Below are 108,643 nucleotides of genomic sequence, written 5' to 3'. Positions count from 1 at the left end.
CCCACGTTAGCTAATATGTTTTCCTTTTGATTTTCAAATAGTAGGCTCGTGTTCGCAAACGTGGCAATTGCTCTTAAAACACATTGATTTACAAATAAAACCACTCAGGATTATCAGGGTGTTGGAAATATGCGTGAACGCAAATCTACGTTGGAAGTAAGAAACCATGCAGCCAAGGGCGGCGGAACCGGGGGGGGCACAGGGGGCACGTGCCCCCCCCACTTTTCCTCAGGGTTAAAAATGTGCCCTTTTTCTACATAAAAATTGAGGTGTCTCAAGTTAGCAAGAGGCCAGGGAACCAGAATGAACACTCGGGAAGGGCCGTTTCCGGCCATCTGAGGGGTTTGTAAAACCAAAATTTTTCTTGTACGCTCCGCGCCAACCGATGGTGGCGCTCCGCTCAGATAGTCGTGCATACAACTTTGCAAATCCTGGCTACGCCCCTGACTTTTAATGAATTTATGTGGGTCAAACTCAAAGCTATTTCGAATGGAAACAATTTGTTAAGATATTAACAAGAAATAAACTCTAATTCGGAAGATTCCTACATTAGCAACTAGCATGATTTCACCTCATTTGTCTCAGTAGAAAACTTGTTCCTTAATAGTTTCCCAATTTGCACATTGGATATTGCAGTGCTAGTATGCATATTTTCCTTGAGGGGGGGGGGGGGGGCGTTGATGGAGTGATGTGTATACGCAAATAAGATAATACAATAAGAGTTATAAAGGGTACTAAATATCAGGCTACATCAGTCCAATCGAATTTCTGCAAAGTGTCCTTTGATGTCGGTGCCCCCCCCCCCCAGATTAAAAGTGCTTCCGCCGCCCTTGCATGCAGCTAACATATATTTCACGATGTTAATACTTGTACATAATAATATACAACCTATTTTCAATATACTCAATTTGAATGAGGCTGGAAAAGATCATTACACCTGTAATGCCGTTGGTCTTATGTGACGGTGATAGGTCTGAATCCACATTAATTAACGCATGCCAGTAGACATACAGTAAACACGTACAAATATGTAGCCCTGCGAACTAGGCTCCATAACTATCGAACCTATGGACATTAGTATTGCTTCAGATTCTTTCCTTTTTCGGATGGAGGACAATGCGATAAATTGCCGGACTGTTTCGCCTTTTGCTGGACGTCTGGTTATAGGGTGACATAAAACATACGTGTAGAAATACTAATGAAAGCGTATGTGTGTGCGCATGCGTGTGTGCGTGCGTGAAGGATCGATGCATGTGCGCTAGGTTCGTCTCTGCATGACTTTGTATTAAGCTTATTCAAATTGTCCAATTCCATACATTTCGGAGTGTAAAATATTTTCAAACAATTTATGATAGTGATCAATATGTTTGCTTGTTTGTTCTTTCTTTCTTCCCCCAGGCGAGTTTATTTTTGAATGTGCTGCAGCCGCCTTCGCAAATGTATGTCTCTGTTTGTCCAACATCTAAGAAGGGCGTAAAGGAGGCGGTTTCAAAACTTGAAGAGTATATGATTGTGTCCAACATCCCAAATAAGGGATGTCTAAATGCTTTCTGAAACTCATTGCAACTGAGGTTATGGTGTTTCGATTAATTTAGAGCTCAACTATAGCTAACTTCAATCTACGCTCAGTGACTGTTGCCGGTGTGCATGTACCTGTCCAAATACACCATGTGAGAAACCTGGGGGTTATGTTCGACTCTGGTTTTCATTTCATTTTTTCTATTAAGTCGATACATAAGAACAATAGAACAAAGTTGTATAGTATAAACAGGACACTAGAAAAACAATAGTAGTTTATCGAGCTAGCGACCAAAAATAACAAAAAACAAAGAAAGAAGGTAACAATTAAGAGTAGAGATAAATAAACATGAGATAATCAATATTCAGTCACCGTAGTTTTTTAGGTGGGCTTTAAGTTTAAAAGTAAATCGCTTAAACGTTACATAAGATCGATTTAACAGTTTTTATATCTTTTGGAAGCACTTTCCAGGTTTTATAGCAGTAGTTGTTTAAGAGTTATTTACCGTGTTTCGAGTGATGTCTGCTAACAGAAAAATGGGTATTATTCCACGTACTGTTACGAATATACGCGGAATTACAGGGATTAACAATATCACTAAAGACACGGGGGAGAATATTGTTGACATACTTATAAATAAAAGAATATACATCTTGAGAACATGAATGTCGCTGACCTTAAGAATACCAAGGTCTTTGTGCAAAGTACTGGTAGCACTACGTCGATGTTTAAAAGTAATGGTTTTTAACATTCTATTTTGGAGGATTTGTAAAGGCTTAAGTATGGTAGCTTTAGCCATGCCATAAATTTCAGCACCGTAAGAAATCTTAGAACAAACCAGTGAATAGTAAAGCTGAATAGCTACAGAGGGAGTGAGCGAATCCCTGAGGCGATAGAAAATGCCATTAAACTTAACAAGACTATTACAAAGGTCATCAATATGTTGCTTGAATGACAATTTATCATCAATCATAAGGCCAAGATATTTGACGCAATCTGTTTTACAAATATTAGTATTATTCAATACAAAATGCTCTGGACACGAATGAGAAACATTATCTTTGGCATGAAAAATAGTAAAGTTAGTTTTCCCAAGATGCAAGGTAAGTCTGTTGGCATCAAACCATTTTTTGAGACTGCTTAACGTTGATTGTGCTTTAAGCACGATATTGGTACAGTTTTTGTCGTGGACAAAAACGTTTGTGTCATCAGCAAATGGTATGACAATGAGTGCTTAGGTCCTGAATATCAGATGATCTGCAAACCAGCACTCACTAACATCAGTCGAGCACGCAAAATGCATATGATTGAGGCAGCCAAGCTAGCTGTGCACACTCTATAGTCACCCCCAGGTTGGACTATTGCAACAGCGCGTCTTGATTGGTATAAAAAAATCAGTAATCAGCAAAATTCAAAATGTTCAACGCACCTCCGCTCGCATAATTGTCAAACGCAAGGAGTATGACTGTCATAAAATAACTCATTGCTCTTCATTGGCTTCCTGTACCACAGAGTATCAAATTCAAAGTACTTGTTATAATGTACAAAGCTTACACCATTAGCAGTCGCAGACCTTTATCTCGGACTTACTGGGGCTGCTACAACCTTCACGCAGACAGCTTAGATTCTCTACCTCTTCATCAAATTTCATTGTACCCCGAACTCACAGTGTGACGTTTGCTGATCGTTCTTTTTCTGCTTTCCTTCCGAAAGAGTAGAACAAGATTAGAACAAGAGTCGTCCAAACCGTATGAAAAACGCTCAGACTATCGATGTTTTCAAGGTGACTGCAAAAAAATAACCTGATTGAACAAGCGTATACCAGTTCATATCATATATAGAACTATGTCTCATAGCGCATTTGAACCACATTTGTTGATATTGGCGCTATATAAATATTTCTGATTGATTGATTAATGCTTATGATGTCGCGTGCCATGTTCACCGTCGATCTTGTGGTTGTCGATACGCTCAACAACAAAGAAATGAAAGAAACAGATAAACTGAAATCGCACATGCTGGAAGTAAAGAGCGCTATTGAAGATGGTATCCATAGAAACAATCCCAGCATTGAGAAGAGAAACAGCGACGATAAACGACGACACGAATTTGAAATGATGTGATGTTTGCTGGCTGCCCAAACATGAGAGCAACATGGGCGACGATCCGTATTTCCGAGTGGGGGGGATATGACTTTGTTGACTATCTAAGCGTAGCGCCACCATGAGTTGGCGCGAAGCGTACAAGAAAATTTTGGGATTTACAAACCCTCTAGATGGCCGGAAACGGCACTTACCGAGGGTTCCAAGCGGCATATACCCAACTTTAAAATAATGATATCATATCCGAAATATCTCATAATCAGGATCCAAAATACTTTTTTTTAATTTCGGGTGTTATTTTGGGAAAATTGCCCAAATCAATCTTGTTTCAGGCGCTATGTTAGAATGTTCGAGATCTCTTTTATATTATTCGATGAAGAAAATGGCTTTATGCAGGCTATTATAGGCCTATATACATGCAATACACAATTACACATAGTTACATTCCTAGGTACCGATTGCTAGGGCATCCAGGTGAAACGTGTATTAAGCATTACCCTGGTAACATGAGATTCTCAGCTGTTCGAAGGAATATGTACGTGTGTAGGCCTACTATAGGGCCTATATGAATCATCGAGGTACCTGTAAATGAATCTGGAGAAACTATCACACAGTAAATACGCGCGTACCATGCATAGAGGGTCATGTGATGTGTTCCAGGGCGGTACGCGTAATTTTTTTTCCTAGGGGGGTTAGGGGTAATTATCATATATATGGGTGTATCCAAACCCTCGCGCATGCGTGTTACTCATAGACACGCGTTACTCATCGATCGCTGTAATACACGTGTGGGGGCCCGGGTGTACGTGGGCAGTATGTACGCTGTACAAAGCAATAGATCTCCGCTGTACAGCCAAGGACTACCAAGTGAGAATTGAGGAAAATAAGTGATGGGATGCGGGTTAAAGAAATACAAATTAAAAAGCGATCAAATCGTCACCCTCAATATCATCACATAATTATTTTTCACTTGTAAAATTAAAAAATGTTGCAAAGCAGATAAAGTACCGAATGACTGATAGTTCATAAAGCAGGCTTTAGTTTGTATGTAGGCCTACTATATTAGTATCATGTACAGAATTTTAAAGTTTACCGTAACATTAATGTTTACCGCGAAGCTAGAAATACATGTAATGTAGGCTAGCAGATTAAAACCAGGAGTTGTAATGGTTCCATAACAACTCCCTGCATTAACCAAACCATTAAATTAATGTCCGTCGCACACATTGATGACGACAGATGATATCCGTACATTGTGTCTAAAATCTGGGTGAGATGATTCCTTTTTTATATGCAATTGTATCGAGTAACTTTACCTCTAATCTAGGGCAAGATTCCAGCTGAAGATTGGCGCAAGGATTGTCAGTCGAACAGATCTCCAATGTTGCACGAACGCATATACGTATACATGTGTGCAAAACGTGAATCGCGTCGCACACACTGTATGTGCTACTACTAGCTATAAACTTTTTACGAGTAACACGCATGCGCGAGGGTCTGGATACGCCTACATATGATAATTGCCCCTAACCCTCCTAGGAAAAAAAATACGCGGGCGGTACTAATATTTTACTCTCCCCATTACGCATGATGATTTCACCCAACTAGTACGTAAATGTGTATGCGTGCTTAGAGCAGCAGACGACACCCGTTACCTAGCAATAACCGTGCCTGTAGCCTAACGTGATAGCTATATTCCGGCTGAGCAGCATTAGGCTCTGTTCCTTGGAGAATTCCGTGGTTGCACTGAACTAAACTTTTCCCCACAGCACCAAACGCTCACCCTTGAAATACAATTCAGACATCGACATTTCCCGCTGCAAGCCCAATGTATCTGTACCATAGAAATAAAGAGAGGATCTGTACTTGTTCTGTGCCAGCATGTCTAACGTTAGCATATTAGCACTATTTCGAAGGCCTGAAGTACCAGTACCTTCTTACGCCGTTACTTCCCATGTTCGATCCGTCTTGGTGCAAATCTTTCACGAAGTCACTAACACTATTTTCGAACTGCTACAGAGAAATATCAGTTTGGTACCATCCTGGAACACATCACATGACCCTCCATGCATGGTACGCGCGCCCAATTGACATGAATCCTACAGATTCATTTACCTCGATGATATGAATACTATATGAGGGTGCATATATGTACTACATCAATACCGTGGGACGGTGGGCGCAATAATACATTTTGTTGTTATAGGGCCAATGAAGCCTACAGTCAACTATTCTTGCTTTATAAAGACGCTTTATTTGAAAAGATCGCACTGCGTTTATGGTAGGCGAAAAATGAAGCTAAAAAGAGCCGTACATTCACGATGATGCATAAATGTAGGCATGAAAATATTCTTATCCCTGGCATTTGGTGGGGGGGATATGGTGTATTACATCCCCTCCACCCATTTTCATGGGGGGGATATATCCCCCCCATCCCCCCCAGGATCGCCGCCCATGGAGAGCAACATATCTTGGCTTTAACAGTTGAGAAATTTGGCACAGCTCTACAGTACAGCACATACATACAGTGATGTAAAACTAGACCGGTGCGGTCGCCGTGGAACAAGTCCCGTGGGTAGCCAGTATACCGAAAAATCTAACCAACCAATCGCTGATGAAGCGGTTAGTATTGATATCAAACGTGAATTTAGTAAGCCAAACGTCCATCTGCCTTCTAGGGCCAGAGAGTGCCATATCCGGGCAACTAGAGGTGCCAAATATATAACACACATTGCTTCCCTAAGCCCAAACCATGGTTAGGCCAGGGTGAGCAACTTTGGAATGGGGCTTCTCATATTACCACACCAGCCCACTTCACCCCGAATCCATGATTATGTTCTATGTATTAAATATTACTGTAATATGAGATAGCTTACTAAAGTGGCTTTTTATCTTTCGGCGTTTTTAGTATTAAAGATGGTAATTCAATTTACCAGCTTTTTGTTACTTTGTAGGCTATTCAGTATTTTATTGTTAAGTCACATTCATGCCTTTGTGACCCACATGTTCCACATGTGACAGTGTCCCATCACAAACTAATAAAGTAACTTTCAATTTCAAGATATCCACGTAAACTCCAAAAGAAAATATCAAAGAAGATATGACTCGTTAACGACAAATAAGGTCTAAAACAGTACTCCTCATTTGTCAATAATGAGTCATATCTGATTTTTCCTAATATAAATATATATATATATATATATATATATATATATATATATATATATATATATATATATATATATATATCCTATGCTGTTTTTGTATAGAAATTTGACAACCACATGGACCTCCTTGTGTATATGCGTAATATGTTAACTCGACGTGGGTGGAGGTCCCTTTTAATGCGCCCTTCCCACTCCTGGAATTCTATGGTGTATGTGGTCCACCTAGATTGATTTGAGTGGAGCTCTGAAAACAAAAGCAAGAAAATGTTTGCCATGTGCCTTTAAGATACCTGAAATGACACTTTCCAGGCATTAAAAGTTGCACAAAACACTCCACTTACTTGAGTCATTAGAGGCGGGAATTTTGTGTGTGTGTCAAAGTTGGTTCTTAAAACAGGAGTATAGTACTTACCACTCTGGTCGCCATAGTATGTCTCTGTTGTGCAAAGTAACACCTACACTTTCGAAATAGCGGGTTAAAATCAAATTCAGTTTCAAAGTCAAAGGCACAATGTATGCATGAAGACGAACAAATGATCTGGCTTCTTGCCGTACAACGCAAAGCGCCCTCACTTTTTCAAGGATTCACAGCTTAAACAAACGGAGATACACACTGTGTCAGCATTCTTCCTAGTTCAATTTCTATGGTAAATACGCAATGCGGTATATACTACGCAGTACTGTGCAACAACTGTGGCAACAGGCAAAGATACCATCCTGGTACGTTCAACAACGTATCGTCTAAGGCATAACTTAAAGAAAATACGTTTTCAAACACCATCTGATGTGGTGGAACCAACATTTTGCGTCAAAGTTTACTACCTACTTCGTGGTAACGTGAGGGGATTTATTACTATATTTTACCTTCTACTGAATCGAATCGCTTCTTAAACTTTCGTGGAACAGGTACACAGATTACATTTATATGAAGTCTGTTAATGTTATTGCCAAACTTATATTTAATAATTACAAGCTTATGAGGTTGATTGGTTTAACAGTTACTTACATCACAATGATGGAAAGAAAGCAACACAGCATGAAAAAGTTATTTAAAAGAAAACTGATGAATTTTCAATGATCAAGAGGAACTTCAGTTTTCTGAAAGAGGACATCTAGTTAGTAGTTGTTAGGCTTAGGCCTCATCTGGAGTTTGCTGTGCTGGCGTGGAACCCATATTTTGATAGGGATAAGGAGGTACTCGAGAAGGTCCAGAGGAGGGCTGCTAGGATGATTAGTTCCTTAAAGGGTGTTCCTTATGATGGGTAGTTAAGCTGCTGAATCTCACCACACTGGAGCTTAGGAGGTTACCTGGTGACTTGATTCAGGTTTTCAAGATTGTGTACATGGTTTGACATCCTTCACTGACATTTTCATGTTTGTTAATAGTAGTTGTACCAGAGGTCATTGTCTTAAACTCCAGAAGTTACAAAGTAGGATTAATATTCGGCATAACTTTTGTCTCTAAAAGTTCAAGAATGCTTTAGACAAGCACTTTAAGCATTGTAATCGGCTCTGATTGTGTGTGTCTTCAGTTTTTCATCTCTCCTATAGGGTCCTTGATGGGGACTTGATGTCCCTCCTGATCCCTATTTTCTACTGAACTAAACTAAATAATCAGTGATATGTATGAATATGTTTATTTGTTTTTGCCTGGCGAAGAATCATATTATATGAAAGAACAGTAGAATGAAAGAAATGATTCATATTTTTCTCTTTGTTCCAAAAACAGTTACAGATTTGTATTACTGTATACTAGGATTGTCGTGAGCCAGTTGCAACATGGCATTGCCAAAAGTTGGAGAGAAAGCGCTCGTTGCTGCCAAAGAAAACAAAGAGCTTGCTATTGTGAGGAAAAAGAAACCTTCGAAGAAAGTCTTAGATGAAGAAACTTATGTCGAGGTATGATTTGCCAGTTAATGTGTAAATTACCAAGATTTATGTGACCTTCAGAGAATAATTTGTATTCAGTGCTATCCAACAATGAGCACATTATTTTTCAAGTGCTAAGATGTGTACCAAGTTTTGCACAAGGAAATTTGAATGTATTATATGAGACAACATTAAGAGCTTTCAGAACTGCTAAAGAAAATTTGAAGAATAAATTATTCCCTGACCTGGAGAGTAAACTGACCCATTCAGGCAGGTTAATTTTGATACACATAACAAACTATACTTTGCAAAAAAGTGTATCCACATATTTATTGCATTTTGAGATATATCTTTTGTCCGTCATATTTTAAGAAGTATTTATTTTAAATTTATAATTGACTTACAGAAGCAAATTTTTATCCTATAATCATAACCTATATGGGTTATGTTACTTAATTTTAGAATAATAGTTAATTCACAGTCCACTAGAACTGACTATTATTTTACAGTACGTAGTGTATGGTAGTACAAGTTTTCAAGTTTTCAATGGCTGGTTCTCAAGTACAAGTTTTCAATGGTTGGCTGATTTATGTCTGAGGTGAAAGATGTCAATTGGCAGTAGTTACTAAGGCCAGCAACCAAGTGAAGGAAATCACACACATCATGCCTAATGTTAAAAGTTCTGGAGGGAAACAAAGTAGTGTAATGCCACAAAATAGTAGCATGCTAAAAGTCCTACAAGTACTTTTTGTCAAAATTTTGATCTTTCAAGTGGTATTTAAAAATTTGAAAAAGTTGATTGTAAAATGAGAACATAACATGTCTCTGTGAGAGCAAATGCTTTGTTGTCAGTAGTAAAATGCTTGTTGGAGTTTGTAGACGAGGGATTAGTCTTAACTTACTTTGCAGAAACAAATTTTGGTTTTAAGTATGGAACAACTTTAAAAGCTTGCACCTAGTCTCTTGTAAAAATTCTAACATGAAAAATCTTTTCTCATCTCTTGGAAGGATTTAGAGAAAATAATCCAGCGAGATTTCTTTCCCGACTTACCGAAACTGAAAGTACAGAAGGAATACCTCGAGGCCAAGCAACGAAATGATTTGGTCAAAATGCGAGAGCTGGCCTTCAAGTTTGCAGCTGCTGGGACTCCTCAATCAAGCATGGCCACTCCTGGACAGCGTAAGTTTGATAAATTACATGTTATATTTAATTTAATTTAGTGTTAGATTTCCAAAGACTGAGCTGTATGTCTGTTTTTTGTCTGCCAAACTCAAAGGTCCTGACTCTTTCCCTGCTGATGGTGATGAAATATGATTTGTACTGTATTTGAATTTTCTTTTCCTACAAACTTTTGAATGTTGAAGTTTTTAATTCAAGTTGTCAACATAAACCAATGTGACTTGATTAAATGTGAGTCTACTTTCATAAAACAGAAAACACTACATTTGGGAACTGATGTGATTATGCTAATTGTTCTTCATAGGCTCTGAAGCGGCGACGCCATCAACATTTGAAACTCCAGATCCTCATTCATCAAAAGCAACTCCTCTCAGTAAATCATCCCAGAGTTTGGAGGACAGATTGGTGGGAGAGGTTACATCAAACCCAGAACCAGATGAAAGTAGAGGAAAAGGTGAACAAAGTTAGAAAAAGATGATCATTAAACTGGAAGTCAAAATAACGGATCTTATCATGAACTTTGGTATCGTGTCATGTTCATGATTAGCTGAGTGACAGTTAGTCACTGAGAAACTGTTACAGAGCAATATTTTATTGATAATATTCAGATATTCTAAGTGACATTATACTTGTCTGTTTGTATTGACTGTTGTATCGCTTGAAAGAGAATAATGTATCTTGTTAATCATAGCAATATACCCATAATGGAATTTAGAAGCCAAAAATGTTGTATATAGCTGATATTTATGATTACAAGCAAAAGTTGTATAAACAATGTCATGTAACTTTCATTCATTAATACCAATTATTAAAGGGATGGTTGGCGGCAGAACTGATTGGCTAGCTCAAAATTAGTACAAGAAAAACTGTTCTTTTATTCATACATTTGTGTGTCGCTATTACACATAAGAAGACTGTTCTTTCTGGATATTGAAACATTTTGGAATAATAATTCTATACTGTAAAATCCTTTTCCAGTGAATTAAATGGTTGGTGCCCGCAAGGGAGTGCTACATATAAGAGCTGGAAATCTCTGATCTCTTCTGGTTCTCACTTTAATTCTTGGACAAATTTAACTCACTTGGTCTACTTAAGTCAGATAGCTATGTGGAATTGAGCAAAGTGTATGGCAAGGAAGCACAAAGCCAACTGGCTTCCAGGTTTCTTTAAAGTGGAATATGTTTCTTGCATTTTGAAGCAAATTCACTCAGTGTTCGAAGTTTCTTTTCTTCAAACCAAACCTGAAGCCTAATGCCAGTTCAAGTACTACTTTGACTGCAACAGTCAGTAAATTTTACTCACCAAAACTGTGGCTTTCAATACAAATCCAATATGATATAATGCATATATAAAAATACAATTGTCCTCTGTCTCTGAACTGTTATCCATATTTTCAGAGTATTTTTGATGATGTCAATCAATCGCCAACATCAAGTGAAGTGCTGAACTACCTTCAACTGAACTGCTTGCGTATTAATTTTTAAATATAGAAAATAAATTTAATTTCTAATTGAATCAAGGGAAAACCTAAATTTACAATGCAAAATACAACAGTTAATATTCCATGCACTATGCCTTATATATCTGTGAACACTTTGCAATTTGAAGGTTATTGTGTATTGGAGAGGACTTCCTTTCCTTTGCAATGAAATCCTGCTTTTTTGTGAATATTCCTTATTTCCAGGAAAAGGAGACGCAAATCTTTCGTTAGACAAGTATCTCTCCAAACACACAAGTGAAGACAACGCATCGTTTGTCGAGATCATGGAGGTTGCGCAAGAGAAAGTCCGTCAGAAACACGCCTGGCTGTACGAGGCGGTCAAAAAGCAAGCCGAAGAGCAGGATGAGAAGTTAAAACTGAAGGGTCCAGAGACACTGGCGATCGAAGGACCCAGCGATTCTAACGTCAAGACTTGGACTTACACACCGAAAAATATGCTCATGTATGTCCCAGAAGGTGAGTCCATTTTTGAAGATCTATTTTGTCTATGTACAATTTCTTTTAAGGGTCTTTCAGGTGATTTGTTGTTGTTGTTTTGTTGCTTTTGAAATTTATAAAAAGTTTTCATCAGAAATTGGTTAATAAAGTTAAAAAACAAACTTTGCTTTGGAGAAAATTTTTGATAAGCTGTATTTTTGGCTTCTACTGAAAGGTGAGAGAAACCTGTCAAGGAGATGAAACATCAGGACACTGGTGACTTTGTCATGTGACGTTTGAACTTGCTCAAGTCTTAATTCGTCAGTGTGGAGAAAAACTTAATATGAAAGCTAAGGAAACCAATTATCTTAAACAAAATTATACTTAAAGAAGGTTGTTCCTAATTTGCTTCTGTACCATGCATGCTACAGTTCAAGATTAAACCCTTTTTCACCATCTTCACATTATCGAGTACAGGAAACTGTCTGCACAAAGTAGACTGAATATTTTGAATAGATTTTTTTGAAATCTTTAATTGCAAAGAAAATATTAACTTCATGATAATCCAGTATCATAACATTGTTTTTTTCTTTCAAGGAATGGAATACAGTCCATCAGAGAAAATGGAGGATGTGAAGAAAGCCCGAGAAATAAAGCATATGAACACCAGGTTCGAAGGCAGCCCATTCGCTGTGGATTCCCATAAAACTAACATGGCCCAGGCCGTGGCTCAACAGGCCTCCAAGCAGCAAGGGAAAATTGGTGCCGACGGCAAGGAGGTGGTTACTGGTCAAGGCGCTACTGTTAATGGCTTTGGGTTTGTGGCAACTCCATCCCCAGCACCTGGTAAAGTGGCTTTTCTTTATTTGCAAGTGATAAAAGGCCACCTGTATATAAATAACAAAATCACTCCACAAGAAAGTGTGTAGACCTAGTGTTATGGCTTTGTTGTTTGCTTCTCCTATTACAATATCCAGCCTAGGATCTGCAAAAATTTACTGATGTGGTGTTGCTAGGGTAATTTGTTTGGATATGGCAGTATGAAGGAATATTCTGGTTGGTAGAAGTTGACTAATTTAGAAAATATGCTTCAAAAATTCTGCACTGTGTTAAGTGAAATATTTAGCATTTTTGATGACAAAGATATTTGTTTTAACGTTTGTTATAGTTTCATGAATGTATCTGGCAAAAGTAGAGTGAGTGGAATCGTCGTGTCAAATAATATGAAGATGTGTTTGCTTTCGGTTGAAGTGTACAAGCCATATATTACACAGCAAAAAGTAATAATCATACAGAAATGTCATTTTTTTTAATGAAGGATTGAATGTGGATTACACCGACAAGTAAGGCAAATGTTTGAATTGTATCACATTTTCACGGCACAAATAATGTTATAAGTGGAAAGGAAAGCTCAGGCATTAATTTAGTGTTTAGATTTTTTAATTTTGCACTTTTTGGTTACTGTGTAAAAAAAAAAACTAACTTCTATACACCTTTCATACTTTGTTTTGTTTGTTTTAGCATTTTGCTATGCAATACTATAAAAATTATTCCCTGAAAACTTTGGAAGAACATGTGCCGTGATGACATCGCAGAATTCTGTGGTCATGAAGTAATCAACTATCAAAAATAAGTCATACTCAATACAGGAGCTAAGAAACAAAAAGTGAATAGAGGTTTTTAAAATAGTGTAACCTATTTTCGTCTTCACTATCATTGTGGGGGTTACCACTAAATTTGTGCTTGGGTTGTATGGCAAGACATGACAAAAACTGGAATATACTTTGCAGAAAATAACGAGCACATTTTGAAGTTTTCGGCCACACCCAATTACCATCATGTCAAGCACTGAAGGAAAAATCAGCCTCGCCTTCTGGCCTTCAGATCACGTCTATAAATACTCACAATCTATCCCTTTATTACAAGGAAACTCAAATTAAGCATTTTTGCTAAACCTGAAGATAGGAAAAATGTAGGAACAACTGTATTCTTTATTAATAATTTTGCAAATTTTGAGAGGTTTCTTTGGGTCTATCCTATATGCTCCACGGAGATTAAAAAATTCATGATACTGTTAGCACGTAAAGATAAATCAGCCTCGCCTTCTCAGATCCTGTTTATAAATGTTCACAATCTATAACGATTCTTTTTCCCGCGCAGGTGTTAATGAATCTCCGTTGATGACCTGGGGTGAAATAGAGAGCACACCTTTTAGACTTGATGGTAGCAGTACGCCATCGGCTTCCCCTGGACCGCATTTTAGGGTAAGACCAAGCATAGAACTAGGGATTTTGCTTCACTTTTTTCTTTGGGAAGGTAGGGGGAGGGGGGGAAGGGGTGTTCTCCACCTCCAGCTCCTTTTCTACCTCACACAAAGAAAATTGAAACTAATTATTAGCACAACCCTCTCTTTAGACCTTATTATGACCTACTTTATAGTCTATTTATGCCTCAGAATCCACCATTTGACGATGTATTATTATTTCATAATTTCTGCGGGAGTGTGCTCATAAAGCTTCTACATGGGTGGTCCACTCCAGTGACCCTTCCGGTCACACCCCTGCCTTGAGAATCCAGGGTCCGCCCCTGAACACTACCTTATCTGTCACACACAGTGAATCCCTGTGATACAATCAAGCTGTCATGAGCTTGACAACACCATTGACCTTTGACCCTGATTGTGATACTGCCGGCAGTATTTTTGCAGTTGCATCCAAAGATTTTTCCATTCCGTCATCTAAATCAAAATGAAAGTTAAAAGTAAACCTTTTTCAGATTTCATAGAAGGAAATTTTAAGACATTTGCTGGTACTTGAATCAGGAATTGTGTGGGCTTTCATGTTATTAATACCGATGTAATAAAATGTTTCTGTGTAATATGTCTGTCAGAGTTGAACGCAAATGTGAGTTCATTTTTCCATCCTTCTTCCTATTTTTTTGAATTCATTCGTTCCATTGATTAATGTGCTATTCATAAGAACAAAACAGACGTGAAGATAGCACACAGTTGAGTGAGAAAAATGTAAAACTACTGTTAGAAGAACAACTGAAAAAGGAAATGATAAATCTCAGAGACAGAGAATAAAACTACAGTAGTTATGAGAAATACAATAGCTCATTCACGTTTCACTCCTTCCACCCTAAGAAAAAGAAAAATACAGAAAACTATTAAGATTAATAGTTTACTTTTGTAAATCTTTTCTTAATGAAATATATATGTTACTGACACTAATTATCACTGGTATTTCAATCTTAACATTTTTTGTTTTTATGGATTTACTGACTGCGACGCATACTAGATGAAATATTTATCATATTTTTGTATATATATATATTTTGCATATTTTTAAGCTGCGGATTCCATTTTATTATGTCTTCATTTTATGATTGATATCAATAAAATTTTACTTTACTTATACACAGAGCAAAGAAACCCTGAGTGTATAGAGCTTAGGACTCTATCAATTTCCACTTTTTGTTTTCCCTCCCTTTTACCGTAGATGCCGAAAGTTCCCAGGAGGGATGTTCTTGTTTTGTCTTTAGTGGAGAAAGCCAGCAAGCAACATCGTGCCAAGAAAGAGGCAGCATTGAAGAGAGTGGCTCAGAGTCTTTCAAGGTTTCTAGTTTTTGTTCATTACATGACATTATTCACATGTTTTCAGCAGATATTTTCAGTGAGAAGGAAAGTGTTGGCGATGAGATCTCTTCTCATAAGAGAGCGTGGTGGCCAATTGGCTAAGGCGTCAGACTCTTGATCCAAGGAACGCTGATTCCTGCCTAGTTCATTACCTTGTGTCCTTGGGCAAGATGCTTTATCTCACTTGCCTCTCTCCATGCACCCAGGGGTTTAAATGGGTACCTGTAAGGTAACTTATTATTGGGCGCAGTATGTAACTGCAGCCGCCTGGAGGTATTGTCTCTGGGACAGGTTATCATTGACCATGGGTCAACACGTCGTAACATCTACATACAGCTTTGAAACCTATCACTGGTATAAAGGGCTATATAAATCTGATATTATTATGATTATTATTATCATGACTATTTTGATAAGATCTCAGAAAGTTTGATCATCACACAAAAATTTGTGCAGATTTTTTCCAGATGAAAGTTTCTATGTTTATTTATTAATTAATAGGAACATGAATCTTTCTTTTAAACCGAATATTAGAAGATGTTGAATGAAGATTCTGTGTCCAATTGTCTTGTTTTAATTTATCAATTGCAGTCTTATTGTGATCAAAACCTTTGTAAAATGATGGTTAACAAAATTACTTTGTAAAATGCCTGCCATTTGAAATACAGAACTGATAATGTTACCTATGCAACCCTGATACCTGCTTAAATTTAAATTATGTTGGTGTCCTATCCAGCCTGTTTTTTCTGCATTTTGTATTATTGGCTATTTACATAGCCTGGGCAGAATTTTGTTTTATCGATTGCCCTAAAATTTGTCAGAATTACAGTCCAGTATCATTTCATAATAATAAATAATAATAAAATCCAAATATTAAAGTACTGTTATCATGAAATAAAACTTCCTCAAGAGCACTGTTCAAAAGAACCAATACCTGGAAAATAAAATTACAAACTTAAGAAAACCTAAAAGTAATAACAACAGCAGTAAAAGTTAAAAAAAATGATATAAGACAGGGATAAAAACACAATAAAGAACATGAAAATATAAATATACATAAAAAAAATTCATAATTGTAATAATAGTGACCTCTGTTGAGCCTCGATTAGTATGACTGTTCAATAAATAATATTTATCGTTTTACATATTCTGACCCATTCTCTTCCATCCCTTCTCATATTGGCAGCCCGTCTCCAAAGAGGTTTGGATCTGCCAGGTCCATGGAGAGGTTACATTCGTTAAGTCCAGCGGCCCAGAGACTCGTCAATAAGAGCGTTTCCAGAACCAGCACGGATAAATCCTTACAAGCCAGTTACACGCCGTCGCCTAGATCATTGCCGGGAGATAAGACACCGATCTTGAGAACTACGCCCGGTCGAACACCGGGTAAAACACCGACAAAGACACCGACACGAACACCGAAAACTACACCAAAGAGGACTGAAAGTGTCAGTCTGACAGACAATTTATTAGACTTGCCAAAGAGGAATGCCAGGTCAAAAGCAGCGGATTTCTTCTGACCTGTCGTGATTCGATACGGTGGATCTAATCATCAAACCGATTAAAAGCAGGCACTTGTATTGCTATGTGACGTGCTATCACTGAAGAACGATATGAACACACACTAAAATCACACCGTTGGTTTGTCCGGGCGGGCAACCGTTTTCTCTTGAGGATGATTTTTAGTACTTTCGTCAGATAGAGAAAGTTTGATGCAACATCCACATTTATCTACACCTTATAGTAGGAGGAAGGGAGATGGGTGGGACAAAAAACTGATGACATTCAAGGTAATGTAACCACCTGCTTTTAGTCATATATGAATTGTCATATATTGATGTGTCTCGACAGATTGTGTAGAGATGAAACATGGGTACTAGACAATTATTCCTATGCATGTGGAAGTACAGCCCGTGAAGATCGGCGAACGATTTCTCTCGTCTTTAATAATCGGTTTATGGGTTCGACAAGGTTGACGTGTAAACCGCCAGCGGCGACTACAAATCTTTTTCTGGACTAACAGTGCCTTGTTGAAGACTTCAGAAAGGACGGCCATGTTATCTACAGTAAGGACGTTCAGTGGGCCTTCTGTAATATGTCAGTTTTGCGAATTGTTAGACGACCAAGATCAACGATTCAAGACGACCTTAAAGAATGTTCTCACTTTTGTCTGTGGAATAACTTGCAGAATTTCCCCGGAATGGAATGGTTTTAAGTACCGAGAGGCAAATGTTTGGAGATGTGTGATTGCATCTGTGGACCTATTGTATTAGACCTGATGACACTGTATCTGCAGTGAAATTTTTCAGGGGAATGCAATAAGCGTAATCATTCTTGAGGTTCAATAAATATGGATTGTGAAAAAATTTACCATTGGATAGTTTTTTTTCGCGTGTGGAAGTCTGTCTGGATGGCAAATTGGGGCAAAAGTTTTAACTATATGCACATTATGTAGAGATCTTTATTATATTGTATGTCAATTTCAAATTAATGCTTTACATTCTTCCCCCAAATTGCCTCACCCCCTCAATCTCTCTCATGATCAGGGATGAGACTGAGCCGGGGAAAAAAAATCTGAAATTTATTGATCGCCGTCCTGGGGGAGGGGTTTAATTTAGAATTTTTTTGTCAGGTAAGGAGGGCTTAAATGCAAAATGGTGGACTCTAGATGGAATCTCTCACATCACGTAACTCGCCAAAAAATTGTGGAATTTCTGCTTGTATAATTTATCCATTAGCTTTCTTGAACCAAAAAAAGGCTTTTTTGCTTGCTTTGTGCTACTTGATTCCACCACTGGTCAAATTCGGTGTTCCTTCCCTTCACAGTCCAGCATGTTCGGCAAAAAAAAAAAAAAAAAAAAAAAAAAAAAAAAAAAAAAATTAAATAAAAAAAATAGTAAAAAATAATAAAAAACGCGAATTACGAGAAAAAACGCGAAAATGAAAAAAAAAAAAATCTGAAATCCGCGTTTCCGCGGAAGAGTCTCATGCCTGCATGATGGGCATGCAGTATGAGATGTAGGTTTTGGGGAATATATGATACAGGCCCTTCTCCAGTGTCAACCAAACCATTTCAGTAACTAGAAAACAGAAACTTTTAATGGTTCTGTTGCCTAAACATATTCATAGTGTGGTAAGCCATGCATGTTAATATTCATTAACTTGTGCACATCAAAATGAAGATTATCTATTGATTAATGCAGCAACATATAGAGAAAGGTATCAGTAATCTGGTATCATGTTGAGAAAGTCTGTTTAGTGACATTGTATAGTAAAACTGTGCACTTAAATGGATCCAAAATAATTCGGCCCAAACAAACTGACTAAAAAATATATTTACCCCAAAAATTTCATCCCCTTAAAATGTGGACCCAAACGGTTCAAAAATATTGAGCCCCACAAATTCAGGCCCTACAGAATGTGTCCCAAAATGAATTTGAGTTGGAAATAAAATTTGGGCCCACCCAGCCCAAAAATGTGCCCGGAAGATCTTACCTTAGAGCCTGAGGTGGATTTAAACTGTGGCAGCTCAATTATGTAATAATAAAATTTTCCTAGTTATAGCGTGCTATAGTTGGAGCTAATAAAGCAAAGAGTCGGTTAAATGGCTTACACAAATCTACTAGAAATAAGAACATCGAAAAATTACAAAATATTTCCATTTAACCATTTATTTTAAATTATTTCTCTTGATATTATTTAAAGTAGAAACAGAAAGATTTGTACCATTACCATGGTAACATGAAACATCCTCAACAGAGAAACACACCATGAAAGTAAATCGTTGGAAATATATATCACCCAATGTTCTGCGACACTTCATCTTTGTTTTTACACCAATTCCATGTTATCTACAAATAAATCGCTGATTCAAAATTTTTAAAATAAATAAAATAGAGTCATATTAGAAAAAAAAAAAAAAAAAAAATTAAACAGCACAATTTATGAATTCATTTTCCTGTGATTCAATGACTAAGAAAGTAAACTGTCTATTCCAAGCATCACAAAAGCATCACAAAAGAATCACAAAAGAATCACAAAAGTAGGGAAGGCTGTGTTGTGGAAGGAAGAATAGATCTTAGCAAAGTTTTCCATAAATCCACATAATATTACACAAAACATTCAAAACATCTTTAAGTACGTTGAAGGATATCCATCACGTACCTCGGGAGAAGCTATTTTCTGTGATTTTGATCAAATCTCAGATGCTCTTTTTGTACTAAAATCCCATTAAAATGGTGCTAATGCATATTCAGTGTTTTAATTAGCATGCTTCAATACAAATAATATTGAGAACAACTTTTCTTTTGGACCAATTCTGACTACAGTAACTTTTCTTTTTCGGACTTACTTCGATTTCAATTTGGAATTGTAACACACGTGATGCAACAGCTTACGTAACTCTCAGATGAAACTGACAAAAATAACAGAATTATGGTAAGGATCAGATCCCAGGAAATTGATTTAAAAAAAAGCAACTCAAAATAGAAAATTAAATTAGAAAACCAAAATTTTTGATCTGATGATTACAAAAAGGATAATTCAATATCTATGACATAAAAGAGAGAACAGGTTAAGATATTTATGCTTTACACTTTAATAAGATAATATCTAACTATGTACAAGGTTTGAAAAGAAGTAAAAACAACAACAACCTATTTTAAGACTTTACCGTTACCATAGTGACCATATTCGTAGGGGCTATTAAAAACAAGGAAGTCACAGAAACAAGCCGCATCTTCCTCAAGCGGATAATTTGAAAGTAAACAATTTACTTTTGTCCCTATTTCTTTTTAAAAAATCAAATCCACCAATCCACCTTTGCCTATTAAAGCACCTTACATTAAATTACTATCAGGTTATGATCATTAAAAACATTGATATGTGATGGTAGGGTCCATATTTAATTTACCCAATTGACAATAGATTTTAACATCAAACAGGATAATAATTGCAAACTGTTGGGTAGTAGCCAATCAAATTCAACGTTACAATCATGCCACAGCTACTTTCTAGGAAATTCTTTCCTTCTCTCTCTCAAATCAGGGCAAGCAGGCTAGGATTTTGAAGAGGTCCGGCAACCAGGATCCCTTTTTGAGCCCTGTGAATTATTTTTAAAGCCACTTTTTGAATTGATTTCAATCAATATCATGATCTAAATCAATGTCATTTCATCAGATTTGACTGGTTAACATTTTACTTTTAACAATGGCAATCAAACTATTTATTTTGCAAACATTTCCTAATGAGCCTTTCTATACTTGTGCTTGCTTCTTCTAATTACGAAAAAAAAGTGTCCTGATGACGAGATGCAGAGAACAGAATAGAATAGAAATATTCCTAGCTCCTTTCATTTTAAGAGGGTGTCGTAGAAAAAGTTTGATCAATTCTATCCTATTTTGAGTTACTATGAAATCTGCAGGTTTAAGTAAATTTCAAACCATGAACCTCAAAAGGCTAGTACCTAAAAGCACTGAATCAACAAGCACTGAACATCGTTGGAACTCTTCCAGATCAACTTTTTCAACCTGTTATGAACCCAATAAATTTTTCATCAAGTTCTTGCATTTATCTATTCTGAGTAAGAGATTATTAACGTAACGGATCTAGACGATTCGCACCCCAAAACGGCGTTCGAACATTGCAACACGTCCCACAATTTCGTCACCTAACGAACATTCATGCTTTGTAGAGCCGACGTATTCGAGCAGGTACAACCCAGGATCCGTGTAACTTAAACCAAGATGATAGAATGAGGAAGTAAGCCCGTTGAATATTTCAGGAAATGTCTTTTACGTAGAGGAATGTGATAACATGACAATAATAACAAAGTCGTAGCTGACATATGGAATCACTGAAGGCATATTGAAGGAACAGCTGGTTGTGACTGGTTTGTGATATATATATATGTATGCACTACAGTATACCACCATAATTATTAATGTACATATGTTAAAAGACTCTCTTGATGTTAAGTCTGGAAACATTGTAAAAATGGCCATGCCATATGTTAGATATTACCTATATCTTCTTCATAAATTACCGATCTTTCTGCAAACATTACCGATCTTTTTTCAAACATCTTTTTTTTCTTCCCTTCAAAAATAACCAGAACAAATAAGGTGCAGTATTTCATTTATTGGTTGAGCGTAATTGACGTCACAAACTTCAGTTGGCAACGATCTAAATCAGGTACACAAAAACCATTCAACCTATCCAGTTCTATGAGGAATTTTGCTCAGAAGTACATTTAAGTGTATTGCAGTTTATTGACTTAAACTATTGCTATTTTTTTTCCTTTTGTTTACGACCTTTGTAAGCCGAATTTCCGATTGTGGACAATAAATTCAAATTCAAATTTGACATATTTTTCAGTTTTCCTTTGTTGTGTTTTAGGCCTTCAATGCCATCAGTTAAAGAATGGAGCTTCAGCTTCCAGCTTTGTTTTGATGTATTCTATTGTTTATAGGACAATACTCATCTTCCATAATGAGCGTGGCTATTGTTTAATGTTAACAATAGGTAAACAAAGTAGCGTACAATAACCATTTAAAAATGTATAAACACACAATGAATTATGATTGCATCATTATGAATAGATCATGAATATGCAGTAGGTCTATCTAGCAGCGTAACTTTCAATATTTCAACTTTGAATCGACTTGGAGCATTAATGAAAATCCTTTTGGACATAATTCATGAACATTACCGCATCATTGTGCATTAATATTGATTAACAATGACAAACATTATGATCATAATTATGAACATTAATGCATTAATGTGCATTAATATTGATTAACAATGACAAACATGATCATAATTATGAACATAAACAAATCACTGTGCATTAATACTGATTAAACAATGGCAACCATTATGGAAATAATTTGTGAACATTATAAGGTAAGCCCAAAGGTTGAAGTTTTGGCTTTTGAATCGTAAAATATTACCATTACAAACAATTTTTTATGATCCTCCAATTTTTGATATATATTTTGATATATATATCTATATATATATCTCTGTATAAATATAGAGACATATATATCTCGGACCTCCAGTATCAATTACACACGTCCAATATAGAATGCACATAGTATTGACTAATAAAATGACCATCTTCAAGCTCCTGCTTTTACCCTCAATCCAAAAAGCTTGAAAACAAAAATATTACTTGCTATTTAGTATAAAACATGTTTAACAAAATCTTCAAATAATGAAATGATTTTTGCGCCACACTTAAGTCATTACAAAAGTAAAATTATTTTCCTCCGAGCTAAATTTACTATGATTATTCTCATTGTCTTTAACATACTTAAACCAAAAAAAAATAGTCTGTTTACAGAAAACTTAGACATAATGAGAAAATCGAGTACTGTAAAATCAAGGGTGGGACCTAGTGTCCCATGTGACATAAATACATTGACATGTGACCATCCACCAAAATTCTACAATTGCACAGACTTTCCTCGCACATAATATACAGTTGTATCGTAGGAAATTATGACTCTGTATTTTTCCTTTAAAAGTAATCTCAACTCAAAGATCAGTTACTGAAATGTTGGTCCCCCTCCCCAACTTGCTAGCCAGTCAAATAATTGGTCGCTTCTGTTCAAATTTAACAAGAATGTAACTGTCACCAACAATCCATTTTTCCTCACCTGATGTATTTTATTTAATTAAAAATTGCCGAAAAACACTAATTACCTGAAAATTGCTTGAAAATAGTAATTTGACAGTTTTCTTTTCGCAAAGTTCGTCATGCTAAAACTTCAAGGTCAATAACAAATGACAGGTCTACAGTATATAAATACTAAAATAATGCGAAATCTTTAAATTTGCCCTTTTACTAGAATTTCTTTTCATACCAATTCCAAGAGTTTGGAAAGGCAGCTAACTTATTTAATATCTGAGATACAATTTTTTTTATCCAATACTTCTGACCAAAAAAAGAGGGATCGAGTTTCGCCCAATAAAATTTTACGAAAATCACAGGGTTACGCTATGCCATTTTGCAGTCATATAGAAACTTTGAACAAAATGCTGTTAGAGCTCTACGGATTAAAACTGTTTTGATATTCCATACACAGCAAAGATTAATAAAGATCTGGAACTTAAAGGCAGTGAGGAACACAGACAATATCTTTGATTTCACTTTACCATATAAAGTCACAGATGAAATCTGCCTTAAGTTTATGAGCCCTTAAGTAGAGTGAAAAGAAGAAAGAGAAACAGCTTAGCTACTGCTAGAAGCCTGTGAAGGTAAAATATATAAAAGTTAGACACTTGGCCATTGGATCCCGGCAGGATATTCTTCTGGGCCTCTGAAGAAGACCCTGTGAGGATCCTCCCGTCAGGATCAAAATATCAGGCCCTGTGACTATGAAAGAGCCCTAGACCAGGTCTGAAAATATCCAGCAATACCTTTGTGCTTCTTCAGCAAAATGACAGAATAAACGTTTCGACACCAGCAGCTAAAAATGCCTGCTTTATAACAGGTCACAAAGAATCTTTGTAATTAGAAAAATTACCAATCCAAACTTTTCCCAGTTACAATAAGGAGCAAGCGGTTGTCGATATAACAGTCTGAAAAATCTGTTGCCAATTCTGATCGGTTAGAAATGTGGCTGGTTGAGATATAATCTCTTGTTTATCTACTGTAGGTAATTTTCTTTAAATCCAATATACTTCTCTACTATATAATATGATGAAGGCTAATTTACAAACCACAACTGAGTGGCATGGCTAAAGCAATGCACTATTGTACATCGTCTGTAGAGATACTGTGTTACGGTTTATAATATATAGATATATATTGAATGCCTTTCTTTTTCAGTTGAATGTGTCTTGTCTGATGATAAATCTGAGAAGTGAACAGAGCACAGCATGACCACAGATGGCTAATGAGGACAAAAAGTTTATAGTTTACTAAGAAATATTTCAAAATGTTTTATTTTTTTTGTCATCATAAAAACCATCCCATGTGATCATTATTTACATTATTTGTCAACAGCCTGGGAAAACGGTCTTTTCCATTCTAAAATATTTTTGATGAGAATTTAAACTTGGCAAGTTACATACTTTCATCAATTCCCTTCCCCCCCCCACCCCCCAGGAAAATGAGGTCCAAGGACTGTATCATCTAAAATGTGCATACAGTAGCAGCATATTTCGACTAAAGGGGGAACGTACACAAAATGGGCAAAAGCTGGACCCCCCCTCAAAAAAAGAAAACAGCTAATTTATGTTGACTGAAGAAGAATCAAATCACTTGGTCCTAGAAATTCATGAATACCAAATGACAGAAGCTTAGAACAGATGCAGGAAAGTTTGACGTTAGTTTGCTGATCTCCCGTTCAAAGAAATGGAAGAATGTAAAGGAATGACAGATTATGACACACACGTTCATGTTAGAGATGGCGTGATGTACAGTAAGTAAGGCATGTTCGTAGTCAGTTATAGTCGTCTTTAATCCACCGGGGGAGGTTCTGGTCCTTGCTGAAAGTTAAAGAAGAAAAAGAAGAAAAAAAATCAAGCTACTTTTAAGGTTAATTTTCAGCAAGTATCCCATTTTGCTAATATGTCAAAAGTTTCAATGTCTAGACTTGAACTATATTTATCTTGTCGACCATTTTGTGAAAATATTTGGAATTTCCTCACAGTTTTGCTGCCGCCAGGTTTGCAGTGCTTGCTAAACTTAACAAAGTACCAGATCACTGTAGGCATGGGGAACAGTCAGAGTGCTGTTGTAGTGCTGAGGCATGTTCATGAAAGCCATGTGAATGTTTTAATTGTTTGAAATATCTAACATATGGCATGGCTGCTATTAAAATGTTTCCAGTTACAACTTATAGTAGCCTACTATACATCATAGTAGCCTTACAGTAGCCTACATTTTACAGTATTGGTTACAGCTGTACTGTACTCCCTTGGTGAGATTCAGTATCATAATGAGGGCCTTTTGAGTTCAAAGTAAGGCACAGGACACTTGTACATTTGCATTGATCGCAGGTTACACACAGTAATATCAAGAAGAATATCATATCGAAAACAACTTCTTTTCAGTCGCAAAACGTATGCAGTGACACTCTGTGAACCACGAGATTGTGTGCAATGATCTCATATATATCCAAATCATCCCAACAATCATAACAGCGTAGTTTGATTTCTGGCAAGTATTAAACATCATAGACCTGTCCAAAATGGTACCTCACTGATCACCCTCTTAAAGTGAAACATTAATTTACATTTAGATTTATAACCCTAACCTCACAGGTGTCTAGACACAAAACTTGTGAAATTTTAAAATGAGCTGAGACTCACATGATCAACTGCTCTTGGCTTTTCGTCACCCCGACCTCGTAGCCGTGCTGGTCGTACCAGAAAGAGGACCAAGGCAAGAACCATCCAACCCATCATGAACAGCATCATATTGTAATTACCAGACGCTGACTCTGGACCAGGCACTGTAGAGTAAACAAAAGAAAACCAATGCAAACATAGATCTATTTCAACGATCAACAGTGATCCCCGAGCTTACTGGGTTTGGACATTTTACAAGTGAACAGCTCCTCGCAACTTCAGTACTCTCGTGAGTGAATGGGTAATCTTTTTAGCATTGTACTCCCTCTACGAGCCGACCCTACCGGTCAATGTCCTTTCTTCTCTCATGACCCGGAGGGTTCGGTCATAGAGGGTGTACAATGCTAAAAGGATCACCAGTTCACTCTGGGCAAGGAGAACGAGAATATAGAGCTTTGGAGGAGAAAGGTAAGCGAGGAGCAAAGTACAGTAACTTTGCTAAGTTACCATGGTGGAAATAATGCAATTTGCATCTAAGACAGTATTCAATACTGTACACATATAAGTAAAGTACAGCATATAAACTGATCTCTGACAATCATTGATAATCATATAAAAATGTTACCAAATTCAAAAACTGTTGCTGAAAACAATACCAAGATCTTTAAACTGCAAACATGTAGAGTTGAATTGTACATTACTACATTGCACATGTACTACTATTACTAATACTGTTACTAAACAGGCTACAGTACTTGACACTGTAGTGAACTTAGTATGCATGACATAGTAATTAGTATGCATGGCTGCAGAATATTGTAAAAGACTGATTGAATTTCAAATGCTGAAATCAAGTTTTACTTCAAACATAAAATTATCAACTGTAAATGTTTTTAAGGACAACTCATCTATCTGCATTTTGATGTTTGTAACTACAGTATGTATCATAATATCTGACCGAACCATGTGATATTCAGGCATAGAGTTTAGTAGTCACACTTGAAAGTCCAGGACTTTACAGTACAGTAGCTGAAACAGAACTTTACTGTAACATCCACCTGGCTGTTTACAATCGACAAGTTTCCAACCGTTTGCCAATAATTGATGTGATAAAGAACAATTGTATCCAATAAAACTTAATTGAAACGTTTTATTTTTGCATTTGTGATGCTTTTTGAAGTTTGGTTGTTTCCTGGTGAAAGTTTCAAGGATATAGCGACATTGCATCGTATTTCATATCGATGGCAGAAGCAAACAGGCTTTGCTGTATTCTGTGTCAAAGGTACAATATGGTCATTCTTTAAAGAGCCAGGAAGCATTTCAAAATAAAAACAGGGGCACGCTTTTCTATGTATGACTTTACTGTCGCAACCTTTCCCATGCAAACAGGATTTGAATAATTTTTTTTTATGTGAACAGTAGTGTACAATATCTGCAGTGAAGCTGAAATTAAAGTACCACTTGAACTTGCTCATCATGATAGCCATTTAGCATGATTGTACAGTAATTCTAAAAGTCAAAGTATGTTATCCAAAATGATGTATGCTGTGCCCTGCAACCTCCCACTGTACCACCCCTTGCCCCCCCCAACCTAACCCTCACCCAATTATGGATCCCCATGTTGAGAACATGCTAACATATATTAGTACTGTGATTATACTGCACAATACTGCACTATACAGTACAATACTGTATCGTCAACTTTGTCAAGTGCTCCTAGTGTATTGTAAGCATATTCATATTGATATTTATTTGCTGTGTGATTTTCGGGGCTGCTAAATGTCACTGTGTACACAGTCTGAATGCCACCTGGCGTATCATCCTATTTTACTGACTGTACTCTGCAAGCCATCCATGTAATTGTACAGTAGTATCACACAGTATTACATACTGTACTTCTAAACAGTTAAACTGTACATGTACATACTGCAGTGTATTTTACTGTGTACGTGGGGAAGCTTGATAAACTCACCAAGTTTGGTGCAGTTGCATGTTGACAATATTATAGCATATATACTTGATATTAGCCTGTTGTACTGTAATAGTGTATGTAACAAAGTACTGTATTACAGTGAAAGGTACTGTACTGTATACCTGTCCCTTTGGGTCTCAACACTGAACAACAATTCTGTTGGTGCAGTCATCCATGGATAACACAAACTTGAAAAGCCTTTCTTCATTTACAACAAGGGTACTCCAAATTAATTAGTGGGTTTTGTACTAGAGTCAAAAGCTAACAGGAATTTTGTCTGCTAAAAGTTCTACAAAAGTTATACAGTATAATATATATGTTCTCAAAGAGCCAGGAAAGGGCAATACAATTTACTAACTGGTCACTGAATTGATGAGAAAGCAAACAAGTCTTGCAAACTCATATTAGAATGCAACTTTCATAAAATCTCTAAATTAATACACCGTCAGAAAACATCATCCAACTTACTGTATGCCTATCCTAAAGAAGCACTTTGAATATTGGTGGCTGTAAGGACTGTAAATTTAATTTTAATGCTTAGCTTAACTTTTTAACTATTTATTTTACCATTTCTGATGGACAGATAGATTGACTGTAGCATAGAATTAAAGGAAAATTCCAGTTTCATTCAGGATACTAAGTGTCCAATGAAACCCAAAGGAAGATACTACACCTATTGGCTACATCTCCTAATACTTATAGTTCAGAACTCCAGAGAAGCAATGCACTATCAATCAATCAATCGATCAATCAATCAGAAACATACATGACACCAATATCAACAACAGTATATCTTATATACCATACTTTTGAAAGTTTGCACAAATTGATTTAAATCACTGAATTTTATCTTCTTTTAATAAAAAATGAAGTCCTAAATATTATGTCTATTATCATTTAAATTTTAAACTGAAATATTAACATGTTAGTTGCCAGTTGCCACATTTATTTCCACAAGATATGATGATTTCTTAATTTTTTTTATTTGAACATGTAAAAGATGACTTAAAATACAGTTAGCATACAGTAGAACACATTGTCAAGTTTGCTTTCAAGAAAAACAGAGATTTTTCTGTCATTTTTTTATCTTCCCACTTTTTGCCATTTTGATTTGAAAATATATATTAATTTTCCTGAAAATTAAACAAAGCCAAGCAAAATCTCAACCACAACAGACAGTCTCCATAAAAGTCTTACAAACCGGCAAAAAGATATCGATTGACTTATCAGCCAATCAGGCTAAGCCACATCATTTATATTAACTAGTACTGTAATAAACTGTTGCTTCCATTGAAAAATCCAATTTGTACCAGATCGTAAATCTATACATCCAATTTTAGACATTATACGGCTGTAATGGCTCATCACCAATCCTTTACCGTCATTCATCAAATCCTGTGCATACACGTGTACCAATGTACCAAGCATGGCAGAATTGATACATGTCTTAAAGAAGTATATGTTAACTACTACTGTATATACATATACTGTAATGTGAACGTATGTTTAGTAGTTCTGTTTTAATAGAAGTTTAGCATCAACTCAGAGAATACAATGGAAAAACTTCCCTCTGAACTCCTCCTACTGTTAACCTCTTGGTTGTCTAATGCAGTATTTTCCAGCCCTATAAGGAAGTTCAAAAGGAGATACAGCAGGGGCAGGGTGTGGTAAAAAAAAAAAAAAAAAGAAGATATACTGTAATAAAGTTGCCTCCGCTGAATTCCTTTTTGCTAATTACTGTATCAATACCTAACTAATCACCAGTTGGAGACCACCACATGAATCCACATTTCAAGATAGCCTGTCTCCTACTCCTACCCCCCCTCCCTCCAACCCCCCTCTCCTGCCCCCTCCCTCCTGCAATCAGTACACAGATATAGGCTTCTAAAGACTCTTGGCTCCCTTTAAATTTACTGTGAACATTCAATTACTGTTCAAATATTGATCAGGCAGAGTGATATGTATGCGGTGTTTGCTAACCACTAGCCTTTCTATGCATTGCATCATCTTTATTTCTTCGAAAATTTAACACAAGGACTTAATAATTGCTTACAGTAATAGACAGAGATTAATACATGAACTTAATTTTAAGATGATGTCCCCGTTAAATTTATCAAAGTTGCGTCTCGTTGTTTGAATGAAAAATTACTCACATCAAATTGTAAGTACTGATGAATAGTACTGTATGTACAGTATGATATATTTAATATCCATAGAGACCATTTATTAAAAAAAATCAAAAAAATATGAGGATCATGACTAACACAAATTTGAAGTGGGTGTACACGTCAGCTAAGAAGGTGATTAAACTCCATTTGAACATATTGTACTGTGGAGTGTAGTGTACCAATTTATGTACAGTATGTAGGTTATATAGGCTGGAAGTTTTTTCACTGTTCTTGATTTTCCAACTCACTACGATTTCAATTTCTTTTTTCTTTCTCTCTCTCACTTTCTAAACCAGTACTCTCTCAAAATATGAGTCATATTTTATTTCTCTGCTTTTGTCTCATAAGATTTTCTTTTGGGGTGGATTTTCTTTATACAATAGAGGTATAAATACTATATACATATAAAATGATCATTTTCCTTTTGTACAGTTGAGCTGTACAAAATCAATAACATTTTGAGAACTTTTGACACACATCATGTCCTGTACGATCACTAGTGTGGTGTACAAAATCGATATGCATTATTGCAGTGTACAATACACGCATATCAAGTCAATGGTTATCAATAACAGTACTGTATACGCATATCAATTAACAGTACACGCAAATCAATGGTTTTAACAACTGTTGTCATCTCTCTGTATTTCAACAAAATTTTGGAACGGTGAAGTACTGTAGCCCTTATATGTATCTTTAAAAGGGATAAAATTGTGAGGTTTGTTCAGTGAGCAGACAAAAACTGTACAAAACAGAACTTACAAACTTTACATACTACAGACTTTTCTGTATATCAAATATATCAAAATCAGATGGTTTAGGTTTTTTTCAAATCAGTTCTTTCCTGCAGATCAAAAGTTGTGCAAGCACAACATTTGTTCTTGAAAAGAGTATTTTTTGGCAGTAAAAAAACTGAATTAGAAACCCTATCGTTCGTACCGTGCAGTACAGTTCAGTATCAACTGTTTTCTAACCAATGGTGCAGTGCTTTCATAAGTTTCAGCAAGAGGAGTCAGCCTCCCACAGTATTGATATACAGAACTTACATAATAATACCTGCCTAAGATCCACCTCCCAACCAACCAATCCCCTCCTACCATGGAAAACAATAAGCCTATACAGTAGATGCATTGAGTACACACCACTGGAACTCTAAAATGTAATCAATTATAAGTTTGATGATATAAATTGTAAATAATAATTATTTCAAGATCTAGATTGAAACATGTACAGTATGCAACATCTTCATAACTGAAATTCCAAAAACAGAATAATGAAATGCTAGCAGCCATTTACAAGTGGATTTAATGATCCCTAATGATAAGGCACAAGTAGCTCTGCTCTGTCCATTACAAGAAAAACAGGGGTTTACAGAAAGTATAGAACTTTGTTTGAAGTGTACAGGAAAATATGGAAAATCATTTCCTACAGGAAAGTGAGAAACATTCCTATTGGGAGGGGGCAGGGTGGGGCGAGGGAATATACAGTAGAGTATGATCATACCAAACTTTCACAAAATGAGGTGCTTAAAAGGGGAAAAAAGGTTCATGGACGTAAACTTACATTCAAGGGTGCAAGTTGTATCTGAACAAGTGTCCTGTGAATCTCTCAACTGTAAAAAACAAAAATAATAACAGAATTGAAAATATAAGATTGGCTCAAATTGACTCTACTGTATTTCCTCAGACAATATTTATGGTTCCAATTCAATGGCCATGCATCAGTAACTAGTCTTATCAAGGTCATGGTTTCAATAGTCATATACAGTAACAATGCATACTGTAGCATACAATATACCAATAACCAAAGACATTTCTTTGCCTTTTATAAACACTAATTGGAAACTTCAGGTAAGCTCTTAAAAGTTGCAAAAAGGATTTTACAAACATAATCAATAGAATATTTACTGTGTACATATTTAAGTTAAAGGAATGCCACACGCAATTAACAAGCAATAAAACTTCAACCCAATTCACTCTTCAGGCTTACTTTCCTCTCTGTGTCTGACCTACATCATTTGCCACACTATATTTTCATATAAAATATGATTTTTAAGTAATATCTTTCAACAGAACATTAAAACTAAAATAAACTTTATACATGTACCACTGTTGTACAACAACTGTAGCAACGTTATTACAAGCTTTTATCAAGTTTGGTTTAAATGCTCTACCCAAATGAGACTTCTAATAAAATACAGTGTACAGAATACTAAAAATAAACAAACTTGGATAGGAAATTTGAATAATTACCATATTTATGAGTCTCCTCATGGCCCCCTCATGGGAATATATACATTCACAAGGGTCAAAACCCCCTTCAGCCATTTTGAACTTTTCTGTAGTTTCTTCTTGATTAAAGATACTGAAATAGAAAATATGAAACAGAGTTGAAAAAAAAACAGGGATAAAAAATATCATGATAGTAAAAACAAAATATCTAGTACTCAAGAAAATGCTGAATTGTCTGCAATATTTATATTTTTTTATTGTGCTCACAGAACTGTAGACTAAATTTCAATATCAGGAATAATTTATTCGGTATTGCATTTCAAATCACTGCAGTATACAAAGTGCTGTATGACTGGAAATATCATGAATGTGACATAGCAGGTTTTGTACACAGAAACCGTTGTATTTTATATGAGAAACTCCAATCATTCATTGCAATGTACTCCATCAAACTTTTAAGTACATAGACAATACAGTACATTTGTTTGATGAAGTTTGGTCTTTACAACTTTGAAAAGCTATGGACATAATGACCAAATAAGTACACTTGAAGTAACATAATTTGAACCTTCTGGTACAGTAAAATTAAAAGACAAAACAAAACACATTAGGTGAATTTCTACTTTTTTGTGAAGCAATGTCCAAACAATTTACCACAAACAAGTTCTCTAACTCAAGGTTGCCACAATTACTTTGAGATACTCTGAGTTCAATAGTCAAAGACTTTTCAAAGAACACTTGTCATATTTCACTTTTTTTTACAACTTCATTATGTACAGTACAGTATGGTACACTCAGTAATTGTTGTTCCAAGTTGTTCCAAATGAATTAAGAGTTCCAAATGAATTAAATGAGTTCCATATGAATGTACTGGTACGGATTCTAAATTAGTACCTTCACCAAATACTCAACATTATGGATAGTCCTTCCTGCAGGCTAGGCATGAGAAGTTGTAAACTAGCCTACAGCACAGTAGCAGTCTGCACTAAGTTAGGCCTGTTGAGTACAGATAGCCTTGGTGCAGTTTTGTAATGTTACATAAATTCACACCTACAGTATACTAGCCTAACCTAGGATCAAAGTAAATACAAAACGACTTACAAAGTTACAGATCACAGATGCAGGACAGCGTTTAAAGGGTGGAAATTCTTAGCTATTATTCTAAGACGATTTCATGAAGGCGATACTCGAGAACTAAGGTTGCTTATCCATAGCCATATTTCAGAAATCGAAAAACTTTTCCTGGTGCAGTAGACAGAGTGCAGTGATAAACAATTTCGGAAATCGAGTGTACAACAAAACCGGTCTTCGGCGCATATGCTACAGGATAAACGTACGTAAGTTTATGTGAATGGCTAGGCTGGAGTTGTAAACATAAGATACGTCACCCAGGGCGGGATCATATGGCAGGCCAATCAAGCCAAAACGCGTCATGAACGGAGTTACATGTACTGTATGTCCAAAGACATACATGCATGTTTGGAACACCGTAGTTGCATCAGTAGAAATGAATCCGTGTGTGCACTAGTTTTATGTATGTGTAAAACCAATCACCTACGTTTCATTAATCGTTCAAATACACCATCGTGTCAATTACCACTTATCAGTCACAGAAAAAGATTGACTGTAGGCCCAGGATTTGATAAGTAACTTATCGAGATGAGCAAATCAGGAGGTTAACATCGGTAACCTGCGGCTCCTACCATTAATGTTTGTTCAGTAAATTGTTTTTTTCTTCTTCACAAGCCTCATAAATCCTCCACCATGATCTTTTAATGTAAGAAAAATCAGTGACTCTAAACCAACAAATTGCTCTAGAAAACATAGCACCCACAACCGTTGAGAAAATGAGAGACGTGTCTATAACCAGTTAGTTATTATTATTCCACTCCATCTTAGAGGCATATAGAGACCCCACACACTCGGTCCTTTCAGTTGGTAGCTAACACCATGGAGCTATAACCACTTCACCCCCTCGTGTAGTCATTATCAATATAAGTTTGTGGACTGATTGAGCTGGGCCAAGCCCAGTCTTTGTAGAATAATTTAAAAAAAATGGGGTATCGACAACTAGACGGTGGGGTTTATTCAAAGCTAAAGGAAAGGAGTGAGGGAATGAGGATAAGACGAGCACCTTATCTTTGTCTGTTGTTTTAAAATTTATTTATTATTTTTTTTATTTTCAAGAGTGCCCCCCAAAGAGACTAATGGGTGCTGGGTGGGGGGTGGTGGGTGGGGGTGGGGGGGTGCAAGGCTGCCCCTGCCCTGTTCGAAATACGTTTGAAGAGAGAGAAGCATTTACACCCACCCGGTTACTGTACTGTTTAGCTCACAAGCACTCTAGCCACCGGGTTCATAGAGTCCATGTAGTCATGTGAAAGAACAACGTGATATATTTCTTCTCCCGATGCATGGGTGCTACTAGCAAATCCTTGCTCATGTCAGCTGTAGAAAAAGACGATTTACTCAATATGTCTAATTTGATCGGACGTTGCCTGTACATCACAGATTGTCCAAAATGCAGAATTTCATTGTATTTAAGACAGTGGCGTGTCAGGTTTCAAAGGTTGGTGGGCGTGGGGCGGGGGCAGAGGATTATAAATTCCTTCGACTGATTTAGGTGGTTGAAAATTGTAAAAGGAGATGTGGCCTAGAGGTCACTTTAGTGCCGACTCCTATGGGGGGGGGGGGTGGGGGAGTGGGATCCCACGAGAAAATTAAGTTTAAGTCAAATGGTACACTCTGAGGCACATTTTGACTATCAATTAAGGAAAAAAATTGGGTCTAATCTCAAGGTTGTGCTAATAAAGGCTCTTGAATTTCCCTCGACTAAAATGGAGGTGGCCATGGGCACAGATATCTTTAACTATGGAATGCTAAGCCAACCTGGCTTGTCATACACGTACGCGGAACCAAGACTAGTGTGGTAAGTAAAAGAACGTGTATGCTATTTGTCACTTCTACCAATATTCGGTCGCGTTAGATATTTTAGCTTTAACGTTACCCTTAGTCGATTACCCACCCCTTCCCCCTATTTTTTTTTTGGGGGGGGGATCTGATGTTTATGAATCAACATTTTCCGTGAGGGTTGATCAAAGTTTTGCACTAATGGAAACCCATGCATGGGCCCATATTCTTAAAACAAAACAGAAAATGGTGGCGGTCTTCGCAAAACCTTCTAGACTGTTTTCGTCCTCACAGGTACGGTGGCATAAAAAACTTTAAGTGTACCAAAATCTCTTTGACTTTTTATCTCAAACTTTTGACTTTTAATCTCAAATATTTTTCTTTCCTATGTCTCTAGTAAGCCACCGTAGACATGCGTCCGTTCAATTTACTACACTATATTTTCACTCCAGTCACACCAAGAGAGTACCGCAAATTTTACAGAAAGTGACGGGTGCGCGACCGTCGGTATAAGGATCGACCAATCTTCTGAGACCGACCGAACCCAATTATCTTTGGCTAGAGTCCTTATGATAAATAATTCAATTGAACTCTATTCGATAAAAATAAGTGAACCGGGCCAAGGGGAAACATTTCGGTTGAGGCAGGGAAAATATGCCCATGAAAAATTGAATCAGACTCATGAAGAGTATGCCCCCCCCCCCCCTCCCAAAAAACAAAACAAAATTCGAACCACAACACTTAGTCTACGCTTCCGTAAATAAGGAAAGTGAGGACAAAAATTTACAAGTATACAGCCCCAGATTAAGATAAATTATATTTTATCCGTTATGTCTACAAGGTAAATAATAAAAGCACCTGATAATCTTACTGAATAAGAGATTCGCGACTCATGTCAAATTATAAAAGCTATAGCGTGATCAGTATAGTGAGAGAGATAGATGGAGAGTCTATAGAAGATTCCATTATACTGCCACCTATTTTGGCAGGCTGGGTAATCAGCTCTCTCTATATCAAAGTTCTCGTTTAGTAAATAATCAGCTCCTTGCCAATGTCACATTCTTGATGTTATTGTAGTTATATCTTCTATCCTCACCCCCCCCCCCCCAAACCACCCCGATTGTTTTGACGCACAGACTTGTAATTTTCATCGTTATTTCAACTTACGATACAGAGTAATTAAGCAAACGCCTCCCCTATATAGAAAACCAATAATATTCAATGATGATGTTTCGTTTTTGAACGTAACTTGAGGACTGCTAATTATTTAAGACCTCATTGTCTTTCACTTGCATATTTTCAAGAATGGTTTGTACGTATGAATTATCCACCGTTTATCCACCTTCAAAAACCTTCATTTTTTTACAACCCCAAAAATAAATGTGTAAATCTGATAAAATAGAGTACTATATGTTCTGCAACTCAAAGAATAAAATAATACAGTAAGTAAAATTTCCCCCTTTTTTTTAATATAGTGTTGTTAAATCTAAATACTGCATACACCATTGCTTTCCGTCAAATGCCCTCATACAAAATCTTTATCTCGATATAGAGAGATGAGTCTGGTCGTCTGGAGATGCCAAATATCACTATCATTGCTGGGCTTCAGTGAACGTGGACTTTCATTTGTGGGGGCCCATTTCTAGCGCTGCACCGAGGCCCTGTAGCTTCTTCGCTACGCAACTGATTTTGTACCGTTAATATAGTGATGAACTTCAACCGTCAGTATACGAATCGCATCCACACATACAGCTATATAAAGTCAAACGTAGACTTAAAATGTTGGAACAAGGCCCAATAAACCAGTTGGGAGACTTATGTCCCGTATAGTAACAACACATAAATATTATAGCAAAAATGTTATTTGGCAAAGTATATGTATATATATATATATATATATATATATATATATATATATAAATGTTTGTGACATGTGTGTACTGCCTGATTATTATTATAATTATGATTATTATATAAGGGATAAACAATACAATAAACTGTGGTGACAGACGACAATGGCTGGGGTATCATTAAGCTTGTTTTAAAACTGGCACTGGGCGGCTGGTCGTAAGTTGAGACCTTTAAGATGTGATTTGAGACGGAAAATCCAACATATTTCTTCTCGTTTTCTTTCAGCAGTTGAAACGTGTAGCAATTAACATACATTACAGATTAGGAGATAATGATTGGGGAGATTTTCCCGCCCAGCCACTGGCAAGCCTTAGAAATTGTCCCGTATCAATTTCGTATGATTATCGAAACACAGGCGAAAATTCGTGCCTGCTTCACCTACGTAATTACTGCTCCCTTACAAAGTTTACCATGCTCATTAACCTGTCTGTATTCTGTGCGTGTTTAAGTCCCTTCTGTTACTTTTACTTGTCATTTAGCCTTTGGTGAAGATCCTGCTAGGATCGAAACGTCAGGCCAACTTACTTTTACACAATCAAATATGTAAACAAGATTGTTTGACCCACATGAGAGAGCAGGGGATTAACGGGGACCTTAACATTAAGAATATTGCTATTGTTACTGATTGTATATTGTATTTGTGTATTGTATATGTACATGTATATTGATACTGCTTCCCGTGGCAATGTGGGAACATATTTGACACCGTCATTTTTTTACTAACCAGTGTTACTGTACCTCCGTATACGTTTTGGGAATATATAGGAAGTCTGGGAGTGGGTTTTCTTTAAAATGGTACTGATGGCGCTAGTACCGAATATACCATGACTATACAGAAAGCGGAGGAACAGAGACGATGAAGAATGCATTACATTAGCCCCTCTTTGTAAACTGGTAAAGACAGCTTCTTAGATCCTTTGTTGTAGCTTCTTGATCATTTTGATAACTTTTGTAACGCTTTTTATGTTTTTACTACTAACTTAGTCTCATAAACTTTTATATGTCGTAACCTGTATTTTGATGTTTTGTATATTGTTATATTTTTATCCTATTTTTAAATTTCTCTGTAAAATTTATACTGGAATAAAGAAATGAAAATGAAATGAAATACGTTTGTGTAACTGGTAGTTGTTTAGGAGTCCTTTGCAAGTCTTTGCTGAGACCGGTGATATGAGACTTAATACAAAAAATCGAATAGATCCTTTTCCGGTTACCTTCAGTCATAAGGATTTGAACTTATGTATCATAATATACCCCAAAAAATATTAATCTTTACAGTTGTGTTACAGTTGTGTTAGGTTGCCTTCGGCCAGAACACTGAGTACAACGTTTTCTAGTTTTCTTAACATCATCCAAATTGTCTCTAGCGTCCAGGCAAATGGCTGAAAGAAAATAAGAAAAAGTTTGCAATGGAAAGGCTATAACTTGAAATCGATAGTCATATATACCCCTATATGGACTGTTGTCTAAATTCAGTGATTTTTGTGACAGATTTCAACGAAGCCGTAACTATAAGTAGATCATACGAAAATTATCGTACAAAGTTGTCCACCAAATTGTCAGTTGATGCAATCGCAGGGCCGTATCCAGTAATGGCGTCCGAGTAGCACAGGCCTCCCCTTCTGATTTTTTCCGGACTAAAAATCGGCTACAAAACTTGATTTGGTTCAAAACAAGGTACATCAAGGAAAAAAACTTAGCACGCCTGGCTCGTGCGCTCGCTATTTAAGTGTCTGTAAATTCTTGTTCCCAGGACCTCTCTACCGCGAAATCATGGATCCGCGTACAGAGCGGAAGGCCCGGGTTCGAATCCCGGTGGAGGCTGGAAGCTTTTTTTCACTGTTCTTGATTTTCCAACTCATTACGAATTTCATTTATATATATATATATATACTTGAAATCGTAGTGAGTTGGTAAATCCCGAACAGTGAAAAAACTTCCAGCCTCCACCGGGATTCGAACCCGGGCCTCCCGCTTTATATGCGGACACCCTAACCACTAGGCTGTGGACGCTGATTGTATGTTTAGAGGTTCGCAACCGGTTAGGATGGTCGTAATTCCATTGTAGGGGTTTGTCACCTGTATCGAACAGTACTGGTTCTGCTTTGGTGACATTTTTCCCTTACTCTAGAGACCAAACATGATTCTTACCAACTCGAAATCATTTGTGATTCCTAAAGCCGGATCTCGAAAGATCCTATGTATATATGTATTTAAATGGTACGAAAAATAATTCAAAGCCAATTTAATCCTCCTTGGCACTTTGCGAACTAGTAGGCCTTACAATTCAAGCTAATCTCTCAGCGAAAAGGACCGTCCCACTTCTCATGCTATAATTAAGGGATGGGGAGGGGGGGGGGGGGTTGGTGTTCAGTTGGTAATATTATCATGTATTTTAATTCTTGATTAAATATGAACAGTCATTATACTCACTTGATCCATCTCTAGCTTTGGGAATTTGATCTGATTCTATATAATCGCTGGATAATCTCGCAAAAAGTTCATCTATAGAGAAATCAGTAACATATATAAAAGAAAAATAATTTAAAAAGCTTCTTTTTATTTTTAAAAATCGTTTATATTTATACACATAACAAAATTTAAGTGTAGAAACAAACATGTTAGGATATTAAAACAAAAGGTGAAAAAAAGTGACTTGAGCAAATCTTCGGAACGTCCTGTACTTTAAAAACTGAACATTCCAACATAAACTTCTTTTGATCCTTATTATTCTTATTACGAAATAGACTTCTCTTAGTCATGCATAAACATACAGATGAAGTGTAAGGACATGCACTAATACATGAAGTGTTAGGATAAATGAAGTGTAAGGATATTATAGATGAAGTGTAATGATACTAATTCATGAAGTGTAACGATAAATGAAGTGTGCGGATATTTACTTATAGATGAAGTGTAAGGACACTAATACACGAAGTGTAAGGATAAATGAAGTGTAAGGATACTTATAGATGAAGTGTAAGGACACTAATACATGAAGTGTAAGGATAAATGAAGTGTAAGGATACTTATAGATGAAGTGTAAGGACACTAATACATGAAGTGTAACGATAAATGGAGTGTGCGGATACTTATTGATGAAGTGTAAGGACACTAATACATTAAGTGTAAGGATAAATGAAGTGTAAGGATACTTATAGATGAAGTGTAAGGACACTAATACATCATGAAGTGTAAGGAAAAATGAAGTGTAAGGATACTTATAGATGAAGTGTAAGGACACTAATACATGAAGTGTTAGGATAAATGAAGTGTAAGGATACTTATAGATGAAGTGTAAGGACACTAATACATGAAGTGTAACGATAAATGGAGTGTGCGGATACTTATAGATGAAGTGTAAGGACACTAATACATGAAGTGTAAGGATAAATGAAGAGTAAGGATATTATAGATGAAGTGTAAGGACACTAATACATGAAGTGTAAGGAAAAATGAAGTGTGCGGATACTTATATATAGATGCAGTGTAAGGATAAATGAAGTGTAAGAATACTCATAAATGAAGTGTAAGAATACTAGTACAGGAAATGCCAAGATAAATGAAGTGTGTGGATATTTATAGATGAAGTGTAAGGATAAATGAAGCGTAAGGATACTTATAGATGAAGTGAAAGGACACTAATACATGAAGTGTTAGGATACTTATAGATGAAATGTAAGGATAAATGAAGTGTAAGGTTACTCATAAATGAAGTGTAAGGATACTAGTACAGGAAATATCAAGATAAATGAAGTGTACGGATATTTATAGATGAAGTGTGCGGATACCCAGCGAGTGCGGAAACTGATAAATGAAGTGTAAGGATAATTATAAATAAAGGCTTTATAAACCTCCAACTTAAGGATAAATGAAGTGTAAGGATACTGATAAATAAATCCGTGAAAACAACCTGCTTACCTATATTAAAGCCTGTTTTGCTTGATGTTTCCATCGCTACAGCACCAATTTCTGAATGCAATTAAAATAATTATCAAAAATAATTATCTTACCGAAGATTCGGAGAGTGGGGCGAGGAGTGGAGGAACACAAATGTTCTTCGTACAACTCGTTCAACCAGCCACTAAAAGTTCTTAGTTGGCGGGAGCACACCGCTACCCTCGGCCGTTTTATAATCGTTTAGTGTTTATATGTTACAGTATTTATATATATATATATATATATATATATATATGAAAATCGTAATGAGTTGGAAAATCAAGAACAGTGAAAAAAACTTCCAGCCTCCACTAAGATTCGAACCCGGGCCTCCCGCTCTGTACGCGGACACCCTAATCACTAGGCTATGGACGCTGATTGTATGCCCAGAGGTTCGAAACCGGTAAGGTCGTAATTCCACTGTAGGCGTTTGTCACCTGTATCGAACAATACTAGTTCTGTGTTTGGTGACATATTTTGCCTTACTCTAGAGATCAAACATAATGCTAACCAACCTCGAAATCATTTGTGATTCCTAAAGCCGGGTCTCGAAAGAGATACATTGAACAGTCTTTATATATAAATGACAAACGAGAAGAACGAATAAGTATCCTTCCTAAACACTGATGTTTATCCTATACAGGATTTATGAGATGACTGTGTCAGTATTCTAACAAAAATTCATTTCAATGGATGACTGGATAACAGAAAATGAATTCTGATATGATATAGATTATTCGTTAACTTCGGCCAGCAATCCGTTCAAAAATTCTGCCTTGATTCATCGGTCCTTAACATACATATGCAGGAACTTTTCCAATTAGTTAATCGATGTTATTCACGACCGAATTATACATACCCTCTGCGTATTTGGTCACTCTAATGGCCGGGACCGCCCGTTCGAATTCACCATCCTCTACAAGATCTAGTTTGGTACCAACAAGATATTTCATACAATTCTTACAACGATAGAGAGTGCGAGAGAAAGAAAGAGAACAAAATGATAGTAAATATGACTAATGTACATTTAGAATTTTAAAATAAGAACATATCAAATATTAAACGGTCAATGAATAAACCTTACCTCTGTGTTATGATTGTTAATGTTGTCTACCCAGTATTGTGCTTGTTCGAAAGAGTCAGCTAAAGTTATATCTGAAAATAATAAAATACACGTAAACAAAGAAAGTAACAGAAGTATCCGTCCGTCCGTCCGTCCGTCCGTCCGTCCGTCCGTCCGTCCGTCCGTCCGTCCGTCCGTCCGTCCGTCCGTCCGTCCGTCCGTCCGTCCGTCTGTCTGTCTGTCTGTCTGTCTGTCCGTATATATATATATATATATATATATATATATATATATATATATATATATATATATATATATATATATATATATATATATATATATATATATATATATATATATATATATATATATATATATATATATATATATATATATATATATATATATATATATATATATATATATATATATATATATATATATATATATATATATACTCTCACTCGACCTGGATTACGTGGACATTCGTTAGTATCCCACCGCGCTATGTGGACACCAACCGATTATGTGGACATTCGATGTCCACGTAACGCAGTTGCTCTAAACAGGCTCTACCCCCCACAAAACATACGCTCCTAGTGAAATTACGAACTTTTATTTTTGTCCACATAATCGGTTGAAAGTGATTTTAATCATTCCAAAATTCGCATAGCGCCCTCAAAAATCCGGTCCACATAATCTTGTACAGCAGCTTAACATCTAAATGAGCGTGAGCAAGCATCGTCGCTACAGTATCTGAATGAGAAAGCCGACGCCTTCAAGTTTGCTTATGACCTTACTCGTCACTTTTGCGTAATACAGTCTACGGCCGAAGTTTACTCAACTTTATTCAAGGTTAGTACAGTTGTTTAAATGGTATAACTCTAACGATAGGGTGTCGGATAACACTATCGTGAAGTTCATGCTGGATATTATTATAGGTACGGTCCTAAAAGAGTACCGGAATTAATTCTGCAGTTGGCATAGAGACCTACGAAAGAAGCGAGAAGTTTTCATAACGTAGAGCCTATGAATTACACTGTAGTTACATCGGCTAGTATTGATAATATTAACGTTAACGTTAGGCTGTACTACGGCTAACTTAATTACTCTGTTGGAGTGTTGGCTTACACTAGTTGTAAATTACGGTACGCTGACCTTAAAAAAAGGTTAGGCCTACATGCATGCATACTGGCGAGAAAAAATATATTGTCAGTTTGGTTGTTTTCGTAGCTTATAGTGGTAGTTATCTTTCGAAAGGAAACACTGCAGCCTTTCATGTGAATGCGTTTTGTTTACTTTAGTTTGAGGAATGACAGTCCTAATAAATGTAGACTATAGACTGTGTCATGTAAACAATGTGCTAATAAATGCACTGTTTGCCCCAAGGACTTAATGTTGTTGTGCCTACATGCACAAACAAGCCTTAACCAAAAAAAGGTTTACTAATTGGGTAAATGTTGAACATTCACTGAGATTATGTTACTATCTTTTTAAGTGGGCCTATCCTTACTCCCGGCCCTAGGTTACCCTTAGTCATTATTCATGGACAGCTTCTCAGAGTGGCAAATAGACGCCCGAAAGCTGTCATAGTTTTCATGATGGTCTTGGTGCGGTGCAAAATCATGCATAGGCTACTCCATATTAGTTTGGCCACTAGCTGTACCCTATCAGACTTACTAGGCCCAAACCAACAACTGTTCATCTATAGATAATAAAACAGATAAGGTAGGCTACTCTTGTACGGTTTTGATTTTCTAGCCGTCCCAGATGACTGTATAAATCCTACACTGTTAATATCTCCTTTTCCAGTCTCTAGGGACAATAGTTTTGTGAGTGAATCAATTGAACTTAATTTCAACCCATGTTCGTAGCACTCTTGACTTGTACTCCTAACATTGTACTCTTGTACAGTTTCAGATTGTGTGGACAATGCTTAATGCTTACTGTGCACTCTATTTTCTACTTTTAGAAATTAATCCAGTTACATTCAGTTATTGCCAGGAACTGCAGAACATGATATAGGTTAAAGCACAATTAATCTTAGGATTTTGTCTCAAATATACCCACTGCAACTGTTGCTAAAGTACACACATGTTTGGATTGCGTAGAATATAGAACCTGTACATTTTCCTAAATATTATAGATTTTCAAGTGCTGTCAAATCTGGCATAGTAACTCCACATTTCTTACTGTGTATACCTTCTTCATTTTACACATGTTTGGATATTGTGGACAATATAACCTATTCATTCTATATTGCAGATGAATATCAATTATTAAATATCATATTATAATATATTTGCATGTGATTCTATTTTCCATTAACCAGCTGTATCAAGGCAATGTAGTTAATGACTTTATATATGCTTTTTCAACAGGCAATGGAAAGGGCTCTTGAAGTGTTCCAACCATTTCTTTTCCTGAAGATGGACGTTAATATCACTGGTAGGTTAAATGAGGGCAATGAATTGAAGTTAATTGTGTAATAAACAGATTAGAAGATCAATGACTGCTTCAGTTACGATTGTCATTGTGTGAGTTACCCGATCTGAATCAGCCTTAACCTTCAACACTAATATCTCCTTTTCCAGTCTCTGGGACAATTGTTTTGTAAGTGAATCAATTGAACTTAGGTTCAAGCACAATCAGGCCATGTTTGTAGTCCTTGTACTGTACTCTTAACATTGTACTCTTGTACAGTTTCAGATTGTGTGGACAATGCTTAATGTGTACTTTACCTTGTAACTAGTCTAATCATAATAGGCATGAACGAAAAAATTTAAATACTGTGACTCCTCTTTCAGTCTTTGCAGACAATATTTGTCCAAATGAATCAATTGAACTTAAGTTCAAGCACAATCAAACCATGTTAGTATTTACTTGAGCTCCTAACATTGTACTCTTATACAATTTCAGATTGTGTGGACAATGCTTACAATAGTCTTGTAAGTGAATCAATTGAACTTAGGTTCAAGCACAATCAAGCCATGTATGTAGTCACTTGTACTCCTAACATTGTACTCTTATAGTTTCAGATTGTGTGGACAATGCTTACTGTGCACTTCACTCTATTTTGTACTTTTAGAAATTAATCCAGTTGTTACATTCAGTTATTGCCAGGAACTGCAGAACATGATATAGGTTAAAGCACAATTAATCTTAGGTTTTTGTCCAAACAATACCCACTGCAACTTTTGCTAAAGTGCACACTTGTTTGGATTGTGTAGAATATAGAACCTGTACATTTTCCTAAATATTATAGATTTTCTAGTGCAGTCAAATCTGGCATAGTAACTCCACATTTCTTACTGTACCTTCTTCATTTTACAAAGGTTTGGATATTGTGGACAATATAACCTATTCATTCTATATCGCAGATTAATATCAATTATTAAATATCATATTATAATAAAAAAGGTGATTCTATTTTCCATTAACCAGCTGTATCAAGGCAATGTAGTTAATGACTTTATATATTCTTTTTCAACAGGCAATGGAAAGGGCTCTTGAAGTGCTCCAACCATTCCTTTTCCTTGAGATGGACGTTAATATCACTGGTAGGTTAACTGAGGGCAATGACTTTAAGTTAATTGTGTATTAAACAGATTAGAAGATTAATGACTGCTTTAGTTCAATTGTCGTTGTGTAAGTTACCCGATCTGAATCAGTCTTAACCTTAAACATTAATATCTCATTTTCCAGTCTCTGGGGAAAATAGTTTTGTAAGTGAATCAATTTTACTTAGATTCAAGCACAATCAAGACATGTTTGTAGTCACTTGTACTCCTAACATTGTACTCTTGTACAGTTTCAGATTGTGTGGATAATGCTTAATGTGTACTTTACCTTGTAACTAGTCTAATCATAATAGGCTTGAACAAAAAAAAAAAATACTGTGACTCCTCTTTCAGTCTTTGCAGTCAATATTTGTCCAAATGAATCAATTGAACTTAAGTTCAAGCACAATCAAACCATGTTAGTATTTACTTGAGCTCCTAACATTGTACTCTTATACAGTTTCAGACTGTGTGGACAATGCTTACCGTGCACTCTATTTTGTACTTTTAGAAATTAATCCAGTTCTTACATTCAGTTATCGCCAGAAGTGCAGAATATGATACTGTATAGGTTAAAGCGTAAATAATCTTATAGAGTTTTTTCTGAACAATACCCACTGCAATTGTTGCTAAAGTGCGCACTTGTTTGGATTGTGTAGAATATAGAACCTGTACATTTTCCTAAATATTTTAGATTTTCTAGTGCAGTCAAATCTGGCATAGTAATTCCACATTTCTTAATGTACCTTCTTCATTGTACACAGGTTTGGATATTGTGTACAATATAACCTATTCATTCTATATTGCAGATTAATATTAATTATTAAATATTATAATGTAATAAAGCATGTGATTCTATTTTCTATTTACCAGCTGTATCAAGGCAATGTAGTTAATGATTTTATATATGCTTTTTCAACAGGCAATGGAAAGGGCTCTTGAAGTGTTCCAACCATTTCTTTTCCTGAAGATGGACGTTAATATCACTGGTAGGTTAACTGAGGGCAATGAATTGAAGTTAATTGTGTAATAAGCAGATTAGAAGATCAATGACTGCTCAGTTACGATTGTCATTGTGTGAGTTACCCGATCTGAATCAGCCTTAACCTTCAACACTAATATCTCCTTTTCCAGTCTCTGGGACAATTGTTTTGTAAGTGAATCAATTGAACTTAGGTTCAAGCACAATCAGGCCATGTTTGTAGTCACTTGTACTCCTAACATTGTACTCTTGTACAGTTTCAGATTGTGTGGACAATGCTTAATGTGTACTTTACCTTGTAACTAGTCTAATCATAATAGGCATGAACGAAAAAACTTAAACACTGTGACTCCTCTTTCAGTCTTTGCAGACAATATTTGTCCAAATGAATCAATTGAACTTAAGTTCAAGCACAATCAAACCATGTTAGTATTTACTTGAGCTCCTAACATTGTACTCTTATACAGTTTCAGATTGTGTGGACAATGCTTACTGTGCACTTCACTCTATTTTGTACTTTAAGAAATTAATCCAGTTGTTACATTCAGTTATTGCCAGGAACTGCAGAACATGATATAGGTTAAAGCACAGTTAATGTTAGGTATTTGTCCAAACAATACCCACTGCAACTTTTGCTAAAGTGCACACTTGTTTGGATTGTGTAGAATATAGAACCTGTACATTTTCCTAAATATTATAGATTTTCTAGTGCAGTCAAATCTGGCATAGTAACTCCACATTTCTTACTGTACCTTCTTCATTTTACACAAGTTTGGATATTGTGGACAATATAACCTATTCATTTTATAATTGCAGATTAATATCAATTATTAAATATCATATTAAAATAATAAAAGGTGATTCTATTTTCCATTCACCAGCTGTATCAAGGCAAAGTAGTTAATGACTTTATATGCTTTTTCAACAGGCAATGGAAAGGGCTCTTGAAGTGTTCCAACCATTTCTTTTCCTGAAGATGGACGTTAATATCACTGGTAGGTTAACTGAGTGCAATGACATGCAGTTAATGTGTAATAAACAGATTAGAAGATTAAAGACTGCTTCAGTTACGATTGTCGTTGTGTAAGTTACCCGATCTGAATCAGCCTTAACCTTCAACATAAATATCTCCTTTTCCAGTCTCTGGGGACAATCGTTTTGTAAGTGAATCAATTGAAATTACGCTCAAGCACACTCAAGCCTGTTTGTAGTCACTTGTACTCCTAACATTGTACTCTTGTACAGTTTCAGATTGTGTGGACAATGATTAATGTGTACTTTACCTTGTAACTGGTCTAATCAAAATAGGCATGAATGAAACAATTTAAACACTGTGACTCCTCCTTCAGTCTTTGCAGACAATATTTGTCCAAATGAATCAATTGAAGTAAAGTTCAAGCACAATCAAACCATGTTAGTATTAACTTGAGCTCCTAACATTGTACTCTTGTACAATTTCAGATTGTGTGGACAATGCTTACTGTGCACTCTATTTTGTTCTTTTAGAAATTAATCCAGTTCTTACATTCAGTTATTGCCAGGAACTGCAGAACATGATAAAGGCTAAAGCACAATTAATCTTAGGTTTTTGTCTCAAAAATACCCACTGCAACTGTTGCTAAAGTACACACATGTTTGGATTGTGTAGAATATAGAACCTGTACATTTTCCTAAATATTATAGATTTTTAGTGCACCCAAATCTGGCATAGTAACTCCACATTTCTTCATGTTCCTTCTTCATTGTACACATGTTTGGATCTTGTGGACAATATAACCTATTCATTCTATAATGTAGATTAATATCAATTATTAAATATCATATTATAACAAAAAAGGTGATTCTATTTTCCATTAATCAGCTGCATCAAAGCAATGTAGTTAATGACTTTATATACTTTTCAACAGGCAATGGAAAGGGCTCCTGAAGTGTTCCAACCATTCCTTTTCCTTGAGATGGACGTTAATATCACTGGTAGGTTAACTGAGGGCAATGACTTGAAGTTAATTGTGTGTTAAACAGATTAGAAGATTAATGACTGCTTTAGTTCAATTGTCGTTGTGTAAGTTACCTGATCTGAATCAGTCTTAACCTTAAACATTAATATCTCATTTTCCAGTCTCTTGGGAAAATAGTTTTGTAAGTGAATCAATTGAACTTAGATTCAAGCACAATCAAGCCATGTTTGAAGTCACTTGTACTCCTAACATTATACTGTTGTACAGTTTCAGATTGTGTGGACAATGCTTAATGTGTACTTTACCTTGTAACTGGCCTAAAAACAAAATAGGCATGAACGAAACAATTTAAAAACTGTGACTCCTCTTTCAGTCTTTGCAGACAATATTTGTCCAAATGAACCAATTGAACTTAAGTTCAAGCACAATCAAACCATGTTAGTATTTACTTGAGCTCCTAACATTGTTCTCTTGTACAGTTTCAGATTGGGTGGACAATGCTAACCGTGCACTCTATTTTGTACTTTTAGAAATTAATCCAGTTGTTACATTCAGCTATTGCCAATAACTTCAGATCATGATATAGCTTAAGCACAATTAATCTAAGAGTTTTGTCTCAACAATACCCACTGCAACTGTTGCTAAAGTGCACAGATGTTTGGATTGTGTAGAATATAGAACCTGTACATTTTCCTAAATATTATAGATTTTCTAGTGCAGTCAAATCTGGCATAGTAAGTCCACGTTTCTTACTGTACCTTCTGCATTGTACACAGGTTTGGATATTGTGGACAATATAACCTATTCATGCTATATTGCAGATTAATATCAATTATTAAATATGATAATATGTTAAAGCAAGTGATTCTAGTTTCCATTAACCAACCAGCTGTATCAAGGCAATGTAGTTAATGACTTTATATATGCTTTTTCAACAGGCAATGGAAAGGGCTCTTGAAGTGTTCCAACCATTCCTTTTCCTGAAGATGGATGTTAATATCACTGGTAGGTTAACTGAGGGCAATGACTTGAAGTTAATTGTGTAATAAACAGATTAGAAGATTAATGACTGCTTCAGTTACGATTGTCGTTGTGTAAGTTACCCGATCTGAAACAGCCTTAACCTTAAACATTGATATCTCCTTTTCCAGTCTCTGAAGATAGTTTTGTAATCGAATCAATTGAACTTAGGTTCAAGCACACTCAAGCCTGTTTGTAGTCACTTGTACTCACTAACATTGTACTCTTGTACAGTTTCAGATTGTGTGGACAATGCTTAATGTGTATTTTACCTAGTTACTGGCCTAATCAAAATAGGCATGAACGAAACGATTTAAATACTGTGACTCCTCTTTCAGTCTTTGCAGACAATATTCGTCCAAATAAATCAATTGAACTTAAGTTCAAGCACAATCAAGCCATGTTAGTATTAACTTGCGCTCCTAACATTGTACTCTTATACAATTTCAGATTGTGTGGACAATGCTTACTGTGCACGCTATGTTGTACTTGTAGAAATTAATCCAGTTCTTTCATTCAGCCATTGCCAGGAACTGCAGATCATGATATAGGTTAAAGCACAATTAATCTTAGGGTTTTATCTCAACAATAGCCACTGTAACTGTTGCTAAAGTGCGTGTTTGGATTGTGTAGAATATGGAACCTGTATATTTTCCTAAATATTATAGATTTTCTAGTGCAGTCAAATCTGGCATAGTAACTCCAAATTTCTTACTGTACCTTCTTCATTGTACACAGGTTTGGATATTTTGGACAATATTACCTATTCATTCTATATTGCAGATTAATATCAATTATTTAATATTATAATATAATAAAGCATGTGATTCTGTTTTCCATTAACCAGCTGTATCAAGGCAATGTAGTTAATGATTTTATATATGTTTTTTCAACAGGCAATGGAAAGGGTTCTGGAAGTGTTCCAACCATTCCTTTGCCTAAAAATGGACGTGAATATTACTGGTAGGTTCACAGAGGGCAATGACTTGAAGTTAATTGTGCAATAAACAGATTAGAAGATTAATGATTGCTTCAGTTACGATTGTCATTGTGTAAGTTACCCGATCTGAAACAGCCTTAACCTTCAACATTAATATCTCCTTTTCCAGTCTCTGGGGACAATCGATTTGTAAGTGAATCAATTGTACTTAGGTTCAAGCACACTCAAGCCATGTTTGCAAACACTTGTACTCCTAACATTGTACTCTTGTACAGTTTCAGATTGTGTGGATGAAGCTTAATGTGTATTTTACCTTGTAGCTGGGCTAATTAAAATAGGCATGAACCAAAAAATTTAAATACTGTGACTCCTCCTTCAGTCTTTGCAGACAATATTTGTCCAAATGAATGATTTGAAGTAAAGTTCAAGCACAATCAATATAACCTATTCATTCTATATTGCAGATTAATATCAATTATTAAATATTATAATATATTAAAGCAAGTGATTCTATTTTCCATTAACCAGCTGTAGCAAGGCAATGTAGTTAATGACTTTATATATGCTTTTTTAACAGGCAATGGAAAGGGCTCTTGAAGTGTTCCAACCATTCCTTTTCCTGAAGATGGATGTTAATATCACTGGTAGGTTAACTGAGGGCAATGACTTGAAGTTAATTGTGTAGTAAACAGATTAGATTAATGACTGCTTCAGTTACGATTGTCGTTGTGTAAGTTACCCGATCTGAAACAGCCTTAACCTTAAACATTGATATCTCCTTTTCCAGTCTCTGAAGATAGTTTTGTAATCGAATCAATTGAACTTAGGTTCAAGCACACTCAAGCCTGTTTGTAGTCACTTGTACTCACTAACATTGTACTCTTGTACAGTTTCAGATTGTGTGGACAATGCTTAATGTGTATTTTACCTAATTACTGGACTAATCAAAATAGGCATGAATGAAACAATTTAAATACTGTGACTCCTCTTTCAGTCTTTGCAGACAATATTCGTCCAAATAAATCAATTGAACTTAAGTTCAAGCACAATCAAGCCATGTTAGTATTAACTTGCGCTCCTAACATTGTACTCTTATACAATTTCAGATTGTGTGGACAATGCTTACTGTGCACGCTATGTTGTACTTGTAGAAATTAATCCAGTTCTTTCATTCAGCCATTGCCAGGAACTGCAGATCATGATATAGGTTAAAGCACAATTAATCTTAGGGTTTTATCTCAACAATAGCCACTGCAACTGTTGCTAAAGTGCGTGTTTGGATTGTGTAGAATATGGAACCTGTATATTTTCCTAAATATTATAGATTTTCTAGTGCAGTCAAATATGGCAAAGTAACTCCACATTTCTTACTGTACCTTCTTCATTGTACACAGGTTTTGGAAATTGTGGACAATATAACCTATTCATTCTATATTGCAGATTAATATCAATTATTAAATATTATAATATAATAAAGCATGTGATTCTATTTCCATTCACCAGCTGTATCAAGGCAATGTAGTTAATGGCTTTGTTTGCTTTTTCAACAGGCAATGGAAAGGGCTCTTGAAGTGTTCCAACCATTCCTTTTCCTAAAGATGGACGTTAATATCACTGGTAGGTTAAGTGAGGGCAATGACTTGAAGTTAATTGTGCAATAAACAGATTAGAAGATTGATGACTGCTTCAGTTTCGATTGATGTTGTGTAAGTTACCCGATCTGAAAACAGCCTTAAACTTCAACATTAATATCTCCTTTTCCAGTCTCTGGGGACAATCGTTTTGTAAGTGAATCAATTGAACTTAGGTTCAAGCACACTCAAGCCTGTTTGTAATCACTTGTACACCTAACATTGTACTCTTGTACAGTTTCAGATTGTGTGGACAATGCTTAATGTGTGCTTTACCTTGTAACTGGTCTAATCGAAATAAGCATGAACGAAACGATTTAAACACTGTGACTCCTCCTTCAGTCTTTGCAGACAATATTTGTCAAAATGAATGAATTGAAGTAAAGTTCAAGCACAATCAATATAACCTATTCATTCTATATTGCAGATTAATATCAATTATTAAATATTATAATATATTAAAGCAGGTGATTCTATTTTCCATTAACCAACCAGCTGTAGCAAGGCAATGTAGTTAATAACTTTATATATGCTTTTTTAACAGGCAATGGAAAGGGCTCTTGAAGTGTTCCAACCATTCCTTTTCCTAAAGATGGATGTTAATATCACTGGTAGGTTAACTGAGGGCAATGAGTTGAAGTTAATTGTGTAATAAACAGATTAGAAGATTAATGACTGCTTCAGTTACGATTGACGTTGTATAAGTTACCCGATCTGAAAACAGCCTTAACCTTAAACATTGATATCTCCTTTTCCAGTCTCTGAAGATAGTTTTGTAATCGAATCAATTGAACTTAGGTTCAAGCACACTCAAGCCTGTTTGTAGTCACTTGTACTCACTAACATTGTACTCTTGTACAGTTTCAGATTGTGTGGACAATGCTTAATGTGTATTTTACCTAATTACTGGACTAATCAAAATAGGCATGAATGAAACAATTTAAATACTGTGACTCCTCTTTCAGTCTTTGCAGACAATATTCGTCCAAATAAATCAATTGAACTTAAGTTCAAGCACATTCAAGCCATGTTAGTATTAACTTGCGCTCCTAACATTGTACTCTTATACAATTTCAGATTGTGTGGACAATGCTTACTGTGCACTCTATTTTGTACTGTTATAAATTAATCCAGTTCTTACATTCAGCTAATGCCAGGAACTGCAGATCATGGTATAGGTTAAAGCACAATTAATCTTAGGTTTTTGTCTCAACAATACCCACTGCAACTGTTGCTAAAGTGCACACTTGTTTGGATTGTGTAGAATATAGAACCTGTACATTTTCCTAAGTATTATAGATTTTCTAGTGCAGTCAAATCTGGCATAGTAACTCCACATTTCTTACTGTACCTTCTTCATTGTACACAGGTTGTGATATTGTGGACAATATAACCTATTCATTCTATATTGCAGATGAATATCAATTATTAAATATTAGAATACAATAAAGAATGTGATTCTATTTTCCATTAACCAACTGTATCAAAGCAATGTAGTTAATGACTTTATATACTTTTCAACAGGCAATGGAAAGGGCTGTTGAAGTGTTCCAACCATTTCTTTTCCTAAACATGGACATTTGCCTAATGTGTATTTTACCTTGTAACTGGCCTAATCAAAATAGGCATAAACAATAAATAGAAATACTGTGACTCCTCTTTCAGTCTTTGCAGACAATATTTGTCCAAATGAACCAATTGAAGTAGAGTTCAAGCACAATCAAACCATGTTAGTATTTACTTGAGCTCCTAACATTGTTCTCTTGTACAGTTTCAGATTGGGTGGATAATGCTAACTGTGCACTCTATTTTGTACTTTTAGAAATTAATCCAGTTGTTACATTCAGCTATTGCCAATAACTGCAGATCATGATATAGCTTAAGCACAATTAATCTAAGAGTTTTGTCTCAACAATACCCACTGCAACTGTTGCTAAAGTGCACCCATGTTTGGATTGCGTAGAATATAGAACCTGTACATTTTCATAAATATTACAGATTTTCTAGTGCAGTCAAATTTGGCATAGTAAGTCCATGTTTCTTACTGTACCTTCTGCATTGTACACAGGTTTGGATATTGTGGACAATATAACCTATTCATGCTATATTGCAGATTAATATCAATTATTAAATATTATAATATATTAAAGCAAGTGATTCTATTTTCCATTAACCAGCTGTATCAAGGCAATGTAGTTAATGACTTTATATATGCTTTTTCAACAGGCAATGGAAAGGGCTCTTGAAGTGTTCCAACCATTCCTTTTCCTGAAGATGGATGTTAATATCACTGGTAGGTTAACTGAGGGCAATGACTTGAAGTTAATTGTGTAATAAACAGATTAGATTAATGACTGCTTTAGTTACGATTGTCTTTGTGTAAGTTACCCGATCTGAAACAGCCTTAACCGTAAACATTGATATCTCCTTTTCCAGTCTCTGAAGATAGTTTTGTAATCGAATCAATTGAACTTAGGTTCAAGCACACTCAAGCCTGTTTGTAGTCACTTGTACTCACTAACATTGTACTCTTGTACAGTTTCAGATTGTGTGGACAATGCTTAATGTGTATTTTACCTAATTACTGGACTAATCAAAATAGGCATGAATGAAACAATTTAAATACTGTGACTCCTCTTTCAGTCTTTGCAGACAATATTCGTCCAAATAAATCAATTGAACTTAAGTTCAAGCACAATCAAGCCATGTTAGTATTAACTTGCGCTCCTAACATTGTACTCTTATACAATTTCAGATTGTGTGGACAATGCTTACTGTGCACGCTATGTTGTACTTGTAGAAATTAATCCAGTTCTTTCATTCAGCTATTGCCAGGAACTGCAGATCATGATATAGGTTAAAGCACAATTAATCTTAGGGTTTTATCTCAACAATAGCCACTGCAACTGTTGCTAAAGTGCACACTTGTTAGGATTGTGTAGAATATGGAACCTGTATATTTTCCTAAATATTATAGATTTTCTAGTGCAGTCAAATCTGGCATAGTAACTCCAAATTTCTTACTGTACCTTCTTCATTGTACACAGGTTTGGATATTGTGGACAATATTACCTATTCATTCTATATTGCAGATGAATATCAATGATTTAATATTATAATATAATAAAGCATGTGATTCTGTTTTCCATTAACCAGCTGTATAAAGGCAATGTAGTTAATGATTTTATATATGCTTTTTCAACAGGCAATGGAAAGGGCTCTGGAAGTGTTCCAACCATTCCTTTGCCTAAAGATGGACGTGAATATTACTGGTAGGTTCACAGACGGCAGTGACTTGAAGTTAATTGTGCAATAAACAGATTAGAAGATTAATGATTGCTTCAGTTACGATTGTCATTGTCTAAGTTACCCGATCTGAAACAGCCTTAACCTTAAACATTAATATCTCCTTTTCCAGTCTCTGGGGACAATCGTTTTGTAAGTGAATCAATTTTACTTAGGTTCAAGCACACTCAAGCCATGTTTGCAGTCACTTGTACTCCTAACATTGTACTCTTGTACAGTTTCAGATTGTGTGGATGATGCTTAATGTGTATTTTACCTTGTAGCTGGCCTAATTAAAATAGGCATGAACCAAAAAATTTAAATACTGTGACTCCTCTTTCAGTCTTTGCAGACAATATTTGTCCAAATGAATCAATTGAACTTAAGTCCAAGCACAATCAAACCATGCTAGCATTTACTTGAGCTCCTAACATTGTACTCTTATACAGTCTCAGATTGTGTGGACAATGCTTACTGTGCACTTTATCTTTATTTTAGAAATTAATCCAGTTCTTTCATTCAGCTATTGCCAGGAACTGCAGATCATGATATAGGTTAAAGCACAATTAATCTTAGGATTTTTTCCCAACAATACCCACTGCAACTGTTGCTAAAGTGCACACATGTTTGGATTGTGTAGAATATAGAACCTGTACATTTTCCTAAATATGATAGATTTTCTAGTGCAGTCAGATATGGCAACTCCACATTTTTTCCTGGACCTCTTCATTGTACACAGGTTTGGATATTGTGGACAATATAACCTATTCATTCTATATTGCAGATGAATATCAATTATTAAATATTATAATATAATAAAGCATGTGATTTTATTTTCCATTAACCAGCTGTGTCAAGGCAATGTAGTTAATGACTTTATATATGCTTTTTCAACAGGCAATGGAAAGGGCTCTTGAAGTTTTCCAACCATTCCTTTTCCTAAAGATGGACCTTAATATCACTGGTAGGTTAACAGAGGGCAATGACTCGAAGTTAATTGTGTAATAAACAGATTAGAAGATTAAAGACTGCTTCAGTTATGATTGTCATTGTGTAAGTTACCTGATCTGAATCAGCCTTAACCTTCAACATTAATATCTCATTTTCCAGTCTCTGGGGCCAATAGTCTTTTAAGTGAATCAATTGAACTTAGGTTCAAGCACAATCAAGCCATGTATGTAGTCACTTGTACTCCTAACATTGTACTCTTGTACAGTTTCAGATTGTGTGGATAATGCTTAATGTGTATTTTACCTTGTAACTGGTCTAATCAAAATAGGCATGAACATAAAAATATAAATACTGTGACTCCTCTTTCAGTCTTTGCAGACAATATTTGTCCAAATGAATCAATTGAACTTAAGTTCAAGCACAATCAAGCCATGTATGTAGTCACTTGTACTCCTAACATTGTACTCTTATACAGTTTCAGATTGTGTGGACAATGCTAACTGTGCACTCTATTTTGCACTTTTAGAAAGTAATCCAGTTCTTACATTCAGCTATTGCCAGGACCTGCAGATCATGATATAGGTTAAGCACAATTTATCTTAGGTTTTTGTCTCAACAATACCCACTGCAACTGTTGCTAAAGTGCACACATGTTTGGATTGTGTAGAATATAGAACCTGTACATTTTCCTAAATATGATAGATTTTCTAGTGCAGTCAGATATGGCAACTCCACATTTTTTCCTGGACCTCTTCATTGTACACAGGTTTGGATATTGTGGACAATATAACCTATTCATTCTATATTGCAGATGAATATCAATTATTAAATATTATAATATAATAAAGCATGTGATTCTATTTTCCATTAACTAGTTGTATCAAGTCAATGTAGTTATTGACTTTATATATGCTTTTTCAACAGGCAATGGAAAAGGCTCTTGAAGTTTTCCAACCATTCCTTTTCCTAAAGATGGACGTTAATATCACTGGTAGGTTAACAGAGGGCAATGACTTTAAGTTAATTGTGTTATAAACATATTAGAACATTAATGACTGCTTCAGTTACGATTGTCGTTTTGTAAGTTACCCGATCTGAATCAGCCTTAACCTTCAACATTAATATCTCATTTTCCAGTCTCTGGGGCCAATAGTCCTGTAAGTGAATCAATTGAACTTAGGTGCAAGCACAATCAAGCCATGTTTGTAGTCACTTGTACTCCTAACATTGTACTCTTGTACAGTTTCAGATTGTGTGGATAATGCTTAATGTGTACTTTACCTTGTAACTGGTCTAATCAAAATAGGCATGAACAAAAAATTTTAAACACTATGACTCCACCTTCAGTCTTTGAAGACAATATTTGTCCAAATGAATAATTGACCTTACGTTCAAGCACAATCAATCCATGTTAGTATTTACTTGAGCTCCTAATATTGTACTCTTATACAATTTCAGATTGTGTGGACAATGCTTACTGTGCACTCTATTTTGTACTTTTAGAAATTAATCCAGTTCTTACATTCAGTTATTACCAGGAACTGCAGAACATGATATAGGTTAAAGCACAATTAATCTTAGGTTTTTGTCTCAAAAATACCCACTGCAACTGTTGCTAAAGTACACACATGTTTGGATTGTGTAGAATATAGAACCTGTACATTTTCCTAAATATTATAGATTTTCTAGTGCTGTCAAATATGGCGTAGTAACTCCACATTTCTTAATGTACCTTCTTCATTGTACACAGGTTTGTATAATGTTGACAATATAACCTATTTATTCTATATTGCAGATTAATATCAATTATTAAATATTATAATATAATAAAGCATGTGATTCTATTTTCCATTAACCAGCTGTATCAAGTCAATGTAGTTATTGACTTTATATATGCTTTTTCAACAGGCAATGGAAAGGGCTCTTGAAGTGTTCCAACCATTCCTTTTCTTAAAGATTGACGTTAATATCACTGGTAGGTTAACTGAGGGCAATGACTCGAAGTTAATTGTGTAATAAACAGATTAGAACCTTAATGACTGCTTCAGTTATGATTTTCATTGTGTAAGTTACCCGATCTGAATCAGCCTTAACCTTCAACATTAATATCTCATTTTCCATTCTCTGGGGCCAATAGTCTTTTAAGTGAATCAATTGAACTTCGGTTCAAGCACAATCAAGCCATGTATGTAGTCACTTGTACTCCTAACATTGTACTCTTGTACAGTTTCAGATTGTGTGGATAATGCTTAATGTGTATTTTACCTTGTAACTGGTCTAATCAAAATAGGCATAAACATAAAAATATAAATACTGTGACTCCTCTTTCAGTCTTTGCAGACAATATTTGTCCAAATGAATCAATTGAACTTAAGTTCAAGCACAATCAAGCCATGTATGTAGTCACTTGTACTCCTAACATTGTACTCTTATACAGTTTCAGATTGTGTGGACAATGCTAACTGTGCACTCTATTTTGCACTTTTAGAAAGTAATCCAGTTCTTACATTCAGCTATTGCCAGGACCTGCAGATCATGATATAGGTTAAGCACAATTAATCTTAGGTTTTTGTCTCAATAATACCCACTGCAACTGTTGCTAAAGTGCACACATGTTTGGATTGTGTAGAATATAGAACCTGTACATTTTCCTAAATATGATAGATTTTCTAGTGCAGTCAGATATGGCAACTCCACATTTTTTCCTGGACCTCTTCATTGTACACAGGTTTGGATATTGTGGACAATATAACCTATTCATTCTATATTGCAGATGAATATCAATTATTAAATATTATAATATAATAAAGCATTGTGATTCTATTTTCCATTAACTAGTTGTATCAAGTCAATGTAGTTATTGACTTTATATATGCTTTTTCAACAGGCAATGGAAAAGGCTCTTGAAGTTTTCCAACCATTCCTTTTCCTAAAGATGGACGTTAATATCACTGGTAGGTTAACAGAGGGCAATGACTTTAAGTTAATTGTGTTATAAACATATTAGAACATTAATGACTGCTTCAGTTACGATTGTCGTTTTGTAAGTTACCCGATCTGAATCAGCCTTAACCTTCAACATTAATATCTCATTTTCCAGTCTCTGGGGCCAATAGTCCTGTAAGTGAATCAATTGAACTTCGGTGCAAGCACAATCAAGCCATGTTTGTAGTCACTTGTACTCCTAACATTGTACTCTTGTACAGTTTCAGATTGTGTGGATAATGCTTAATGTGTACTTTACCTTGTAACTGGTCTAATCAAAATAGGCATGAACAAAAAATTTTAAACACTATGACTCCACCTTCAGTCTCTGAAGACAATATTTGTCCAAATGAATAATTGACCTTACGTTCAAGCACAATCAATCCATGTTGGTATTTACTTGAGCTCCTAATATTGTACTCTTATACAATTTCAGATTGTGTGGACAATGCTTACTGTGCACTCTATTTTGTACTTTTAGAAATTAATCCAGTTCTTACATTCAGTTATTACCAGGAACTGCAGAACATGATATAGGTTAAAGCACAATTAATCTTAGGTTTTTGTCTCAAAAATACCCACTGCAACTGTTGCTAAAGTACACACATGTTTGGATTGTGTAGAATATAGAACCTGTACATTTTCCTAAATATTATAGATTTTCTAGTGCTGTCAAATATGGCGTAGTAACTCCACATTTCTTAATGTACCTTCTTCATTGTACACAGGTTTGTATAATGTTGACAATATAACCTATTTATTCTATATTGCAGATTAATATCAATTATTAAATATTATAATATAATAAAGCATGTGATTCTATTTTCCATTAACCAGCTGTATCAAGTCAATGTAGTTATTGACTTTATATATGCTTTTTCAACAGGCAATGGAAAGGGCTCTTGAAGTGTTCCAACCATTCCTTTTCTTAAAGATTGACGTTAATATCACTGGTAGGTTAACTGAGGGCAATGACTCGAAGTTAATTGTGTAATAAACAGATTAGAACCTTAATGACTGCTTCAGTTATGATTTTCATTGTGTAAGTTACCCGATCTGAATCAGCCTTAACCTTCAACATTAATATCTCATTTTCCATTCTCTGGGGCCAATAGTCTTTTAAGTGAATCAATTGAACTTCGGTTCAAGCACAATCAAGCCATGTATGTTTATCACTTGTACTCCTAACATTGTACTCTTGTACAGTTTCAGATTGTGTGGATAATGCTTAATGTGTATTTTACCTTGTAACTGGTCTAATCAAAATAGGCATGAACATAAAAATATAAATACTGTGACTCCTCTTTCAGTCTTTGCAGACAATATTTGTCCAAATGAATCAATTGAACTTAAGTTCAAGCACAATCAAGCCATGTATGTAGTCACTTGTACTCCTAACATTGTACTCTTATACAGTTTCAGATTGTGTGGACAATGCTAACTGTGCACTCTATTTTGCACTTTTAGAAAGTAATCCAGTTCTTACATTCAGCTATTGCCAGGACCTGCAGATCATGATATAGGTTAAGCACAATTAATCTTAGGTTTTTGTCTCAATAATACCCACTGCAACTGTTGCTAAAGTGCACACATGTTTGGATTGTGTAGAATATAGAACCTGTACATTTTCCTAAATATGATAGATTTTCTAGTGCAGTCAGATATGGCAACTCCACATTTTTTCCTGGACCTCTTCATTGTACACAGGTTTGGATATTGTGGACAATATAACCTATTCATTCTATATTGCAGATGAATATCAATTATTAAATATTATAATATAATAAAGCATGTGATTTTATTTTCCATTAACCAGCTGTGTCAAGGCAATGTAGTTAATGACTTTATATATGCTTTTTCAACAGGCAATGGAAAAGGCTCTTGAAGTTTTCCAACCATTCCTTTTCCTAAAGATGGACGTTAATATCACTGGTAGGTTAACAGAGGGCAATGACTCGAAGTTAATTGTATAATAAACAGATTAGAAGATTAAAGACTGCTTCAGTTATGATTTTCATTGTGTAAGTTACCTGATCTGAATCAGCCTTAACCTTCAACATTAATATCTCATTTTCCAGTCTCTGGGGCCAATAGTCTTGTAAGTGAATCAATTGAACTTAGGTTCAAGCACAATCAAGCCATGTATGTAGTCACTTGTACTCTTGTACAGTTTCAGATTGTGTGGACAATGCTTAATGTGTATTTTACCTTGTAACTGGCCTAAACAAAATAGGCATGAACATAAAAATATAAATACTGTGACTCCTCTTTCAGTCTTTGCAGACAATATTTGTCCAAATGAATCAATTGAACTTAGGTTCAAGCACAATCAAGCCATGTATGTAGTCACTTGTACTCCTAACATTGTACTCTTGTACAGTTTCAGACTGTGTGGACAATGCTTAATGTGTATTTTACCTTGTAACTGGTCTAATCAAAATAGGCATGATCGAAAAAAATTAAATACTGTGACTCCTCTTTCAGTCTTTGCAGACAATATTTGTCCAAATGAATCAATTGAACTTAAGTTCAAGCACAATCAATCCATGTTAGTATTTACTTGAGCTCCTAATATTGTACTCTTATACAATTTCAGATTGTGTGGACAATGCTTACAATAGTCTTGTAAGTGAATCAATTGAACTTAGGTTCAAGCACAATCAAGCCATGTATGTAGTCACTTGTACTCCTAACATTGTACTCTTGTACAGCTTCAGATTGTGTGGATAATGCTTAATGTGTATTTTACCTTGTAACTGACCTAAACAAAATAGGCATGAACATAAAAATATAAATACTGTGACTCCTCTTTCAGTCTTTGCAGACAATATTTGTCCAAATGAATCAATTGAACTTAAGTTCAAGCACAATCAAGCCATATATGTAGTCACTTGTACTCCTAACATTGTACTCTTATACAGTTTCAGATTGTGTGGACAATGCTAACTGTGCACTCTATTTTGCACTTTTAGAAAGTAATCCAGTTCTTACATTCAGCTATTACCAGGAACTACAGAACATGATATAGGTTAAAGCACAATTAATCTTAGGTTTTTGTCTCAAAAATACCCACTGCAACTGTTGCTAAAGTACACACATGTTTGGATTGTGTAGAATATAGAACCTGTACATTTTCCTAAATATGATCGATTTTCTAGTGCAGTCAGATATGGCGTAGTAACTCCACATTTCTTAATGTACCTTCTTCATTGTGCACAGGTTTGGATATTGTGGACAATATAACCTATCCATTCTGTATTGCAGATTAATATCAATCAATTATTAAATATTATAATATAATAAAGAAGGTGATTCTATATTTTGGGGACTGAGGGTTTGAACTTAAGTCACACAAAGGGACGCCCATGGTGGGGTACTCAAAAGTGACTGGTAGTACATGACTGAGGTAGCGGTCAAAAGATGTCTATGTGTGTGTCAGTGTTAGTTTAATCTAGGCTATAATCCAGTGTTCAATATCCATATCTTAACAAGTGTATCAATGGTCCATAAGCTCATACTAGGCAAATTGATATATGTCTAACTCATTTTAGAAGAGATGGCTTTTGGAAGACCAGGATAGGTACAAGAGCTGTAGAAGAATATAAAAATGCATTGCTAGCATTATTTTGAGGTTGCAAGTTCAAAAAGAGAAAGGCTGGTGTCAAGGTACTGAAAAGCACCCACGACTTTACCTCATACCAATATGGGCTAACCAGAATGAAAACATTTCATGTTGATTTGATTAACACGGAACACTCCGAGTATATAATGATCATGAAGCAAGATCAATAATTGCCATGTGAAGTTATTGGTCATACAAACTTGTAACCTAAACAATGCAAGCCCCACATCATGAATTCACAACTTTTCATTGTTACACACATCACTGTGTGTAGGCTACCTACCAATCACAAACTCACATTTGATGAAACTGTGATTTATGATTGTCTAGGTATTACAATTTTGACTATTTTCACATTTGACCCTGTGACCTCATTAATATTCATTATATGAGCACAAAAATCAATATGGGTTATCAACTAATTATGTCTAAGCTCAAATATGTGTTTAATATTGAAAACTAGTCTTTGAATTAAAAATTTCCAAATTTGACTTCATATTTTAGACAAAAACCAAGCACACCTTACATTATTCTTGGTATACGGGAACTGATTTCATGTTGTGGTCCTGGTGTGTGATAATTTGAAGTGGCAACTCAAGTTAATGCCTATGTCTGAGCTTGAATATGTGTTTTGTATTGAAAGCAAGTCTTTGAATTCAAATTTTGCAACTTGGAAATCATATTTCAGACAAAAAACTAGCACACCTAAAATTATTCTTAGTGAACAGTACAGTGTGTTGGGTACTATTTTATGTTGTAGTCCTGGTATATGATAGTTTGAAGTGACAACTCAAGTTAATGTCTATGTCTGAGCTTGCATATATGTGTTTTGTATTGAAAGCAAGTCTTTGAATTAAAATTTTCCAACCTTTACTTTATATTTCACACAAAAAACTAGCAGACCTGACATTATTCTTAGTATATACAGTACAGGTACATACAGTTCATACAGAACATATACAGTACAATATAGTGTGTTGGGTACTGATTTCATGTTGTACAGTACAGTACATACGGTGACATCCCTATGTTCCGACGTCTCTATGTTCCGACGTCTCTTTGTTCCGACGTCTCTTTGTTCCGACGTCTCTTTGTTCCGACAATTTGTTTGGACTTTATAATTTTTTTTGACCAAAATTTTTACGGACCCAATTTTTTGGGGGAGACTCAATCTTTTTGGATGCTCCAAAAAAGAAAGGGCCCAAAGTTTGTTATGACCCAAAAAGTGCTTGTGACCGAAAATTGCTTGTGACCCGAAATTTAATTGTTTGTACTCAAATTTTTTGGGACCAAAATTAGTTTGGTCAAAAAAAAATTTGGTCCGAAAAAAGTTGGTTCAAAAAAAATATGGTCATAAAAAAATTTGGTCTAAAATAATTTTGGACCGATGAAAATTAAGCCCGAAAAATTGTCGGAACATAGAGAAGTCGGAACATAGAGATGTCGGAACAGAGACGTCAGAACATAGAGATGTAACCGTACGTACAGTATACAGTACACTACATACAGTACAGTATGTGTGTTGGGTACCGATTTCATGTTGTAGTCCTGGGTATGTGATAATTTCAAGTGACAACTCAAGTTAATGTCTATGTCTGAGCTTGAATATACATGTGTTTTGTATTGAAAGCAAGTCTTTGAATTCAAATTTCCCAATTTTTACTTCATATTTTACACAAAAAAATAGCAGACCTTACATAAGGCCTATTCTTAGTATATACAGTACAGTACATACAGTACAGTATATACAGTATATAGTATAGTGTGTTGGGTACTGATTTCATTTTGAAGTCATGGTATGTGTTAATTTGAAGTGACAACTCAAGTTAATGTCTATGTCTGGGCTTAAATATACATGTCTTTTGTATTGAAAGCAAGTCTTTGAATTCAAATTTTCACTTCATATTTCACAGAAAAAAACTAGCAGACCTTACATAAGGCCTATTCTTAGTATATACAGTACAGTACATACAGTACAGTATATACAGTATATAGTATAGTGTGTTGGGTACTGATTTCATTTTGAAGTCATGGTATGTGTTAATTTGAAGTGACAACTCAAGTTAATGTCTATGTCTGGGCTTAAATATACATGTGTTTTGTATTGAAAGCAAGTCTTTGAATTCAAATTTTCACTTCATATTTCACAAAAAAAGACTAGCTGACCTTACATTAGGCCTATTCTTAGTATATACAGTACAGTACATACAGTACAGTATATACAGTATATAGTATAGTGTGTTGGGTACTGATTTCATTTTGAAGTCATGGTATGTGTTAATTTGAAGTGACAACTCAAGTTAATGTTTATGTCTGGGCTTAAATATACATGTGTTTTGTATTGAAAGCAAGTCTTTGAATTCAAATTTTCCAATATTTTATTTCATATTTCACACGAAAAAATAGCACACCTTACATAAGGCCTATTCTTAGTATATACAGTACAGTACATACAGTACAGTATATACAGTATATAGTATAGTGTGTTGGGTACTGATTTCATTTTGAAGTCATGGTATGTGTTAATTTGAAGTGACAACTCAAGTTAATGTCTATGTCTGGGCTTAAATATACATGTCTTTTGTATTGAAAGCAAGTCTTTGAATTAAAATTTTCAAATTTTCACTTCATATTTCACACGAAAAAATAGCACACCTTACATAAGGCCTATTCTTAGTATATACAGTACAGTACAGTACATACAGTACAGAGTATATAGTATAGTGTGTTGGGTACTGATTTCATTTTGAAGTCATGGTATGTGATAATTTCAAGTGACAACTCAAGTTAATGTCTTTGTCTGAGCTTAAATATACATGTGTTTTGTATTGAAAGCAAGTCTTTGAATTAAAATTTTCAAATTTTCACTTCATATTTCACAGAAAAAAACTAGCAGACCTTACATAAGGCCTATTCTTAGTATATACAGTACAGTACAGTACATACAGTACAGTATATACAGTATATAGTATAGTGTGTTGGGTACTGATTTCATTTTGAAGTCATGGTATGTGTTAATTTGAAGTGACAACTCAAGTTAATGTCTATGTCTGGGCTTAAATATACATGTGTTTTGTATTGAAAGCAAGTCTTTGAATTAAAATTTTCCAATATTTTATTTCATATTTCACACGAAAAAATAGCACACCTTACATAAGGCCTATTCTTAGTATATACAGTACAGTACATACAGTACAGTATATACAGTATATAGTATAGTGTGTTGGGTACTGATTTCATTTTGAAGTCATGGTATGTGTTAATTTGAAGTGACAACTCAAGTTAATGTCTATGTCTGGGCTTAAATATACATGTGTTTTGTATTGAAAGCAAGTCTTTGAATTAAAATTTTCCAATATTTTATTTCATATTTCACACGAAAAAATAGCACACCTTACATAAGGCCTATTCTTAGTATATACAGTACAGTACAGTACATACAGTACAGAGTATATAGTATAGTGTGTTGGGTACTGATTTCATTTTGAAGTCATGGTATGTGATAATTTCAAGTGACAACTCAAGTTAATGTCTATGTCTGAGCTTGCATATATGTGTTTTGTATTGAAAGCAAGTCTTTGAATTAAAATTTTCCAACCTTTACTTTATATTTCACACAAAAAACTAGCAGACCTGACATTATTCTTAGTATATACAGTACAGGTACATACAGTTCATACAGAACATATACAGTACAATATAGTGTGTTGGGTACTGATTTCATGTTGTACAGTACAGTACATACGGTGACATCCCTATGTTCCGACGTCTCTATGTTCCGACGTCTCTTTGTTCCGACGTCTCTTTGTTCCGACAATTTGTTTGGACTTTATAATTTTTTTTGACCAAAATTTTTACGGACCCAATTTTTTGGGGGAGACTCAATCTTTTTGGATGCTCCAAAAAAGAAAGGGCCCAAAGTTTGTTATGACCCAAAAAGTGCTTGTGACCGAAAATTGCTTGTGACCCGAAATTTAATTGTTTGTACTCAAATTTTTTGGGACCAAAATTAGTTTGGTCAAAAAAAATTTTGGTCCGAAAAAAGTTGGTTCAAAAAAAATATGGTCATAAAAAAATTTGGTCTAAAATAATTTTGGACCAATGAAAATTGAGCCCGAAAAATTGTCGGAACATAGAGAAGTCGGAACATAGAGATGTCGGAACAGAGACGTCAGAACATAGAGATGTAACCGTACATACAGTATACAGTACACTACATACAGTACAGTATGTGTGTTGGGTACTGATTTCATGTTGTAGTCCTGGGTATGTGATAATTTCAAGTGACAACTCAAGTTAATGTCTATGTCTGAGCTTGAATATACATGTGTTTTGTATTGAAAGCAAGTCTTTGAATTCAAATTTCCCAATTTTTACTTCATATTTTACACAAAAAAATAGCAGACCTTACATTAGGCCTATTCTTAGTATATACAGTACAGTACATACAGTACAGTATATACAGTATATAGTATAGTGTGTTGGGTACTGATTTCATTTTGAAGTCATGGTATGTGTTAATTTGAAGTGACAACTCAAGTTAATGTCTATGTCTGGGCTTAAATATACATGTGTTTTGTATTGAAAGCAAGTCTTTGAATTAAAATTTTCCAATATTTTATTTCATATTTCACACGAAAAAATAGCACACCTTACATAAGGCCTATTCTTAGTATATACAGTACAGTACATACAGTACAGTATATACAGTATATAGTATAGTGTGTTGGGTACTGATTTCATTTTGAAGTCATGGTATGTGTTAATTTGAAGTGACAACTCAAGTTAATGTCTATGTCTGGGCTTAAATATACATGTGTTTTGTATTGAAAGCAAGTCTTTGAATTAAAATTTTCACTTCATATTTCACAGAAAAAAACTAGCAGACCTTACATAAGGCCTATTCTTAGTATATACAGTACAGTACAGTACATACAGTACAGTATATACAGTATATAGTATAGTGTGTTGGGTACTGATTTCATTTTGAAGTCATGGTATGTGATAATTTCAAGTGACAACTCAAGTTAATGTCTTTGTCTGAGCTTAAATATACATGTGTTTTGTATTGAAAGCAAGTCTTTGAATTCAAATTTTCCAATTTTCACTTCATATTTCACAAAAAAAGACTAGCTGACCTTACATTAGGCCTATTCTTAGTATATACAGTACAGTACATACAGTACAGTATATACAGTATATAGTATAGTGTGTTGGGTACTGATTTCATTTTGAAGTCATGGTATGTGTTAATTTGAAGTGACAACTCAAGTTAATGTTTATGTCTGGGCTTAAATATACATGTCTTTTGTATTGAAAGCAAGTCTTTGAATTAAAATTTTCCAATATTTTATTTCATATTTCACACGAAAAAATAGCACACCTTACATAAGGCCTATTCTTAGTATATACAGTACAGTACATACAGTACAGTATATACAGTATATAGTATAGTGTGTTGGGTACTGATTTCATTTTGAAGTCATGGTATGTGTTAATTTGAAGTGACAACTCAAGTTAATGTCTATGTCTGGGCTTAAATATACATGTCTTTTGTATTGAAAGCAAGTCTTTGAATTAAAATTTTCAAATTTTCACTTCATATTTCACAGAAAAAACTAGCAGACCTTACATAAGGCCTATTCTTAGTATATACAGTACAGTACAGTACATACAGTACAGTATATACAGTATATAGTATAGTGTGTTGGGTACTGATTTCATTTTGAAGTCATGGTATGTGTTAATTTGAAGTGACAACTCAAGTTAATGTTTATGTCTGGGCTTAAATATACATGTGTTTTGTATTGAAAGCAAGTCTTTGAATTAAAATTTTCCAATATTTTACTTCATATTTTACACAAAAAAATAGCAGACCTTACATAAGGCCTATTCTTAGTATATACAGTACAGTACATACAGTACAGTATATACAGTATATAGTATAGTGTGTTGGGTACTGATTTCATTTTGAAGTCATGGTATGTGTTAATTTGAAGTGACAACTCAAGTTAATGTCTATGTCTGGGCTTACATTATGTGTTTTGTATTGAAAGCAAGTCTTTGAATTAAAATTTTCACTTCATATTTCACAGAAAAAAACTAGCAGACCTTACATAAGGCCTATTCTTAGTATATACAGTACAGTACAGTACATACAGTACAGTATATACAGTATATAGTATAGTGTGTTGGGTACTGATTTCATTTTGAAGTCATGGTATGTGATAATTTCAAGTGACAACTCAAGTTAATGTCTTTGTCTGAGCTTAAATATACATGTGTTTTGTTTTGAAAGCAAGTCTTTGAATTAAAATTTTCCAATATTTCACTTCATATTTCACAGAAAAAACTAGCAGACCTTACATTAGGCCTATTCTTAGTATATACAGTACAGTACATACAGTACAGTATATACAGTATATAGTATAGTGTGTTGGGTACTGATTTCATTTTGAAGTCATGGTATGTGTTAATTTCAAGTGACAACTCAAGTTAATGTCTTTGTCTGGGCTTAAATATACATGTCTTTTGTATTGAAAGCAAGTCTTTGAATTAAAATTTTCCAATATTTTATTTCATATTTCACACGAAAAAATAGCACACCTTACATAAGGCCTATTCTTAGTATATACAGTACAGTACATACAGTACAGTATATACAGTATATAGTATAGTGTGTTGGGTACTGATTTCATTTTGAAGTCATGGTATGTGTTAATTTGAAGTGACAACTCAAGTTAATGTCTATGTCTGGGCTTAAATATACATGTCTTTTGTATTGAAAGCAAGTCTTTGAATTAAAATTTTCAAATTTTCACTTCATATTTCACAGAAAAAAACTAGCAGACCTTACATAAGGCCTATTCTTAGTATATACAGTACAGTACAGTACATACAGTACAGTATATACAGTATATAGTATAGTGTGTTGGGTACTGATTTCATTTTGAAGTCATGGTATGTGATAATTTCAAGTGACAACTCAAGTTAATGTCTTTGTCTGAGCTTAAATATACATGTGTTTTGTATTGAAAGCAAGTCTTTGAATTCAAATTTTCCAATTTTCACTTCATATTTCACAAAAAAAGACTAGCTGACCTTACATTAGGCCTATTCTTAGTATATACAGTACAGTACATACAGTACAGTATATACAGTATATAGTATAGTGTGTTGGGTACTGATTTCATTTTGAAGTCATGGTATGTGTTAATTTGAAGTGACAACTCAAGTTAATGTTTATGTCTGGGCTTAAATATACATGTGTTTTGTATTGAAAGCAAGTCTTTGAATTAAAATTTTCCAATATTTTATTTCATATTTCACACGAAAAAATAGCACACCTTACATAAGGCCTATTCATAGTATATACAGTACAGTACATACAGTACAGTATATACAGTATATAGTATAGTGTGTTGGGTACTGATTTCATTTTGAAGTCATGGTATGTGTTAATTTGAAGTGACAACTCAAGTTAATGTCTATGTCTGGGCTTAAATATACATGTCTTTTGTATTGAAAGCAAGTCTTTGAATTAAAATTTTCAAATTTTCACTTCATATTTCACAGAAAAAAACTAGCAGACCTTACATAAGGCCTATTCTTAGTATATACAGTACAGTACAGTACAGTACATACAGTACAGTATATACAGTATATAGTATAGTGTGTTGGGTACTGATTTCATTTTGAAGTCATGGTATGTGTTAATTTCAAGTGACAACTCAAGTTAATGTTTATGTCTGGGCTTAAATATACATGTGTTTTGTATTGAAAGCAAGTCTTTGAATTAAAATTTTCCAATATTTTACTTCATATTTTACACAAAAAAATAGCAGACCTTACATTAGGCCTATTCTTAGTATATACAGTACAGTACATACAGTACAGTATATACAGTATATAGTATAGTGTGTTGGGTACTGATTTCATTTTGAAGTCATGGTATGTGTTAATTTCAAGTGACAACTCAAGTTAATGTCTTTGTCTGGGCTTAAATATACATGTGTTTTGTATTGAAAGCAAGTCTTTGAATTAAAATTTTCCAATTTTCACTTCATATTTCACAGAAAAAAACTAGCTGACCTTACATTAGGCCTATTCTTAGTATATACACTTACAGTACATACAGTACAGTATATACAGTATATAGTATAGTGTGTTGGGTACTGATTTCATTTTGAAGTCATGGTATGTGTTAATTTCAAGTGACAACTCAAGTTAATGTCTTTGTCTGAGCTTAAATATACATGTGTTTTGTATTGAAAGCAAGTCTTTGAATTCAAATTTTCAAATTTTCACTTCATATTTCACAGAAAAAACTAGCAGACCTTACATTAGGCCTATTCTTAGTATATACAGTACATACAGTACAGTATATACAGTATATAGTATAGTGTGTTGGGTACTGATTTCATTTTGAAGTCATGGTATGTGTTAATTTGAAGTGACAACTCAAGTTAATGTCTATGTCTGGGCTTAAATATACATGTGTTTTGTATTGAAAGCAAGTCTTTGAATTCAAATTTTCCAATATTTCACTTCATATTTCACAGAAAAAACTAGCAGACCTTACATTAGGCCTATTCTTAGTATATACAGTACAGTACATACAGTACAGTATATACAGTATATAGTATAGTGTGTTGGGTACTGATTTCATTTTGAAGTCATGGTATGTGTTAATTTGAAGTGACAACTCAAGTTAATGTCTATGTCTGGGCTTAAATATACGGGTACACGTTGTCAGTCCGACACGTTTTCAGTCCGAAAATATAATACACGTTTTCAGTCCGAAAAAACGAGTTTTCAGTCCGACAAGTTTTCAGTCCGAAAATAAAATACACGTTCTCAGTCCGGAAAAAACGAGTTTTCAGTCCGACACGTTTTCAGTCCGAAAATAAAATTCACGTTTTCAGTCCGAAAATAAAATTCACGTTTTCAGTCCGAAAATGAAATACACGTTTTCAGTCCGAAAATGAGAAACACGTTTTCAGTTAGGGAATGAAAGCAGTTTTAATGCCATACTATCACCAATAAACGAACTGATAGTAAAAAAATCGATTGAATCTTTTGTATTAAGTCTCACATCACCAGCCTCAACAAAGACTTGGGACCCCTTAACAACTATCAGTTCTACAAACATATATAATCCGTTCTTCGCTCCTTAATCAGCTTTCTGTATAGTCATGGTTTGTTTGGTTCTAATTCCATCAATGCAATTTACACTTTAAACCTAGCGTCATACTTTCATTGTGTTTCATTTTGTACTTTTCATTCAACTACCAATATTGCTGACGAAGGTCCCAGGGGGACCGAAAATTCCAATATATTTTTTAAAACTTAACTCCTTATTTGTCAATTATGAGTAAATACGAAAGATTCAATCGATATCTTTACTATCAGTTCGGGATTTCACATTTTATTTGTGATATTATGGCATTAAAACTGCTTTCACTCCCCAACTGAAAACATTTTCGGACTGAAAACGTGTATTTTATTTTCGGACTGAAAACGTGTATTTCATTTTCGGACTGAAAACGTGTATTTCTTTTTCGGACTGAAAACGTGTGTTTTATTTTCGGATTGAAAACTTGTCGGACTGAAAACTTGTCGGACTGAGGGGTGTACCCCAAATATACATGTGTTTTGTATTGAAAGCAAGTCTTTGAATTCAAATTTTCCAACTTTTTATTTCATATTTCACACGAAAAAATAGCACACCCTACATAAGGCCTATTCTTAGTATATACAGTACAGTACATACAGTACAGTATATACAGTATAGTCTGTTGGGTACTGATTTCATTTTGAAGTCATGGTATGTGATAATTTCAAGTGACAACTCAAGTTAATGTCTTTGTCTGAGCTTAAATATACATGTGTTATGTATTGAAAGCAAGTCTTTCAATTAAAATTTTCCAATTTATAATTCATATTTCACAGAAAAAACTAGCAGACCTTACATTAGGCTTATTGTGAGTATATACAGTACACTACCTACAGTTCAGTATGTGTGTTGGGTACCGATTTCATGTTGTAGTCCTGGGTATGTGATAATTTCAAGTGACAACTCAAGTTAATGTCTATGTCTGGGCTTAAATATACATGTGTTTTGTATTGAAAGCAAGTCTTTGAATTCAAATTTTCAAATTTTCACTTCATTTTTCACAGAAAAAAACAGCAGACCTTACATTAGGCCTATTCTTAGTATATACAGTACAGTACATACAGTATATATAGTATATAGTATAGTGTGTTGGGTACTGATTTCATTTTGAAGTCATGGTATGTGATAATTTCAAGTGACAACTCAAGTTAATGTCTTTGTCTGAGTTTAAATATACATGTGTTTTGTATTGAAAGCAAGTCTTTGAATTCAAATTTTCAAATTTTCACTTCATTTTTCACAGAAAAAAACAGCAGACCTTACATTAGGCCTATTCTTAGTATATACAGTACAGTACATACAGTATATATAGTATATAGTATAGTGTGTTGGGTACTGATTTCATTTTGAAGTCATGGTATGTGATAATTTCAAGTGACAACTCAAGTTAATGTCTTTGTCTGAGTTTAAATATACATGTGTTTTGTATTGAAAGCAAGTCTTTGAATTCAAATTTTCAAATTTTCACTTCATTTTTCACAGAAAAAAACAGCAGACCTTACATTAGGCCTATTCTGAGTATATACAGTACAGTACATACAGTACATACAGTACAGTATATAGTATAGTGTGTTGGGTACCGATTTCATGTTGTAGTCCTGGTATGTGATAATCATGTAGACCTTCAGTCTTGCTGCCCTTCGGTCTCATGGCCTGTAACGGCTATTTGGTAGCATGTAGATGTCGTGTTCCAATAATTCTATCACACTTTTGGGAATGCGTTTCCCAGGAACCAAATAGACAAATGTATTAAACTTAGGTAAATCATACTTCATTGGGTTTTTTTAATATTCCCATTCAAATTACTTTTTGTCTAGTAATTATATTTTTTCTGTACATTGTGTTCTGTTCTTGACCACTATGCTAGCAACAAGGTAACAATTGCTATTGAGCCTATTGTTTGTGTATATAAGAGTAGCCCAGACTTGAAACTGTTTATACAGTATATAGTTCATCCCTACACTGCAGGTAGCTGTACTGTACATACAATACCTGTGTACAAATGTAGCGCATGTACATTCAACCAGGGAGTTGTTATGGAACAACAACTCCCTGATTCAACAGTGGAGTATACATGCAGTGAGATGCCATTGATATCTCTCAGGTATGCATTGCACAGCTTGATAATACCAGTGAGTTGTTCCATTAACAACTCCCTGATAAGAGCCCTCATCAAGGTCATAGGTGTAACAAAAAGGACAGTGTGCCCACAGTTCTGTCTGTCTCTTGTTTATTGTTCAATGAACTGAAAGCTGCTAACATTTTGGAGGCTTATGGCTTGTTTCACAGTCACAGATTCACAGTACACATGGAAATATAATACTAATAGCAGAGGAAAGGTTGCTCCTTTGCTGAAAAAGTTTTGAATGGTCTTGCAGTACTGTTTACCTCAAAAGTGTTGAACAGGCACAAAATTAGAATTGAAGTATTATCTCGCGGTTTTCATTTATACCAACTTTGATTTTGGATAAGTTTTGTTTGAAACAGTTAGGTTCATTGGTCAAATTTGTTTCACACTAGTCTCTAGGATATATTTTGTCAGTGTCCTGTCTTGCAGACTCCAGTCATTCAACTTATATAATAATAAATAAATACAATGCTTGATATACAGTAGCGCTATTCCAAATATGATCATAGAGCTTAGACTCAATTGCAATTTTGTTGGTATTGTATATTGACTTGGAAAAAGTGTGAAAGTCAAGTAAATACAACCACCCCCCCCCCTCCTTCTTGTATCCAAGAACTGGTGCAGTATTCAATGTGGTATGTACATTCTGTAGGTGTGTCAGGCATAATTCATATAAATTGGAGGGAAAATATGAGCGGTCCCTATCAGTTACTTTATTGGTCACTATATGTTGGATTCAAAGTACATACTTTATGAAAACTTTAAATTGGTTCAAGCAAATTGCACAAGAGTCAATTCTTAGGCATGTTACAAAATAAATGCTAAAAGAAATTGTGTCAAATTGAAATACCTGCTGTTTTGCACTTAAAGTTAGCATGCCTACACTAAACTAACTAACACTGAAAATTACCTGCTTGTATCTGTCATACTGAACAAATTCTATCCTTTTTCAAAATGTATACACAATCTACAGTTTAGAGTGTAAGCTCACAGCAAGGACACATGCTACTGAATTTGGTTAACACATAACAAGAAGAAAAGCTTTCAGCAGTGCAGGCTACTTTTCAGTCAGACTACAGTTCACAATGACAGCAGCTAGATTGTATGAAACTTGTAGCTACGGCATGGTGCTCATACAGCAGATCTTTCTAATAGGGTTTAATTTTTAAGAATTTGTTGCATTTAACCACATCATAATATATTTGTAATGTCACAAAGGAGGACATTTTAAAAATAAACAAAACATCACCCCTGTATCGATATTCTTTGAAAAGTGTAATGAACAGTTTTGCTTTGGCAGAGCAGAAAGCTTTATCATACCAAATCTGATCAGGCAGGTGTGGTGGGAGAACCATCCCACTTGTTGGGTTAGAAGGGCATCCCGCAGAATAGCTAGAACAGCACACTATATATACAGTAGGCTGCTGTTGGTGAGTAACTGATCTCTCTATATTTTCATGAAAGTCAATGGTTATATCATGCAGCAGAGGTCCGATTGCATACAAATTTGCAACGTCACCAGTTTGCTCTTTCTATTGGTTAAATTTTCGGGCAAATCTTTAAACCCCCTCCCCCCCTCTCCTCAAATCAAAGTGGGTTCTATACGTGCACATGCCCACCATGCAGCACAGTGGTGAACGTGGTTTTCATTACTGAAAATCCTTATTAGTTTTTGTAATAAATCATTTGTAATCATTGCCCAGCTCAAATGAAGGATAATAGCTTTACTTAATACATACATGATATGTAATTAATAACCATTAAATCAAGGAAAACGCCCCTCCTCCTCCCACTCTCCCCTCCCCATTCACACACTATGCACTGCTATCTGACTTCAAATATGGTTCAATCAAGAACGAAAAAACTTTGAGTTTCAAGATTGGAAAACTGTCTGTCAGTTCAATCGACATGAAAACTACCTTTCGTTGTATGGTCCAGTCTTTGCATGTGTTGCATATTGTCTCTTTGTTACTTAATTCCCATAACAAAGACCTTCCGTAGCCTGCATTTCAGGGATATATTTTACAATTTACACCATCAGTATTTCACTGTTAAATATTCCAACCTCTAACACCACTTAGTTATTTATTGCCACACAAGCTTGTGATCAAGTCTCCCTTCATTTCATGTAAGAATTATCTGAGAGTTATTAGTTTCCATTGCTTCCCCTCAGTGAACCCTATGATCCCATTATGTATCATCACAAGGACATTGTGTCATTATTGTCATCACTTCTGAAATCTATACCAAATTGTACTGACCTGTTTATCTTAAATCTTATTTAAATTTTAGCCTAGCCATTGACAAAACAGCTTAATTTATTGTGAGGTAAAGTGTCTCGCCATCCCCATACATAGACCACTTTGAAAAGATTAATTTCAGGGTTAAAGCAGCATTTTGCGTCCTTTTCTATGATTTTTCTCAACCTCACTGACTCCACTATGCCATAACGACATACATAACTAGCTTATCAATTTATATTTTACTTCAAATGGTGGCATGAAAGTCGAAAAAATTGCAACTTTCAACTTTGTTGTTCTCCAAGATATTTTCCGTTGGGAACCCAATAAACCTCGCCCATAATATGAATATTTAAACACTACGAACGTCATTGACAGATACGTAATATAACACCACGCTTGATTTGTGTACAGTCTATATGGCAGTTGTACCAGAGAGTTGCATAACAACTCCCTGGTTGTACCAACGCAAAGTCTTGAATCTATTTTTAGCAACGGCTCATAACTAAACCTGCATCTCTGATTGGTTGAATTCAAACTAGTGGGTTTGGGAACTGAATGCGATTAATTTTGTATGTGGAATACTCGCCAATTAACGTTTTTGGCAGGGAAAAACTTGGCTAATATCTTAATTTGATGTTTTGTGATTTGATGTATGTAAAAAACTCGATGGACATGTCAAAAAAGTAGAAAACGGCGACCAAACGCAAAACGCTCATGAATAAACATACTATTCACTGATTGGTGGAATTCAAACTAGTGGATTTGGAGATATGAAAACTTTGTCGAGGACACTTTTACTCGTTATCGACATAAATCGTTAATTACTCGCTAATTAACGCTCTTGGCAGGGTGACACTTGGATGGTATCTTAGTTTGCTGTTTTATGATTGATACATCTAAAAAAATCGATGCACATGTTAAAAAGGTGGAAAAAAGCGACCCAACGCAAAATGCTGCTTTAATAACTGTATTGGTCAAACTCTCACACAGCTTGCATTGGGCTGATCATTATGACACGTTCGTTGAACTTTGAGATGAGGAGGACTTGTAGCAATATAGTCCTAGCCATTGCAGTAGGTGGGGTCTTAGTTTGTAAAAGGGTCCTCATTTTGCAGATGATAGGGTCTTAGCTTTGTAGGGGTTACATCTCTATGTTCTGACGTCTCTATGTTGCAACATCTCTATGTTCCGACAATTTTTTTTGACCAAAATTCTTGACCAACATGTTTTCGGACCAAGTTTTTTCGGACCAAAATATTTTTATGACCCAACATTTTTTTTCACTCTAAAATTTTTCATGACCAAATTTTTTTTCGGACAAGCACTATTTGGGTCATAACAAACTTTGGGCCCTTTTTTTTGGTGAAAACAAAATTGGTGGGTCCTAACAAGTCACGTCAGAAAAAATGTTGGTCCCAAAAAACATGAGTACCCCAAAAAAATTGAGTCCCAAAAAATTAAGTCCCCCCAAAAAATTGGGTCCGAAAAATTGGGTACGAAAAAATGTTGGTAAAAAAAATTAGTCCAAAAAAATTATCGGAACGTATTCCTCTGAACATAGAGACTTCGGAACATAGAGACGTCGGAACATAGGGATGTCACCTTTTTTGCAGGTCTTAGGTCTTTGTAGACACCCCAATTTTCAATGTTAACCATTACAGTGTCCCTCTTTTTGCTTTTTGCTTTTTGCTTTTTTGCAAGCACATGCTGGCCACTATAGCCACTATGGCCACTATAGTGTCCCAGTAAATAGTCTTTCCAGACAAAAAGTAAGATCTGCATAACACACATGCTGGCCACTATAGCTACTATGGCCACTATAGTGTCCCAGTAAATAGTCTTACCAGACAAAAAGGTAAGATCTGCTTTTGATAGGAGTATATCACTTAATACTGACTTGGCTTAAATTCCTAACTTTTAAGTACCTGCACATGTCTTAATATCAAACAATATGCTCCATATCTGGATTATTTCTTTACTGAAATGTGAAGACGCAATGACAATTGGGGTTCAAACCAATAGCCTTCTCTCCCAATGATAATTTTTATTTCTATTTTGATAAAAACTGTTCTGAACTGCTAATTCATTCATCATAAAACTTGATTGCTGTTTCAGGAGCATTAATTTAGGTAATAACTATATCTACTATACCAAACTTGTTGTGTAAATACATTGCTTTTGTTTCTTTTGATCCTCCATCTATGTACAGGACACAATGAACTGAACAGCAATAAAGACCTTCCAACTGAATACATTGAGCTGGTCATCTGTTGCTTGGAGCTCAATAATGGAAGCAGCTCCCTGGTGGAAGCCATTCCCAAAAAGATGGAAATTTATTTTGCTCCATGGAAGCTGTTTGACTGGTTTAAAGAAGCATGAGGCATTGTAGGCATGTGTAGCTGAAAATCATCCATATGACTTAGCCACCATATATGGGCAAAAATAACTACTTGGAACAGTTACAAAGTCATTTATTTGAGCTGGATGAGAGTGGCTATGGACGGCCATTACCACAAAAACAAGAACAAAAAGTAAATTACATTACATTACACATTACAGAAATTTTCTCCATAGAAAAGAAAATTTCTTCATAAAAACAATTACGTGGATATCAAAAATAAATTTACTCCATCAAATATAAATTTACTAAATCACATCAAAACTTACTGTACTCTTCAAAAAGAAATTTTCTTCATCAAAGATAAATTTACTCTATGGAAACTAAGTTCACCTCACACATATTAGATCTACCCCGTCCAATATAAACTCATAGCTCATCCCGTCCTAACCAAAAAAAATCCCCCAATTAATTTATTGGGAATCAGGACAATGTATCTGTTGGAAAAGATATTTGACCCATTATTGTACAAACTGATACAGATGATATTGGAAGAGACTCTTCATGTTGGAAGAGAAGAGATGCAGATGGTGGCATATCGATAACCTATTGCAGGTCTCTCAGGACTGAATAAATTAATGAATTAAAGGTGAAGGGATTGGGGAAAACTGCTTATTATTTCTCAATCTATAGCATTACTAATAAACTGAGGTATTAGTAAACTATGGAAGATGGTGCAAATGAAGTTGTTTTGTGCCAAAATTTAAAATTGATATTTTTTATATAGACATATGTCTCTCATTGTGGTACAAATATTTCAATTGGACCATAACCTTTATCCCCTGTCATTTTTGCATATATATGTCATTCATATTAATGAGTGATTAATGTCCGATGATAACATATTGAAAGATCGTCACATGACATAGTTATATTTTTGCCTAATGTATATGGTCCTTTTCCTACAGCATGTATTATGTGGTGCAAAGGAACTTTTGAACAAATTATATGTCAGTAGGATTATGCATATTATTAAACTAGTGGGCAGAGCTTAGTCAACATCATACAGTTGAATGAATGCAAAGCTGAAAGTTTGATTGCTATAACTGTGTTAGTAAGACTAGTAAATATTGGGTATTGAGGTGAGCAGGGAGGGGCTTTGGGGACAGGCAGGGGATTAAATTGAGTGCAGGTTTTCACTATATATTTTGCTGTAGATGACAACACCATTGGTGTAGTCTTGCCCATTCTTTGTTGTTGTTCATATCAGTTTATATTTTGAGATGTAGTACTTTATTTTATTAAATGTTTTAATGTTCAATATCAGTTTATATTTGAGATGTGCTTTTGTTATTAAATGTTTTAATGTTCATATCAGTTTATATTTTGAGATGTAGTGCTTTTTTCCATTAAATGTTTTGATGTTCATATCAGTTTAGATTTTGATATTTTGAAATGGTAGTCCTTTTTTTATTCAATGTTAATTAAAACAAGACCAATGTCCTGTGTTCATGTGTAACACTGTACTTCTTTCATTCTATTTAACCTTTGTAAACTATTTGGAAGAGATAAACCAACGTAAAGCAACCTGAAATATTTGTTGTGTATGATCTTTTTCTTGGTTTTTCTTTTGCTTTGCTCAAGAAGAATTTGAAGGCACAAACATGGTTTATGTGTCGTAAACCTTTATACAACTCCTTTTATATTAACATCTTTGCTAAGCAATTCGCTTCGAATATATTATCGTGAGTATACGAGAGCATTGTGTGGACCGTCCACAAATCTTATACACGTGATCTTGAATTATTAAATAAGCCTAACCAAAACTATTTGAAGGTGTCAGAAATTTATCATGCGAGGGAGGAAGTCAAAATGGCGCTGCTATCGACACGAAAAAAAAATTCCATGTAAAATGTCTTTTATAAAGGTTCTGTAAATTTCACATTGTTCTCTGCTTCCTGCTCTACGCTGTTAGAGAGTTACAACATAACTTATTCCTATATTTAAAAAGGTAGCAAACATAACACGTGACAATGTCGAAGAGGATAGTTATTCAACCACCATGACAGCAGTATCGCTAACAACCAACACAAACGACATTGCACAGCCGCATATAAGTATATATAGTACTGCAAATGTTCAATCTTGAAATTTATGATGTACAATTTTTTTTATTTTTTGACAGTCTTTGATCAATAATAAGCTTGCAAAATGACAGAAATGGAATGCATGCAATGTTTTCCTAAATGTTGATGATAAATACAGTGATCATTGTTTGTATATTTTTTCGTTACACCTTTTTTAGTATTTATTGCTTCAAAATGTGCCTGAAAGTTTGCAACCAACCAAATATGCATGTGCATTAACGTGTTCGTGGCAGGTCTGCTGCATTGGCCCCTTAAAGCACGCTATCGTTAGGGAAGTTTCGTAAAGATTTCAAAAAAGTACTAATTCCTGGAGGTCTGGACTCTCCAAATTGTTTTCAGACATTCTAAGTAAAGCATACCTTTAACCTTCTTTTTTTTCTTGCCCCATCTAAACATAAAGGCCTATATAAATAAACAAACAATCAACAATACTTCGAATTTCGAGTAGATATAAAAGATGTCTTGAAATTCAAATGATGTTGTCAACATGAAAATCGATGTTTACTTGGTGTTTTTTCTAAAAGCTTATGTTTGTACCTTCATATAGTTATATAACAGGCACACTCAATCTTCATTGTTCGCATCGAAAATAAAGAATGAAGTAACACTTTCTGGGGGAGGGGATTGATACCTTTTCAGTATATTTACTGCTTAAATTTGGGCAAAACCTTTTCCAACCACCTACAACCCCCCGCCCCCCCCCCCTCCCCGCTTCAGATGTTCTCTCTTACGATTCCCATTGTCCATTTCCTTTTTCATAGATTAGTCAGAGATAGATTTAAACAGTCCGTTTTTTGCACTGCCGATTTCTTTGATGAAGCCGTCAAGTGATATTCGAAGAAAGTATACTAATGGCCCAGGCTATATCATGCACGTATAGCGATGAATCGCACGTTAAAAGTCGAAAAATACCCATCGCAATATAATGTAGGATACAGAAAAGTATACTGCTTACTATAAATACCATTTCCAGATAACCAAACCCGTAATTGAAAATATTACACATTTATCAACTACTATAATTCACAACAAGAAGAATCTGGGAGGGACGCCCACCCATAAAATCTCGATATTCTACAGGAAGACTTAAACCGGTCAAATATGGGACTGTTAATATCCTTTATTAACCGAACTGGTAGATCTGTTTAATTCATGTATCATTGAGCATAAATAGATTCAAATTAAAAATAGATAACCCTCCCCCCCCCCCCCAAATCTTGGTCAAACTGACGATACTTGGAAAATTTGAGTGCGACAGTCTGAATTTCCGACTGTCGCACTCTCATTTTTCCGACTGTCGCACTCTAATTTTCACATATTCTTGTAATTTGTGAGTGAACTAAAATTTTCGGTCAAGATTGACCTTCAATCAGTCAATTTTACCACGTTTTCCTTGTCACATTGAGAAATTCTATCACGCGATCTTTATACTCCACCATACAAAACTTCGTATGATTTTGAATACTCCCACTTCGCTAGCTTCAAGTAAGTTCAAGATATACATTGTCTCTATGTATACAAAAAACGCTGATGCTAATCTACGGAAGCTTAAAAGTGCCATCAACATAACAAAAACTTTGGCCCATAATTTGACATTTTTCAGTAACAAGATAAAATGTTATCAAAAATCAGAAAATGTTGGATTGCTCAGTTGCTTTAACTGATCAATTGAACAATTTTCTGAAAAATGTTTAATTGATAACTTATCATTATCTCGTCAGTTTGACAATTTTCTGCAAAATTTCCGATCGTTCACTTCATTCCATCTGAGCAATTGAAACATTTTCTGCAAAATGTTCAATGTGTTTAATTGCCAACTTATCGTAACTCGTCAACTCAACATTTTTCTGCAAAATGTTTAATTGTTCACTTCATTCCGAATGATCAGTTGGAATGAAGTGAACAATTAAAACATTTCATGTGAGTAATAAATTTCCCCCACCCACCCCCCCCCCCCAAAGAAAAAATATTAAGCGTGCCAATAAAAGCTCTGTATTTTTGGTAACTCACTTTGTCATCGAATATAATTTGTTGAAAATAAAAAGTTTTCCCCTTTGTTACATTAACATACCTTTTGTAGTCAGTAGTCTATAAAGCCTTCAAGCAGATAACTTTACTTAGTTGCTTACCTGCTTTGCTTAACCAGAGTGTTTATGTAAGTTTGTGAAGTGAGGGCCAGTGGTATTCAATATGTGAATGTTGGCGAGTAGAGCAGGGGGGGGGGGGGGGGTAGGAGAACAAACAACAGCCGGAATTTTATGGCTCCAAAACCTATCCAGTTGGAATTTCAGCCACTCCCCCCCCCCCCCCCGCCTAATGATCAGGCCTTAGCTACGTCCCTGATTTCATGGAATCATCACTCCGTCAAACAAGGGTCTGTTTATATCGTTTATTTTCCGAAGTTGTAGATCTGTCTATATCATGTGTCATTGAGCGTAGAAAAACTCAAATTCAATATAGATATATAAATGTTTCACTTAATCATCACTCCGTTAAACAAGGGTCAGCGTCTGTTTATATCCTTTATTTTCCGAAGTTGTAGATCTGTGTATTGAATGCATTGAAAGTAATCACATCGTATTAACGTCTTTTTTGTTGTTGTAACACAGTAATTTCAATTGGAATATATAATCGTAAGTGTATGAGCGGATTCTGTGGACCGTCCACATAATCTTATACACATTTCATTGTATTATTTATTGATTATAAACCAAAATTAGGGTTGAAAATTGATGAACTCTATTAATTCAAAAAAACTGTGTTCTAAGGAAGGACCCCGCACCAAATATCGGCAGATTCAGGAAGGAATCAACCCGTCAAATATAGTTCTGTTTTATATCCTTTAATTACTGATTACTAATTCGTAGATCTGTTTAAATCATGTATCATTGAGCATAGAAAGATTAATTTTAAAAACAGATAACTTTATCAAATATATATTTTTTGGCATGTCATACGGTTTACCTTTAGGTTAATATATTCTTAACAAAACTTTATTTAGGAACATTGGGGAGAAAAAATGAAAGCAAGCATCAACAATCCTCGTTACATGGGTTAGGATTATTATAGGAAACCCGAAAGAATAACCCTTATCCTTAACCCTTAATATTAGTATGATAATACTGTTGACCGTTCACATAATAATTGTCTTAAAAGCAGCTTGTTAAGAAAGATCACAACCTAAATATTTTCTTTTGGTCTATAGAATGTATTTGGATAGTAGTATTAACGTTTTTTTTTTTAGTAACACACGTAATCTCAATTGGAATATATAATCGTAAGTATATGAGCGTATTATGTGGACCGTCCACATAATCTGAGACACATGATATTGTATAACATATTGATTCTTAAGCAAAGCTCCTCTTGAATATATTCAGAAATGATCAGCTAATCTAATTAACACTGACAGCCTTCTGAACAAGGGCCAAACCCTCAAATCTCGAAATATTTCAGTTAATCATCACTCCGTCAAACAAGGGTCTGTTTATATCCTTTATTTTCTGAAGTTGTAGGTCTGTCTATATCATGTGTCATTGAGCATAGAAAAATTGGAATTAAAAATAGATAGCCATATCATATTAAATGAAAGTCGGCTTACCTACATTGTAATGAAACTTGATCTCAACTTTAATTGGGAACATTGGAAATGAACCACTCCTGTAAACTGACCTCAATGACCACCGGTGCACGGGTTATGATTGGCATTGGTGCCCCCCCCCCCCCCGCACCCTTACCCCCGACATAAAAAGAACAGTGAAAATAAAACTTACTATTACCCTTATCCTGTAAGATAATACTCATAACCATTCAAATATTAATTGTTTAAAACGAAGCTGTTAAGACAATAGTGTGTATTAGGATAGTAGTGTAACGTGAATGGTTTTTATACTCATCCGTAGTAAGCTGTGCATTGAACTACATAGCCAGCCATGTCATGAATATTTATAGTCAAGTGGTATGTAATTTAGGAGGGTTAAATGCTTATTGATGTGTTTTATAGTCTAATTAAGAGAGTTATGGGTTAAGTAAATCGGTATTACCAGTGAGTTTAATGTCTACGACATATCTGCATATGTTGAGGGGGATAATGTTGTTGTTGTTGTTCATGAAATAGTTAAAGAGATTTTACGTCACATGTTGTATTGTTTTATTGCTTAGTATATGTACCAGAGTGTCACCATTTGCACAGGTTTTGAAAATTAATCTACATTGTAAACTTGCATTCACATATACTAAATTCTTGTACGCATAGATTTTTTATTTTCTTGTAATTGTAATATGGCCCGGTCTCTTTTTACTACGATTAATTGATACACAAGCTAACCACGACATTTCCATAAAGGAACTTTTGACAGTATTCTCTGCTATGCTAATGGGCCCCCGGAATGCAACAGTAGTATTGACGTTTTTGTTTAATAACCCACGTCATCTCAATTGAAATATATAATCGTAATTGTATAATCGGTTTATGTGGATCGTCCACATTATATTATACGTATGATGTTGTATTGTTTATTGATTCTAAACCAAAACCGTATAATTGAAAATATTAAAAATTAATCAAGTACATTAATTCACAATAACGGTCTTCTGAATAAGGGCTACACACCCTCAAATCTCGACAGATTCAGTAAGGAATCAACCCGTCAAATATGGGTCTGTTTTATATCCTGTATTTACAGAACTCGTGATCTGTTTAAATCATGTGTATTGAATGTATTTAATATATTCATAATAGAAGTATAAACGTCTTTTTTTCTGTAACACACGTAATCTCAATTGGAATATATAATCGTAAGTGTACGAGCGGATTATGTGGACCGTCCACATAATCTTATACACATTTCATTATTTTTTATTGACTATAAACAAAAATTAGGGATTTAAATTTATCAACTATATTAATTCAAAATAACTGTGTTCTAAGGAAGGACCCCGCGCCAAATATCGACAGATTCAGTAAGGAATCAACCCGTCAAATATGGGTCTGTTTTATATCCTGTATTTACCGAACTCGTAGATCTGTTTAAATCATGTGTATTGAATGTATTTAATATATTCATATAGAAGTATTAACATTTTTTTTTCCTGTAACACACGTAATCTCAATTGGAATATATAATCGTAAGTGTACGAGCGGATTATGTGGACCGTCCACACAATCTTATACACATTTCATTGTATTGTTTATTGATTATAAACCAAAATTAGGGTTGAAAATTGATGAACTCTATTAATTCAAAATAACTATGTTCTTAGGAAAGACCCCGCGCCAAATATCGACAGATTCAGTAAGGAATCAACCCGTCAAATATGGGTCCGTTTTATATCCTGTATTTACAGAACTCGTAGATCTGTTTAAATCATGTGTATTGTATGTATTTAATATATTCATATAGAAGTATTAACATTTTTTTTTTCTGTAACACACGTAATCTCAATTGGAATATATAATCGTAAGTGTACGAGCGGATTATGTGGACCGTCCACACAATCTTATACACATTTCATTGTATTGTTTATTGATTATAAACCAAAATTAGGGTTGAAAATTGATGAACTCTATTAATTCAAAATAACTATGTTCTTAGGAAAGACCCCGCTCCAAATATCAATAGATTCAGGAAGGAATCAACCCGTCAAATATGGGTCTGTTTTATATCCTGTATTTACCGAACTCGTAGATCTGTTTAAATCATGTGTATTGAATGTATTTAATATATTCATATAGAAGTATTAACATTTTTTTTTCTGTAACACACGTAATCTCAATTGGAATATATAATCGTAAGTGTACGAGCGGATTATGTGGACCGTCCACACAATCTTATACACATTTCATTGTATTGTTTATTGATTATAAACCAAAATTAGGGTTGAAAATTGATGAACTCTATTAATTCAAAATAACCGTTCATAGGAAAGACCCCGCACCAAATAATCGACAGATTCAGGAAGGAATCAACCCGTCAAATATGGGTCTGTTTATATCCTTTAATTACTGAACTCATAGATCTGTTGAAATCATGTATCATTGAGCATATAAAGATTTATATTAAAAACAGATAACTTTATCAAATAAACATATATTTTTGCATGTCATACGGTTTACCTTTAGGCTAATATAGTCTTAACAAAACTTTATTTGGGAACATTGGAAAGAAAAAAGTGTAAGCAAGCATCAACAATCCTCGTTACATGGGTTAGGATTATTATAGGAAACCCGAAAGAATAACCCTAATCCTTAACCCTTAATATTAGTATGATAATACTGTTGACCGTTCACATAATAATTGTCTTAAAAGCAGCTTGTTAAGAAAGATCACAACCTAAATATTTTCTTTTGGTCTATAGAATGTATTTGGATAGTAGTATTAACGTTTTTTTTTTTGTAACACACGTAATCTCAATTGGAATATATAATCGTAAGTATATGAGCGTATTATGTGGACCGTCCACATAATCTGAGACACATGATATTGTATAACATATTGATTCTTAAGCAAAGCTCCTCTTGAATATATTCAGAAATGATCAGCTAATCTAATTAACACTGACAGCCTTCTGAACAAGGGCCAAACCCTCAAATCTCGAAATATTTCAGTTAATCATCACTCCGTCAAACAAGGGTCTGTTTATATCCTTTATTTTCTGAAGTTGTAGGTCTGTCTATATCATGTGTCATTGAGCATAGAAAAATTGAAATTAAAAATAGATAGCCATATCATATTAAATGAAAGTCGGCTTACCTACATTGTAATGAAACTTGATCTCAACTTTAATTGGGAACATTGGAAATGAACCACTCCTGTAAACTGACCTCAATGACCACCGGTGCACGGGTTATGATTGGCATTGGTGCCCCCCCCCCCCGCACCCTTACCCCCGACTTAAAAAGAACAGTGAAAATAAAACTTACTATTACCCTTATCCTGTAAGATAATACTCATAACCATTCAAATATTAATTGTTTAAAACGAAGCTGTTAAGACAATAGTGTGTATTAGGATAGTAGTGTAACGTGAATGGTTTTTATACTCATCCGTAGTAAGCTGTGCATTGAACTACATAGCCAGCCATGTCATGAATATTTATAGTCAAGTGGTATGTAATTTAGGAGGGTTAAATGCTTATTGATGTGTTTTATAGTCTAATTAAGAGAGTTATGGGTTAAGTAAATCGGTATTACCGGTGAGTTTAATGTCTACGACATATCTGCATATGTTGAGGGGGGTAATGTTGTTGTTGTTCATGAAATAGTTAAAGAGATTTTACGTCACATGTTGTATTGTTTTATTGCTTAGTATATGTACCAGAGTGTCACCGTTTGCAACGGTTTTGAAAATTAATCTACATTGTAAACTTGCATTCACATATACTAAATTCTTGTACGCATAGATTTTTTATTTTCTTGTAATTGTAATATGGCCCGGTCTCTTTTTACTACGATTAATTGATACACAAGCTAACCACGACATTTCCATAAAGGAACTTTTGACAGTATTCTCTGCTATGCTAATGGGCCCCCGGAATGCAACAGTAGTATTGACGTTTTTGTTTAATAACCCACGTCATCTCAATTGAAATATATAATCGTAATTGTATAATCGGTTTATGTGGATCGTCCACATTATATTATACGTACGATGTTGTATTGTTTATTGATTCTAAACCAAAACCGTATAATTGAAAATATTAAAAATTAATCAAGTACATTAATTCACAATAACGGTCTTCTGAATAAGGGCTACACACCCTCAAATCTCGACAGATTCAGTAAGGAATCAACCCGTCAAATATGGGTCTGTTTTATATCCTGTATTTACAGAACTCGAAGATCTGTTTAAATCATGTGTATTGAATGTATTTAATATATTCATAATAGAAGTATAAACGTCTTTTTTTCTGTAACACACGTAATCTCAATTGGAATATATAATCGTAAGTGTACGAGCGGATTATGTGGACCGTCCACATAATCTTATACACATTTCATTATTTTTTATTGACTATAAACAAAAATTAGGGTTTTAAATTTATCAACTATATTAATTCAAAATAACTGTGTTCTAAGGAAGGACCCCGCGCCAAATATCGACAGATTCAGTAAGGAATCAACCCGTCAAATATGGGTCTGTTTTATATCCTGTATTTACCGAACTCGTAGATCTGTTTAAATCATGTGTATTGAATGTATTTAATATATTCATATAGAAGTATTAACATTTTTTTTCCTGTAACACACGTAATCTCAATTGGAATATATAATCGTTAGTGTACGAGCGGATTATGTGGACCGTCCACACAATCTTATACACATTTCATTGTATTGTTAATTGATTATAAACCAAAATTAGGGTTGAAAATTGATGAACTCTATTAATTCAAAATAACTATGTTCTTAGGAAAGACCCCGCACCAAATATCGACAGATCCAGGAAGGAATCAACCCGTCAAATATGGGTCTGTTTTATTTCCTTTAATTACTGAACTCGTAGATCTGTTGAAATCACGTACCATTGAGCATATAAAGATTTATATTAAAAACAGATAACTTTATCAAATAAACATATATTTTTGCATGTCATACGGTTTACCTTTAGGCTAATATAGTCTTAATAAAACTTTATTTGGGAACATTGGGAAGAAAAAAGTGTAAGCAAGCATCAACAATCCTCGTTACATGGGTTAGGATTATTATATGAAACCCGAAAGAATAACCCTAATCCTTAACCCTTAATATTAGTATGATAATACTGTTGACCGTTCACATAATAATTGTCTTAAAAGCAGCTTGTTAAGAAAGATCACAACCTAAATATTTTCTTTTGGTCTATAGAATGTATTTGGATAGTAGTATTAACGTTTTTTTTTTAGTAACACACGTAATCTCAATCGGAATATATAATCGTAAGTATATGAGCGTATTATGTGGACCGTCCACATAATCTGAGACACATGATATTGTATAACATATTGATTCTTAAGCAAAGCTCCTCTTGAATATATTCAGAAATGATCAGCTAATCTAATTAACACTGACAGCCTTCTGAACAAGGGCCAAACCCTCAAATCTCGAAATATTTCAGTTAATCATCACTCCGTCAAACAAGGGTCTGTTTATATCCTTTATTTTCTGAAGTTGTAGGTCTGTCTATATCATGTGTCATTGAGCATAGAAAAATTGAAATTAAAAATAGATAGCCATATCATATTAAATGAAAGTCGGCTTACCTACATTGTAATGAAACTTGATCTCAACTTTAATTGGGAACATTGGAAATGAACCACTCCTGTAAACTGACCTCAATGACCACCGGTGCACGGGTTATGATTGGCATTGGTGCCCCCCCCCCCCCCCCGCACCCTTACCCCCGACTTAAAAAGAACAGTGAAAATAAAACTTACTATTACCCTTATCCTGTAAGATAATACTCATAACCATTCAAATATTAATTGTTTAAAACGAAGCTGTTAAGACAATAGTGTGTATTAGGATAGTAGTGTAACGTGAATGGTTTTTATACTCATCCGTAGTAAGCTGTGCATTGAACTACATAGCCAGCCATGTCATGAATATTTATAGTCAAGTGGTATGTAATTTAGGAGGGTTAAATGCTTATTGATGTGTTTTATAGTCTAATTAAGAGAGTTATGGGTTAAGTAAATCGGTATTACCAGTGAGTTTAATGTCTACAACATATCTGCATATGTTGAGGGGGATAATGTTGTTGTTGTTCATGAAATAGTTAAAGAGATTTTACGTCACATGTTGTATTGTTTTATTGCTTAGTATATGTACCAGAGTGTCACCATTTGCAAAGGTTTTGAAAATTAATCTACATTGTAAACTTGCATTCACATATACTAAATTCTTGTACGCATAGATTTTTTATTTTCTTGTAATTGTAATATGGCCCGGTCTCTTTTTACTACGATTAATTGATACACAAGCTAACCACGACATTTCCATAAAGGAACTTTTGACAGTATTCTCTGCTATGCTAATGGGCCCCCGGAATGCAACAGTAGTATTGACGTTTTTGTTTAATAACCCACGTCATCTCAATTGAAATATATAATCGTAATTGTATAATCGGTTTATGTGGATCGTCCACATTATATTATACGTATGATGTTGTATTGTTTATTGATTCTAAAACAAAACCGTATAATTGAAAATATTAAAAATTAATCAAGTACATTAATACACAATAACGGTCTTCTGAATAAGGGCCACACACCCTCAAATCTCGACAGATTCAGTAAGGAATCAACCCGTCAAATATGGGTCTGTTTTATATCCTGTATTTACAGAACTCGTAGATCTGTTTGAATCATGTGTATTGAATGTATTTAATATATTCATAATAGGAGTATAAACGTCTTTTTTTCTGTAACACACGTAATCTCAATTGGAATATATAATCGTAAGTGTACGAGCGGATTATGTGGACCGTCCACATAATCTTATACACATTTCATTATTTTTTATTGACTATAAACAAAAATTAGGGTTTTAAATTAATCAACTATATTAATTCAAAATAACTGTGTTCTAAGGAAGGACCCCGCGCCAAATATCGACAGATTCAGTAAGGAATCAACCCGTCAAATATGGGTCTGTTTTATATCCTGTATTTACCGAACTCGTAGATCTGTTTAAATCATGTGTATTGAATGTATTTAATATATTCATATAGAAGTATTAACATGTTTTTTTCCCTGTAACACACGTAATCTCAATTGGAATATATAATCGTTAGTGTACGAGCGGATTATATGGACCGTCCACACAATCTTATACACATTTCATTGTATTGTTTATTGATTATAAACCAAAATTAGGGTTGAAAATTGATGAACTCTATTAATTCAAAATAACTATGTTCTTAGGAAAGACCCCGCGCCAAATATAGACAGATTCAGGAAGGAATCAACCCGTCAAATATGGGTCTGTTTTATATCCTGTATTTACCGAACTCGTAGATCTGTTTAAATCATGTGTATTGAATGTATTTAATATATTCATATAGAAGTATTAACATTTTTTTTTCTGTAACACACGTAATCTCAATTGGAATATATAATCGTAAGTATATGAGCGTATTATGTGGACCGTCCACACAATCTTATACACATTTCATTGTATTGTTTATTGATTATAAACCAAAATTAGGGTTGAAAATTGATGAACTCTATTAATTCAAAATAACTATGTTCTTAGGAAAGACCCCGCACCAAATATCGACAGATTCAGGAAGGAATCAACCCGTCAAATATGGGTCTGTTTTATTTCCTTTAATTACTGAACTCATAGATCTGTTGAAATCACGTATCATTGAGCATATAAAGATTTATATTAAAAACAGATAACTTTATCAAATAAACATATATTTTTGCATGTCATACGGTTTACCTTTAGGCTAATATAGTCTTAACAAAACTTTATTTGGGAACATTGGAAAGAAAAAAGTGTAAGCAAGCATCAACAATCCTCGTTACATGGGTTAGGATTATTATAGGAAACCCGAAAGAATAACCCTAATCCTTAACCCTTAATATTAGTATGATAATACTGTTGACCGTTCACATAATAATTGTCTTAAAAGCAGCTTGTTAAGAAAGATCACAACCTAAATATTTTCTTTTGGTCTATAGAATGTATTTGGATAGTAGTATTAACGTTTTTTTTTGTAACACACGTAATCTCAATTTGAATATATAATCGTAAGTATATGAGCGTATTATGTGGACCGTCCACATAATCTGAGACACATGATATTGTATAACATATTGATTCTTAAGCAAAGCTCCTCTTGAATATATTCAGAAATGATCAGCTAATCTAATTAACACTGACAGCCTTCTGAACAAGGGCCAAACCCTCAAATATCGAAATATTTCAGTTAATCATCACTCCGTCAAACAAGGGTCTGTTTATATCCTTTATTTTCCGAAGTTGTAGGTCTGTCTATATCATGTGTCATTGAGCATAGAAAAATTGAAATTAAAAATAGATAGCCATATCATATTAAATGAAAGTCGGCTTACCTACATTGTAATGAAACTTGATCTCAACTTTAATTGGGAACATTGGAAATGAACCACTCCTGTAAACTGACCTCAATGACCACCGGTGCACGGGTTATGATTGGCATTGGTGCCCCCCCCCCCGCACCCTTACCCCCGACTTAAAAAGAACAGTGAAAATAAAACTTACTATTACCCTTATCCTGTAAGATAATACTCATAACCATTCAAATATTAATTGTTTAAAACGAAGCTGTTAAGACAATAGTGTGTATTAGGATAGTAGTGTAACGTGAATGGTTTTTATACTCATCCGTAGTAAGCTGTGCATTGAACTACATAGCCAGCCATGTCATGAATATTTATAGTCAAGTGGTATGTAATTTAGGAGGGTTAAATGCTTATTGATGTGTTTTATAGTCTAATTAAGAGAGTTATGGGTTAAGTAAATCGGTATTACCAGTGAGTTTAATGTCTACGACATATCTGCATATGTTGAGGGGGATAATGTTGTTGTTGTTCATGAAATAGTTAAAGAGATTTTACGTCACATGTTGTATTGTTTTATTGCTTAGTATATGTACCAGAGTGTCACCATTTGCAAAAATTTTGAAAATTAATCTACATTGTAAACTTGCATTCACATATACTAAATTCTTGTACGCATAGATTTTTTATTTTCTTGTAATTGTAATATGGCCCGGTCTCTTTTTACTACGATTAATTGATACACAAGCTAACCACGACATTTCCATAAAGGAACTTTTGACAGTATTCTCTGCTATGCTAATGGGCCCCCGGAATGCAACAGTAGTATTGACGTTTTTGTTTAATAACCCACGTCATCTCAATTGAAATATATAATCGTAATTGTATAATCGGTTTATGTGGATCGTCCACATTATATTATACGTATGATGTTGTATTGTTTATTGATTCTAAAACAAAACCGTATAATTGAAAATATTAAAAATTAATCAAGTACATTAATACACAATAACGGTCTTCTGAATAAGGGCCACACACCCTCAAATCTCGACAGATTCAGTAAGGAATCAACCCGTCAAATATGGGTCTGTTTTATATCCTGTATTTACAGAACTCGTAGATCTGTTTGAATCATGTGTATTGAATGTATTTAATATATTCATAATAGGAGTATAAACGTCTTTTTTTCTGTAACACACGTAATCTCAATTGGAATATATAATCGTAAGTGTACGAGCGGATTATGTGGACCGTCCACATAATCTTATACACATTTCATTATTTTTTATTGACTATAAACAAAAATTAGGGTTTTAAATTAATCAACTATATTAATTCAAAATAACTGTGTTCTAAGGAAGGACCCCGCGCCAAATATCGACAGATTCAGTAAGGAATCAACCCGTCAAATATGGGTCTGTTTTATATCCTGTATTTACCGAACTCGTAGATCTGTTTAAATCATGTGTATTGAATGTATTTAATATATTCATATAGAAGTATTAACATGTTTTTTTCCCTGTAACACACGTAATCTCAATTGGAATATATAATCGTTAGTGTACGAGCGGATTATATGGACCGTCCACACAATCTTATACACATTTCATTGTATTGTTTATTGATTATAAACCAAAATTAGGGTTGAAAATTGATGAACTCTATTAATTCAAAATAACTATGTTCTTAGGAAAGACCCCGCGCCAAATATAGACAGATTCAGGAAGGAATCAACCCGTCAAATATGGGTCTGTTTTATATCCTGTATTTACCGAACTCGTAGATCTGTTTAAATCATGTGTATTGAATGTATTTAATATATTCATATAGAAGTATTAACATTTTTTTTTCTGTAACACACGTAATCTCAATTGGAATATATAATCGTAAGTATATGAGCGTATTATGTGGACCGTCCACACAATCTTATACACATTTCATTGTATTGTTTATTGATTATAAACCAAAATTAGGGTTGAAAATTGATGAACTCTATTAATTCAAAATAACTATGTTCTTAGGAAAGACCCCGCACCAAATATCGACAGATTCAGGAAGGAATCAACCCGTCAAATATGGGTCTGTTTTATTTCCTTTAATTACTGAACTCATAGATCTGTTGAAATCACGTATCATTGAGCATATAAAGATTTATATTAAAAACAGATAACTTTATCAAATAAACATATATTTTTGCATGTCATACGGTTTACCTTTAGGCTAATATAGTCTTAACAAAACTTTATTTGGGAACATTGGAAAGAAAAAAGTGTAAGCAAGCATCAACAATCCTCGTTACATGGGTTAGGATTATTATAGGAAACCCGAAAGAATAACCCTAATCCTTAACCCTTAATATTAGTATGATAATACTGTTGACCGTTCACATAATAATTGTCTTAAAAGCAGCTTGTTAAGAAAGATCACAACCTAAATATTTTCTTTTGGTCTATAGAATGTATTTGGATAGTAGTATTAACGTTTTTTTTTTGTAACACACGTAATCTCAATTTGAATATATAATCGTAAGTATATGAGCGTATTATGTGGACCGTCCACATAATCTGAGACACATGATATTGTATAACATATTGATTCTTAAGCAAAGCTCCTCTTGAATATATTCAGAAATGATCAGCTAATCTAATTAACACTGACAGCCTTCTGAACAAGGGCCAAACCCTCAAATATCGAAATATTTCAGTTAATCATCACTCCGTCAAACAAGGGTCTGTTTATATCCTTTATTTTCCGAAGTTGTAGGTCTGTCTATATCATGTGTCATTGAGCATAGAAAAATTGAAATTAAAAATAGATAGCCATATCATATTAAATGAAAGTCGGCTTACCTACATTGTAATGAAACTTGATCTCAACTTTAATTGGGAACATTGGAAATGAACCACTCCTGTAAACTGACCTCAATGACCACCGGTGCACGGGTTATGATTGGCATTGGTGCCCCCCCCCCCGCACCCTTACCCCCGACTTAAAAAGAAAAGTGAAAATAAAACTTACTATTACCCTTATCCTGTAAGATAATACTCATAACCATTCAAATATTAATTGTTTAAAACGAAGCTGTTAAGACAATAGTGTGTATTAGGATAGTAGTGTAACGTGAATGGTTTTCATACTCATCCGTAGTAAGCTGTGCATTGAACTACATAGCCAGCCATGTCATGAATATTTATAGTCAAGTGGTATGTAATTTAGGAGGGTTAAATGCTTATTGATGTGTTTTATAGTCTAATTAAGAGAGTTATGGGTTAAGTAAATCGGTATTACCAGTGAGTTTAATGTCTACGACATATCTGCATATGTTGAGGGGGATAATGTTGTTGTTGTTCATGAAATAGTTAAAGAGATTTTACGTCACATGTTGTATTGTTTTATTGCTTAGTATATGTACCAGAGTGTCACCATTTGCACAGGTTTTGAAAACTAATCTACATTGTAAACTTGCATTCACATATACTAAATTCTTGTACGCAGAGATTTTTTATTTTCTTGTAATTGTAATATGGCCTGGTCTCTTTTTACTACGATTAATTGATACACAAGCTAACCACGACATTTCCATAAAGGAACTTTTGACAGTATTCTCTGCTATGCTAATGGGCCCCCGGAATGCAACAGTAGTATTGACGTTTTTGTTTAATAACCCACGTCATCTCAATTGAAATATATAATCGTAATTGTATAATCGGTTTATGTGGATCGTCCACATTATATTATACGTATGATGTAGTATTGTTTATTGATTCTAAACCAAAACCGTATAATTGAAAATATTAAAAATTAATCAAGTACATTAATTCACAATAACGGTCTTCTGAATAAGGGCTACACACCCTCAAATCTCGACAGATTCAGTAAGGAATCAACCCGTCAAATATGGGTCTGTTTTATATCCTGTATTTACAGAACTCGTAGATTTGTTTGAATCATGTGTATTGAATGTATTTAATATATTCATAATAGGAGTATAAACGTCTTTTTTTCTGTAACACACGTAATCTCAATTGGAATATATAATCGTAAGTGTACGAGCGGATTATGTGGACCGTCCACATAATCTTATACACATTTCATTATTTTTTATTGACTATAAACAAAAATTAGGGTTTTAAATTAATCAACTATATTAATTCAAAATAACTGTGTTCTAAGGAAGGACCCCGCGCCAAATATCGACAGATTCAGTAAGGAATCAACCCGTCAAATATGGGTCTGTTTTATATCCTGTATTTACCGAACTCGTAGATCTGTTTGAATCATGTGTATTGAATGTATTTAATATATTCATATAGAAGTATTAACATTTTTTTTCCCTGTAACACACGTAATCTCAATTGGAATATATAATCGTTAGTGTACGAGCGGATTATGTGGACCGTCCACACAATCTTATACACATTTCATTGTATTGTTTATTAATAATAAACCAAAATTAGGGTTGAAAATTGATGAACTCTATTAATTCAAAATAACTATGTTCTTAGGAAAGACCCCGCGCCAAATATAGACAGATTCAGGAAGGAATCAACCCGTCAAATATGGGTCTGTTTTATATCCTGTATTTACAGAACTCGTAGATCTGTTTAAATCATGTGTATTGAATGTATTTAATATATTCATATAGAAGTATTAACATTTTTTTTTTCTGTAACACACGTAATCTCAATTGGAATATATAATCGTAAGTGTACGAGCGGATTATGTGGACCGTCCACACAATCTTATACACATTTCATTGTATTGTTTATTGATTATAAACCAAAATTAGGGTTGAAAATTGATGAACTCTATTAATTCAAAATAACTATGTTCTTAGGAAAGACCCCGCGCCAAATATCGATAGATTCAGGAAGGAATCAACCCGTCAAATATGGGTCTGTTTTATTTCCTTTCATTACTGAACTCATAGATCTGTCGAAATCACGTATCAATGAGCATATAAAGATTTATATTAAAAACAGATAACTTTATCAAATAAACATATATTTTTGCATGTCATACGGTTTACCTTTAGGCTAATATAGTCTTAACAAAACTTTATTTGGGAACATTGGGAAGAAAAAAGTGTAAGCAAGCATCAACAATCCTCGTTACATGGGTTAGGATTATTATAGGAAACCCGAAAGAATAACCCTAATCCTTAACCCTTAATATTAGTATGATAATACTGTTGACCGTTCACATAATAATTGTCTTAAAAGCAGCTTGTTAAGAAAGATCACAACCTAAATATTTTCTTTTGGTCTATAGAATGTATTTGGATAGTAGTATTAACGTTTTTTTTTGAGTAACACACGTAATCTCAATTGGAATATATAATCGTAAGTATATGAGCGTATTATGTGGACCGTCCACATAATCTGAGACACATGATATTGTATAACATATTGATTCTTAAGCAAAGCTCCTCTTGAATATATTCAGAAATGATCAGCTAATCTAATTAACACTGACAGCCTTCTGAACAAGGGCCAAACCCTCAAATCTCGAAATATTTCAGTTAATCATCACTCCGTCAAACAAGGGTCTGTTTATATCCTTTATTTTCCGAAGTTGTAGGTCTGTCTATATCATGTGTCATTGAACGTAGAAAAATTGAAATTAAAAATAGATAGCCATATCATATTAAATGAAAGTCGGCTTACCTACATTGTAATGAAACTTGATCTCAACTTTAATTGGGAACATTGGAAATGAACCACTCCTGTAAACTGACCTCAATGACCACCGGTGCACGGGTTATGATTGGCATTGGTGCCCCCCCCCCCCGCACCCTTACCCCCGACTTAAAAAGAAAAGTGAAAATAAAACTTACTATTACCCTTGTCCTGTAAGATAATACTCATAACCATTCAAATATTAATTGTTTAAAACGAAGCTGTTAAGACAATAGTGTGTATTAGGATAGTAGTGTAACGTGAATGGTTTTCATACTCATCCGTAGTAAGCTGTGCATTGAACTACATAGCCAGCCATGTCATGAATATTTATAGTCAAGTGGTATGTAATTTAGGAGGGTTAAATGCTTATTGATGTGTTTTATAGTCTAATTAAGAGAGTTATGGGTTAAGTAAATCGGTATTACCAGTGAGTTTAATGTCTACGACATATCTGCATATGTTGAGGGGGATAATGTTGTTGTTGTTCATGAAATAGTTAAAGAGATTTTACGTCACATGTTGTATTGTTTTATTGCTTAGTATATGTACCAGAGTGTCACCATTTGCACAGGTTTTGAAAATTAATCTACATTGTAAACTTGCATTCACATATACTAAATTCTTGTACGCAGAGATTTTTTATTTTCTTGTAATTGTAATATGGCCCGGTCTCTTTTACTACGATTAATTGATACACAAGCTAACCACGACATTTCCATAAAGGAACTTTTGACAGTATTCTCTGCTATGCTAATGGGCCCCCGGAATGCAACAGTAGTATTGACGTTTTTGTTTAATAACCCACGTCATCTCAATTGAAATATATAATCGTAATTGTATAATCGGTTTATGTGGATCGTCCACATTATATTATACGTATGATGTAGTATTGTTTATTGATTCTAAACCAAAACCGTATAATTGAAAATATTAAAAATTAATCAAGTACATTAATTCACAATAACGGTCTTCTGAATAAGGGCTACACACCCTCAAATCTCGACAGATTCAGTAAGGAATCAACCCGTCAAATATGGGTCTGTTTTATATCCTGTATTTACAGAACTCGTAGATCTGTTTGAATCATGTGTATTGAATGTATTTAATATATTCATAATAGGAGTATAAACGTCTTTTTTTCTGTAACACACGTAATCTCAATTGGAATATATAATCGTAAGTGTACGAGCGGATTATGTGGACCGTCCACATAATCTTATACACATTTCATTATTTTTTATTGACTATAAACAAAAATTAGGGTTGAAAATTAATCAACTATATTAATTCAAAATAACTGTGTTCTAAGGAAGAACCCCGCGCCAAATATCGACAGATTCAGTAAGGAATCAACCCGTCAAATATGGGTCTGTTTTATATCCTGTATTTACCGAACTCGTAGATCTGTTTGAATCATGTGTATTGAATGTATTTAATATATTCATATAGAAGTATTAACATTTTTTTTTCCTGTAACACACGTAATCTCAATTGGAATATATAATCGTTAGTGTACGAGCGGATTATGTGGACCGTCCACACAATCTTATACACATTTCATTGTATTGTTTATTGATTATAAACCAAAATTAGGGTTGAAAATTGATGAACTCTATTAATTCAAAATAACTATGTTCTTAGGAAAGACCCCGCGCCAAATATCGACAGATTCAGGAAGGAATCAACCCGTCAAATATGGGTCTGTTTTATATCCTGTATTTACCGAACTCGTAGATCTGTTTAAATCATGTGTATTGAATGTATTTAATATATTCATATAGAAGTATTAACATTTTTTTTTCTGTAACACACGTAATCTCAATTGGAATATATAATCGAAAGTGTACGAGCGGATTATGTGGACCGTCCACACAATCTTATACACATTTCATTGTATTGTTTATTGATTATAAACCAAAATTAGGGTTGAAAATTGATGAACTCTATTAATTCAAAATAACTATGTTCTTAGGAAAGACCCCGCGCCAAATATCGATAGATTCAGGAAGGAATCAACCCGTCAAATATGGGTCTGTTTTATATCCTGTATTTACCGAACTCGTAGATCTGTTTAAATCATGTGTATTGAATGTATTGAATATATTCATACAGTAGTATTAACATCTTTTTTTCTGTAACACACGTAATCTCAATTGGAATATATAATCGAAAGTGTATGAGCGGATTATGTGGACCGTCCACATAATCTTATACACATTTCATTGTATTGTTTATTGATTATAAACCAAAATTAGGGTTACAAATTTATCAACTACATTATTTCAAAATAACTGTGTTCAAAGGAAGGACCCCGCACCAAATATTGACAGATTCAGTAAGGAATCAACCCGCCAAATATGGGTCTGTTTTATATCCTGTATTTACCGAACTCGTAGATCTGTTTAAAGCATTTGTATTGAATGTATTGAATATATTCATAATAGGAGTATAAACGTCTTTTTTTCTGTAACACACGTAATCTCAATTGGAATATATAATCGTAAGTGTACGAGCGGATTATGTGGACCGTCCACATAATCTTATACACATTTCATTATTTTTTATTGACTATAAACAAAAATTAGGGTTTTAAATTATTGAAACAATTATTTAAATGTATTGAATATATTCATAATAGGAGTATTAACGTCTTTTTTTCCCCCTGTAACACACGTAATCTCAATTGGAATATATAATCGTAAGTGTATGAGCGGATTATGTGGACCGTCCACATAATCTTATACACATGATGTGGTATAACATATTGACTCTAGAGCAAAGCTCCTCTTGAATTTATTCAGAAATGATCAGCTAATCTAATTCACACTGACCATAACCATGCTAACCACATATTTCGATAAAACGAAGATACTTCATTTTAACTTTGGTAATTGTTTTTTGTGTCATACATATACACTATTATGGCAATAAGTGAGTACATTATAAAGGGTCAAAAGGCTTATACCCATATCATTAACATTTCCCTTACATTGGGTAGATTGCATGGGTATTGTCAGTAGTTTATGTCTGTATTTGGTGTGTGGCGATTAGATATGCAATTCCACGGATTCGCCACTTGTTTAGACTTTTGGTCTGGATTTTCTTTTAGTATTAAAATGTACGCATATTGTGCACCTTGCATATACAATCGTTTTTACATTGCCTGCTATGTATAATGTATATAAAGTTAGTATACAGGGGGATTATGGGGACTGTCCACATAATAATGTCCACACTATCATGTATACCGACTTTTCTCTCAATAAATAAAATTGCAATTCTGAAGGTATAGATAGCTCCACTCACCATAACAGCAGAAACCACTTAATTTTTACGGGCCTAGCATGTGTACATCTAGTAGTCCCCGTAACCCTGTCATATGCCAACGTCCACATAAACCAGGTAATATATGTATATACATATATATATATATATATATATATATATATATAAAGCGGGAGACCTGGATCTCATTTGCAAACTCCATCTTCGTTTACAGGAAATACACATTGTAAAAACAAAACAAAAAACACATAAATAATTGATGCGCATGTGGCTCTATGATGTCATATTTATACTTGATCAAGTCTTCAGTCTTGTTTGTGAAGGAATGACAGCTCTCCGATGGAATCATATTTTTCTTAGCTGTTTGAGGGAGTTGTTCATGAAAAAGCTATCATATAGATTAATAATTTTGGTTATGTGTGTGTCCTGACTGTGGAGGGTGGGATGAGAAGGGCGATAGGTGGAGAGAGAGAGAGAGGGGGGGGGGGGGCGGTGTTATTTATCTCTGTCACATACATCAATAATGATGGTTGGACAGGTATGCGAATCCTACCGTAGCAAATAAGGGCCACCGAGGCTCCCTGATAGTATAGCTTTACTAATGAGCGGTACCTTTCCTGCCCGCATGGATCCTAAAGGAGAAAGAAGTGTTGTGGATGATAATTAATGGACAATCGACATATTAATTCAATGTAAGCACAGGTGTGTTTGGGCCGTTCATATCCCAAACATATCACTATAGCATGTCCTCCCCTATTTCTAAATTATATGCAAGAAAGTTTAACAATGACACTCTCACAAAATTAAATAATTTATTTATTAATTAATTAATTAATTTAAATTCTTTACTTGAATTACTATAATTGAGACGGTCAGATTCTCCAATACAACACTCTTTAAAAAAAAAATGTTTATCAGTTGCTTTTGTCTGCTAAAAGACAGCATAATTTATTACCTTAAAAATCATTATTTCTCCCTTCTTATACTCACAGCTATTGCAACAGTTATAGCTTGTTATGCAGGATAATCGCAAATTTAGATGTGTGAGACATTAGTATAATTGAAAATTTAGGAGAAATGTGAAATGATCTCTTCGAATAAGTCATTATAGTGTGTACCGTTCAAAAGAGTTAATAAACACCCTTTTGAAACTATAGAACTTTATAGAAAGAGTGTAAGGTGGGATAGTTAAAATAACGCTCTATTTGTTATCAACCTTACCCAAATTGCAAGCGCAAGGCTAGTATCCCCGATCTGTAGTCTTTTGGCTATAAATTGCACACCAATTGTCTGAAGAAGGAAGCACAAGAAATGTCTCGTTATAAAGGACGAAATGAAAAAAAAAGGAATTCTGTACGGAATGAGAATGCCGACAAAAAATAACCATTAAACAGGTAAATCAATGAAATATTGACCCACTCAAATGAGGCATACATCATGACTTTTTTCCTTTGCCATAAGGTTCTGCGGGTTCTTTAAAATATCGCTGGTCGTCGTGAAACCGAAGGAAATGTGCTGACGGACAGCGGTTTTCTGTTCGGAATAAACGGCGCCTAAAGCTAACGGTGAACCGACGGCGACTATACTTTGTTGTTGCATGGACGTCGGTTACTGTTTGAACGATGATGGTTATTTTGCGAACGACTATGGCAAGCCATGTGGGACAAACACTACATAATATATCCGCGTATTAATTGGAATTTATACGCGTATTAATTGGAATATATACGCTTATATATTATTAGCCAATCATATGGCTTAAATATATCCTCGTATTAATTCGAAAATATACACGTATTAATTTGAAAATATACACGTATTAATTCGAATATATACAAGTATGAAATCAAATACATATAAGGATTAAATCCAATATATGCACGGATTAATTAGAATATACACGAAAAAAACATTTCCGCTTTTGCTGTGTACATATACCAACGATAAATGTTTTGGCGGTGTTTGTCCCACATGGCTTGCCATAAACGACCGAGACTTGTCTGAATGGACGGCGCATAACAATGGCCCTTTCCGCGTTCCATGCGTATCTTTATGTTGCGCTTTCCTGACTGGTATAGTTTGCGACGGCCGTGCAGTGAGTGAGTGGCCTTTTACGACCACACTTTTCCGGGCTCAAGAAATGTTACAAAAGAGAGGAAAATATTTGCCTTTATACCTTTGCCTTCTACCTTAACGAGCACCAGTCGTCAACGAAGAAGTCGTTTGGCACCACAATCGTGTAATGTGTGAGAGTCAGTGTTGTATATATAGGCGTATGTGTGTATTGACGACATTTCAATAGTTAGGTCACGACGTTCGAGTTGCATTCAATATATATAAATATATATATATATATATATATATATATATATATATATATATATATATATATAATATACCATTTATAGGTTATACATCGGCATCGATAGTTTCGCTCTATGTCAGCTTTTGCAGCAGGGAGGGGGGGGGGAACATATACAATTCGGGAGACTCAAACCCCACCCGGAGACAAAATACTATATTGTGTTGCAGTACGTTAATATACAATATGTTCAATACATTGACTGGTTAACATTCTTCAACAATGAAGTTGCCAAATATAACCGCATGCTACATCTGAGCACCAACATTTCTCAAAGGGCTGCCGTGGGGGGCTGATATGTATGACTTAGTAATTTACAAGCATATATATATTTTTTATGCATACGGTTAATGCAAACTCGATGACATTTAGCATATTGTCAATCGGAATGTCATAAATGTAACATATTCCGGGACAGGTGGTCACAGCTTAGTTACGACGTGAAAATGCGGTTTAGTATATACGTTTTCTGGTCGGATAAATTGTCCTGGTAAACATTTCCCAAATTGGTTAACGGAAGTGCGGGTGGGGTGGGGTGGGGTTGGGGAAGGAATTAAGACATCTACTTAATAAGTTGGGGCTTCGGATTATTTACATAATACTCCCCTCTCCCCCTTGTTTGTATAATTACACACCGATGCACCTGGCGCGAAAGTCCCTTCGATATACCGTTGTATCAGTGCAGACTTTCCCGTACCTGCATCACCTAATGTTACAATCTTCACAGAATGTGCCATCAGTTGTCTACGGTCCCTGCTCGAATGTTTTGAATCCTGAAATGAATAAAATATAATATGATTCTTCGGATTTGACACACAGTATACTGGACCCAGCTCCTTCTGGAACCATAAGACACCATACTATGTTCACCACTCCCCTTAATTAAGTGTTGCATGCACAATTCTAATATGTCGAAATATGCGTGCATCCCCTGTCAGAAAGTTCTCATGAATGCACACCCTTGACCCGGGGCTCCTTGATCCGGGGTCCCCTGAACTTGGGGCCCCTAAACAACTTGCTTCATCTGCATATCGTACAAACCCATAGCCTATATTGTTACTAAACGTATATATCAGTTTAGAACTTGTGAAGTTATTCAACTCTGCAAGAATGAGTTTAACCAGAATTCTAAGTATTGATGAGTCAAAGTGCAAGTAAAAGAGGAAGAAATTTTAATACTGGTAATATTACATAATTATATATCTTTTCCAGTCTTCAAAATGTGATAAAATTTTGCAAAAGCGGATCCCGTAAAGACGGCAAAACACCGACTTTAAAGACCAACTATATGGAGATTTTTTTTTTTTTTTTTTTTTTGGGGGGGGGGGGGGATTTTCCATTAAATTTGGAGTTTACATACCCATAATCAACATGTAAAGAAAAATGTTCTAAAACCTACTATAACCCATCGACAAACGACCACGAAAATGATCTTTTGGGTAGTTACGTGACATGCACCTCTGGAATGTCTGAAAACAGAGATTGACCCAAAGGAGCCTATGGTCAACCGTGTGAATTCATCTTTGGTATACCGCGAAAATCAAACGCTGAAATAGGTACTGTTTATACACAGATAGCGAGCAATTGTACTGTATTTGACTTCCAATTTCGAGCGTTAAAAAAGCTGTTAGCTTAAAACAATAGCACATGAAGGTAAACAACTAGTTTTAAGACAATTTTAATCAGAAAACTCGGACTCAACCCGGACTCAACTCGATCGTTCTAACCTATAGTGTCCAATATAGTTTGTGAAGTGCCCCCCCTCCCCCCCCCCCCGCCATGTAACCGACCATTAGGTCACATGCAAAATCGTCTTCCTGAGATCTTCACATTTATGGAAAATACTAGGCGGTTTCTAGTCTCCTCGCGATATTGGCAAAATCGTTATAATTGGTTTCGCATAGTTTAGAACGTGAGTGTTGGCAATAGCTGCAGTTCCAGTTTCGCGATATTTAACCTTAAATTAAGTCAAATCTCTGGAATGGTAAATTTAAACCGGCAAAATCATATCCGCTGGTAATAATCCACCCCTCCCCCCCCCCCTCCACACACACAAACCAATAAAAGTTTGATTTCTGAAAGGATTTAAATTCCAAGGAATTGAAGGTATAAAATACCTTAACTTTATCGTTTCGTTTCAAGAATGATGCGACTTGGACAGAAAATTGCAATCTTCAGCACTAAACCTTGTATTGTCTATGACGCCCTCCTCCCTTCCACCACCCCTTGGTATGATAACGAAACGTAACAAATTTTAAGGCGAAAATTAACGTAGGCAAAATAGCATATGGTTTCTTAAGAGAACATATACATATTTGAGGCGTTAAATGTGAACAGGAAGACTTTTTGAATACTATTTGTTTTGTACTTTTGACTATTTTAAACACTTTTAATTTTTCTTTACGACGTCAGGGTAAATAAGATACACGGAAACAGATAACTGGCATGAAAATAGATGATTTATTAAGGAAACTAAAGCAAGAGGGTTGGTGGGTGGGTGGGTGGGTTATAGCAGTGGCGTAGGAAGGTACTTTTGAGTGGCGGGCTGAAGACTGATGGCCGGCCTGGGGGAGGGGTCTAAGGGGAGGGGGTGTCCCCCTCCCCTTTGGATTTTTTTTTGCATTTCCAGGTGGCCTCAGATGCAATTTGGTGCAATATAGCACACTTCAACCCACCCACTCCATTTTGTATATAACTTTGCATTTTCACCTGGCCTTAGATGCAATTTGGTGCTCCAAATGAGATTCTTTTCTCATTTGGAAATGAAAAAGGGGTTTTCTGACTTGCGGAGCGGGGGGGGGGCGGAATGATACTTCCGCCCCTCCATATTTTTCACTGGGGGGGGGGGGCTGGCGCCCCCAGCCCCCGGTTCCTACGCCCTTGGGTTAGAGGCTGAGAATGGAATAATAATAATAATAATAATAATAATAATAATAATAATATTGAGGATTTATAAAACACAGACATATCCACCGATAACGGTGCTCAATGCGCTTCACGATATTACCCTGGTCAACGATAACCTGTCAAACATAGAGACAATCCCCGGACATGGCAGCAGCTAAACAGCGCTCAGCTGACAGTTTATCTCACAGGTCCCCATTTATACACCTGGCTGAAGAGAGGTATTGGAGATACTAGTGCTTTGCCCAAGGACACACCCCAATGATCTGGCTAAGACTCGAACCTGCAATCCTTAGATCACAAGTCCACTGCCTTAACCACTTGACCACAACGCTCTCATGAGGGACGCTACCAGGGCCTCTGAGATCCTTACCGCCCCTTCCCCCTCCCCAAACACTGATATACACTAGATGCTCATCAGGCAGCTTGTATAACATGCAACGCAAGCTACAATTGTTACTTATGATGTAGGCCTATAGGTAAGTTAACATATAAAGCCAATTTTCAATTAAATGTGCATGGTATAAAATAGTTATAGAAAGCCTTTCCAAAACTGCTACTTAGTTTCTTAACCGGAAGCTGGCAGTTTTGGCTCATTGTAAGTTCAGTATATACCATACGGTACCACATATACCTAGAAATTATGGAATGTTTTTATTTATTTTTTAATTTTGTAGAAATGCATCAACTGCAATTGCATACAAGGTATATATATTGTCAATACTTGCAAACAGTAAATGCATTTTATCACCTGATTTATGAAACATTAAAATAACGGAATATGAACTTACCCTTTGACAATCCGACCGTACGTTTATTATTTGTTGGTTTGGAATAGCTCATGTATTTCACTATAAGCGAGATTAGGCTTATCGAATAAACAACAAACCATATGTGAATACATGCGTGTCTTTGCTAAATACCTATTCGAAATGCAGAACAGTTCAGTGCTCTGTATATACATAATATCAGTATATTACAATGTCAGGCCAACTTAAACAGTTCGCATTGTACTTCCTATCGCATTTATCTATAACGTGTTTGCATGTTTATTCTACCGTAGAAATGTATTCAAAAAGCAAACTAGATTTGATCAAAATATAGCCTTATACTTATAGGCCTATACAATACACGGACTTGGACTACTTGCAAGGTGGAACGCCAAAAGTGTAATAAATTGAGAGAATAAAGGAAATGACAAGCACCGTACATTTTAATATGAATAGAATGGAATGCATCTATATAGCCTATGAGTCATATTTGTTCCACAAATAACTGAATCGTCTTTGGTTAGCGAAGTGACGTTCTTTATTCCCATTTTCAACCTGTTGAATGCAAAACGCATTGAGGTTTCGATGAGGCTTCATTGCACTGTAGACTTCTGCTTGTTAACCAGAAATAGCTGTCACACTATGAATGGCCCGAACCACTATTTTGATGTACAATAACACTATGACAAGATAAATACAGGTCAGTCTACTGTACGTGGCAATACACACCTCCACCAAAAATAATGTGTAATAATGTGATGCTT

At 34.8% G+C, this 108,643-nt stretch overlaps 4 protein-coding genes across 39 annotated transcripts; 2 read left to right on the top strand and 2 right to left on the bottom strand.

Annotated features, from left to right (window-relative positions):
- The first annotated feature begins 7,550 nt into the window (after positions 1-7,550).
- LOC139980593 (splicing factor ESS-2 homolog) lies at positions 7,551-18,306 on the top strand. The gene is made up of 9 exons (XM_071992345.1): positions 7,551-7,694; positions 8,518-8,687; positions 9,666-9,837; positions 10,142-10,291; positions 11,522-11,794; positions 12,353-12,601; positions 13,916-14,019; positions 15,256-15,371; positions 16,579-18,306. Exons 2-9 carry the CDS (start codon positions 8,568-8,570, stop codon positions 16,910-16,912), a joined length of 1,518 nt encoding a protein of 505 aa, XP_071848446.1. The 5' UTR covers positions 7,551-7,694; positions 8,518-8,567; the 3' UTR covers positions 16,913-18,306.
- A 741-nt stretch (positions 18,307-19,047) lies between these two features.
- On the bottom strand, positions 19,048-33,396 carry LOC139980594 (small integral membrane protein 14-like). Its single transcript, XM_071992346.1, has 5 exons — positions 33,170-33,396; positions 32,090-32,201; positions 31,401-31,449; positions 25,719-25,861; positions 19,048-24,893 (listed from the first exon to the last, which is right to left on the bottom strand). The coding sequence occupies exons 2-5, from the start codon at positions 32,162-32,164 to the stop codon at positions 24,864-24,866; spliced, it is 297 nt and encodes a 98-aa protein (XP_071848447.1). The 5' UTR covers positions 32,165-32,201; positions 33,170-33,396; the 3' UTR covers positions 19,048-24,863.
- A 2,380-nt stretch (positions 33,397-35,776) lies between these two features.
- On the bottom strand, positions 35,777-108,213 carry LOC139981440 (ras-related protein Rab-24-like). Of its 2 annotated transcripts, none has more exons than XM_071993811.1 (9): positions 107,901-108,213; positions 104,841-104,978; positions 103,065-103,133; positions 102,397-102,475; positions 41,910-41,980; positions 41,685-41,784; positions 40,808-40,858; positions 39,320-39,391; positions 35,777-38,268 (listed from the first exon to the last, which is right to left on the bottom strand). In XM_071993811.1, exons 2-9 carry the CDS (start codon positions 104,940-104,942, stop codon positions 38,159-38,161), a joined length of 654 nt encoding a protein of 217 aa, XP_071849912.1. In that variant the 5' UTR covers positions 104,943-104,978; positions 107,901-108,213; the 3' UTR covers positions 35,777-38,158. The 2 variants fall into 2 exon arrangements, with proteins under 2 accessions (XP_071849912.1, XP_071849913.1); XM_071993812.1 differs by having other exon boundaries at positions 104,903-104,978.
- On the top strand, positions 42,298-80,300 carry LOC139980901 (uncharacterized). 35 transcript variants are annotated; one of them, XM_071992934.1, is made up of 20 exons: positions 42,298-42,829; positions 44,270-44,336; positions 44,808-44,880; positions 45,382-45,448; positions 47,359-47,425; positions 47,571-47,590; positions 48,338-48,404; positions 50,305-50,371; positions 50,926-51,078; positions 51,899-52,054; positions 52,524-52,590; positions 54,206-54,272; positions 55,185-55,251; positions 56,162-56,228; positions 57,140-57,206; positions 58,124-58,190; positions 59,103-59,169; positions 60,087-60,153; positions 61,066-61,132; positions 78,578-80,300. In XM_071992934.1, the coding sequence occupies exons 2-9, from the start codon at positions 44,273-44,275 to the stop codon at positions 50,969-50,971; spliced, it is 471 nt and encodes a 156-aa protein (XP_071849035.1). In that variant the 5' UTR covers positions 42,298-42,829; positions 44,270-44,272; the 3' UTR covers positions 50,972-51,078; positions 51,899-52,054; positions 52,524-52,590; positions 54,206-54,272; positions 55,185-55,251; positions 56,162-56,228; positions 57,140-57,206; positions 58,124-58,190; positions 59,103-59,169; positions 60,087-60,153; positions 61,066-61,132; positions 78,578-80,300. The 35 variants fall into 35 exon arrangements, 26 of the variants coding, with proteins under 26 accessions (XP_071849035.1, XP_071849010.1, XP_071849018.1 ...); XM_071992909.1 differs by lacking the exon at positions 47,571-47,590 and adding an exon at positions 49,327-49,393 and having other exon boundaries at positions 42,710-42,743; positions 44,808-44,836; positions 47,359-47,513; positions 50,926-50,992; XM_071992917.1 differs by lacking the exons at positions 47,571-47,590; positions 50,926-51,078 and adding an exon at positions 49,327-49,393 and having other exon boundaries at positions 42,710-42,743; positions 44,808-44,836; positions 47,359-47,513; positions 51,899-51,965.
- Positions 108,214-108,643: the final 430 nt, after the last annotated feature.

The sequence above is a fragment of the Apostichopus japonicus genome, chromosome 15 (genome assembly GCF_037975245.1).
Source record: "Apostichopus japonicus isolate 1M-3 chromosome 15, ASM3797524v1, whole genome shotgun sequence".
NCBI classification, from domain to species: Eukaryota; Metazoa; Echinodermata; class Holothuroidea; order Aspidochirotida; family Stichopodidae; genus Apostichopus; species Apostichopus japonicus.
This window is presented reverse-complemented; position numbering and strand designations above follow the sequence as displayed.

Bases quoted from the DNA above. Each gene is read 5' to 3' on its own strand.
- LOC139980593 (XM_071992345.1), top strand. From the start codon at position 8,568: ATGGCATTGCCAAAAGTTGGAGAGAAAGCGCTCGTTGCTGCCAAAGAA. The intron at 8,688-9,665 runs GTATGATTTGCC...ATCTCTTGGAAG, and splicing joins ATGAAGAAACTTATGTCGAG to GATTTAGAGAAAATAATCCA. The intron at 15,372-16,578 runs GTTTCTAGTTTT...TCATATTGGCAG, and splicing joins GTGGCTCAGAGTCTTTCAAG to CCCGTCTCCAAAGAGGTTTG.
- LOC139980594 (XM_071992346.1), bottom strand. From the start codon at position 32,164: ATGGCTGAAGGGGGTTTTGACCCTTGTGAATGTATATATTCCCATGAG. The intron at 25,862-31,400 runs GTAAGTTTACGT...TTTACTCTACAG, and splicing joins TACAACTTGCACCCTTGAAT to TGCCTGGTCCAGAGTCAGCG. The intron at 24,894-25,718 runs GTGAGTCTCAGC...TTTAACTTTCAG, and splicing joins AGCCAAGAGCAGTTGATCAT to CAAGGACCAGAACCTCCCCC.
- LOC139980901 (XM_071992930.1), top strand. The intron at 47,514-48,337 runs GTAAGTTACCCG...ACTTTTCAACAG, and splicing joins TCAGTTACGATTGTCGTTGT to GCAATGGAAAGGGCTCCTGA. The intron at 48,405-49,326 runs GTAGGTTAACTG...CTTTTTCAACAG, and splicing joins GATGGACGTTAATATCACTG to GCAATGGAAAGGGCTCTTGA.
- LOC139981440 (XM_071993811.1), bottom strand. From the start codon at position 104,942: ATGGCACATTCTGTGAAGATTGTAACATTAGGTGATGCAGGTACGGGA. The intron at 103,134-104,840 runs GTGTGTAATTAT...TTCCTTCTTCAG, and splicing joins CTTTCGCGCCAGGTGCATCG to ACAATTGGTGTGCAATTTAT. The intron at 38,269-39,319 runs GTGAGTATAATG...ATTTTCTTTCAG, and splicing joins CAAAGCTAGAGATGGATCAA to CCATTTGCCTGGACGCTAGA.